Below are 144,179 nucleotides of genomic sequence, written 5' to 3' on the forward strand. Positions count from 1 at the left end.
CAATGAGGGCCTTTCTGTGTGGAGCTTGCATGTTCTCCCCGTGTCCGCGTGGGTTTCCTCCGGGTGCTCTGGTTTCCCCCACAGTCCAAAGACATGCAGATTTGGATAATTGGTGGCTCTAAATTGACCGTAGGTGTGAATGAGTGTTGGTTGAACCCCACCTCTCACCCATAGTCAGCTGGGATAGACTCCAGCTTGCCCATGACCCTGCACAGGAAAAGTGGTTATGGATAATGGATGGATGGATAAATAATATCTATACATGTTCCATCCACTGCAAAGTTAATAAATGAAAAACCAGCTAATCTGGATCAGTTGATCCTTCTGATGCAGTGCTTTTCTGCTTATGTTACACTATTTCTGAGAGTTTCTGTTATCAAACAACTTCAGTTGCCATGGTTGCTCTCTCCAGGAAGGGGCTTTGGAGGCGGGGCTGAAGCGCAGCAGAGACGGAGGGGGAGGGACCTGGAAGTTACACTTATACGAAATTTCAAGCATTTGGTCTGTGGAACAAGGTGGGCAGAGCTAAGGGAGAGTATGAGGGGGTATAATAAGTTGTTCAGTATTTTTTCATATATACACACAATTTTAATAAAATGTACTTTTCAAGGTAAATCTTAAAATTCAACATTTCCACAATTTTTTTCAGAATTAGTGAACATTTTTACTAAACAAGAGTGCTCTGAGAGCACAATAGCCCCAGCTGACAACTACGCCATAATTCTGGTAAATGTTACTGAATTGAATGAAATTGCAATATGCGTATTACCGATAAATAAAGAATCCTGTCAAGTTTTGTGAAATTCCTCCAAAAATTGTGAGGAGTTGATTTCAGAAGGTGAGTACCCTTCCTAGGATGGACGGACATCGCCACAACATAATCCCCCTTAGGGCCTTTTGGCCAGCGGGGGATAAAAATTGTGAGGGAAGTTGATTTCAGAAAGCAAGCACACCTTAATGAAATTGCCAAAGTACACATTTATTAACAATCAAGGGCATAACTCCGGTAAAATGTGCCCAAATTAAATGAAATTTCAATATGCGCATAACTGTCATATAACAAGCCCTTATGCCAAGCTTTAAGAAATTTGTCCAAAAATTGTGAGAGGAGTTGATGGCAGAAGGCAAGTGCACCTTCATGAATTTGTGAAAGTACAAGCTTGTTAATCAAGGGCCACAACTCTGGTAAAATGCAACCGAATTGAACAAAATAATATGTGTACTACCGACATATAACAAAGCCTCTCATCAAGTTTCGTGAAATTTCTCCACAAATTGTGAGAGAAGTTGATTTCAGAAGGTGAGCACCCTTCCCGGGAGGGAGGGAGGGAGGGAGGGACAGATGGCCACGACACAATCCCCCTTCGGGCCTTTCAGTCAGCGGGGGATAAAAAATTAAAAAAGATTTAATAATTAAAAACCTGAGTATTTCAGAGTACTAGTGATGAACATAAACCACTACAGAAGGCTACAAGTGACAAAGTATTTACACTTATAATAAATCAGAAATTACACAGATGGTGAAAATGCCACTTTCATGATTTAACTTTGAAAGAAATTCATTTTTCCAGTCTGAGTATGAAACACCCATGAGTTAGCCATAAATTTATTTTCAATAACTGCCGACTGTTTTTGTTAAAAAAAGATTTAAAATACATAACCTAATTTTATACAACAGAAAATAATCACATTGTATTTTTATTTCTTCAAAATCTACAGAAAATAATTCAAATACAATAAAAATAAAAAACATTTAATCTGATCCTGTAACAAAAAGATCAAAACTATAGTCACAGAGCAGAGTATTAGGAACATTAATTCATGTTGTTGGTGCCAAGGACAAAGTGATAAATGTGCCTTGTGGTGAGTCTCCTCGGGGCTTCCTCAGATTAACTCCCCAAATGCCGATCCTGTCAGGTGAGAATCCCACCAATGTCCTGAAACTGTTCCTGTCCATTTCAGCTCCCTCTTCCACTGACTGGGTTCAGCTCGAGTCCCTGTGCTTTTTCATCTGCTCTTTCAGGGTTTTTAAGGGACTGAGGTCCAGGCAATTTCATGCAGATCACAAGTTGTTCCACATTCTGTGTAGAATTGTGTGCAGTCTGATTCACTGTGCACCATGAACACACACTGACCACGTCTCCGAGTCTCTTTCATTTGTTAGAACTAAATGACTGATGGGTTTATGAATGTGTTGTGTGTTCCTCAACATGGAAATACAGGAACACCAGAGTCTTCATCACACACACAGATGTTCATCACACACTGAAAATAAAAGAAAAACATCTGGATTAATCCCCACACACTGGACTGTGGTACTTCATGACCAACAGCATGTAATCATCTCTGCTCCAAGAGAAACATTATTATCTCCTGTTTATAATTTAATTCAACATTTATTCAGTCTTCTATAATATCTGTGTTCTAACATTGAGCTCCAACAAACGAGAACTTCCACAAGATCTAACAGGAAAGTGAGCAGACGTTTCCCATCACATCACTGCTCTTATCCAATCACAGGCTTTGGAGCTTTTTAAACAGTAACTAACACTGTGGTGGGTTTGATCTCTTGTTCTACATGTAGATTTAAGTGCAGACTTTAAGAAGAAGCCGAGGTAAATTTTACAGGAACGACAGAAGACACGGTGTGGAGGTGGAGAGCAGGAAGGAGTGTCAGAGTGAGTCAAGTGGCTCCTTAAATCACATTTGTGGCAGTGTGGCATTAAAGATGATCATTTTACTGAGTTTTGAGGAGAGTTGAGAAGAAAGTGTGCTGCTGATCAGAAACAGGGAAAAGCCGAGATCATCTTATTCAGACAAAAGCAGCAGGATGAAGTCAGAGACAGCAGGGTGTCACAAGGAGACGAGGTGTTCATTTACAATCACTCTCATGCACTCAGACGGGACAATTTGGAGACTCTGACTGACTCCATCTTCTGCTTTCAGATGAATTTTAAATCAATTTTACTGAACAACAAACAGCATTAAAGACAACTGGGAGGAAAAAGTCGGATTAAATAGAACACAGTGAAAATTTCTAAAACTAGTTTCATTTCATGGCCTGGTCATGTGACATTTACTGAAATTAAAGAAAAATGATGATGAGCTTAAATTATTATTCTTTTTTTCAACAATTGCCTAAAAAGGTTATTACTTACCCGAGTTTCTGGAGTTTGTAATGTTTATCATCCTTAAGAGCAGAGAGCAGCTTCTTTCCTGTGTCTCCTATTTTATTCCCAGACAGATTCAGTTCTCTCAGGTGTGAGGGGTTTGATCTCAGAGCTGAACTCAGAGCAGCACAGCCTTCATCTGAGACACCACACTTACACAACCTGCAGAGACGCAATGACACACACTTCACTGCCTCAGTTTATGAAGATCAAGATTTGCTCTGTGTGTCTTTAAATTCAAGGTGTGTGTGTGTGTGTGTGTGTGTTTCCCCATGGACTTGTCATTTCTTTCACCATTTCATATCAAGGAAGTTGCTAAGCTGTGAGCAGAAGAAGGAAGTTACAGCTCACGAGTTACAATCAGAAATAAATTTCAGAAATTAATGTCAATAATCAAACACAACTTTAGATTTACAATTTATCTGAAATATTGCCAAATTATTCCACCACTGCAGGCTCCAATATATTTAGGTTTGAGATGTGAATCATGTTCTTTCCTGATTTATTGATTGGCAGTGGGTTATAAGGTTCCACCACTTTGAGAGATCGACCAATCATAACAAGGAGAAGCCGTGTGTCCAGGCGGAAAAAATGAAAAACACATCGTCCAATCCACAGTGAGATTGTTTTTCTCTGTGAAAACACACTTGCCCACACCCCATTCCCTCCCAGTGAAGCGGTGCGTCTGGGCGGGGCTCAAAATGATGAGATGGACACTTTGGTGAAATAAACAGTGTGAGTTTAATGAACAAACAGCGCGATATTGCAGTGAGATACTCCATCAATCTGATTCACTCAAATATTGAACGACACCAAGACTGATGAATAAAATAGAGACTTTGGGAAACGTTTCATTGCTGCATTTTAATGAAATGTGAGAGGAAGCCGGGCTTCCAGTGTCGTCTTAAAGCAATCACCACTGACAGAGATGGACTGGAACATTATTTACTATTTTAACATTTATTATTAATATTATTATAAAAATTCTAAATCAACACAAGGATTGTTGCTGTGGCTTTCAGTTTATTGGAAGTTCTTTTCTCCTCTTTTTCAATTTTTATTTAAAAGTCATTTTTTAATCTATTTATTTTTTCTGCATCAGTTCTATGGCATTACCATCTCATTTTAGTTTTTAAACTCTATATTCCTGGGATCATTTCCACCATGTCACTACTGCTTTTAAACCCTGCAGCTCACACAGTTTCTAATGTTTATACTGTTTATTTATACTGTTTATATTGTTTGTCTGAATGTTTAGTCTATGTCTAGTTCCTATCTAGAGTGTTTATACTGTTTATATTGTTTGTTTTTTTCAATTATTCTATTTTTATTTATTGCATTGCCTGTTTGCACCGTGGGTCAGAGAGGACTGAAATTTCATCTGTACTGTATGTCGAGCATGTATATCATATTTGACAATAAAGTTGACTTGACTTGACTCTTTGTCTGAGGGCAGTTAGTTTGAGTCTCAGGTGCAGTTTGTGTGATTAGTTACAGTGTTGTAGTAAATTTCACAGTGATTTCAGACACATTGCAGTCGGATCAAGTCCCGTTTTGTGCTGCAGCTTCTCACATACGTCCATCTGACCCAAAGACTCTGTGACAAATCATCAGTGTGCAGTGAACAGAAACAATCTTCCTCCTCAGGACACTGATGATGAACCTAAAACCTCTGCTTCAGTCTCACTATTAGAGAATGTGTCTTACTGAGGAGCAGGTCATGTGACTCTCAGAGAGATGATCTTACCCCAGTGTCTCCAGTTTACAGTGAGGATTCTCCAGTACAGCACAGAGACGCTTCACTCCTGAGTCTCCCAGATTATTATTAGACAGATCCAGTTGTCTCAGGTGTGAGGGGTTTGATCTCAGAGCTGAACTCAGAGCAGCACAGCCTTCATCTGAGACACCACAACCCCACAACCTGCAGAGACACAATGACACACACTTCATCAACAGATTTTCATCTTGGTGTAATTCTTACTTTAAAGATGAGGAGTGTAAAATTAATTTTATTTTTCAGAATGTCATGAGGATTTAATATCACCTGTTTATTCTCATTAACAGTGTAATTAATAATGATAATACTGAGTGTTATATTGAGTTTCTCTCCTCTGTTGTGTGTGATATTAAACCATCAGCAGCTGAAGCTGAACAGAGAACAGCAGAGAGACCATGAACTTTAATCAGAGAGAGAGAGAGAGAGAGAGAGACTGAATCTCATATGGTTCTCTACTAGACTTATAGTGCACTACACAGGGGCAATAAACTTGTTTCTCCAGAGTCTACAGAGTGCATTTATAGAACACTATAGATTTATATTATTGTAGAATCAGAGAAGTAAACAATAATTATTCCATATAAATCCTACAAACATTCAGCCACTCGTTCTTGAGACAGCGTGCAAACAAGAATTTCAGAAAAAAAAATGGACAGAAAAGCTGAAAGCATACCAGTTTCACCTCTCAGTTTCGGAGGAATAAAAATGTCAGTGTAATTTATGATGATGTTCGTATGTCTAATTACTTTTTATCCCTCAAAAAAGAGGGACCACATATAAACAGTGCTGTAATTTCAACACCAGTCACCTGTCAGCAGAGGTGGACAAAATACCCAACTTCATGATTGAAGTCAAAGTACAGATCGCACTGGTCAAATGTGACTCTGATACAAGTGAAAGTTGTCCAGTCAAATTTTTACTTCAGTTAAAGTACTGAAGTATTTGCTTTTAAAAATACTGAAGTATTAAAAGTACATTTTCTGTCAATTCATTGTTGTATTATTGATCTTACCCCAGTGTCTCCAGTTTACAGTGAGGATTCTCCAGTACAGCACAGAGACGCTTCACTCCTGAGTCTCCCAGATTATTAAAGGACAGATCCAGTTCTCTCAGGTGTGAGGGGTTTGATCTCAGAGCTGAACTCAGAGCTGCACAGCCTTCATCTGAGACACCACAACCACACAACCTGCAGAGACACAATGACACACACTTCATCAACAGATTTTCATCTTGGTGTAATAGTGGTTGTGAAGATGATGTCGCTCATGTTGAACTGTCTCTATTCTCTTCACCAATCACAAGCTATTATTAATAATGACTCAAACATTACCACTGTTACTGACATTAAGTTTACTCGAGGTGCAAATGATTCAGCAAAAAGTCAATAATTTAAAGGTTTAAGTGAAGAGTCAGGTTTTAGAGAATTTATCTCTGCTTGACTGGATTTTTAATGATCACATATTTAATTGTAAAGACATTTTAATTAGACCTGGCGACTTGTCCAGGGTGTACCCCGCCTTTCGCCCATAGTCAGCTGGGATAGGCTCCAGCTTGCCTGCGACCCTGTAGAAGGATAAAGCAGCTAGAGATAATGAGATGAGATGAGATGAGACATTTTAATTATTTCTTTAAAGTAAAAGTGATTCTGAGGAGAAATGATCACTTCATGACTAATATATTTGTTCTGCATGTTTTACATCCATCCATCAAACATTACCACTGTTACTGACATTAAGTTTACTCGAGGTACAAATGATTCAGCAAAAAGTAAATGATTTAAAGTTTTAAGTGAAGAGTCAGTGACCCTGTGTGTGACCCTGTACAGAATAAGCGGCAACAGTCATCTGTAGCCGCTTATCCTGTACAGGGCCATACGCAAGCTGAAGCCTATCCCAGCTGACTATGGGTGAGAGACGGGGTTCACCCTGGATAAGACGCCAGATCATCGCAGGGCTGACACACAGAGACAAACAACCATTTACACTCACGCTCACATCTATGGTCAATTTAGAGCCACTAGTTAGCTGAACCTGCATGTCTTTGGACTGTGGGTGAAACCGGAGCACCCGGAGGAAACCCACACAGACACGGGGAGAACATGCAAACTCCACACAGAAAGGCCCTCGCCAGCCACTGGGCTCAAACCCAGAATCTTTTTGCTGTGAGGCAACAGTGGTAACTACTACACCACCGTGCCACCCGCATGTTTTACTTTTACAGAAAATGTTAATTGATAAATAACACTGTATACAACTATTAACTGCTGCTTTAGTGAGTTATTGTGACTCTCAGAGAGATGATCTTACCTCAGTGTCTCCAGTTTACAGTGAGGATTCTCCAGTACAGCACAGAGACGCTTCACTCCTGAGTCTCCCAGATTATTATTAGTCAGATCCAGGTCTCTCAGGTGTGAGGGGTTTGATCTCAGAGCTGAACTCAGAGCAGCACAGCCTTCATCTGAGACACCACAACCCCACAACCTGCAGAGACACAATGACACACACTTCATCAACAGATTTTCATCTTGGTGTAATAGTGGTTGTGAAGATGATGTCTCTCATGTTGGACTGTCTCTCTTCTCTTCACCAATCACAAGCTATTATTAATAATGACTCAAACATTACCACTGTTACTGACATTAAGTTTACTCGAGGTGCAAATGATTCAGCAAAAAGTCAATAATTTAAAGGTTTAAGTGAAGAGTCAGGTTTTGCAGAATTTATCTCTGCTTGACTGGATTTTTAATGATCACATATTTAATTTTAAAGTGATTTTAATTATTTCTTTCAAGTAAAAGTGATTCTGAGGAGAAATGATCACTTCATGACAAATATATTTGTTCTGCACGTTTTATTTTTACAGAAAATTTTAATTGATAAACAACACTGTATACAACTATTAACTGCTGCTTTAGTGAGTTATTGTGACTCTCAGAGAGATGATCTTACTTCAGTGTCTCCACTTTACAGTGAGGATTCTCCAGTACAGCACAGAGACGCTTCACTCCTGAGTCTTCTAGTTTATTCCCAGTCAGATCCAGTGTCTTCACAGTCAGATGCAGTTCTCTCAGACTGGAGGTTTCTGAGTTGAGCACTGAGACCAGAGCTTCAGCGCTGCTCCATTTAATTTTATCACAACTGATCCTGAAGGAAATAAAATAATACATAATAAACTCACACAAATGATCAAACAGGTCCTCAAATCTTTCACTGCACCATTTCATTTTCATAAATGACCAAAGTACAAACTCCGAGTCGACAATACACTGAAATGCTGTAACAGTAATTCACAGTCAGAGCTGTTCAGATTTGAGTTTTCTGCTGCACACATCATCACTGACACATGGGATACGAGTACATACACGTTTTACATCCATCTATTATCTGTAGCCACTTATCCTGGACAGGGTCACATGCAAGCTGGATGCTATCACAGCTGACTATGGGTGAGAGGCGGGTTTCACCCTGGACAAATAACCATGTCATCGCAGGGCTGACACACAGAGACAAACAACCATTTACACTCACACTCACATCTATGGTCAAATTAGAGCCACTAGTTAGCCGAAGCTGCATGTCTTTGGACTGTGGGGGAAACCGGAGCACCCGTTGGAAACCCACACAGACACGGGGAGAACATGCAAACTCCACACAGAAAGGCCCTCATCAGCCACTGGGCTCAAACCCAGAACCTTTTTGCTGTGAGGCAACAGTGCTAACCACTACACCTCCGTGCCACCCGCATGTTTTACTTTTACAGAAAATTTTAATTGATAAATAACACTGTATACAACTATTAACTGCTGCTTTAGTGAGTTATTGTGACTCTCAGAGAGATGATCTTACACCAGTGTCTCCAGTTTACAGTGAGGATTCTCCAGTACAGCACAGAGACGCTTCACTCCTGAGTCTCCCAGATTATTATTATTCAGATTCAGTTCTCTCAGGTGTGAGGGGTTTGATCTCAGAGCTGAACTCAGAGCAGCACAGCCTTCATCTGAGACACCACAACCACACAACCTGCAGAGACACAATGACACACACTTCATCAACAGATTTTCATCTTGGTGTAATAGTGGTTGTGAAGATGATGTCTCTCATGTTGGACTGTCTCTATTCTCTTCACCAATCACAAGCTTTTATTAATAATGACTCAAACATTACCACTGTTACTGACATTAAGTTTACTCGAGGTGCAAACGATTCAGAAAAAAGTCAATACTTTAAAGGTTGAAGTGAAACGTTAGGTTTTGTAGAATTTATCTCTGCTTGACTGGATTTTTAATGATCACATATTTAATTGTAAATACATTTTAATTCTTTCTTTAAAGTAAAAGTGATTCTGAGGAGAAATGATCACTTCATGACTAATATACTTGTTCTGCATGTTTTATTTATACACAAAATTTTAATTGATAAATAACACTATACAACTATTAACTGCTGCTTTAGTGAGTTATTGTGACTCTCAGAGAGATGATCTTACCCCAGTGTCTCCAGTTTACAGTGAGGATTCTCCAGTACAGCACAGAGACGCTTCACTCCTGAGTCTCCCAGATTATTATAAGACAGATCCAGTTCTCTCAGGTGTGAGGGGTTTGATCTCAGAGCTGAACTCAGAGCAGCACAGCCTTCATCTGAGACACCACAACCACACAACCTGCAGAGACACAATGACACACACTTCATCAACAGATTTTCATCTTGGTGTAATAGTGGTTGTGAAGATGATGTCTCTCATGTTGGACCGTCTCTATTCTCTTCACCAATCACAAGCTATTATTAATAATGACTCAAACATTACCACTGTTACTGACATTAAGTTTACTCGAGGTGCAAACGATTCAGCGAAAAGTTAATAATTTAAAGGTTTAAGTGAAGAGTCAGGTTTTGCAGAATTTATCTCTGCTTGACTGGATTTTTAATGCTCATATATTTAATTTTCAAGTCATTTTAATTATTTCTTTCAAGTAAAAGTGATTCTGAGGAGAAATGATCACTTCATGACAAATATATTTGTTCTGCTTGTTTTATTTTTACAGAAAATTTTAATTGATAAACAACACTGTATATAACTATTAACTGCTGCTTTAGTGAGTTATTGTGACTCTCAGAGAGATGATCTTACCTCAGTGTCTCCAGTTTACAGTGAGGATTCTCCAGTACAGCACAGAGACGCTTCACTCCTGAGTCTTCTAGTTTATTCCCAGTCAGATCCAGTGTCTTCACAGTCAGATGCAGTTCTCTCAGACTGGAGGTTTCTGAGTTGAGCACTGAGATCAGAGCTTCAGCACTTCTCCATTTAATTGTATCATAAGTGATTCTGAAGAAAATAAAATAATACAAAATAAACTCACACAAATGATCAAACAGGTCCTCAAATCTTTCACTGCACCATTTCATTTTCATAAATGACCAAAGTACAAACTCCGAGTCAACAATACACTGAAATGCTGTAACAGTAATTCACAGTCAGAGCTGTTCAGATTTGAGTTTCTGCTGCACACGTCATCACTGACACATGGGATATGAGTACATACACGTTTTACATCCATCTATTTTCTGTAGCCACTTATCTTGGACAGGGTCACACGCAAGCTGGATGTTATCCCAGCTGACTATGGGTGAGAGGCGGGTTTCACCCTGGACAAATAACCATGTCATCGCAGGGCTGACACACAGAGACAGACAACCATTCACACTCACATTCATACCTACGGTCAATTTAGAGCCACCACTTAACCAAACCTGCATGCCTTTGGACTGTGGGGGAAACCGGAGCACCCGGAGGAAACCCACGCGGACACGGGGAGAACATGCAAACTCCACACAGAAAGGCCCTCGCCAACTGCTGGGCTCGAATTCAGAACCTTCTTGCTGTGAGGTGACAGCGCTAACCACTACACCTCCGTGCCGCCCGCATGTTTTACTTTAACAGAAATTTTTAATTGATAAATAACACTGTATACAACTCTTAACTGCTGCTTTAGTGAGTTATTGTGACTCTCAGAGAGATGATCTTACCTCAATGTCTCCAGTTTACAGTGAGGATTCTCCAGTACAGCACAGAGACGCTTCACTCCTGAGTCTCCCAGATTATTATTATTCAGATCCAGTTCTCTCAGGTGTGAGGGGTTTGATCTCAGAGCTGAACTCAGAGCAGCACAGCCTTCATCTGAGACACCACAACCCCACAACCTGCAGAGACACAATGACACACACTTCATCAACAGATTTTCATCTTGGTGTAATAGTGGTTGTGAAGATGATGTCTCTCATGTTGGACTGTCTCTATTCTCTTCACCAATCACAAGCTATTATTAATAATGACTCAAACATTACCACTGTTACTGACATTAAGTTTACTCGAGGTGCAAATGATTCAGCAAAAAGTCAATAATTTAAAGGTTTAAGTGAAGAGTCAGGTTTTGTGGAATTTATTCCTGCTTGATTGGATTTTTAATGATCACATATTTAATTATAAAGACATTTTAATTATTTCTTGAAAGTAAAAGTGATTCTGAGGAGAAATGATCACTTCATGACTCATGTGTTCTGCATGTTTTAATTTTACAGAAAATTTTAATTGATAAACAACACTGTATACAATATTAACTGCTGCTGTAGTGAGTTATTGTGACTCTCAGAGAGATGATCTTACCTCAGTTTCTCCACTTTACAGTGAGGATTCTCCAGTACAGCACAGAGACGCTTCACTCCTGAGTCTTCTAGTTTATTCCCAGTCAGATCCAGTGTCTTCACAGTCAGATGCAGTTCTCTCAGACTGGAGGTTTCTGAGTTGAGCACTGAGACCAGAGCTTCAGCGCTTCTCCGTTCAATAGTATCACAAGTGATTCTGAAGAAAATAAAATAATACATAATAAACTCACACAAATGATCAAACAGGCCCTCAAATCTTTCACTGCACTATTTCATTTTCATAAATGACAAAAGTACAAACTCCGATTCGACAATACACTGAAATGCTGTAACAGTAATTCACAGTTCGAGCTGTTCGGATTTGAGTTTTCTGCTGCACACGTCATCAATGACACATGGGATAAACACGCAACATCAAATCTGATCACCAAATCGGGACATAAGAGTCTGATCTAAAATATTTACCGTATAAGAGGAGAAAGGAAAAGAGTTTCAAAAGTCAGGTTTAGATGAAGCAGGCAGAGTTCGAGGGAGAGTCATATTTATCTGAACAGATCAGACATTTGATTTGTTCTCTAATTAGTGAGCGACTGAAATGATCACAGCCCAGTGCTGAAGGGGTTTTATGGAGATACTCATGATGTGCTCGTTAGCTAACTGTGTGTGTGTGTGTGTGAGATGCCAGGTGCTCCTTATTTGTTCCTGGTGCCAGTGATTTACAGACTGGACATGTTCTTCCCCTTACACTCTGTGTGTTGTCTCTCCCTGTCTGACCTGAAATCAATTAATCACAGAGCTACAGCAGGGAAAAGAACAAAAGCTGTGAAGGTCAATGGAAAAAAATTAAAATTTATAAACAATATTAGGATATTAAAACTAAAGAATAATCATCATCATGTAATAAATTGATGTTATGATGTAATAAAAGTAAATAAGAATGGTGTTTCCAATGAGTTCTCTGTGAAAGTCTGTTTTCACCATTTGAATAAAACCTTTTATCAGGTCATAACAAGCCTCAACATTAACTTTGGTCACCTTTTTCTCTGCAGAGCAAATGGCTTAAACATTTTTTTTGCCTCCCTTGAATTTCCTTTTGCCCTCACATTTTGCAGTATTTCGACAAGTTTTCAAGTCCACAGTTCAAGGCAACACTGATATGTTTTCTAGGGGTATAACTGAGTTGTTTAAACAAAAGCACATTTAAAAAAAACCCCACCTTTTTTTAAAATACAACATTTACTTCTGCAATGGAAGACGACAACTCCTGAAAACACGAAACATAAATCAATATCATATATGTAAGACTTACATACGGTACGAGTACATAATACGTCTTCTTTTTGAGAGTTTAGGACACAAAACACTTTGTTTTGCCTCACAATGACTAGCAATATTGCAAAGATGAATTCTAAAATTAAAAACGTGATAAAACAGGACTCTGTACTGCCATTGCATTTAGGAGGAAATTAAACAACCTGTCCTCATCTACATCAGCTTCCTGTGCAGCCTCTGCAAATTGCGGGTGCCGTTCATGCCGTCCCTCCGTCCACCATAGGTGGCCTGCCCTCTCAGCATTAAACGCATCAAGATCCAGGCCCTGTAGAGCAGGGGTTCTCAACCGTTTCTGCTTTAAGGCCCACCTATTCATACTTGTACCAGGTCGGGGCCCATTAAAAAAGATCCCCAATTATTTTGGCTCATCTATTCTATTAGAATCTAATAATCTCCTGTAAACTGTATTCATGGGATGCAACATCACTCCCTGTTACAGATGGGAATTTAAATAAATGCAATAAAAACAAATTTTTAGATTGTAGGTATTGTATTTAAAGCTGTATGGATACAAGTCATTCTCAGTCAGAAGGGGTTAAAAGTGGAGTCTGATCCATTGGCACAAGAACTTATTGCCATGTTTGTGTTCAGCAAACAAGCAGGTTATTAAAACCAAGAAGTCCACTCAAAAGAAGTGGATATAGAAACCACTCCGAAGGATTTTTCCTATGAAAGAAAAATTTACCACCTAAATTTGACATTAGTAGAATAAATTGTGATCATATTGTAGCCATAACTAAATACAAAGACAATAGTTATGCATACTGTTAATTAACTTAATGTGAAGATAATCAAAAGATTGTGTCTATTTTAGTCTTTTGTATTTGTAATTATTTGTATCTGTACATGCACGACCCCACCAGCTCTGCTAATCAACTTATTGTGTTTAAAATAAAGTTATTCATTCATTATGAGGTGGAAAATTATCCATCTGTTGAGTTCCCCGATGTCTCAAACTACCTGGTGCTGCAGACATCGTTCTACATGGACACACAGATTAAAACCTGGAAGAGCATGGAGGAGAACAACTTTTTATATGTGTCTGGGTTAAAGATCTGGGGATCAGGACACTACAAAATAACTCCTGTATCATTGTTGCCCGGGTAAGGAGGAGTTTCTGGGCTTTTTGTCCGTGTCTTTCGATGGTTGCTATGACGCTACAGGTTTTGGAATCGGGTGAAAACAAACGACTGCTGCTCGATTCCCAATCCTCCCTGATCTTCTCTTCCAGCAGGCATCACAGATCCTTAGAATTACCCACAAATCAATCTCTCTCTCTGTATACGTGTGCACTCTGTGTGTATTTGACAGGCTGGGGTGTTCAAAAAAAACAACCAAACAACAGCAACGAAAACCCTGTCCTTTTGTCGATTCAATTGTGTTTCTATCAGCATTTCTACAGGCTTTGTATCATATTCTACACACTTTTTATTCTGCAGGTTCTACAAGCAAGTCACTGCATTCAGTAGGTTGTTTCCGAGTCATTAGATTCTGTAAATGCATCGTGGCAACAATCCAACAACACCTTGATATTAAAAAGGAAACAAAAACAATCATGAAAAAAGTATTTTTGAAGGCTGAAGTGTTTTTAAAATCAAATCCTCCAGCACTGTAACAAGTAAAATTTAGACGGAACAACTTTCACTTGTACTGGAGTAACATTTGATCAGGAGGATCTTTACTTTCACTCGAGTAATGGAGTTGTGGATTTTGTCCCAAAGTGCAGATTTGTCCAAGTGCTTTCAGTTTCTCTCTTTCTAACAGTGGAACAGTAGAACAGTAATATTCAGCTTTACTTACATTGCTTTTCTGGATGCTGCAATCACAGGCATCACCTTCACAAGAACCCAATCTGGTATCTTCTCTGTACTGGCATGTTTACTCAGGTCAAACTCCTCCAGCTCCTGTGCTGAAGTCAGTAACACAAACACCAGAGCAGACCACTGTGAAGGAGAGAGTTCACTTTGTTTTCCAGATTTCAGGTAGCGTTGGATTTCCTCCACTAGAGAATCGTCACCCAGTTCATTCAGACAGTGGAACAGATTGATGGATTTTTCTGGAGGAAGATTTTCACTGATCTTCTCTTTAATGTACTGAACTGTTTTCCTCTTTCCTGTCCAGGAGCTACTTCCTGTCTGTGTTACTAAGGCATGTAAGAGTTTCTGATTGGACTCCAGTGAGAGACCCAGAAGAAAGCGGAGGAACAGATCCAGATGTCCAGTCTGACTTTTTAAGGTCTGATCTACAGCACTCCTGTGTAAATCTGAAACTGTCTGAAAGGACCGAAAATACAAATAACTGAACTCATCCTGATCAAGAACATTTCTCTTTTCCTTCATGAAGGTCAGATGCACATACAGAGCTGCGAGATGCTCCTGAACACTCAGATGAACAAAGCAGTACACTTTACTCTGGTGAAGCCCAACCTCTTCTCTGAAGATCTGTGTACACACACCTGAGTACACTGCTGCTTCTGTCACATCAATGCCACACTCTCTCAGGTCTTCCTCATAGAAGATCAGGTTGCCTTTCTCCAGCTGCTCAAAAGCCAGTTTTCCCAGTTTGAGAAGCATTTCTTCATCACTCTCCTGCTTCTTTGAGTACTTTCCTCTGATGATGTTTGTCTGAATGATAAGGAAGTGTGTGTACATTTGAGTCAGAGTCTTGGGGATCTCTCCACTCTCTGCTTCACCCAACATTCTCTCTAGAACAGCGGCTGAAATCCAGCAGAAGACTGGGATGTGACACATGATGTAGAGGCTTCTTAATGACTTCAGGTGTGTGATGATGTTCTCGGCCAGTCTCTGATCACTGACCCTCTTCCTGAAGTACTCCTCCTTCTGTGGGTCATTGAACCCTTGTACCTCTGTGACTCGATGGACATACTCAGAGGGGATTTGATCAGCTGCTGCTGGTCGGGAGGTGATCCAGATGAGAGCAGAGGGAAGCAGATTCCCTTTGATCAGGTTTATCAGCAGCACATGCACTGATGCTGATTCAGTTACATCACACACTCTCACTGTGTTCTGGAAATCCAGAAGGAAACGACACTCGTCCAATCCATCAAAAATGAACAGAACCTTTTCCAACCTGGACATTTCTGTTTCTTTGCGTTCCTTGAAACAGACATGAAGGAGCTCCATCAGACTCAGTTTTTGGTCCTTCATCAGATTCAGCTCTCTGAAAGGAAGTGGAAATATGAGGGGGACGTCCTGATTTGCTTTCCCTTCAGCCCAGTCCACAATGAACTTCTGCACAGAGACTGTTTTTCCAATACCAGCCACTCCCTTTGTCACTACAGTTCTGATGGGTTCGTCTTCTTCAGATAAGGGCTTAAAGATGTCGTTGCATTTGATTGGTGTTTCCTCTGTTTTTCTCCTGGACGCTGCCTCAATCCGTATCACCTCATGTTCTTTATTGACGTCTCCACTGTCTCCCTCTGTGATGTAGAGCTCTGTGTAGATCTCATTCAGGAGCACTCGGTTTTCCTGCTTTATTATCACTCCATTTAAACACTGAAACTTCTTCATCAGATTTAATTTGAACTTTTTCTGGACTTCATTTCCAGCAGCAGATTCTGGGGCGTGTCTGTGTGACAGGGTGAAGTAGGAAGACATGGTGAGACATGGGCTCCAATTATTAGAGTTTAAGATCACAGTGTTTCTGACTGGTTTCCACAGATAGTTCTTTATGATGTTCTCACTGTGCATTTGTTTTATTCTCCTGTATGTTTTCTATAATCTAATCAGTCTCTATGAAATAACAGCAGAGAGGTTTATAATACCAGAGCGTCAGTATCACAGTCATGGTGTTGGGTTTGATCTTACCCTGTATCTCTGATGAAGATCTTTTCTATTCTGTCTCCTGCATTATGTAAAACACTGGGAACAAAATTTGTTGCTGTTAAAGACAATAACTTTCTTCACTTTAATCCTACAATCTCAACTTTAGTCCTAATTTTACTACAATAATACAACATGAGAAAAACATTGTGGAACTTGAGAAAAAAAAGATCTGTCCCAGTTTAAATTTGAGTTTCTCGTTTTTCCTTCCTATATGGTCATTAAGGATGGAACAGAATATCACTCCATCATGCAGAATGAACAGATAATGTGTTTTAAATGGATACAAAAGCAGATGTGTATTTTTCAGAAAGTCGGCCAGAAATGTTCTCAGGTATAAAATCTGTAACTCGATCCAGAAATATACTCCACCCTGGATGATCCACCAGTCCATCATTTTAGGGGCAATTTAGTGATCAGTCGACCTACTGACATGTTTTTGGGAGGTGGGAGTTCAGGTTGAGGAAAATGCTGATTTTCATCATGATTAATAAATACTGTTATGTCAGTGATGTGATTTATGGTCAATAGTCATTGTGTTCATATAAAGGGTCTCCATTTTCTATTATATTTTACAGAAACACTCAGACACATGGTGGCACGGTGGTGTAGTGGTTAGCGCTGTCGCCTCACAGCAAGAAGGTCCGGGTTCAAGCCCCATGGCTGGCGAGGGCCTTTCTGTGCGGAGTTTGCATGTTCTCCCCATGTCTGCGTGGGTTTCCTCCGGGTGCTCCGGTTTCCACCAAAGTTCAAAGACATGCAGGTTAGGTTAACTGGTGACTCTAAATTGACCGTAGATGTGAGTGTGAATGGTTGTCTGTATCTATGCGTCAGCCCTGTGATGACCTGGCGACTTGTCCAGGGTGTACCCCGCCTTTCGCCCGTAGTCAGCTGGGATAGGCTCCAGCTTGCCTGCGACCCTGTAGAACAGGATAAAGCGGCTAGAGATAATGAGATGAGATGAGACTCAGACACATCACTTTTCATGGAGACACGGCCAAGTAACAGTGATCTCAATGGGGCCGGGATTTTAACCACAATTTATTATTATTATTATTATTATTAGTCATCGTAATAATTCCATGTTATTTTTGCTTATATGAGCATTTCTTGCTTGAGCACTTAAAACATTACCTGTAAACATTTTGACCTTCATAAATGTTTAAACTCCTCAAAAGCATTTCCTGAAAGTTTTGCTGAATTACTAAAGACTAAGAAACTATATCATAAAAAAACTGTACAGTAGAATGAGAGACAATCTAATATATATTCCATCAAATATAGCTGCTAATGACAGTGTAGCACAGCCTTTAACTGTGACTTTAACTTTGAGAATTATGGGATGTTACCTGTGTACAGATGAGGGGTTTCCGCTGTTAAAGGACCAAGGAAGAATCATATGCCGATCACTCTTCATGGAGACACAGCTGGGTTCTGGTGAGTCTGATCTCTTCATCTGGAGTTTACTGTACAACATTATAGACAGTCCTTTATATTCACCATTTACACTGGTTATTATTAATTATTACTGGTTATTTTAATTATCTTGTTTGCAATTACTCTGACTTAGTGTCACATCCAGATGCACTTTCTGCCTTATCCTGTATGTGACACTGTGAAACACTGAACTGTGCCGTTATTGATATTAATTACTCTAAAATGTTTAGTGAAAGTATTGTAGCAGCATTAGGACCTAATTAAAGTATCACAAACTGATAAATATCAAAATGCTGATGATGAGCTGGACTGGATAAAGGAATGTGTAACACAGTCTTTCTCTCTACAGTGACTTTAACTATGAGAATTATGGGATGTTACCTGTGGACAGATGAGGGGTTTCCACTGTTAAAGTACAAAGGAAGAATCATAGACCGATCACTCTTCATGGAGACACAGCTGGGTTCTGGTGAGTCTGATCTCTTCATCTGGAGTTTACTGTATAACATTACAGACAGTCCTTTATATACACCATTTACACTGGTTATTATTAATTATTACTGGTTATTTTAATGATCTTGTTTGCAATTACTCTGACTTAGTGTCCGATCTAGATGCACTTTCTGCCTTATCCTGTATGTGACACTGTGAAGCACTGAACTGTGCCATTATTGATATTAATTACTCTAAAATGTTTAGTGAAAGTATTGTAGCAGCATTAGGACCTAATTAAAGTATCACAAACTGATAAATATCAAAATGCTGATGATGATCTGGACTGGATAAAGGAATGTGTAACACGGTCTTTCTCTCTACAGTGACTTTAACTATGAGAATTATGGGATGTTACCTGTGGACAGATGAGGGGTTTCTGCTGTTAAAGTACAAAGGAAGAATCATAGACCGATCACTCTTCATGGAGACACACCTGGGTTCTGGCGAGTCTGATCTCTTCATCTGGAGTTCACTGTACAACATTATAGAGGAGACATGAGACAGAATTTCATTGTCTCGAATATCACAATACAAAACACTGGAAAAGATTAATTTGCTGCTCATATCATGTATTGTGATATTTCTGTTTAATATTCTTTATGAGGGGCGGCACGGTGGTGTAGTGGTTAGCGCTGTCGCCTCACAGCAAGAAGGTCCTGGGTTCGAGCCCCGGGGCCGGCGAGGGCCTTTCTGTGCGGAGTTTGCATGTTCTCCCCGTGTCCGCGTGGGTTTCCTCCGGGTGCTCCGGTTTCCCCCACAGTCCAAAGACATGCAGGTTAGGTTAACTGGTGACTCTAAATTGACCGTAGGTGTGAATGTGAGTGTGAATGGTTGTCTGTGTCTATGTGTCAGCCCTGTGATGACCTGGCGACTTGTCCAGGGTGTACCCCGCCTTTCGCCCATAGTCAGCTGGGATAGGCTCCAGCTTGCCTGCGACCCTGTAGAAGGATAAAGCGGCTAGAGATAATGAGATGAGATGAGATTCTTTATGAGCGCTACCTCTTATTACACACTAGGTGGCAGCACCAGAGGTCATAGCCCACAGAGCACAGAGTTAGAGAGTGGAAACCTAACTGCCTCAAAGCACACTGACTGAACAGTCCAGAAAGTGAAGGTAATCAGAAGGAAGTGTTTTGGCACATGGGGTCAAACTCCAGGCCCACAGCCTCATTTCATTCGGCCCGCATGAACTTGGAAACAATAAAACTGAAACAGCCTGTAGAACACGACTGCTTAACATTTTCACACTATCCAGAATTCACAGCAGATCTGTAGTGGAGCCATCTGAAGGTAGTTACAGTAAACCGCTGTATATGCATACGCGCACTCCAGTTTCTATCACGGCTGGATTGACCACGGTCTGAAATGCAGGTTAAAATAAACGCCTGGATTTGACACAGGATCTGACTTTAACACCCCGACTGTACTGATATTGCAGTGGTTTGATTTGCTGCCTTTACAAATCAAAATAAAATGTTTTACACTTTAAAATGTAATGTTGTGTGTCAACACCGTCTCATCAGTCTGGTCCTGTGAAGCCTGTATTGGGATATGATTCATACTGTGGCTTTAGTGTATTGTCTCATACGACTGCATTTTTAATTTTATAAAAACATAATTTTACTAACAATGAACAGAATCTGACATTTTTAAAAGTGGCGACTTAACTTTTCATTCTCAGTGTAAATTTTGTTGTTTATCTTTTCAGATATCCTCACTCCATATTTCACATATGAACAGTTAATGACTAAAATATTAGAACATGACAGCTTACCGCTAGGGCGGCACGGTGGTGTAGTGGTTAGCGCTGTCGCCTCACAGCAAGAAGATCCGGGTTTGAGCCCCGTGGCCGGCGAGGGCCTTTCTGTGCGGAGTTTGCATGTTGTCCGTGTGGGTTTCCTCCGGGTGCTCCGGTTTCCCCCACAGTTCAAAGACATGCAGGTTAGGTTAACTGGTGACTCTAAATTGACCGTAGGTGTGAATGTGAGTGTGAATGGTTGTCTGTATCTATGCGTCAGCCCTGTGATGACCTGGCGACTTGTCCAGGGTGTACCCCGCCTTTCGCCCGTAGTCAGCTGGGATAGGCTCCAGCTTGCCTGCGACCCTGTAGAACAGGATAAAGCGGCTAGAGATAATGAGATGAGCTTACCGCTTTTCTGAGGATGGGGTCACATTATCTGTGTCCAGATCACGGCTCTCCATTTTTGAATATGAGCTCATGGACTCACTGATGATTCCTGAAGACACTGATCTCTTGGACTGAATGAATTACACTCCTAAAAATCAGGAAAAAACCAAAACCAAACATTTTGTTAAAATTAGAGAAAAAATCTCACATCTACTGAACTGCACATGTGAAAGACTCCAAACTTAATAAGCAGGAGGATTGACAGTAAGAGTATTATTTTAAGTTCGTTTCTTAAGACACGTATTTTTAAGTTTGTTACCTCGCTTGTTGACAGTTTCGGCGAACACTTCCGCCTTCTTCAAAACAGTCACCAGATGTCGAGTGGTGACGTGCCTTATCAGCTGATGTTACTCTATGGAGGCGTGAACGTCCCACCCAATTTGACAGGTAGTCCACGCCTCCTGCTGTCAGGTCGCTGGCCCAGGACTGCGCTCCAGGTGTGTGACAGCGCGTACGCTCCCTCATCCCGGTTCATAGTCCTCTGCGCCCGCTTACGTATCTCCACTGCCTCCAAAATCCAACGCTGATATCTATTCTCTTCAGCGCGAATGACTCTGGCCTCTTCCCAATTCATTATATGATTTTGTCGTTTGCAGTGGTCTGAAATGGCTGATTTTAAGTTTTCTTGATTTGCTTTTTCTTTTTCGGATCTTGTGAGTCTTTTTGTTGTTTCTTTTTCACATTCTAATTGGTGTTCTTTCCTGCGAGTGTGGAAGCATCTGCCCGTTTCACCAATATAGACTTTATTGCATGAACGGCAAGGGATTTCATATATGATATTGCATTTATTGTCCAGTTGTATTTTATCTTTGGGGTGAACTAGCAGCTGTCGGAGGTTCTTGTATGGTTTGACTGGAGGCGTGGACTACCTGTCAAATTGGGCGGGACGTTCACGCCTCCATAGAGTAACATCAGCTGATAAAGCACGTCACCACTCGATATCTGGTGACTGTTTTGAAGAAGGCGGAAGTGTTCACCGAAACTGTCAACAAGCGAGGTAACATACTTAAAAATACGTGTCTTAAGAAACGAACTTAAAAGAATAGTTATAATTATCAGACATAATTAATTTTCACTACATATTAAAAATAAGTTATGCAGAAGATTGTGCCAAAGAGGTACGCTGCCTGGAAAAACTAAAGAAAAAACTGGCGTGACAAAGAAACCATCTCCACTTCAATCTCCGCTGCCGGGATGAAGGCGTCATTCCAGCAAGCCTCTACATAAAAAATCCAATACCAACAAAAAATGCGGAAAGGACCATAGAAAGAGCGCGAATGACTCTGGTAAGAGAAAGAATTAGATGCACGACTAACAAAATCAACAATTTAAATACAGAAATAACACAAAGAACACAAGATTTCAAACTCCGGTTCAAACTCAGCATTGACATGGAAAAAAGTATGGAAGAACATCTAAATGCAATACAAGAACAAGAATTCTCAAAAACAAAAACACGCCATATTAAAAAACTAAATAGGCTTATCAAAAAGAAACAAAATAAATGCAAGGACAAACAAATAAATGAAAAATGGATATGCAACCTGTCTAAACACACACTAACAACAGCAGAACACACTATACTCTCACGGGGACTAAACTATGCCATCACACCAAATAAAATCCCAAATGAAGAATTCATACTGGCTACGGAACTAGCATGCAACATGTTACAGGACCAAGGACAGAAAGCCGCATTAAGGAACGAAATAGCAGGCATCCTCACCTCAGCTAAACCGCCACCCAGAAACACAACTAAACAGGAAATGGAAGCCATCAGAACACTCACAAAGAACAAGAAAATAACAATACTACCGGCTGATAAAGGGAGGACCACGGTTATCATGGATACTAATCAATATGAAAAACAAATGAATGAAATGCTCACGGACCCAAACACATATGAAATACTCAAAAAAGACCCGACGGAGGAAAAGAAAAAAAGACTAAAACTATTACTCAAACTGTTAATGGATGACAACAAAATTGATAAACAAACATACAACCACCTCATCCCCACAGCAGACATCACCCCCCGGATATACGGCACACCGAAAATTCATAAACCCGGAGCACCACTAAGACCCATAGTAGACAGTATAGGATCAGTTACCTACAACCTTTCCAAGACACTGGCAGACATAATTAAACCACTCCTCGGACTCACGGAATACCACTGCAAAAACTCAAAACAACTGGCGAAAGAACTAAAGGAAATCAAGATAAAAAAGGATGAAATCTTTGTATCACATGACGTCATATCCCTCTTTACAAAAACACCGGTCACAAACACTCTTAACATAGTAGAAAACCGGTTAAAAGCAGACAGAACCCTGAAAAAACATACAAAACTTACAACACAGGACATAACAAAACTATTACATTTCATTTCCACGTCCACATATTTCCAATACAGAGGTACAATCTACAGACAAAAAGAGGGATTTGCAATGGGGGACCCGCTATCTGCCACTCTATGCAACTTTTTTATGGAGGATCTGGAAACCCGAGCCATAGAAACAGCACCGGATGACTGCAAACCTATCTTCTGGAAAAGATACGTTGATGACATTCTTGAAATAACCAAAACAGGTCACACACAACAATTCACGGATCATCTAAACTCCATAGACAAGACAGGCAGCATCAAATTCACACACGAAGAGGAAATGGACAAGACAATAGCTTTTCTGGACCTAAAAATACACCACACAGAAGAAGGGAACATCAGAATTACAACATACAGAAAACCTACACATACCGACCAATATCTTCTCTGGACATCTGAACATCCCATCGCACACAAAATGTCAGTAATCAGAACACTATACGACCGAGCACAGAACATCACGGAGGAGAAAGACAGACAGGAGGAGGAACAACACATCCAACAGGCATTAAAAAACTGCCAATATCTACTGTGGGCAATTCGAAAAGGAAAATCACAGACACAAAAAAAAGGCAAGAAACAAACAAACAAGAAAAAACACAGAAAAAACAAACCAGGGCTTTGTCACATTACCATATATAAAAGGAGTTACAGAACGCATCCAACGATCCATGAGGAAATACCACATCAACACCCCGGTCAAATCATACAAGAACCTCCGACAGCTGCTAGTTCACCCCAAAGATAAAATACAACTGGACAATAAATGCAATGTCATATATGAAATCCCTTGCCGTTCATGCAATAAAGTCTATATTGGTGAAACGGGCAGATGCTTCCACACTCGCAGGAAAGAACACCAATTAGAATGTGAAAAAGAAACAACAAAAAGACTCACAAGATCCGAAAAAGAAAAAGCAAACCAAGAAAACTTAAAATCAGCCATTTCAGACCACTGCAAACGACAAAATCATATTATGAATTGGGAAGAGGCCAGAGTCATTCGCGCTGAAGAGAATAGATACCAGCGTTGGATTTTGGAGGCAGTGGAGATACGTAAGCGGGCGCAGAGGACGATGAACCGGGATGAGGGAGCGTACACCTGGAGCGCAGTCCTGGGCCAGCGACCTGACAGCAGGAGGCGTGAACTACTTGTCAAATTGGGCGGGACGTTCACGCCTCCATAGAGTAACATCAGCTGATAAGGCACGTCACCACTCGACATCTGGTGACTGTTTTGAAGAAGGCGGAAGTGTTCGCCGAAACTGTCAACAAGCGAGGTACAGTAACATACTTAAAAATACGTGTCTTAAGAAACGAACTTAAAAGAGTAGTTATAATTATCAGACATAATTAATTTTCACTACATACAGACAGTAAGAGTAGTTTGAATGGTTATGCAGAAGACGTGTGTATCCCTCTAGACAGGTGGTGATGTGAGCAGTTCAGTAATCAGGGGATTGAGACCTCTGCTGGAAAGGAGGAGAAACAGTTTGAAGTCCAAGCAGGTCAACTGTGACGCCTTCACTAAAAAAGCTGAACCAGGAGGTGACTAAAATCACCTGTAGTTAATAGAAGGGCTACTTTAAGTCTAATCCTACTTTCTCTTTACTAGCATTAAATGGGTTTTAGTTTGAATAAATTCTGATCAGTTACGCTAAACAGAGATGATTTCTGTGAGCCTAAAGTAGGGGTGTGTGATATGACTGTTTTACACCGTGAACGATCCATGATCTGTTTTTACTGAGGGATCACATGGACCGTGATACTAAATATATTTTGTCAGTTGTGCTGAAAATGCTGAGATGTGGCGTCTTGTTTTCTGAGCCAGACTTTACTCTATTCACTCGTCCAGCTCACGGTCTCCCTGAAAGACACAGGAACAAACCAATAATAACCCAGAGTCAGCAGCTCCTTGGGTTACGTTTCCTCATTTTGTTTCCCATCAGCATGGCCAAGAACACAGAGAATCTTTGTTGCAAAGGCAAGAAAGCAGCCTAATATACTTATACAGACTTAATGCTGGTCCCAAGCCCGGATAGACTGGGGACGGTTGGGTCAGGAAGGGCATCTGGTGTAAAACCTACACCAAATCAAATATGTGGAACAGATCCACTGTAGCGACCCCTAACGGGGAGAAGGAGAAAGCAGCCTAAAGACACTCTTTATGAGAAAAACACTGATACCAGGACATTACACCTGCATTCAGCCATTAAACGACTTCTAAATATCGCTGATCCTCATGATGACTGAGTCTCAAATAATTTTACTTTATTCATATATATATATATATATATGAGAAACTGAAGAGAGAAACTCGAATATAGAACACAGCCGATAAACAGCAGCTTTACAGGGAAGATGATTTCAGTTCCGCAGTTTTACTGCTGTTTTTACACGAGCTCAGTCAAATACAACCACATTTCTCTCCAACACAGCACTTACTTTTACTCAGCACTCCATGCTGGGCTTCATTAATCTCACCGGTTCCGCCTGGGGTTGGAGTTTTTATTATTATTTTCTCCCAACAGCAACATAACGGCGTCTCAGCTGAAAGAGAAACACTTTCACTTCCGGAGAACTGATTCACTCCGAGTGATGTGTCGTTCAGGGAATGAATCGACTCTTTGATTCGGCTCTTTGAGATAAATTTTAAATTGAAAAAACAGTGAAATTGAAATGTTTACTCGGTCAGGGAACATTTTGTTGTTCTGAAGTTACACTGCAAGTCCAGTCCACTTTAATTACCAAGAAAAAGTGCTGTCATTAATAATAATAATCTCTCATGTGAAAAAGACAAAAGAAGGCAGCTGAGAAAGATTTCACATTTTATCCTGATTATCACATTATTATATTTTTCCCAGCTACAATATGACCTCCCTGTATATAACAGCTGTTTCTGATACAGTGACTAAATAGTGTAGTATATTGGGGATTTTTTCCTCTAAGAAGAAAAAAATCCAGAGAATTTAGACACCTGACGCTGACACACACCTGAAAGCAAGAAAAGCAAAGCGCACCCAGGTGTTGTTTATTAGAGCTCTTCTTATTTCAGTAAACGCTGCTCACAGTTGGATGGTAGTGATGGTCAGATGAATCCGAGTCTTCGAATCATGTGTCGAGTCTTAGAGCGCGTGACAAATAAATCACGGTCTCGAGACGAGTTTCCATAAAACCCCGATGAGGAACAAGGCGTCTCCGAACAAGCGCCGCTATATATGGAAGGCCATTGGGACCAAAACTAATGACGGTGTTGTGCTAACTTGTACTCGTTAACGCGTAATTGCGTTTTAACGTGTAATTACGCGTTAATATGCAATTTAAATGACGTTTTAACGCGGAAACTACGATTTAAAGCGTAAAATACGAGTTAAAGGGCTGATGACACGTTTTTGACATCTTTGGCGATGTTTTATAACATAAAAAGTAATTCCCGATGATCCATATATTAATTCACGAAGGCGCCTATTTTACAAGTTATGATAAAAAACGCGGCTATTTGGGCAAATTTGACGGGGCTGCAGCACCCAGGAGACGAATGAGGAGGAGGGGCTATATGATGTCAGCGAAAGAATCTTCCTCCTCAGTTACCAATTTGTTGTTGATGCGACAGGTGTTCAGTTTGTCATTATTAGTATTATTACAGGGGCGCAGATACGTTTTTTGAACTTGGGGGGGACAAAAAAACTGGGGGGGACAAAGCTGCCAGCAAACCAACCCCAACCCCGACATGCCTGTCAAACTTGTTGTGGGTAACCATAGCAACCAAGCTCGAGCTCACAACCTGTGCAGTCTGTGCAGCTCAACCAACCAAATATCAGTCTTTGTTTTGTTTTATGTGAGTTGTTGCAACTATGTATACACTGCTGTGCACCTCAATAAACCGAATGGTAATTAGTCTTTTGATTTTTCCGTGAGGTTTGCCTTATGCAAAGAAAGACAGCAGAGACGTTTTTTCCTCCCTATAAGTGGGGGGGACCGAACGAGGTGAAATTAAATCTGGGTGGGACGAATCCCACCCGTCCCACCCTCTATCTGCGCCCGTGTTTTATTATTATACATTGTTATACATTATTATATATATATATATAGTTATAGTTATAGTTATTATGCCTTCGCGTTGTGTTGCTGGCTTTTGCTCCAAAACCCACAAGGATGGGGTAAGTTTATTCAAGTTTCCCAGAGATCCCGAGGTGCATGCAAAGTGGGTGAAGCAAGTCAGGCGCACTTGTGACAAGTGGGAGCCCTCACCAACATCCGTCCTGTGCTCTGAACACTTCGACTTGGATTGTTTTGACACCCTTCCCAGCTTAAAAGAATCTCTTGGGTGTTCAGTTCAGCACAAACGTGTGTTACTACCATCAGCAGTGCCTACAGTCAGTGTTGCCAGATTGGGAGGTTTCCCGCCCAGTTGGGCAGTTTCAAGTGCATTTTGGTGGGTTTTGAACAGTATCTGGCAACACTGCCTACAGCAGGGGTCTTCAATCCTATCCACAAAGGGCCGGTGTAGCTGCAGGCTTTCATTACAGCCAAATTGGAGGCTCACTTGACTGTTGATTGGAGACGAGGGTGAAATGATTAAACAAGTGAAATCAGGTGTAGCTCCTGCTTGGTTGGAATGAAAGCCTGCAGCCACACTGGCCCTTTGCGGATAGGATTGAAGACCCCTGGCCTACAGTATTCTGGCGAGTCCTCCAAAGGCAGTCCTCCTGTCAGAACATGTGTTGTGAAACGACATAAGATAAATGTACGTAGAGCTATAGATTCTACATGATAATCATAAATGTAATCATAAAGTCGGCGTGATATCAGTCATGTATTTGCTTGTGAAAGCTTGCGGCTTTCATGTAACTGCCGCCTAGCAATGAGAGGCAAAGGGTAAAGAGGGTAGGCTATCATAGATTCTATTCAGAAGAGATCAACACAATTCTAGACTCCCAGAAGAGGAAGAGCTAGCACTAGAGAGTTCACCGGTGTTTTCATGCGCCATTTCCATTGAGTAGAACCAGAGTAGAACAGCCAGTGAACCGCAGCGTGTTCCTCTGCTGACGTCACAACATGGCCACGAGCCACAGACCCAGTTTTCTTGCGCTGTGCAATTAAAAGTTGGATATTCGCGTAACAACAGCTTCTTTTCACGTAATTATAACAGAAATCTAACATGTTTGCCATGTTGTATAGTTTATTTAAGAAATTGCATAGAGTCATGTTCATGTCATCAGCCCTTTAAGATGGAGCCAGCAGCAAAAAGAAGATATTCACCTGGAGGGAAACATTTTACAACTGGATCAACTAATCAGGTGAAATGTCCCATATTTAGTTTTCTGATGGGTTTTTATATGGAACCGTCAATCCCATTACATCTTCAGTATTTACAGTAGGTTTTTATTCCCAAGAGATAATTAAAAGAAAAGATATTTAAAAGTTTGCTCATCATGTTCACTTTGATGATGATGCTGAAAAGAAGGTTGAAGGCAGACCTGGTGGATGATGAGACTGGACCAAGATCCAGTAAAGTGATGCTGATGCTGTGCTGATTATACTGTGTGTACTCATAATAAATCAGTGAGAAATATATCACTTTGGAGCTCTTATGTTTAATCACACATTAATTATTCTTTGCTTATTTTTAAAGCATCATAAAGTATAATTTAAAACACGTAACTTTTTGTTACACTCAACATATTTAGACTTAGACTTGTTTCATTTCAAACAGCAAAGTATAAATTAAGTTTAATGGTCAAGTGTAACTTTTACACATGAACAACAAGTTAACTTTTATTAATAATATACTCCTATTATAAACAAGGCATGCTTTAAAATATTGTTTAAAATCTACATTATACACGACAGATTACATGATGGGTGGCACAGTGGTGTAGTGGTTAGTGCCGTCGCCTCACAGCAAGAAGGTCTGGGTTCAAGCCCTGGGGCCGGCGAAGGCCTTTCTGTGCGGAGTTTGCATGTTCTCCCTGTGTCCACGTGGGTTTCCTCCGGGTGCTCCGGTTTCCCCCACAGTTAAAAGACATGCAACTGTTAACGGTGACTCTAAATTGACTGTGAGTGTGAATGGTTGTCTGTGTCTATGTGTCAGCCCTGTGATGACCTGGCGACTTGTCCAGGGTGTACCCCGCCCTTCGCCAGTGGTCAGCTGGGATAGGCTCCAGCTTGCCTGCAACCCTGTAGAACAGGATAAAGTGGCTAGAGATAATGAGATGAGATGAGTTTACATGACAAGAAACCACTTTGTTGCCTGAATAAACATAAAATAAACTACTAAATGGTTAATAATTAAATAAATGTGTGAAGGTAATAAATGTATAAAGAAATACATTCACCAGAGGCATAGCTAGGATTTTTCAAAGAGCGTCATACACTGACTGGCAGCCTGAGTACATACCTGCAGGTTTGTTAATGAAAAAATACATTGAATACATTTGAGAAAATAACGCAGCCTTTGCATCATTCTTTCATCTCATGTTGTGAGCTGTTGAGATGTCGGACAATGATTAGGCCAAATCAGCTTTATCTGGCAGTGTATGGATAGCGGCTCGACATCTTACCCTCGTCAACTGATGCAGATCTCTCTATTCTTGTTGTCTTACTGCTCATCGGCCAAAATGTTTCTAAGTAAAAGGCATCGTGGATGACGAATGGCAAAGATGTCAACAATCTTGTCAATGTCGATCACTCTGTCATAGTGTATTCTTCCACGTTTTCTTGATATTGTGTTCTAGAAATGGCATTAAAACTTAGCTTTGAAGCCATAAAATGCAACTTTGATGGAAAAAAATATATAATAAATTGCTTACCTCTTCACGTCGAAAGAAGGAGGAAAGTTTCGCTTGTTTTGACATGGTGAATTATTAACACGAGGAAATACTCGTAATTCACAACTAAAAATACTGCAGCTACACTGGCAGCTTGACCATGCTTTCTAGTGCGATCGTGTTGCGCTTGCACAGAACTGGGTTTTCATGCCCAAACCACAGAAAGTCCATACAAGGTTATAGAACCCTAATGAGGCTGAGGTGACAATCTAGTTTAAAAAAAAATGTTAGAAAAATGACAGTGGCTGCATTTCTAATATTCTTATGTGGCTATTGAAAAAATTTAAGGTCCGAGTGTGAGGTACGAACCTTGAAAATTCCTGCCTTGAGGTGACAGTGAACTACTGCATCGTGTTGCCTGTTTTAAGATACACTTTTTAAATAATACACTTAATTTGAAATGACAACAAAGGAGACTTTTGTTTAAGCATGTTTTAATATGTTGAAAAATACACTTATTAAAATGTATTTGTGGCAGCAGGGGCGTGGTCAAGCGCCGGTCTGTGACAGGAGGGCGGAGTCAGGGAAGGTAAGTGGCAGAATCACTTCACCTGAGAGCAATTAACCTGTGTTTGTGTGTCTTCCCAGTGACCGCGCCCTATATGAGGAGGGAGAGTGAGAGCGGAGGCAGCTCATCCCTGAACCAGACGCCGGTTGTGTGTGTGTGTGTGTCTGTTTGAATGAAGTATTGTTTAAACTGAAAAGTCTAGCAATAAACGCTGTTTTGGAACCTGATCCCTGTCCTGCCGTCCTCTGTGCTCCACCCACACATAGGGAGTCCTACAGTATTCCTTTACTGCATACTAAAGTGCAATTTAAAATGGATTACTTTGAAATATGAAGGCACTGGATATTGTTGGGCTGTCTTGGCTGACATGTCTCTTCAACATAGCATGGAGGTCAGGGACAGTGCCTCTGGATTGGCAGACTGGGGTGGTGGTCACCCTTTTAAAATGGGAGACCAGAGAGTGTGTTCCAACTATAGGGGGATCACACTTAAGGCCTCTGTATGCTCTTGCGACAAGGCTTTCGCAGATAGATTTTCGCAGACAGTTGTAATTTATTGTTGAGCGGGGATAATAGGCGTGCGCGATGTTATTCACCGGCACAACGCAAGGGGGCGAGAAGTCACTAGGAGTAGTTGGTGGGTGTGGTTAATGGAGTGTTTATCCTCCGGTTACTTATAATGACTAGAACTTTATATATATATATATATATATATATATATATATATATATATATATATATATATATATATATATATATATATAATGACTAGAACTGGAGTCGTATAGATGTACGTACTTCCTCAATCAACCGCTCTTCATGCTGCTCCATCTTCGCTCTTGTTTTTAAAAATGCCAGTCTTGAAAACAAAACAAACCGGGAAAGTAGGGAAGCGGAAGTGCGTGTACAGCGGGTAGAGTGGACCAATCAGAGCCCTCTTGTCTGCGAGGCTTCTGCGGTGGTCACAATTTTTGGGAGGTGCGCGCAGAGCGTCTGCGAAGGTGGGAGGGCTATGCAGACACTGTCTGCGACACCGTCTGCGAGGACTGGGTTGTCAGCATAAATTGGCCTTTAGCCTCCCTGGGAAAGCCTATGCTGGGATGCTGGAGAGGAGAGTCCGGTCGATAGTCGAACCTCGGATTCAGGAGGAACAATGCGGTTTTTGTCCTGGTTGTGGAACACTTGACCAGCTCTTTACCCTTGCAAGGGTACTGGAGAGTGCATGGGAGTTTGCCCAACTGGTCTACATGTGTTTTGTGGACCTGGAGAAGGCTTACGACCGTGTCCCTCGTGGTGCCCTGTGGGGGGTGCTTCAGGAGTATGGGGTTCAGGGTCCACTACTGTGGGCTATTCGGACACTGTATGACCGGAGTAGGAGTTTGGTTTGCATTGCCGGCAGTAAGTTGGACTCATTCCCAGTGTATGTTGGACTCCACCAGGGCTGTCCTTTGTCACCGGTTCCGTTCATAACCTTGGACAGAATTTCTAAGTGCAGCCAAGGGGTGGAGGGTGTCCGGTTTGGTAGCATCAGGATCAGTGGTGGCTGGTAGTCTTTCAAACAGGGGAGGCTGGTCGGTTACGATATTTCCAGATTTTAAAAGAAAAAACATCAATTTTGCCCATACTCTTGCCTCTGATCTGGTTGATTGTTGGCAGGGTCACAAACTGTGAAATAACAGGTTCTTTTGGCCCATTAGCCTACTGTCCAATATACATGATGGTGGTGTTGGGGGGGGTATATTTTAACATTTTATATTTTAAAATTGTGGCATGTTGCTTAAAAATTGATCATTATTGAAAGCAGCTCTTTGTCAGGAACCTCAGCCATAGAGCTGGGTGCCACACATTTCATTCAATGACACTTTCCCTATATTTTGCTTATTTTGACTGAGAAATGTTTTATTGACAATTTTGATAACCCTTCACTTTTAATCCAGGTCTGTAGTGTGAAATGTTCTCGGCTGTGTTTTTGTTTAAAAATGTTTTCCAAATTGTAGCTGTGTTTAATTCATATCCAGAAAAATATATATTCCAATATAATATACTCAGCATAAACATTTTAAATAGATTCTATATTTTTGGTCTATCCATGACATATTACTAAAGTAGCCTATTTAGTGTTGTTGATGTGGGTCACTTGCTGTTAGCCAATTCACTTTCTCGTACCAGGAGAGCTGAAAGGAACGAGTATTATTCCCTACCTTTTTCACCAAGTCAGTTTGAGGCGTTGGTCTCTTTAATTGTATTTTTTTCCTCGAAAGGAAGACTGGCAAATGGCTTCGCCAAAATTAAATCAGCAATGCTTGGCATCCGTGCGCAGCTTTCTTGCTAGCTGACTAGCCCCCTCAAGTTCAAGTTCAGTCACTCAAATAAATGAAATTTCTGGAACTAAGATAGCAAACTTGACAACACTATATTTACACTTTATTTACAATGAAAATATATACAAACTAAAAAAGCTGGTAGAAACCGTAAGTAATGAATGAAATCGAAATGTAAGCTGATCTCTTACAATACACCACAGCACTTGCGAATCCACATGGGACTGAACTGAAATTCACCGCTGCCTGTCTATAGTTGAAACGAGCTGTCAATCAAAGAAAATATCCGGCCGCTTTCACCAATCACCAGTCTCTTTGCGGAACCTGCCATGTCCCTCCCATGTGAGGCTCGGAGTCCGTAGGCGGGCATTTTCGCAGTATTTGTCCAATAACCGTCTTGCATTTTGAGATTGAAACGCGCATAGCTCCCAAATGCCATTGAAGTCCACTGAGGCTGGGAGTCCGTGGGAGTCCGTAGGCAGGCGTTTTCACAGTATTTGTCCAATAATCGTCTTGCATTTTGATATTGAAAGCGCAGAGCTACCAAATGCCATTGAAGTCCACTGAGGCTGTGCTGCATCGCGCTGTCACGAGGGGGAGAAACTCACGCACACATTAAAGTTATAAGGGCATTTTTAGAGGAGGCTGAGCCTCCCTCGTTGTCTTAGAGCACTCGCCCGTGATCAGGATCACGTCTCTGCTTTTTGTGCATGATGTGGTCCTGTTGGCGTCATCAATCTGTGACTTACAGCACATGCTGGGATGGTTTGCAGCTGAGTGTGAAGTGGCTGGGATGAGGATCAGCACCTCCAAGTCTGTGCCCATGGCACTCAGCCGGAAACGGGTGGAGTGCTTACTCCAGGTCAGGAGGGAGTTACTACCTAAAGTGGAGGAGTTTAAGTATCTCGGGGTTTTGTTCACGAGTGAGGGTAAGGGGAGAGGGAGTTGGACAGATGGATTGGGGTAGCATCAGCAGTGATGCAGACGCTAAACCGGTCTGTTGTGGTAAAGAGAGAGCTGAGCCAAAAGGCAAAGCTCTCAATTTACTGGTCCATCTATGTTCCCACTCTCACCTATGGTCACGAGCTATGGGTAGTGACCGAAAGAATGAGATTGAGGATACAAGTGGTAGAAATAAGTTTTCTCCACAGGGTGGCTGGGCTCTCCCTGAAAGACAGGGTGAGAAGCTTGGTCATTCGGGAAAGACTCAGAGTAGAACCGCTGCTCCTACACATCGAAAGGAGTCAGTTGAGGTGGTTCGGGCACCTTGTTAGGATGCCCCTGGACGCCTCCCAAGGGAGGTTTTCTGAGCATGACCCACTGGGAGGAGACCCCAGGGCAGACCCAGGACACACTGGAGAGATTACATCTTTCAGCTGGCCTAGGAATGCCTCAGTATTCCCCTGAAGAGCTGGTGGACATGGCCGGGGAGAAGGAAGTCTGGGCTGCTCTGCTTAGGCTGCTACCCCCGCGACTCGGATCCAGATAAGCAGTAGAAGATGGATGGATGGATGGATGGATACTTTGAAATATATCTCATCTCATTATCTCTAGCCGCTTTATCCTTCTACAGGGTCGCAGGCAAGCTGGAGCCTATCCCAGCTGACTATGGGCGAAAGGCGGGGTACACCCTGGACAAGTCGCCAGGTCATCACAGGGCTGACACATAGACACAGACAACCATTCACACTCACACCTACGGCCAATTTAGAGTCACCAGTTAACCTAACCTGCATGTCTTTGGACTGTGGGGGAAACCGGAGCACCCGGAGAAAACCCATGCGGACACGGGGAGAACATGCAAACTCCACACAGAAGGGCCCTCGCCAGCCCCAGGGCTCGAACCCAGGACCTTCTTGCTGTGAGATGACAGCGCTAACCACTACACCACCGTGCCGCCACTTTGAAATATATATTTTTATATAATACACTTAATTTGAAATGACAATGTAGTACTTTAAATATACTTCATGAAAAATACATACATTTACATATATTGAATGTGTATTTTCTGAAAGAACATGAAATGGAAAAAAAATTGTCTTTTAGTATTCTTTAGAAACTACAACTATCCTTTGAGAGCACAAAAGTATGCTTCCTGTTCATGAAGCTGGGCTTTTTAAAAAGGAAGTAGTTTACCCAGAGCCATTCCTGAACATTTGGGTGCCTTTAGAACATTTTGTACTGCTGCGTTGAATCTACGCTGTAGGGCGTGGTGTAGCTGCGTATCCTACACCGACTTGACTTTATTCACACTTTATTTCAGCAGGTCAAATGGTCATGATATTTGTTCTTTAGTAAGCCTGGTGTGTGTGTGTGTGTGTGTGTGTGTGTGTGTTTTATTTTCCTCAGTCTAATTATTAGCACAAAACAAAAGGTAAACGATACAAGAATATGGTAAAATATAATTTTGTGACAAAGACATTTTCACAGTAGATAATAATATATCAGCCCTATATTCCAATAGTGCCACAGTTAAAGCTCTCCATAAAGAAATAATGATCAGTGGAAACAAGGTACATCCCAGTGTTTCAGATATTTTTTATCCATTTATAGTAAAACTACAAGTTACTTCTGTTATAGCAGCTACAAACAGTCGTTCCCTCACCAGCCTCACATTTTTTCTCTCTTGAAGTCATGTGGTCTTGAAACCTCAAAGCATAAACTCCTCTGTCCTGAAGATGTCAGAAGACTTTGAGCTGTTACTATAGAAACCATAATGTATTAGAACGCGCGCATAAATATAAACCTACACTACTGTCAGAGCTGCTGTTATAGAAAAGTAATCAACACCTTCTGACCAATCAGAATCCAGAACTGAATAAGATCTGTGGTCTACAGCAGTGTTTCTCAACCACTAGGCCATCTAGTGGGCTGCAAATTTTTTTCAATTTGAAGCAAATTTTCAGTTGGGTTTAATTGCTGGGTTGCAGCCGACATCACATCTGCCTCATTAGATATGCAAGGCATGAAGTGGTGGTCAGCTGAGCTTGCTGTTCACAAAGTGTTACTATCACTGCGGCGCCTTGCTAGTCCTTAAGCTTGCGTTGTTTTGGGCTGCTTGAATCGAATGAACTGTGAAACTGATAAAAGTTTCTTCTAGGTTCCCCATGAAGTAATAAAAAAGGGTGAAAAAGCAAAGGATTTTACCAAAAGACGATGAGAAAGGTGGCTCTTGAAACTTTCACTGCAATGGAAGAGAACGGAGTCGAAGAATGCTTGAGTTTACACTGATCACTTCGTGAAACGTTTGTAAATTCCTCTGATTTATGTCTTTTGGATTCACAAACCACTGACTTTTCTCACTATTTTCCATTATTTTATGATGTTTTGAAGTTCAGGAGACGCTTAAGTCCTCAGATATGTTTTTGTTTACTGTTTGATAGTGGTCACCATATTCAGGGCCGTTGACAGCTTTGGCTGGGCCCGGGACAAAATAATCTGAGTGGGCCCCCCCCAAATAATCTGAGTGCCCCCCCCCCACACACACACATACGCGCGCACGCACACACATACGCGCGCACGCACATCGCCACACAGCAACCACCCACACCCAACCCCTCTTTTCACAGTCTCCATTCACTCCAACCCTTAAATAACAGGTATTCCAAGCCCGTTATAACAGTCAACCATTTTATTTCAACATATTTACAGTTTGAATATTTCCTTAGTCTGCAACTATTCAGGTGCGAAATGCAATGCACCGGACTTTTGCTGTGGCAAAGTCGTCAATAAGGTCATTGAAGTCCAGCTTCTTTGCAAGTTTGCGCTCTATAGATTGATTGATTGATTGATTGATTGATTGAGGAACTTTATTAATCCCCAAGGGGGAAATTGAACGCCACCTGACCATACATACAACACATAACAGTAAGACAGGACAACCACATCATAAATAGAAGGAGAAATATAAATAGATAAAGATATAAAAAATAAAAACAGTATAGAGAGCATAGCCAGCCCATTGAGCCTCTCCTGTGACATGTCTGAGCGCAGGTAGTTGATAAACCAAAATGATTGTTTACGGGATGGAACTGGGCCTCAATGAGAACAGAGTTATGGCTTTCCCAAAATCTGAACATAGAAGCATCACCACTAGTGATGTATACAGTGAGTTTTTCAGTGTATTTTTTTGTCTTGTTTTTCATAAACATCCTTTCCGTACTCGATTTAGAATGTTACAAAAAAAAATTGACACCCTCCCAACCACGTAACATTAGCCTATCTGACCTGGGGGCTGACACGTTTATTACGGATAAACCAAAAGGATTACAACGTTCCCTGGATATAGAACTGGACCGAGAAGATTTCAAAATCTTAACGTGTAAGCAACAACAATAAAACAGAGGTCATTTTATTCATTTAGGGCTTATTAGGCTACTTTCATTAATTGCGCTTTTCATACAGGCCTATCATTTTTCACTTGAGCAAGGGAATTGTTTGAAGAGTATCCAGTCTAAGCGAAAGTTTAATGTTTTGCAACAGACTAACCTCAAAACACCCCATTTATAGCCCATTCGTTACATTAAACTCTATCTAGCTGGCAATTTCACATGCCGTCGTATCTACACGGGATGATTTCCAACAAAATAAGGTTTAATTAACAAGAGGCAGCGTTCCACGGGCTTTCAGCTAACCGGAGTCCAGCTCAGCGCAGCTCAGCAAGCGTGCCTAAAACCAGGGTTCGAATTATAAATTTGACCCTATGGGGGTCTCTATTTAAAAAAAAAAAGCAATGCATACTCGCTCTCCTGGACCAGCGCACTTTTGCGCACTGCAGTGCACAGCTTTCACACACAGGCGTGCGCATGCACGCACGCACACACGGTGTTGCATATATATATATATATATATATATATATATATATATATATAGTTAAACAAATTATATATATATATATATATATATATATATATATATATATATATATATATATATTGTTAAACAAAGGAAGATCGTTGTGAGATAGAGGACAAGTCTTCTTCGGACTTAACTTCACATTCGATTTCGCAGGCTGCAAATTTCAGTTTGCGCGCATAGTGGTGTGGTGGTGAAGTACAGCCGTACATGTTGCGGTTTAATAACACGTTCAATACAAAGTTATGGCTGCATGGTGATCGGAAATGAAACGAGTTTTATTTATATTTATATGGTGATATAGGCTATTCAAGCTTATTATGGTGATATATGACGTATTTGAGAGACTTCCACAGAAAATTAAGTTTGCTTCTTTCTTGGGAGCCTGAGGGAATGGGAGCTCAGCTCCCATTGGCTCCCACGTAATTCGAACTATGCCTAAAACATTTGGATATGATTGCGGGCCAATGTGCTATTCTTTGCTTCATTGAGATATATGCAACACAGTGTTATTAAACCGATATGTTTATGAAATAATTCAATGCCCTGTGCATTTCAGTGTTCACTCAGTGTACCCTGCTATCCCCTACTTTATAATTATGAATGGCGCGTTGCGCGTGCTGGGGTTACATTACGGGGCTGGAAAAAAGTTATCTGTGTCTTACCTGGCTCAGCTGCCCCACTGCCTTCACCACCTGCTGCATCATCTAAATCTTTTCTAAAATATCTATGCAGTGAGCCCCTGAGGCTCTTGGATTCTTCATCTCTTTTTCTCTTTTCTTTTCTTTGCTCCTGACTTGTGCATGTTGGCAAACGGGCTCGCACGCTTATTGTCGAAGCGTTATGATGGAATAGTGCTGTGTTATTTAGCGCCTTAATCAAAGACCAAACCCTTTCTGCATTAGGGGTGGTAGGTGGGTTCTTGAATCTATTTTCGAAGACAATAAAGGCAAAAGAACCAGAAATCATTCATTGAATGCAAATATAGCACATTTTTCTCCCCCAAATCAACACATTTTGAAATGAAACAGAATGATTAATGGCATCTTCATGAGGGACCAGTTCTGGGCCCCCCTCATGCCTGGGCCCGGGACAAAATACCCGGTTGTCCCCCCCTGTCGACGGCCCTGACCATATTGTAAACTAACGCATATATAATATGTGTAATCCCCAAGGGTTTCCATGGATCTTTGTGAATGATTTACCTGGAAGAGAAAAGCAGGGAGGATTGGGAATCGAGCCGCTGTGGTTTCTTTACACCCGATACTAAAACTTGTAGTGTCCTAGCAATCATCGCAAAGATGCGTACAAAAAGCCCAAAAGTGCCTCCTTACTGGGGTAAAAACAATACAGGATTTAACTTGTAGTGTCCTGATCCCCAGATCTTTAACTCAGACACATATAAAAAGTTGTTCTCCTCCATGCTCTTCCAGGTTTCCATCAGTGTGTTTGTGTAGAACAATGTCTGCAGCACCAGGTCGTTTGAGATGTCGGGGAACTCAACGGATGGATAATTTTCCAATTTGTCAGAAAAATCCTTCTTTGCTCGTGTGTAAGGATCTAATCCCATTGAACGGGTTCTATATTCACTTCTTTTGAGTGTAGTTCTTGGTTTTAATAACTTGCTTGTTTGCTGAACACAAACATGGCAATAAGTTCTTGCGTTAATGGACCAGACTCCACTTTTGGATCATTAATCCCTTTTGACTGAAAATGCCCTGCATGCATGATTTTATGTTCGCTTCTGGCACATCCATACATTTTAAATACCATACCTACAATTAAAACCAGTTTGTTTTTATTGCATTTATTTAATTTCTGGGCTCCCATCTGTAACAGGGAGTGATGGTGTATCCCAGTAATACACTCTACAATAGATTATTAGATTCTAACAGAATAGATGAGCCAAAATAATTGGGGATCTTTTTTTTTAATGGGCCCCGACTGGTTACAAGTATGAATAGGTGGGCCTTAAACATTGAGAACCCCTGCTCTACAGTACATGAAGTGTGTGTTGAAGGATGATGATGTCGAGTTCCACAAAACTGGAACTGCTGTGCGGTGCGGAACCTGGAATTGGCCATCATGAAAGAGGGCCAATGCCAGGTTGTTTTGAGCCCAAAACACGTGCGTGCGCACACACATACACACACCAGTTACATACATTCACACAAAGCCCTCAACACCATATCACTGTTCTGAATATAAAACTGAGCTAAAGCTTTTGACATTTAATAAAAATGCTTCTGTTTTGCAAATGTGTTCCTCCAGGTCTTTCAGTGGTGTTTTGTTTGTGTGTTCACATGGGAAATACCATTACACCTGAAATAACATAGCACCTAAATACCAAATACACTCTTATAAACTTGGTTTTTAGACAGAAATTTATGTTGAATCACTGTCACAGAAATGAATTATTTAAAAAAAAATCATGTGAAATCCATAAACTAATCTTTGACAAAAAAAAAAAGAATTACACTGTCTTTATATATTTATTTCTTCAAAATGTACTGATACAATTATCCAAAATATTGTAAGTAGTGTATACTGATTTAAAAGAGAAGGCACTGATCCCATATCAGTTATGATCGGCTGACATCAGGGGGAAAAAATCCGGATCAGATATCAGAGAGAATAAAGAACAGATTGGGTCTGATCCTGTAACAAAAAGATCTAAACTACAGTCACAGAGCGCATTATTAGGAACACTACAATATTACTGGGCAGGGACTCCCTTTACTCTCAAAACAGACTCAATTCCTCATGGCATGGGTTCCACAAGATGTAGGAAACAGTCCCCTGAGGTTCTGGTCCATGCTGTCATGATGGCGTCATGTAATTGTTGCAGATTTGACCATCCGTCTGTTAATCTCTCTCTCTCTTTCATTCAATAATGTCACAGGCAATTTCATGCAGCTCACAAGTTGTTCCACATTCAGTGTAGAATTGTGTGCAGTCTCAGGCTACATCCACATGACAACGGCAATGAGATTTTTTTTTTTAGCGAGTAAAAAAAATATCGCGTCCACATGGGCAACGGATGGTACATATGGCAACACAATACTTGCTGAAAACAATGCAATACACATGCCACATCTCTACGTGCACTGTAAGACGGTCCCATCGGAGACACCAGAACAATAGAAGAAGTAGGACGCATGCGCATAAACCCCTTCTTCTACCCGGCGTGCTGCTTGTTCTAGTCATGTGGTTGTGATGTCATCATAAACAAATCCGTTCTACTCATCCAGACGACTTCGCAATGGCGCCGTTGCCAGATTTTTCCACTCTGGAAACCGTTCTCAAAAAATATCGTTTTGGGGCACCCAAAACGCCGGTGCCGTGTGGACACCAGGCCGAAACGATAAAAAATTGTATCGGATTCACCTGAATCCGTTGCCGTGTGGACAGAGCATCATTCACTGTGCACCATGAAAACACAATGACCACGTCTCCACATTGTGTGTTGAACACGATGGCGAACAGGTTGAGACCGTCCTGCAAATCATCTTGCACATATGATGTATGTTTTGTAAATAAATGGTTCCTACCGTTTAAGTGTTAACATAATTTTGACTAACCCTGTATATTGTAACTGCAATGCGTATCTCATTTTTGGTATCACAATAATGTCACAAGACGATGCAGCAATTTACTGACGTGAAAGACATGACACAACACAACACAATTCAATGGTTCATTCATGGTGCTGTAATATTATTATTCTATCCAGGTTGATTTTGTGCCCTTGCAAATATTTTGCTTACACACTTACCAGGAGCTTTTAGGCGCTGATTAAATATCTATATGCAGCATTAGGTATGTCGCAATAATATGATCAGGTACCATCAAGGGTACATGTTTTGTCCCTTTACTGTGTATGTTTTTCACTGGGATGGTTGATGAAGTGTATCGTAAATTAGCTTTCAGAGTAAAGCTTTAAAAAGTACATCAATGATCCTTGAAGTCAAATTTAAAGGTATACTACATCCACATTTTCAGGTATAATATACAGACTAAAGGTACAACCCCAGCCACTAGAAAGTACAGTTTGGTACTGATTGCAGACCAGCAAAATCTCTTATGTGTCAGTAATTAGTAGGATTAAACTGTTTATTGTTGTATGTTATATACACATATGTCGTAAATGTATCATATTCTGTTTCATTATTATTTGCATCCAGAAATTACATAATGGCATGGCACTGTTACAAACATTATAATACATAGGGCCAAATTACCAAATTCTGATTGGTCAATCAAGGAGGGCTTTTTTCCTTAACACGGGGCTGTAGTTCTGAAATGCCATTGGCTAGTTCGTTACTTGGTTTGAAACCGATTCAAACGTGCAAGATAGTCTTGCACCCTGATTGGTTCAGAAAATGTGAATGACAAATATTGTGAACTTGAATGGCTTCCGAAGTATGAATTTGGCCCTATATATTATAAACAAGTAATTGTATGGTTCCTCATAAAATTAAGAATCAATTTCACTTGTGATTTCAAAGTTTTGAAATTGCCCTCATCGCTTCACGACTCAGGCAATTTTCAAAACTTCAAAATCACTCGTGAAATTAATCCTTAATTTTGCTCGGCCCCATACAATTACCTATACAACTTATACACACATAGATACAAATAAGAAGATTTTAAAATGTTTCTTTTTTTCAAGGATTGTAGCAGTAATCACTAAAGCGGTGGCTACAATTATCGACAGGCCATAATTATCGACACCTTTTCAGATTTGCCAATAAAAACAATTTTACAAAGGTGAGTTTCAGGTCCAACAGTTATTATTGGTTAATTAATCAACCAGAAGACCCGCCTCGCTCTTTGATCTTGTCATCTGATGACACAGCTCGTTACTTGAGATGGATTTTTTTTTCTCGTACAATCAGCAATTTGAGGAAAACCTGGACGTTATCATTGCAGGTAAGCATGGTGGAAAGATCATGGACATGTTTTTACTGATCAGATTCACTGATATTTCATGATCTCCTCGTTGAAACGTACTTTGTTTCTTACTTTTTCATTTGACAATCACGATTTTGTATCTAAACGCATGTTTGAGAAGTCACGTGAGGTGTCGATAATAGTGATCACTTTCACTGGTGTCCACCATTATTGACACCCTGCGGAATTAAGTGGCATTTACAACTGTTATGGATCGATCTTTGTGTAACACTGTTGAAGTAGATGAAGTACTTTAAAAAAATAAAAGTGCTGTGATTTATAATTTTTTTTTCTGATTTATAACAGAATGGAATTTTGTAGAGTATTTGGAATCCTACTACAATAAATCGAATTAGACCAGAATTAAATTCCTAGCATATAAAAAATGCCATTTATTGGTAAACAACAAAACTATAAATTAATACAAACGACAAGTGATTAACAAAATGTGATCTATGAAAATACTTAGAAAGTGGGTAGAAAGTGGAACAAAAAGATTTTCTGATGCAGATTAAACATTATCAGTTCATTTATTTACAAACATTAGAATTGCTTCCTCATTTACAGAAACACTGACATCCATATATTTATATAAAATATACTTTGGACTAAATATTAATCTATGTAAAACAAATTTTAAATAAAAACTATGTTTTGCTAATTTAATAACGATTATTTTAAAAAAAATTATAATCCGGGTGTCTAACTGTGGACAAAGGTGTTGATAATTGTGGAAGGGTGTCATGTGGTCTGATATGCTAAGTAATCAGGAATCAACTTGTTTTTTTTTCCAGTGAAAGTTTGAGTAATTATTCATCCACAATTTATGGATTGAAAGTCTTATCTACTTTGGCAATGGCCAAAAGATCTTTACTACTTTAAAATTAAACAAACACCTTATATCTAGGATTAGGTTTCTACACCTCAGGAGTAATAATAAATATATAGTTCAAGTTTAAAGTTCAAATTAAAGGTTTTAGGTGACTTTTGATTTTCACAGATTTTCTTTCCAGGTACCAATAATGTATCCCAGTCCCCCCCTCCCCTCCCCCCCTTTTTGGCTAGAGATTAGTCATGAACAACCAGGACATTTCAGTGAGTCGGATTATTTGACTCAAATCACCAATAAGAGCCGACTCTTTTGGCTGTCAAATGATTCACTGTCATTTCTGCCTTAGCCAAAAAGTTTGCGATATTATGTCCCGTGGTTGATCTGCTGCTGTCAGGTTTCAGCTCGAACTGTGTATTGAACACTTACTCTGCATTGCTTAGATCGACAACAAAAGAAAGAAAGGAATGAGTCGGATCTCAGCGGTCACTCAAATGATTCGGTTCAAAGAGTTGACTCGTTTGCAACATAATCACATCACACTCACATATTATATTGGCACAGTAAATGCACTGATTAAACATTAATATGCAACATAATACATACAAAGTAGACTACAGATGTGTTTCAGACACTATTCATCAATTCCCTTCTTTCAGGTGGAAGAAAAAAAAAAGGCTCGTGATCATGTGCAGAGCTTCTCAGGTACCAGGTTGTGGTCTCGGAGCTGGTTGAGGAAGGTGTGCGGTTCCTCCATGCAAGAGATCTCTGTCTTCTTGCAGTGAAAAAACTTCATCTCCTCTTCAGTGAGAAAATCCAGCGAATCCATTGGGTCTCTGTTCATCCGCCTGCTCTCTACTCAAATACATCCATTATTCTAAAGGGACAATAAAACACCAGCTCTGGAAGATGTAAATGTCAGACTCTACCTTCCTGATCCTGAACAGGGCTGAGTGCTTTGGCGTTGATCACTGAAGATTTGGTGATATAAAACTGAAATCTCCTCCAATCTCCCGCCTTCCTCGATTTGCTCGCGCCGCTCACTTCCACACTTGAAACCCGGAAGTTAGAAACGAAACCGAAAGTAGTGAACCCGAGGGCGGGGGACTGAGCAAAATTTGTAAACAGTTGTGGGTTCTTTCACATAAAACAAGGAGAACTAGAAGGGCTCTCGGTAGAGCGCAGACCTCCGCCAAGTCACAAATTCGGATTTGCATCAAAATCTAAGCAATTGTTCCTTGGCCCCTGGTCCACCTTTCTTCAAAAGTTCATCAAAATCCATTCACTACTTTATGAGTTGGGAAAAGACAAAATCTGCATACATATCAGAACCCTAGATTTGTCATGAATAGGCAGATGGATGGATATACAGTGGTGCTTGAAAGTTTGTGAACCCTTTAGAATATGTTACATTAATTCACACAAAGCTCTCACATTATCTCGCTGTACTGAATATAAAACTGAGCTAAATGTTTTGACATTTAATAAAAACGCTTTTGGTTTGCAAAAACTGTTGTGTTTCTCCAGATCATTCATTATGCATGCGTGTGAATACCAATACACCTGAAATACCAAGAAATAACATAACACAGCACCCAAATGAGCTCTTATATATATATATATATATATATATATATATATATATATATATATATATATATATATAATTTTAAACATGAATTTATTTTCAATAACTGAGTTGAAAATTCAATAAAAATATTTTTAAATACATAGACAATTTTTTAAATGACAAAATAATTACGCTATTTCTTCAAAATGTATTTGACTGATACAATTATGTAACATACTGTAATTAGTTTAGACTTAAATAAAAGTGATGGCACTGATCCCATATCGGGTTTGATCAGCTGATACCAGAAAAAAAAATCAAGATCAGATATCAAAGAAAATAAAGAACAGCTTTGGTCTGATCCTGTAACAAAAAGATCTAATCTACAGTCACAGAGCACATTATTAGGAACACTAATTCATGCTGTTGGTGCCAAATTCTGACCCCACCATCTGTGAGCCTCAGCAGAAATCGAGGTTCATCAGACCAGGCTACGTTTTTTCACTCTTCACCTGTCCAGTTGTGGTGATCCTGTGCCAATGCAGCCTCAGCTTTCTGTTCTTGGCTGACAGAAGTGGAACCAGACGTGGTCATCCACCTCAGTGTTCAGTGTGTTGTGCATTTTGAGATGCTTTTCTGCTAACCACAATTGTACAGAGTGGTTATCTGAGTTACTGTAGCCTTTCTGTCAGCTTAAACCAGTCTGGCCGTTCTCCGGTGAACCCTCTCATCAACAAGGCGGTTTCATCCAGGTGTTCCTAATAAAGTGCTCAGTGAGTGGATATTAAACACCAACCAAAGGACAAAGTGATAAATGTGCCTTGTAGTGAGTCTCCTCGGGGCTTCCTCAGATTAACTCCCCAAATGCCAAATGTCAGGTGAGAATCCCACCAATGTCCTGAAACTGTTCCTGTCCATTTCAGCTCCCTCTTCCACTGACTGGGTTCAGCTCGAGTCCCTGTGCTTTTTCACCTGCTCTTTCAGGGTTTTTAAGGGACTGAGGTCCAGGCAGTTTCATGCTGATCACAAGTTGTTCCACATTCAGTGTAGAATTGTGTGCAGTCTGATTCACTGTGTGCCATGAACACACACTGACCACGTCTCCGAGTCTCTTTCATTTGTTTGAACTAAATGACTGATGTGTTTATGAATGTGCTGTCTGTTCCCCAACATGGAAATGCAGGAACACCAGAGTCTTCATCACACACGCAGATGTTCATCACCAACTGAAAATAAAAGAAAAACATCTGAATTAATCCCCACACACTGGACTGTGGTACTTCATGACCAACAGCATGTAATCATCTCTGCTCCAAGAGAAACATTATTATCTCCTGTTTATAATTTAATTCAACATTTATTCAGTCTTCTATAATATCTGTGTTCTAACATTGAGCTCCAACAAATGAGAACTTCCACAAGATCTCACAGGAAAGTGAGCAGACGTTTCCCATCACATCACTGCTCTTATCCAATCACAGGCTTTGGAGCTTTTTAAACAGTAACTAACACTGCGGTGGGTTTGATCTCTTGTTCTACATGTAGATTTAAGTGCAGACTTTAAGAAGAAGCCGAGGTGAATTTTACAGGAATGACAGAAGACACGGTGTGGAGGTGGAGAGCAGGAAGGAGTGTCAGAGTAAGTAAAGTGGCTCCTTAAATCACATATTTGTGGCAGTGTGGCATTAAAGATGATCATTTTACTGAGTTTTGAGGAGAGTTGAGAAGAAAGTGTGCTGCTGATCAGAAACAGGGAAAAGCCGAGATCATCTTATTCAGACAAAAGCAGCAGGATGAAGTCAGAGACAGCAGGGTGTCACAAGGAGACGAGGTGTTCATTTACAATCACTCTCATGCACTCAGACGGGACAATTTGGAGACTCTGACTGACTCCATCTTCTGCTTTCAGATGAATTTTAAATCAATTTTACTGAACAACAAACAGCATTAAAGACAACTGGGAGGAAAAAGTCAGATTAAATAGAACACAGTGAAAATTTCTAAAACTGGTTTTATTTCATGGCTTGCTCATGTGACATTTACTGAAATTAAAGGAAAATGATAATGAGGTTAAATGATTATTCTTTTTCTTTTCAACATTCACCTAAAAAAGGTTATTACTTACCTGAGTACCTGTAGTTTGTAATGTTCATCATCCTTAAGAGCAGAGAGCAACTTCTTTCCTGAATCTCCCATTTTATTCCCAGACAGATCAAGTTCTCTCAGGGGTGAGGGATTTGATCTCGGAGCTGAAGCGAGAGCAGCACAGCCTTCATCTGAGACACCACACTCACACAACCTAGAGAGACACAATGACACACACTTCACTGCCTCAGTTTGTGAAGATCAAGATTTGCTTTGATGTTTTTGCTTTGCTTTCTAATTAGCTCTTGGAGAAGTCATTCACTCAGAGCTTCACACACTTTTTAAACCCCAGAGTGTGAATGTTTAAATGGTTTATTCAGGACTGACAAGAACAAGGCCGAATCCCATTTCACCCCTTGGACCAACCCCTTGGCCCTTCCCCTCCATTTTGTGCGTTCACGTGAAGGGGTAGGGGTATCCCAATCCCAGTTAACGTGGAGGGGTAGGGGAAGGGGTAGGGCTTCTGTACCCCTCCAAACGGAGATTTTCCTGGAGCTGACTCCGAACGAAGGGGTTTGAGTGATTTCCCACAATGCCATGCGGATTTCACCGAGATTTCATGCGGATTTCAGAAAGATGGCGGTTCCCGCGGCGAAAGATTGTCATAAATGTATTTTCTCCATTATTTACGTGTTTTAAGTTGTTATCCAGAGGAAACACGCCGCTTGATTCGCTTTCGAGCTGAGAATGAGCAGCGATTTCTGAAATCCAAGCTGCTGCTAAAAAGCTTTGGGAGTGAGTATTGTTTTCGGTTGCTTGACTGCGTACATTTTGTTCTGTTATTCTCGCTTTTATTGTTTACATGAGTGTTCTGACACCTCATTCTGTCAGATGTGGTGCACGAAGCGATATCCCATTCAGTGGTGTTAGTTAACAAATCACACCCTGTCAGCAGAGATTTCTGGCTCTGACTGTAGCGGCTGGTCGCAGCCAATGACGCATTTGGTCGCGTTTTGCTAACGTAAACGCTGACGGAGGTACGCGATGACGTATGCGATCGTTGAAGGGCTATCCCAATACGTAGGGGTTGAATTTCAAGCCCTATCCCTTGTAGCTCAGTTTCAAGGGGAAGGGCCAAGGGGAAGGGGGAGGGGAAGGGGGAGGGGTAGGGGTAGAAATTAGAATTGGGCCCAAGTGTGACTGTTTTCTTTAGACAGAATGTGTTTGTATTCTGACTCGGATGAAGATTAGACCATGTTTTATTCTTAGAGAAAACCAGGTCATGTCAAAGTCTCATCTCATCATCTCTAGCCGCTTTATCCTGTTCTACAGGGTCGCAGGCAAGCTGGAGCCTATCCCAGCTGACTATGGGCGAAAGGCAGGGTACACCCTGGACAAGTCGCCAGGTCATCACAGGGCTGACACATAGACACAGACAACCATTCACATCCACACCTATGGTCAATTTAGAGTCACCAGTTAACCTAACCTGCATGTCTTTGGACTGTGGGGGAAACCTACCTGGGACAGCGCCACCCAAAGGACAACTCTATTCTCTCTTCTGTTGAAAGGCAAGCCATGGAGAAGTACATCTCTGAATCTTTGGCAGCTGGGATCATCTGCCCTTCTCTTCCCCAGCAGGGGCAGGATTCTTCTTTGTAGAAAAGGACAAGTCGCTCTGCCCTTGCATTGACTATCGGGGTCTCAATGCCATCACGGTCAAGAACCGCTACCCACTACCGCTCATGACCACAGCCTTTGAACTACACCAGGGAGCCAAGGTATTCACCAAGCTAGATCTATGCAATGCATACCATCTTGTCAGGATCAGGGAGGGGGATGAGTGGAAGATGGCCTTTAACACAACCACTGGTCACTATGAGTACCTCGTGGTCCCTTTTGGCCTGACCAACTTGCCCGCAGTCTTCCAGGCACTCGTTAATGATGTCCTAAGGGACTTCCTAAACTTCCTCATTTTTGTGTACCTGGATGACATCCTGATCTTCTCCCGCTCCCTGGAGGAATATCGGGGTCACGTCTGGCAGGTCCTCCAGTGCCTGCTAGAGAACAAGTTGTTCATTCGTCAAGGAGGAAAAGAGCGAATTTCACCAGAGCTCTGTCTCGTTTCTGGGATTCATCATCTCCCCGGCAAGGATCCAGATGGACCCCCTCAATCTCGAGGCAGTTGCTGATTGGCCCACCCATCCTTGAAGCAAGAGCTCCAGCACTTCCTAGGATTTGCCAACTTCTACAGGCGCTTCATTCGCAACTGCAGCACAGTGGCCAGACCTCTTTCAGCCCTGACCTCAACCAAGACCAAATTCAAGTGGGGGGAGGAAGCAGAGAAAGCCTTTTCCATGCTCAAGCACAGGTTTATCACAGCACCCATTCTCACCATACCCAATCCTACCAAGCAGTTTATTGTTGAGGTCGACACTTCCGAGTCAGGGGTCGGAGCTATACTATCCCAGAGGGCCAGTGACTACAAAGTCCACCCATGCTCCTTCTCCCACCAGCTATCTCCAGTCGAACGGAATTATGGCATCGGCGACCGAGAACTACTAGCTGTTAAACTAGCCTTGGAGGAGTGGAGGCACTGGCTCGAGGGGTCAGAGCTCCTTTTCCTAGTCTGGACCGACCATAAGAATCTGGAATACTTCAAGTCCACCAAACGCCTGAATTCCTGTTAAGCCCATTGGTCTCTGTTCTTCTCCCGGTTCAACTTCATGCTCTTCTACCACCCAGGCTCCAAGAACAGCAAACCTGATGCTCTGTCCAAGATGTTCTCTTCCCACCAAGAGGAATCCAAGCCACCCGAGACCATCCTTCCTCCACGCTGCCTGGTGGGAGCCGCCATTCTAGAGATTGAGATGCTCATGCAGAAAGCCCTGGAGCAGGACCCCAGTGAAGGTAACCCCAACAACACTCCTCCTAACCACCTGTTTGTTCCCTGTCCTGTGTGAACCCAGGTGCTGCAGTGAGGCCATGGCTCCAAGCTGGCCTGTCATCCGGGAGCCGCCCGAACCCTGGCACTCCTCCAGCAGCATTTTTGGTGGCCATCCATCAAAGAGGACGTCCAGGACTTCATGGCAGCCTGCAACACATGCTCCCAGAACAAGACAGCCAATCGACCCCCCGAGGGCTTGCTAAGACCCCTCCCAACTCCGCATCAACCTTGGTCTCCCATTGTGCTGGACTTCGTCACTGGACTCCCCAACTCAGGTGGCAACACATGCATCCTCACTGTCATTGACCGTTCCTTCAAGACTGTCCATTTCATTCCTCTGCCCAAGCTCCCCTCAGCCAAAGAAACCGCAGAATTAATCGTCCACCACGTCTTCTGCCTACATTGTTTTCATTAACGATAATGAAATGATTTTGTTAATGCACCTTTTTTTCATGACTAAAACGAGACAGTGACAAGCTAAACATAACTCTTTGATCATGAAAATATGACGAGATGTATCTGTTTTCATTGACGAGATGAGGGAGATCGTGCACACGAAACATTAATGTCTGCATCGTGCATATGATGGAGTGCGCGAGGGAGAGCGAGAGAGACAGCGTGTGTGCCTGTTCATGTAGCGCATGCTAGACAAAGAGCGTCCTGATTGGTTTGCAGACATCCAAACTCATTTCAGGGAGGTGTCGTGACCCCCCCCCCCCACTGATGGGGGGAAAAAAAGTCATGCATCACGACACCTCCCTGAAATGAGTTTGGATGTCTGTAAACCAATCAGGATTGTCTTTGTCTAGCATGCGCTACATGAACAGGCACACATGCAGTCTCTCTCCCTTGCACACTCCGTCATATGCGCGATGCAGACATTAATGCTTCGCGTGCACGCTCTTGCTTGCTTGCTCTAGATTCCGGGAGATATTCTCCAATTTGCAGGCATCAGGGAGCCACTATCAATATGCGGGAGACTCCCGGAACTTCCGGGAGACTTGGGATGTCTGCACTAGATAGTGTTTATGTAGAGAGCATACACACTTCAATCAATCTTTTATTTCAATTACACATGAACATATAATAGACTACACGAGTCTGCAAATAGTGCACTGCTAATCAAGGCAGACTCATGTTTACAAAGAAATTTTATATGAATTAATATAATACTTAAATATGTATGAAAAAGATAAAACATACTTGACAAATTAACAACTATTTGGTAAGAAAAAGAGGAGACAATACTTGTTATTCAATATAAAGGTACAGTAATATATCATTCACTAATATTGAAAAAAATATATATAGAGAGGCATACTTATACTAATAATTCATGCAGGGTATTAAATAATATTTAAAGTTAAAACTAAGATATATATAAAGTTATGTAGAAAGAAAGAGTTTGGAGATGTCAACATCATATCCATATCTACTTAAATCAGAAAAAAGGTGGTGTCTGACTTTTTTTTTTCTTGAATGACAATTTAGACGAAGATCTTATAGAAGTTGGAATCTGGTTCCATACCCTAACACCAACACAGGAAAATGAGTTCTTTTGTAGATTTGTACGAGAATACTGAGTATATAAGTTCTTGGAGTAAGATGACCTAGTGTTATAAGAATGGATACTAGAAATAGAAGAAAATAATTTACAAATGTTTGAGGGTGCACTTTGATTAACAATGTCATACATTAATTTAGAAATACATTCATAGAAAAGATTTACTGGTAAAATATTGGTTTTGGAAAACAATGGAAGGGCACTTTATCAACAAAATGGATTCATCTTAAAGCTTGTTTTTGTAGGATTAATACTTTATTTATATGAGTTTTACAAGCCTGTCCCCAAGAACTAAGACCATATGTTAAATAAGGTTGAGTCAGAGAGCGATATGTCATAAGGGTATGTAGTGGAATAAAATGTCTAAGCTTGGCCAAAAGGCCGACAACCTTGCTTATTTTGTTGCAAAAAAAATTGATATGAGGCTTCGAAGAAAGATTGTCATCGATTATTAAACCCTAATATTTGACATACTTTTTAAAGTTCAAGTGAAACAAGTTTGTTTTGAGACAGTGTTTTGAGAGTATGTTATGCACAACCTGTCAACCTCGATTACAATTTCTTATCTCTGTATTGGCCTCATTTAATGTTTTAAAGTAATTATTTTTTCAACTAAAATGATTGACAAAAACCCTTTTAGTTTTCGTCAACTAAAACGAGACCAAAACTATCAAGGATGAAATTGACTAAAATGTGACTAAAACTAATAAGCATTTTTGTCCAAAAGACTAAAACTAAATCAAAAACGGCTGCCAAAAACAACACTGGCCTACATGGACTACCTACTGACATCGTTTCTGACCGGGGCCCTCAGTTCACTGCACAGTTCTGGAGGGCCTTCTGCAAACTCATTGGGGCCACCTGTAGTCTCACTTCCAGGCTTCCACCCACAGACCAACGGCCAGGCAGAACAGGCAAACCAGGCTTTGGAGGTTGCACTCAGGTGCATGGCGTCCAGGGATGCCAGTTCTTGGAGTAAGTACCTACCCTGGATCAAGTACACTCATAACCCTCTTCCTTCATCTGCCACAGGTCTCTCACCCTTCCAGTGCTCCCTAGGTTACCAACCACCACTCTTCCCCAACCAAGAGGAGGTCGTCGCTGTACCCTCAGTCCAGACCTTCATATGCCGCTGCAGGAGGACGTGGGCATTGGTCCAGAGGAAACTCATTCGCTCCGCCCTAGCATCCAAGAGGCAGGCCGACAAACGACGCTCTAAGGCGCCCACTTACCGGGTGGGGCAACGAGTCAAGCTCTTCACACGCCATCTGCCACTCAGAACCGTCTCCCGCAAGCTGGCTCCCAGGTACCTAGGACCCTTCCTCATCAAAAAGGTAATCAACCCATGTTCCGTCAGACTGGCACTACCACTCACCACGTGACGCATCCACCCCACGTTCCATGTGTCACAGCTTAAGCCTCTGGTCTTTAGTTCTTTCCTGTCCTGGATCCGGGACAGGAATTCCTTCTCCCCTGAACTTACTTCCTGGTTTCCACTGCTGCTTATTTAAAGGCCATACATTTAAACAGTTTAAACAGTTTTGAACATTTGAACCAACATTTGAACAGTTCATTTGCTACTCTAGCCATTTCTGTGCTGCCCTTGCTTCTCATGGTTTTTCTCTCTAGTTACTTATCTGGTTCATGTTTTTTTGCACTAGTGTTTTTGTGTTTGCCTGTCTCGTGTTTTTGTCAAGTTGTTTGTCTCTTTTTGCCCTGATTATTTTTGCCATTTGTTTATTGTCCTGTTTGTTTACCTTTTTGCCGTGCCCTTTCTTCTCTAGATTAAATCATCTTATTTATTGGATTACTGTCTGTTCTGCTTTTGGATCCTAATTCCACCACACCTCCACCCACCCTAACAGTGAGTGCCTCTTGACCAATGGCTTTTTCATCATTTTGATCATCGTTTGCATGCTTTAAAAGCACCTTCTTTCCGTTCTGGCTGTAGGTCTTTTCCTCATTACATCAAAGGCAAATCACAACTCCAGACTTGTCAATAAGTTTCTGACGCCATGTTTCTTGTGGCTGAACATATTTAACTTCTTTTAGCCATTCGTCCCACCATTTATTTTTAATGCCCTGGTTCAACTGTTTAATTCTTTTTTACACCAATTTCTAAATACTGTGGCATATTTTTAGGAAAATCTATCCACAGTTACATGACTGAATGCAGCGTTAAGGAGGACTAAACATGTGTTGGCATCAGAAACAATCAGAATTTATATGAAGACACGTTAAAAACCTGAGTATTGCTGAGTAACAGTGACAAACACAAACCACTACGGAACAGGACAAGTGACAAAGTATTTACACTTATAATAAATCGCAAATTATATAGACACTGAAAATGAAACTTTTACGATTTGATTTTGATAGAAATCCATTTTTTCCATCCAAGTACACCATCCAGGTGTTCCTAATAAAGTGCTCAGTGAGTGGATGTTAAATGCCAACCAAAGGACAGTGATAAATGTGCCTTGTGAGTCTCCTCAGGGCTTCCTCAGATTAACTCCCCAAATGCTGATCCTGTCAGGTGAGAATCCCACCAATGTCCTGAAAGTGTTCCTGTCCATTTCAGCTCCCTCTTCCACTGACTGGGTTCAGCTCGAGTCCCTGTGCTTTTTCACCTGCTCTTTCAGGGTTTTTAAGGGACTGAGGTCCAGGCAGTTTCATGCAGATCACAAGTTGTTCCACATTCAGTGTAGAATTGTGTGCAGTCTGATTCACTGTGCACCATGAACACACACTGACCACGTCTCCGAGTCTCTTTCATTTGTTAGAACTGAATGTATTGTCTGTTCCCTAACATGGAAATGCAGGAACACCAGAGTCTTCATTACACACACAGATGTTCACCACAACCTGAAACTGAAAGGAAAACATGTGGATTAATCCCCACACACTGGACTGTGGTACTTCATGACCAACAGCATGTAATCATCTCTGCTCCAAGAGAAACATTATTATCTCCTGTTTATAATTTAATTCAACATTTATTCAGTCTTCTATAATATCTGTGTTCTAACATTGAGCTCCAACAAACGAGAACTTCCACAAGATCTAACAGGAAAGTGAGCAGACATTTCCCATCACATCACTGCTCTTATCCAATCACAGGCTTTGGAGCTTTTTAAAACAGTAACTAACACTGCGGTGGGTTTGATCTCTTGTTCTACATGTAGATTTAAGTGCAGACTTTAAGAAGAAGCCGAGGTGAATTTTACAGGAACGACAGAAGACACGGTGTGGAGGTGGAGAGCAGGAAGGAGTGTCAGAGTAAAGTGGCTCCTTAAATCACATATTTGTGGCAGTGTGGCATTAAAGATGATCATTTTACTGAGTTTTGAGGAGAGTTGAGAAGAAAGTGTGCTGCTGATCAGAAACAGGGAAAAGCCGAGATCATCTTATTCAGACAAAAGCAGCAGGATGAAGTCAGAGACAGCAGGGTGTCACAAGGAGACGAGCTGTTCATTTACAATCACTCTCATGCACTCAGACGGGACATTTTGGAGACTCTGACTGACTCCATCTTCTGCTTTCAGATGAATTTTAAATCAATTTTACTGAACAACAAACAGCATTAAAGACAACTGGGAGGAAAAAGTCGGATTAAATAGAACAGTGAAAATTTCTAAAACTGGTTTCGTTTCATTTCATGGCCTGGTCATGTGATATTTACTGAAATTAAAGAAAAATGATGAGTTTAAATTATTCTTTTTTTTTTATTTCAACAGTTGCCTAAAAAGGTTATTACTTACTCGAGTTCCTGGAGTTTGTAACGTTCATCATCCTTAAGAGCAGAGAGCAGCTTCTTTTCTGAGTCTCCTATTACATTCCAATACAGACCCAGTACTCTCAGGTGTGATGGGTTTGATCTCAGAGCTGAAGCGAGAGCAGCACAGCCTTCTTCTGAGACACCACAACGCCACAACCTGCAGAGACACAATGACCCTTCACTGCCTCAGTTTATGAACATCAAGGATTTGCTTTGATGTTTTTACTTTGCTTTCTAATGAGCTCTTGGAGAAGTCGTTCGCTCAGAGGTTCACACACTTTTTAAACCCCAGAGTGTGAATGTTTAAATGGTTTATTCAGGACTGACAAGAACAAGTGTGACTGTTTTCTTTAGACAGAATGTGTTTGTCTACGATTCTGACTCAGATGAAGATTAGACCATGTTTTATTATTAAAGAAAACCAGGTAATGTCAAAGTCTTCAAAAACTTTTTTGCAAACACAAGTAGTGAAATAATACTTTTTTAAAATCCTGTTATTTATGAAGAAACATTTTGCGAGTCTTAAAATTGGTGAATTTTTCCAAGTATGTGAAAGAATTTTGACTTCAGTAGAAAGAACGTATATTCTTCATTACAGTCTCTCTCTCTCTCTCTCTCTTGCTGAGGCTTTTTTTTCCCCCCCATTCTGTGTAAAACACACTCGCCCACGCTCCAGTCCCTCCCACTGAAGCCGTGTGTCTGGGTGGGGCTCAAAATGATGCGTTAAATCCTGTTGTCCAATGAGCTTTCGTCTTTCTGCCCATTAAAACAGCGAGTACACAAACACCTAACAGACACTAATAGATGCAGAGGCTTCAGTGGGGGTCTGTTCGCTCTGTGTCAGGGGCTTTTCACACAGGCTGCACTGTTCACCACTAAACAGTGTGAGTTTAATGAACAAACAGCGCGATATTGCAGTGAGATACTCCATCAATCTGATTCACTCAAATACTGAACGACACCAAGACTGATGAATAAAATAGACACTTTGGGAAACGTTTCATTGCTGCATTTTAATGAAATGTGAGGGGAAGCCGGGCTTCCAGTGCCGTCTTAAAGCAATCACCACTGACAGAGATGGACTGGAACATTTATTTACTGTTTTAACATTCATCATCATTATTAACTCTTTGTCCTGAGGCTTTCACTTTATTGGAAGTTCTTTTCTGCTCCTTTTTAATTTTTATTTAAAAGTCTTTTTAAATCTATTAATTTTTTTCTGCATCAGTTCTATGACATTAACGTCTCATTTTAGTTTTTAAACTCTATATTCCTGAGATCATTTCCACCAAGTCACTGCTGCTTTAAACCCTGCAGCTCACACAGAGGGCAGTTAGTTTGTGTCTCAGGTGCAGTTTGTGTGATTAGTTACAGTGTTGTAGTAAATTTCACAGTGATTTCAGACACATTGCAGTCGGATCAAGTCCCGTTTTGTGCTGCAGCTTCTCACATACGTCCATCTGACCCAAAGACTCCGTGACAAATCATCAGTGTGCAGTGAAAAGAAACAATCTTCCTCCTCAGGACATTGATGATGAACCTAAAACCTCTGCTTCAGTCTCACTATTAGAGAATGTGTCTTACTGAGGAGCAGGTCATGTGACTCTCAGAGAGATGCTCTTACCCCAGCGTCTCCAGTTTACAGTGAGGATTCTCCAGTCCAGCACAGAGACGCTTCACTCCTGAGTCTCCCAGATTATTATTAGACAGATTCAGTTCTCTCAGGTGTGAGGGGTTTGATCTCAGAGCTGAACTCAGAGCAGCACAGCCTTCATCTGAGACACCACAATCAGACAACCTGCAGAGACACAATGACACACACTTCATCAACAGATTTTCATCTTGGTGTAATTCTTACTTTAGAGATGAGAGTAAAATTTATTTTATTATTCAGAATGTCATGAGGATTTAATATCACCTGTTTATTCTCATTAACAGTGTAATTAATAATGATAATACTGAGTGTTATATTGAGTTTCTCTCCTCTGTTGTGTGTGATATTAAACCATCAGCAGCTGAAGCTGAACAGAGAACAGCAGAGACACCATGAACTTTAATCAGAGAGAGAGAGAGAGAGAGAGAGAGAGAGACTGAATCTCAGATGGTTCTCTACTAGACTTATAGTGCACTACACAGGGGCAATAAACTTGTTTCTCCAGAGTCGACAGAGTGCATTTATAGAACACTATAGATTTATATTATTGTATAATCAAGGAAGTAAAAGTCTGAATCATGGAGAAAAACAAGCACCATCATGAATTCAAACAAAGATATACTAATGTCAAACTTAAAGCGTTCATTCTGAGGAGGAATAACATTCATATCTTTTCGAAACCAGATTACTGACTGATAATGTATTGCCAGATAAAAAAAAAATCCTGCTTTATAAAACTGATAGTGTAAAATATTTACATATCGGATTCACCAGGTTATCCAGATATAGGGAGTCAAATTTACAGTAAATAGAAAATGTCCATAAGAAATGACATGACAGAGGGCCAGATGTGCTGAGCTTTTGCACTCGACAAAATTTGTAATAATTAAAGACCATTTTAGGATCTTAGCAAAAGAACTACGGAGGAAAACTGCATGGGTTTAATACTGCTTGTTCACTGGGCTGCTTCTCCAACACAGATCTGGCAACCTGGTTCATAGCAGACAGACAAAGACAAACAAAGAAAAATTCACAAACACAAACTTGAACTGTAAGAATGTTTTAAAAAGTCAACAACAGAATAGTTGCTGTGACATACAAATTATTTTAAATTCAGTTATTTTCTCTGTTTTTATCATTATTTTTTTATCTTCTCCCTTTCCATGTCACTGCAGCTCACACAGAGGGCAGTTAGTTTGAGTCTCAGGTGCAGTTTGTGTGATTAGTTACAGTGTTGTAGTAAATTTCACAGTGAGTTCAGACACACTGCAGTCGGATCAAGTCCTGTTTTGTGCTGCAGCTTCTCACATACGTCCATCTGACCCAAAGACTCTGTGACAAATCATCAGTGTGCAGTGAACAGAAACAATCTTCCTCCTCAGGACATTGATGATGAACCTAAAACCTCTGCTTCAGTCTCACTATTAGAGAATGTGTCTTACTGAGGAGCAGGTCATGTGACTCTCAGAGAGATGATCTTACCCCAGTGTCTCCAGTTTACAGTGAGGATTCTCCAGTACAGCACAGAGACGCTTCACTCCTGAGTCTCCCAGATTATTATTAGTCAGATCCAGGTCTCTCAGGTGTGAGGGGTTTGATCTCAGAGCTGAACTCAGAGCAGCACAGCCTTCATCTGAGACACCACACTCCTTCAACCTGCAGAGACACAATGACACACACTTCATCAACAGATTTTCATCTTGGTGTAATAGTGGTTGTGAAGATGTCTCTCATGTTGGACTGTCTCTATTCTCTTCACCAATCACAAGCTATTATTAATAATGACTCAAACATTACCACTGTTACTGACATTAAGTTTACTTGAGGTGTAAATGATTCAACAAAAAGTCAGTAATTTAAAGGCTTAAAGCTCATAGGCAACGGTTTTCAATTTATGCACATTTGAAACTTAATATGTTAAAAAACCCTCTGTAATTTTCTTCTGGTCCCAAGAAGTATTGTTAATGAGTAATAATTAAAATAAGTTAGTGCAGATCACGGTGAATTTCTGTTCGGTGATTTTCATGACCACTCGGCGCATGACGTCATTCAAGACAAACAAACCGCTTGAGTTGAGTCCACTTCCGTTTACTTGCATTGCCGTTTGACTTGAGTGGAGACGTGTGTTCGGGAATTTCCAAAGAAAAAACATGCCTTATTGTTGTGCAGTGAACTGTAACAACGGGACCGGTTCAGGAAGAAGTTTTTACCTTTTTCCCAGAGAGGAGAAGAGGTGGAGAGAGTGGATTGGCTTTTTCTGGAAGAGGAGAAGAGGCGGAGTGAGTGGGTTGGCTTTTTCCGAAAGAGGAGACGAGGCGGAGAGAGTGGATTGTACGTGTGAAGCCAGAGGGTTGTTTTTTTCTGGAAGAGGAGACGAGGTGGAGAGAGTGGATTGTGCGTGTGAAGCCAGAGGGTTGGCTTTTTCCAAAAGAGGAGAAGAGGCGGAGAGAGTGGATTGTGCGTGTGAAACAAAATCAAGCAGTCAAAGAAAAAACAGACCAGCAATGCTCAAGCAAAAAGGAGAAGATTGGAGGTAAGCATTTTTACCTTTGCTTGCAATTGACAAGTCAAGAATCCTGAGGGATCCTGTACAATCATTGTGGAAATGAGACAAAGGGATATTTCCTTGCTTAGAGTAGGCCATAAATTGTATAATGCCGCGGATGGCAGGCTAATGTGGCCTACTGGCACACTGTCAAGTAATCATTACCTATCTCCACTAGGGAGGGCGGTTTAATTATTCTTCAAAAGGGCTCTAATTTAGTATTACGACGAAAGTAGGAATTTATCCTAACTACCAGGATAAATCGTTTGGGCACAAGTCTTGTTGAGGTCCGGGGTCACCGCGATCAGAGCCGGCTGAGTCGCTGTCCGATTCCGAGGCCGCACGGTCAAACCATTGAGCCACATTCACTGATTGCTTTGCAATGACCATAGGTTCATACATATATGGTTTCACCTCTTGATATTCAATTTGGAGAGTTCCTGCTTCAAAATCGTTAAAGCTTTCAGACATTTTACACAACCTCTCACGACCAAAGTCTGTACACGTGTGCTTGGTTCGCAGGTAAACATAAAACTGCTCCTGGTCTGTTTGGCTTGAATGACGTCATGACGACGGCCCCCTGGCGATGAAAGTGCGCATACGTGAGATGTAAACAAACCTTCGGAAATTGGGCAAAACAGTATATTTTAACTGTTTTATTCAATTTTAGGGTGCAACTAAGACATCAGGAAGATTGAATTCACTTTTTGGGTCATTCTTTGAGACAATAAAGTTGATATTCTACATTTCAACTCCAACCACTGCCTATGACCTTTAAAGTGCTGATGACACGAACATGACTCTATGCAATTTCTTAAATAAACTATACAACATGGCAAACATGTTAGATTTCTGTTATAATTACGTGAAAAGAAGCTGTTACGCGAATATCCAACTTTTAATTGCACAGTGCAAGAAAACTGGGTCCGTGGCTCGCAGCCATGTTGTGACGTCAGCGGAAGAACACGCTGCGGTTCACTGGCTGTTCTACTCTGGTTCTACTCAATGGAAATGGCGCATGAAAACGCCGGTGAACTCTCTAGTGCTAGCTCTTCCTCTTCTGGGAGTCTAGAATTGTGTTGATCTCTTCCGAATAGAATCTATGATAGCCTACCCTCTTTACCCTTTGCCTCTCGTTGCTAGGCGGCAGTTACATGAAAGCCGCAAGCTTTCACAAGCAAATACATGACTGATATCACGCCGACTTTATGATTACATTTATGATTATCATGTAGAATCTATAGCTCTACGTACCTTTATCTTATGTCGTTTCACAACACATGTTCTGATAGGAGGACTGTCTTTGGAGGAGTCGTCGGAATACTGTAGGCAGTGTTGCCAGATACTGTTCAAAACCCACCAAAATGCACTTGAAACCACCCAACTGGGCGGAAAACCTCCCAATCTGGCAACACTGACTGTAAGCACTGCTGATGGTAGTAACACGTTTGTGCTGAACTGCACACCCAAGAGATTCTTTTAAGCTGGGAAGGTGCCAAAACAATCCAAATCGAAATGTTCAGAGCACAGGACGGATGTTGGTGAGTGCGCCTGACTTGCTTCACCCACTTCGCATGCACCTCGGGATCGCTGGGAAACTTGAATAAACTTGGAGGCTGGTGCGCGGAGCGCTGGGGGCGGGGTTCAGCCGCGCTGGCTGTCACAGGTGCACCTGAAGCCGTTTCATATTAATTGGCGGATGAGGGTGTCTCCGTCCATAAATTGCAGTGTTTTTGTGTGGTCGTAGTATTTTGCTGAGTACTTGTATACTCATCCGATTACCTTCTGCTCACAGACTGATTTATTTAATTAAGCACGTAGCACTTTGCATCTGCTGTCTGGTTTGCCTGTTTATGTATTTTTTTTTTTTATCTGGCTCTAATTATGTTTTTATTGATGACTTTGTAAAAATAAAATATTTTCTTAACTTTTATTCTCCTGGTTTGTTTCCCTGATTTCCGTGTCACTAATTGCCCATAGAACCTGTGGTGGCATTTATAGCCACTGGTATAAATTGGGTCTCTTTACAAACTTGCCCCATCCTTGTGGGTTTTGGAGCAAAAGCCGGCAACACAACGCGAAGGCATAATAACTTATATATATGTATAATAATAATACACTGGCTCAGATAGAGGGTGGGACGGGTGGGATTCGTCCCACCCAGATTTAAATTCATCTCATTCGATCCCCCCCACTTATAGGGAGGAAAAAACATCTATGCTGTCTTTCTTTGCATAAGGCAAACCTCACGGAAAAATCAAAAGACTAATTACCATTCGGTTTATTGAGGTGCACAGCAGTATATACATAGTTGCAACAACTCACATAAAACAAAAAGACTGATATTCGGTTGGTTGAGCTGCGCAGACTGCACAGGTTGCGAGCTCAAGCTTGGTTGCTATGGTTACCCACAAGTTTGACAGGCATATCGGGGTTGGTTTGCTGGCAGCTTTGTCCCCCCCAGTTTTTTGTCCCCCCCCAGTTCAAAAAACGTATCTGCACCCCTGTAATAATACTAATAATGACAAACTGAACACCTGTCACATCAACGACAAACTGGTAAGTTAGGAGGAAGGTTCTTTCGCTGACGTCATATAGCCCCTCCTCCTCTTTCGTCTCCTGGGTGCTGCAGCCCCGTCAAATTTGCCCAAATAGCCGCGTTTATCATAACTTGTAACATAGGCGCCTTCGTGAATTAATATATGGATCATCAGGAATTACTTTTTATGTTATAAAACATCGCCAAAGATGTCAAAAATGTGTCATCAGCACTTTAAGTGAAGAGTCAGATTTTGTAGAATTTATCTCTGCTTAACTGGATTTTTAATGATCACATGTTTAATTGTAAAGGCACTTAAAGGTGGGGTATGAGATTTTGGAATAACGGTTCCTGCAAGCCATATTTTGAAAAGAAACACGTCCGCCCTCGCCATGCTCCCACCCCCCGCGTCTCCACCCCTCCTCCCCCTTATAAAGCCTGAAAAAATCAGCCTTTATAATGGGTGTCTATTGCGTTACACACCAGTGTAGAGAGCTTGTAAAAATAGCTCAAACTTTCTCATTTAAACTGTGTTTTCAGCCCCAATTTTCACTCCACACACATAATTTTCTCAAAAGTAGTAGCAACACTTGTCCTGATTCACACAATGTGTCTACCTAAATGATAGGATTTACTGTTTTTGAATGAGAAGCCTCAAAGTGAGGAAAGGGCAGGCGAGCTGCACCATTGACTCCCATTCAAATCCTGACAGAAAAGTCATTTTTAACTCGCTCTAGCGACCTCATTTTTTAGACTACAGACAAAAAAATTACATCAGTTTGTTCAGGAGATCCTTGTGGCACTCACTGTGAAAGAATTTTGTGAATATCTCCTTCCATTTTCATTTAAATGCCCGTTGTTTGGAGGCAGCACACTGAGAAAATCCTGCGCTCTGTGCTGCTTGCTCTCTCTCTCTCTCACACACACACACACAGATAGAAGGGCCGGGCTGCTCGCGGGCTTCAGTCTGATTGACGTGTCAGTATCCAATCATTTTGAGGTGGTACCTCGATATGATTGGATGGCGTTTTTCCTTTATTTTACACTGTAGACTGGATTAAAATATTTCGTTTTTGGGTCAAACCTTCTATTGTACTGCTTGCAACATGGGTGTGAGGAGCTTTTCAAGCAATATGGTAAAAAATACTCCTGAAAAAAATCTCATACCCCACCTTTAACTATTTCTTTAAAGTAAAAGTGATTCTGAGGAGAAATGATCACTTCATGACTAATATATTTGTTCTGAATGTTTTCCATCCATCCATTATTTGTAGCTGCTTATCCTGTGCAGGGTCGCAGGCAAACTGGAGCCTATCCCAGCTGACTATGGGTGAGAGGCGGGGTTCACCCTGGACAAGTCACCAGGTCATCGCAGGGCTGACACACAGAAACAAACAACCATTCACACCCACATTCACACCTACGGTCAATTGAGAGACACCAATTATCCGAACCTGCATGTCTTTGGACTGTGGGGGAAACCACAGCACCCGGAGGAAACCCACACAGAAAGGCCCTCATCAGCCGCTGGGCTTGAACCCAGAACCTTCTTGCTGTGAGGCGACTGTTAGGGTTTTGCTGGGATTCGAACCTGGTTCGTTGGTGTGATAATTCAGCAAACCCCCACTAGGCCACCAGGGGGATGACTCAAATGCAGAGGCGTGAGGCGGAAGTAGAAAAAGAATCAAATGGTTTATTTAAACTATATACACTATATACAGGGCAAAACAAAAGACAAAAAAAACCAAAGAGTAAATCCAAAAGAAAAGCAAAGTGCAAAAATTCAAAAGCTAAGAAGATCAAAAACACAGTACAAAGGAAACTGGAGATAAACATAACAGCACAAAGACTCCGTGACAAGAGGACTGAACTCAGGGGTATAAATAGACAAACTAATTAAGGACACAGGTGAAGATAATTAGGCAATTAACACAAACACAAAACACAGGAACAGTGGCGGCCTCTAGAGGCCAAAATAAACACGACATGAAAAGGAAATAACAGCGGCCTCTAGAGGCCAAAACAGTCCTAGTCCTAACAGGACCCCCCCCTCTAGGAGCGTCTCCTGACGTTCCCAGGGCGATCCGGATGGGCCGAATGGAAGTCCCGACATAGTTCTTTATCAAGGACATCCCGAGCAGGAACCCAGCAGCGCTCCTCAGGACCATAGCCCTCCCAGTCCACCAGATATTGCAACCCGCCGCGGACCCGGCGGGAGTCAAGCAGGCGATTCACAGTGAACACAGTCTGCCCCTGGAAGATGCGGGGGGGTGGGGGGTTCCTAGGGGCAGGGGCATACGTAGACGTCAGTACGGGCCGTAACAGGGAAACATGGAAAGTGGGGTTGATCCTCAGAGTCCGGGGCAACTGGAGCCGGTAGGAGACAGGGTTCACCCTGCGCACCACCTTGAAGGGGCCAATGTAGCGAGGAGCAAGCTTGCGGTTCTCCACCCGCAGTGGAAGGTCCTTAGTGGACAGCCAAACACGCTGCCCAGGGCGGAAAGCGTGTGCAGGTCTCCTATGGCGGTTGGCCTGAGTCTGGTTGGTTCTGGAGGTCTGTATGAGGGTCTTCCTGACCATGCTCCAGGTCTTGCGACACCGTCTCACATATTGGTTGACCGAGGGCACCCCCGCGTCCTCCTCCTGGTCCGGGAACAGAGGTGGCTGGAACCCGAATTGGCACTGGAATGGCGACAGCTTGGTGGCCGATGACTGCAGGGTGTTGTGGGCGTACTCCGCCCATGGCAGCCAGGTGCTCCACGATGTCGGGTTATCCATAGCCAGGCCTCGCAGGGTGGTTTCCAGGTCCTGGTTGAGCCTCTCTGTCTGACCATTGGACTGTGGGTGAAACCCAGAGGAGAGGCTGGCAGTGGCTCCGATGACCTTGCAGAACCCGTGCCACACTCGGGAGGAGAACTGGGGCCCTCGGTCTGAGACGATGTCCTGTGGAAGACCAAAGACTCGGAAGACATGATTAAACAAAAGTTTCGCAGTTTCAAGAGCAGAGGGGAGTTTGCACAGTGGTATGAAGCGGCAGGCCTTGGAGAATCTGTCAACTAAGACCAAAATGACTGTGTTACCTTGTGACTCAGGGAGACCCGTGATAAAGTCGACTGCCACGTGGGACCAGGGACGCCGGGGAATGGTCAGAGGATGCAGGAGACCCTGGGGACGCTGTCGTGGGTTCTTGGTTCTGGTGCAAACCTCACAGGACAGGACAAATGACCTTACTTCCTTCTCCATGTTAGGCCACCAGAAGCGCCTTTTCAGGAAGTCCAGGGTCCTCCGAGCTCCCGGGTGGGCGGTGAGAGGGGAAGAGTGACCCCACTGGAGAACCTTGGCCCGGGCTTGATGTGGGACGTACAAGAGGCCTGGTGGCCCCGTCCCAGGACCGGGGTCCTGGCGTTGGGCTCGTCGGACAGCCTCCTCAATACCCCAGCGGACAGGGGCCACAATCCGGGACACAGGGATAATAGGCCCGACTTCATTCTCCCTGTTAGTGGCAGAGAACAGTCTGGACAGTGCGTCAGGTTTGGTGTTCTTGGAGCCGGGGCGGTATGAGAGGGTGAAGTCAAACCGACTGAAAAACAGGGCCCACCTAGCCTGTCGAGGGTTCAGTCTCTTGGCTTGCTGGAGGTACTCCAGGTTCTTGTGGTCAGTCCAAACCAGGAATGGATGTTGTGCTCCCTCCAGCCAGTGCCTCCACTCCTCAAGGGCCAGTTTGACCGCTAGCAGTTCTCGATCCCCCACATCGTACCGGGACTCAGCAGGACTCAGGCGGTGGGAGAAGTAAGCGCAGGGGTGCAGCTTTCCTTCCGAACGTTGAGAGAGCACCGCGCCGACACCACTGTCCGAGGTGTCCACCTCCACGATGAATGGTTGGGAGGTGTCCGGGAGAACCAGAATGGGTGCCGTGCAGAAGCGGTCCTTGAGGTCTTTGAACGCCTTTTCTGCCTGAGGAGACCAGCCATAAGATCCACCTGTCCCTTTGGTGAGGTCTGACATGGGTGCTGCCACAGAACTGAAGTTCCTGATGAACTTGCGGTAGAAGTTAGCGAATCCTAAGAACCGCTGAACCTCCTTAACGGACTTGGGAGTAGGCCAATCCTGGACGGCCAGGGTCTTGGCAGGGTCCATTTGGAGTTGGCCTGTCCGTACAATAAATCCCAGAAAGGAGACCTCGGGAACATGAAATTCGCATTTCTGGGCCTTGGCGAACAGATTGTTCTGTAGCAGCCTCTGGAGAACCTGGCGGACATGGTGGCGGTGCTCCTGCACGGTCTTGGAGAAGATAAGGATGTCGTCGAGGTAGACAAAAACGTATAGGTTAATCATGTCCCTTAAGACGTCATTGATTAGGGCCTGAAAAACAGCTGGTGCGTTGGTGAGTCCGAAGGGCATCACCTGGTATTCGTAGTGCCCAGACGGGGTGTTAAAGGCAGTCTTCCACTCGTCTCCCTGTCGGATACGGATGAGGTGGTATGCGTTCCGTAGGTCCAACTTGGTGAAGACGGTGGCGCCTTGGAGCAGGTCGAAAGCTGTGGACATCAGCGGAAGGGGATATCGGTTGCGCACAGTGATCTTATTCAGGCCCCTGTAATCAATACATGGTCGGAGCCCCCCATCCTTCTTGCCGACAAAGAAGAAGCCGGCTCCAGCAGGTGAAGTGGAGGGTCGAATAAACCCAGAGACCAGGGCATCTTTGAGGTATTCCTCCATGGCCTTGCGTTCTGGCTGAGAGAGTGAAAACAGTCTGCCACGAGGAGGGGTAGTCCCAGGGAGCAAGTCGATGGCACAGTCGTAGGCCCGGTGCGGAGGAAGAACGGCGGCCCTGCTCTTGCTGAATACCTCCTTGAGATCCCAGTACTCTGTGGGAACTTGAGATAACTCGGTGAGATCAGGGGGCTCGGCAGGAGACACAGGAGAGCTAGAGAGCAGACAAGAGGCATGGCATGCAGGGCCCCATTCCACAACCTGGCTTGTTACCCAGTCTATGCGAGGGTTGTGGCGAGTAAGCCAAGGAAGGCCTAGAATAACTGGGAACTCAGGTGAAGGAATCAGGTGCAGGGATATTTCTTCCTTGTGACCTTGAGACTGGAGGAAAACTGGAGAAGTAACTTGGGTGACTCTTCCATCACCTAACGCTTGGCCATCGAGGGCAGACACAGACAGTGGGACTTCAAGAGGTGCAGTCGGAATATTGATGCTTTGGGCGAAGTGAATATCCATAAAGTTCCCAGCCGCCCCTGAGTCTATCAAAGCTTGACAAGAGTGGACAGACTCACCCCAGGAGATGGAGACCGGGATGTAGATTCCTTGGCCAGGGAGTCCGGGAGAGAGGGTAGGCCCCGTCACAACCCTCCCTCGGCTGGACGGGGCGGTCCTTTTCCCAAGAGTTCGGGACATGATGCTCGGAAGTGACCAGGATTGCCACAGTAGATGCAGCACTTGTCTCTCCTTCTGCGCTCCCTCTCAGATGCGGAGAGGCGAGTACGACCCACTTGCATGGGTTCTGGACAGTCACTGAAGGAGGTAGACGGTCTCCAGGAAGAGGTAGGGAGGCTGGGGGGGCTCAAGGCTTGGTGGCGTTCTCTCATCCTGTTGTCCAGACGAATAGCATGTGAGATGAGGGTTTCGAGGTCACTTGGGCATCCAATAGAGGCCAGACCGTCCTTGATGGGGTCAGACAGACCATGGTGGAAGGCTGACACCAGGGCAGTCTCGTTCCATCCACTTACTGCTGCGAGTGTTCGGAACGAGATGGCGTAATCTGCGACGCTTCCTCCTTGCCGGATGGACATGAGCTTTCGGGCTGCGTCGGTACTGATGTCTGCCTGATCGAAGACCCGAAGCATCTCTTCAGAAAACAGCTGGAAATCAAAGCACTCAGGTCCCTGTCTTTGCCAGATAGCAGTAGCCCAGGCTCGCGCCTTACCAGCTAATAAGGTGATCACAAAGGCAATCTTGCGGCGATCCGTAGTGTAGGTGGTAGGCTGAAGCTCAAAGGTGAGTTGACACTGGGTAAGGAACTCTCGGCACTCACTGTGCTTGCCGTCATACCTCTGTGGTGCAGGAAGGCTGGGTTCGCGAGGTGAAGAAGGCAGCATTGCAGGAGGCACTGGAGCAGGAGTGGGAGCTGGATCAGGAGCAGGAACTGGATCAGGAGCAGGAGATGCAGGCAGAGATGTCAGCTGTGCCAGGGTTTTCCCAATTTGCTGAAGCAGTTCCTCGTGGCGAGCGAGGGCCTCACGTTGGCTGGTGAGCGTACGTCCATGAGCGTCCATGGTCGCTCCGAAGCGTGTCAAAGCTGCCATAATTCCCTGAAGGTTGGCCGGGTAGACAGTTGAAGCAGCCTCTGCTGAGTCGGTCAGGACGGAGTCTTTCTGTTAGGGTTTTGCTGGGATTCGAACCTGGTTCGTTGGTGTGATAATTCAGCAAACCCCCACTAGGCCACCAGGGGGATGACTCAAATGCAGAGGCGTGAGGCGGAAGTAGAAAAAGAATCAAATGGTTTATTTAAACTATATACACTATATACAGGGCAAAACAAAAGACAAAAAAAACCAAAGAGTAAATCCAAAAGAAAAGCAAAGTGCAAAAATTCAAAAGCTAAGAAGATCAAAAACACAGTACAAAGGAAACTGGAGATAAACATAACAGCACAAAGACTCCGTGACAAGAGGACTGAACTCAGGGGTATAAATAGACAAACTAATTAAGGACACAGGTGAAGATAATTAGGCAATTAACACAAACACAAAACACAGGAACAGTGGCGGCCTCTAGAGGCCAAAATAAACACGACATGAAAAGGAAATAACAGCGGCCTCTAGAGGCCAAAACAGTCCTAGTCCTAACAGCGACAGTGCTAACCACTACAGCACTGTGCCGCCCACATGTTTTACTTTTACAGAAAATTTTAATTGATAAACACTGTATACAACTATTAACTGCTGCTTTAATGAGTTATTGTGACTCTCAGAAAGATGACCTTACCTCAGTTTCTCGAGTTTACAGTGAGGATTCTCCAGTACAGCACAGAGACGCTTCACTCCTGAATCTCTGAGATTATTCTGAGAGATACTCAGTTGTCTCAGGTGTGAGGGGTTTGATCTCAGAGCTGAACTCAGAGCAGCACAGCCTTCATCTGAGACACCACAGTCATACAACCTACAGAGACACAATGACACACACTTCATCAACAGATTTTCATCTTGGTTTAATTCTTACTTTAAAGATGATGAGTGTAAAATTAATTTTATTATTCAGAATGTCATGAGGATTTAATATCACCTGTTTATTCTCATTAACAGTGTAATTAATAATGATAATACTGAGTGTTATATTGAGTTTCTCTCCTCTGTTGTGTGTGATATTAAACCATCAGCAGCTGAAGCTGAACAGAGAACAGCAGAGAGACCATGAACTTTAATCAGAGAGAGAGAGAGAGAGAGACTGAATCTCAGATGTTTCTCTACTAGACTTATAGTGCACTACACAGGGGCAATAAACTTGTTTCTCCAAAGTCTACAGAGTGCATTTATAGAACACTATAGATTTATATTATTGTAGAATCCAGGAAGTAAAAGTCTGAATCATGGAGAAAAGCAAGTACCATCATGAATTCAAACAAAGATATACTAATGTCAAATTTAAAGCGTTCATTCTGAGGAGGAATAACATTAGTGTCTTTTCAAAACCAGATTCCTGACTGATAATTTATTGCCAGTTTAAAAAAATCCTGCATTATAAAACTGATAGAGTGTAAAATATTTACATATCAGGTTTACCAGGTTATCCAGATTTAGGGAGTCAAATTTACAGTAAATAGAAAAATGTCCGTAAGAATGACATGAAGACAGAGGGCCAGATGTGCTGAGCTTCTTCACTCAAGACAAAATTTGTAATAATTCAAGACCATTTTAGGATCTTAGCGAAAGAACTACAGAGGAAAACTGCATGGGTTACCGCTTGCTCACTCAGCTGCTTCTACAACACAGACTAGCAACCCGGTTTATAGCATATAGATAAAGACAAACTGAAAGAAAAATTCACAAACAAAAACTAACAGTAAGAAAATTTATAAAGTCAACAAAGGAATAGTTGCTGTGGCTTACAATTTATTTTAAGTTCAGTTATTTTCTCTTTATCATTTTTTTTTACCTTCTCCCTTTCCAGGTCACTGCAGCTCACACAGAGGGCAGTTAGTTTGTCTCAGGTGCAGTTTGTGTGATTAGTAACAGTGTTGTAGTAAATTTCAAAGTGATTTCAGACACATTGCAGTCGGTTCAAGTCCCGTTTTGTGCTGCAGCTTCTCACATACGTCCATCTGACCCAAAGACTCTGTGACAAATCATCAGTGTGCAGTGAACAGAAACAATCTTCCTCCTCAGGACACTGATGATGAACCTAAAACCTCTGCTTCAGTCTCACTATTAGAGAATGTGTCTTACTGAGGAGCAGGTCATGTGACTCTCAGAGAGATGATCTTACCCCAGTGTCTCCAGTTTACAGTGAGGATTCTCCAGTACAGCACAGAGACGCTTCACTCCTGAGTCTTCTAGTTTATTCCCAGACAGATCCAGTGTCTTCACAGTCAGATGCAGTTCTCTCAGACTGGAGGTTTCTGAGTTGAGCACTGAGACCAGAGCTTCAGCGCTTCTACATTTAATCCTATCACATCTGACACTGAAGGAAATAAAATAATGCATAATAAACTCACACAAATGATCAAACAGGTCCTCAAATCTTTCACTGCACCATTTCATTTTCATAAATGACAAAAGTACAAACTCCGAGTCGACAACACACTGAAATGCTGTAACAGTAATTCACAGTTCGAGCTGTTCGGATTTGAGTTTTCTGCTGCACACGTCATCACTGACACATGGGATAAACACGCAACATCAAATCTGATCACCAAATTGGGAAATAAGAGTCTGATCTAAAATATTTATAAGAGGAGAAAGTAAAAGAGTTTCAAAAGTCAGGTTTAGATGAAGCAGGCAGAGTTCGAGGCAGAGTCATATTTATCTGAACAGATCAGACATTTGATTTGTTCTCTAATTAGTGAGCGACTGAAATGATCACAGCCCAGTGCTGAAGGAGTTCTATGGAGATACTCATGATGACCTCATTAGCTAGCTCTGTGTGTGTGTGTGTGTGTGTGTGTACGCGCGTTGCCAGGTGCTCCTCCTGGTGTTAGTGATTTACAGACTGGACATGTTCTTCCCCTTACACTCTGTGTGTTGTCTCTCCCTGTCTGACCTGAAATCAATAAATCACAGAGCTACAGCAGGGAAAAGAACAAAAGTTGTGAAGGTCAAAAAAGTTACAATTTATAAAAGATGTCAGGATATTAGAACAACAAAAGAATAATTAGCATGTAATAAATTTATATTATGCTGTAATAAATGTAAATAAGAATGGTGTTTCTAATGAGTCTTCTGTGAAAGTCTGTTTTCACCACTTGAATAAAACCTTTTATCAGGTCATAATAACAGTAAAAAAAAATAATTATAATTCTGTATTACTGCAAACTCCACATGGTTCTATCGGCCCAGTGTCTGCGTCATTACATTTCAACTATTACACAAGTTTAATGTGGAGAAAAAGATTTTCAAACTACACACAGTGAAGGTTTACATAGAAAAAATAAATCTCCATGTTTATTGGACACTGGAGCCTGTAATAGAGGTGTAATTTGTAAACATTGTCAATAAACTATAAGTAAAAGTTGTGTTTGATTATTTGCACTGATTTTTGGAAATGTGTTTTTTGTAAGCCTAGTTAGTTGCCTGTCGCTTCCATCTTTAGCTCACAGCTTCGATACTTCTTGGGACAAAATGACATCATTGGACACGTAAACATTTTTCTCCTTCAATGACATCAACTGGTTTCCACATGTTTAATCGCTGCCCTTCAGTATTATTCAATTCTACATTCATCATGCAACTGTTATCCCCTAATTTATCTCCTGATCTATTTGTATTAACACACTCTGGATCACCTGAAACTCAAAACATCCCAAAACAAGGGTGGACAGGAACGAAGTACATTTACTTGAGTTCTGAACTTAAGGACATTTTTCGTATCTATACTTTACTCGAGTGTTAATTTTTTGGAAAATTATGACTTTTACTCCATTACATTTGAAGGACAAATATTGGACTCTTGACTCCAGGACATTTCTCTGAAGGTTCCTGTTACTCATTACTTTGAAACATAGCTTTCTGTGGCAGTGGGGGCATGGTCAAGCATCGGTCTGTGACCGGAGGGCGGAGTCAGGGAAGGTAAGTGGCAGAATCACTACACCTGATGTGAATTAACCTGTTTGTGCGTCTTCTCAGCAACCACGCCCTATTGAGGATTTGCACGTGACGTCACGAGGTCACGTGATATTCGTTATCCGCCATTTTGGACAGCAAGGCCGCGCATAGAACTTAGACGAACCCGTTCTAATTATCAAGTGTGTGAGTAGATCTTTCGAGAATGGTTATATCTTGTTCAGCATTTGGTGTAATCTTCTAATTCAATACTCCTAGTACATCTGTTAAGTTGATTTTCGGATTGAATGATAGCTGCATACTTAGAAACTAGACAGTCTCTAACGTTTAAAATGGCTATGCCTAGCCCTACTACCCTGGCCTAGTCTATGACAATGTTTTATCTTTTTGGCTCATATATGCCTTTGAAAGGCCAATCCATAGTAGGGATGGCGAAAACTAAAAAAAATCTTGACCGACCACCGAGCCTCATTAGCCGGTTAAAGTCGGTTAACCTATGAGTTTAAACAGGGATGCAAACGGCGGATGCCGTTTCACGGCTGAAACGCGCAGATCCGATTTTTTTCTTTAGGGGGGCGTTGGAGTGTCTGAATAATTTCATCAGAGTAAATTCTGTATTAAAATTACTAAATAAGCAAATGCCTTACAGTCCATGAAAAACATGAAGTATGAGAAGAAAACTGCCCACGTTTTCGTGGAAGCTGCGCAGATTTACTGTTTTTCAGACAAAAACATACAGTTGTGTTCAAAATAATAGCAGTGTGTTTAAAAACGTGAGTAAAGCTCAAAATCCTTATAATAGTTTTTATTTCCATGCATTGGGAACATTGCACATTATATTTGACATCAAAACATGAAAAAAAATGTTTCAATATTTTAATTACTTTACAGAAAATGAAGAAAAATGAACATTGGGCTGTTCAAAAAAAAAGCAGTGTCTGCATTTTTCATTACAAACTCCAAATATTTACTGTATAAACTGAAAAAATCTTAAGGATTTAGTATTCCTGTGAATCACTAAACTAATATTTAGTTGTATAACCACGGTTTCTGAGAACTTCTGGCATGTGTGAACAGGTATTCCAGCCCAGGATGATTTGACAACATTCCACAATTCCTCTGCATTTCTTGGTTTTGCCTCAGAAACAACATTTTTGATGTCACCCCACAAGTTTTCTATTGGATTAAGGTCCGGGGATTGGGCTGGCCACTCTATAACTTTAATTTTGTTGGTCTTGAACCCTGATGCTGCTCGCTTACTGGTGTGTTTGGGGTCGTTGTCTTGTTGAAACACCCATTTCAAGGGCATTTCCTCTTCAGCATAAGGCAACATGACCTCTTCAAGTATTTTGATATATGCAAACTGACCCATGATCCCTGGTATGCGATAAATGGGCCCAACACCATAGTAAGAGAAACATCCCCATATCATGATGCTTGCACCACCATGCTTCACTGTCTTCAGAGTGTACTGTGGCTTGAATTCAGTGTTTGGGGGTCGTCTGAAAAACTGTCTGTGGCCCTTGGACCCAAAAAGAACGATCTTACTTTCATCAGTCCACAAAATGTTTTTCCATTTCTCTTTAGGCCAGTCGATGTGTTCTTTGGCAAATTGTATCCTCTTCAGCACGTCTTTTTTTTTTTTTTTAACAGTGGAACTTTGCGGGGGCTTCTTGCCGATAGATTAGCTTCACACAGGCATCTTCTAATTGTCACAGTACTCACAGGTAACTTCAGACCGTCTTTGATCACCCTGGAGCTGATCATTGGCTGAGTCTTTGCCATTCTGGCTATTCTTCGATCCATTTGAATGGTAGTCTTCCGTTTTCTTCCACGTCTCTCTGGTTTTGCTGTCCATTTTAAAGCACTGGAGATCATTTTAGCTGAGCAGCCCATCATTTTCTGCACTTCTTTACAGTATACATTTTCCCCTCTCCAATCAACGTTTTAATCAAAGCACGCTGTTCTTCTGAACAATGTCTGGAACAACCCATGTTTCTCAGGTTTTCAGAGAGAAATGCATGTACAACATGTGCTGGCTTCATCCTTAAATTAGTGCCACCTGATTGACACCTGTTTTTTCACAGAATGAATGACCTCACTAATTGAACTCCATACTGCTATTATTTTGAACACGTCCCTTTCACTTAATTATTCAATTACACAGACTCAGGAGCATGCATATCATGAACGTTGGGTCTGTTGGTTTTCTATGACTCTACTACACCTACTGGTAAATTATTTGCCATGTAGTAATATAATTTCCACCAAAAACAGTGATTGATCTGGTTAGTCGTGTTAGACTGCTATTATTTTGAACACAAGTGTGCATATTTACAACTCTGTCATTATCTGGAACTGAGTTTAAATTTCGAACATTATTAAGATAAAACTTCCTGCATAGTCTCTTTATGATAAACGTCTTAATGGCACTTACTTGTGAGGTTATCAAGTAGACATTCTTCTTCGGGAACTTCCAGAGGTATAGTTGAGTTACCCATCCCGCAACAAAATATTTATAAGCTTCCAGGCTCTTGTAAGCTTTGAGGGCTTTGCCAGTGTAACACGATTCACGATTAATGAGAAAATTGTAAGTGTCGTGGTAGGCCAGATCGGGCAAATCGCCGGCACCGCAGCTCCGAATTTCCCTGAACAAGGATTGCGGCAAGTTGTACGGATCTGCAATCCCCAACCTGGAACACTTTTCCACGTAACGCTGCCTCACGTCACCTTCAAGATGCTGAACAAACTTAGACAAGTAATCGCGCGATGTAGATGGGGTATTTTCCGAATTTTCTTGGGGATTACTCCCTGGATCCATTACGTTCGTGCAAGGTAAACAATCCTGAAGCCGTCCAATATGCTGGAGTGGGTGGAGTACACACGTGCGGGTCATGTGACTGCAAATCCTCTATATAAGGAGAGAGAGGGCAGAGGAAGGGAGCTCTCTCCCGCACCAGATGACTTGCGTGTGTGCGCGCGCGCGTGTGTGCGCGCGTGTGTGGGTGGCTGGGAGAAGTACAAGTTCGTACTGAAAAGTGCAAATAAAAAGGAGTTTTTGGAACTCAGTTCTGGCCTGCCGTCCTTCTGTGCTCCACCCACCCGCTCTGACATTTACAGTGGTGCCGAAACCCGGGACCGAGCACAGAAGAGAACAGCCCCATGGAGTCCTCCCCCTTTGCAGACCTGATCCATGCCCTCACCACGGCCCAACAGAGCCAGCACCAGGCGCTGCTTGCCCTCCGAAAGGAGCAAGAACAACGGTTCGAGGCCCTGGTGCTGGCGCAACAGGAAGATCGTCAGGCGTTCCGGCACCTCCTCGCATCAGCAGGGTCCACCACCTCCACCGCTGCGGGCCCACTCCACCTCACCCCAACGAAGATGGGCCCGCACGACGACCCCGAGGCCTTCCTCACGCTATCTGAACAAGCAGCAGAAGCCTCGGGGTGGCCGGTGGAACACGCCTCCTCCCCCTGCTAATGGGCGAGGCGCAGCTGGCCGCGCTACAGCTCCCCGCCGACAGCCGGCTGGCCTACGCGGACCTGCACCGGGCTGTCCTCCAGCGTGTGGGGCGCACCCCTAGAACAACATCGTCAGCACTTCTGCGCTCTGTGCCTAGAGGAAGTCGGCCGCCCGTTTGCGTTTGGCCAGCAACTCCAGGACGCCTGTAGGCGGTGGCTGAGGGCTGACAACTGCGATGCCGAGGGAGTTGTCGACCTGGTGGCACTGGAGCAGTTCATCGTGCAACTTCCCAACGGAACGGCGCACTGGGTCCAGTGCCATCGCCCGGCATTGCTGGATCAGGCCATCGAGTTGGCGGAGGATCATTTGGTGGCTGTTCCCATGGCAGGATCACAGATCCCCTCTTCACTTCTCTCCTCTTTCTCTCTCTCCCCCTCCCCTTCTGTGTCTCGTCCTCGCCCCGTTCCCCCACCGCAGAGGCGGGGGCCGGCTCCCTCACAGCCGGTCTGCCACACCCGCGGTGTCCTCCCATTTCCCACTTCCGTGTCTGTCTCTCCGCCCCCCCGGTTGAGTGAGCCCCAGAGTACCGGTGCAGAGAGAAAGCCCGAGCCAGTTTGCTGGCGCTGCGGGGAGCCGGGCCACCTCCAACAGCAGTGCTAGATAATGAAAGTGGGTGTGGTGGTTCGGATCCCCGACGCACCAGGAGCCGCCCTCGATCGGGCCGGAGCATATCGCATACCGGTGAGTATCCAAGGGGATACATATCAGGCTTTGGTGGACTCTGGCTGTAATCAGACCTCAATCCACCAAAGCCTGGTGCAAGATGAGGCATTGGGGGGAGCACAGGGGGTGAAGGTGTTGTGTGTGCACGGGGATGTTCACAGCTACCCTTTAGTGTCGGTCCACATTTTTTTCAGAGGGGAAAAATTTAGAGTAAAGGCGGCGGTTAATCCTCGCCTCACCCACTCGATAATTTTGGGGACTGATTGGCCGGGATTCGGTGAGTTAATGAGTCATTTAGTAAAGAGTGGGTCCTGCCGTATTTCAGCAAGGGGAGGTCCCGGTGTCACATTGGCGGGAGCAGCTGTCACAGAGCCGTCTACGTCATCTCTGCGTCAGAGTGAGGAGCCGCCGGCTCCTCCTCCCTCTCTCGGGGAATCCCTAGAGGATTTCCCGTTAGAGCAGTCGCGAGACGAGACTCTGCGGCATGCGTTTGACCAAGTGAGAGTAATCGATGGTCAAGCACTCCAGCCAAATGCCACCCCATCCTTCCCCTATTTTTCTATTATGAAGGATAGATTATACCGAGTGACGCAGGATACTCAAACTAAAAAACAAAATCACGCAGCTCTTGATTCCAAAAAGCCGCCGGGAATTGGTATTCCAGGTGGCTCACTTTAATCCCATGGCTGGACACTTAGGGCAGGATAAAACACTAGCCCGAATAATGGCCCGGTTCAATTGGCCAGGGATTCGCGGCGATGTCCGTAGGTGGTGTATGGCATGCCGCGAATGCCAGTTAGTAAATCCAGCGGCCATCCCAAAAGCGCCTTTGCGCCCTCTCCCGTTAATCGAGACCCCGTTCAAAAGAATTGGGATGGATCTCGTCGGGCCATTAGATCGGTCAACACGAGGGTACCGCTTTATATTAGTTCTAATGGACTATGCAACGCGATACCCAGAAGCAGTGCCTCTTTGCAATATCTCAGCACGCAGTATTGCGGAAGCGCTCTTCCGCGTTATCTACCGAGTTGGAATCCCGAAAGAGATTCTGACTGATCAAGGCACCTCGTTTATGTCACGAGCACTAAATGAACTTTATGGGTTATTAGGTATTAAGCCGATCCGCACCAGCGTTTATCACCCACAAACAGACGGTTTAGTCGAACGATTCAATCGCACCCTCAAAAATATAATAAAGAAATTCGTAAGCGAGGACGCACGTAATTGGGATAAATGGCTCGAACCTTTGTTGTTTGCAGTGCGAGAGGTCCCACAAGCCTCCACGGGGTTCTCCCCGTTCTAATTATTATATGGGCGTAAGCCGCGCGGCATTTTAGACGTGCTGTGAGAAAATTTTTCACCAAGTAAAAATGAAATTCAATATATGTTATTGACCTGCGCACAAAACTCCACACACTCACGCATCTAACCCAGGAGAATTTGCGGCAGGCCCAAGAACGGCAAACCCGCCTGTACGACAAGGGTACGCACCTTAGGGAGTTCACACCGGGAGATAAAGTACTCGTGCTGTTGCCCACATCGAGCTCCAAATTAATCACCAAGTGGCAAGGACCCTTTGAGGTCACACGGCGAGTCGGGGACGTCAACTACGAGGTGAGGCGAATGGACAGGGGTGGGGCGCTACAGATTTACCACCTCAATCTACTCAAACTCTGGAACGAGGAGGTCCCCGTGGCGTTGGTGTCGGTGGTTCCGGAGAAGGCGGAGCTGGGCCCGGAGGTTCAAAAGGGAGCATTAGCATCGCGTACCTCTCCAGTCCCCTGTGGAGACCACCTCTCCCCGACATAACTTGCGGAGGTTGCCCAGTTGCAGACCGAATTTTCGGACGTGTTCTCGCCCCTGCCCGGCCGCACCAACCTCACAGAGCACCACATTGAGATGCCCCCGGGGGTGGTAGTGTGTAGCCACCTTTACAAGCTAACCGAACACAAAAAAAAAGTGGTTCGGGAACTCGAGGCCATGCTTGAAATGGGCATTGTCGAGGAGTCCCACAGCGACTGGAGCAGCCCGGTGGTCTTGGTACCCAAGGCCGACAGGTCGGTCCGGTTCTGTGTAGACTATAGAAAAGTCAATGCAGTGTCTAAATTCGGACAGCTGCCTGGCCTGAGTCGGGGAGTGGGGGTATGTGGCAGTGGGGGCGTTGTCAATCATCGGTCTGTGACAGGAGGGTGGAGTCAGGGAAGGTAAGTGGCAGAATCACTACACCTGATGTTAGTTAACCTGTGTTTGTGTGCCTTCCACAGTGACCGTGCCCTATATTAGGAGAGAGAGAGCAGAGGAAGAGAGCTCTCTCCCCAACCAGATGACTTGTGTGTGTGTGTATGCGTGTGGCTGGGAGAGTGTGTTTTGCAGCTGAAAAGTGCAAAAAAAGAGAGTTTTTGGAACTCAGTTCTGGTCTGCCGTACTTCTGTGCTCTACTCACCCACTCTGATTTCTACACTGCTATACCTCAAGTGCCCTTGACTGTTTATTTGCACCAATCTTATATATATATATATATATATATATATATATAAATATAATGAGTGTTTAGTCTATGTCTAGTTCTTATCTAGAGTGTTTATACTGTTTATATTGTTTGTTTTTTCAATTATTCTCTTTTTATTTATTGCATTGCCTGTTTGCACCGTGGGTCAGAGAGGACTGAAATTTCATCTGTGCTGTATGTCGAGCATGTAGAGCATATTTGACAATAAAGTTGACTTGACTTGATTTGACTTGTAATGGAAGTCTGCCAGAAGAATGGGATACTACTGCTATACTAGTAGAAGCAGCAAAGAAGGTGCTAGGGTGGTCATCGGGAAGAAGGAAGGAAGACAAGGAGACATGGTGGTGGAACAAAGAAGTAGTGCAGGAAATTATAAAAGAGAAGAGGCTAGCAAAGAAGAATTGGGACAGCCAGAGAGATGAGGAAGGCAGGCGGTTATTCAGAGACGAGACAGAAGGCAAAAAGGGTGGTAGCGAGGCAAAAGCAGATGCATACCAGGAGTTGTTTGAAAGACTAGAGACCAAAGAAGGAGAGAAAGACCTGTACAGACTAGCTAGGCAGAGAAACAGGGAAGCTAGGGATGTACAGCAGGTAAGAATGATGAAAGATGTAAATGAAATGTGCTGACAAACAAAGAGAGTGTATTAAGAAGGTGGAAAGAGTACTTTGAGGATTTATTAAATGAGAAGAATCCAAGAGAGAAAAGGTCAGAGTCGTTGGAGGCAGCAAATCAGGAAGTAGAGTTGGTTAGTAAGGATGAGGTGAGGGCAGCCATGAAAAGAATGAAGACTGGGAAAGCAGTCGAACCACACGGTATCCCAATTGAAGCTTGGAGATGTTTGGGTGAGATGGCTGTGGCGTTCCTAACGAGATTGTTTAATAAGATCCTAGAGAATGAGAAAATGCCAAATGAATAGAGAGTGTGCTAGTCCCAATATACAAGAATAAGGGAGATGTACAGAGCTGCAGTAATTACAGAGGGATAAAAATGATGGGCCACACCATGAAGTTATGGGAAAGGGTACTGGAGGCAAGATTGAGAAGAGAGGGAGCAATCTATGAACAACAGTATGGGTTTATGCCAAGGAAGAGCACGTCGGATGCAATTTTTGCATTAAGAATGTTAATGGAGAAGTACAGGGAAGGCCAGAGAAAGCTACATTGTGTGTTTGTAGACCTGGAGAAGGCATATGATAGAGTGCCGAGAGATGAGTTATGGTAGTGTATGAGAAAGTGTGGAGTGAATGAGAAGCATCTTTGAGTGGTACAAGACATGTATGAGAACAGTGAAACAGCAGTGAGGTGTGCAGTTGGAACAACCGAATGGTTCAAGGTGAAGGTGGGACTTCATCAAGGATCTGCTTTGAGTCCTTTCTTGTTTGCCATAGTGATGGATAGCTTGACGGACGAACTGAGGCAAGAGGCACCATGGAAGAACATGATGTTTGTGGATGATATTGTGATATGTGGTGAAAGTAGAAAGGAGGTTGAGCTGGGCTTGGAGAGATGGAAGTATGCATTGGAATGAAGAGGAATGAAGGTGAGCAGGAGCAAAACAGAATACATATACATCAGTGAGAATGGGGATGAGAGTGTAGTGAAGATGCAAGGAGTAGATGTAAAGAAAGTTGGTGAATTCAAGTACCTGGGGTCAACTGTGCAGGAAAATGGGGGCTGCGATAGTGAGGTTAGAAAGAGAGTGCAGGCAGGGTGGAGCAGTTGGAGAAGGATTTTGGGAGTCATTTGTGATAGGAAAGTCCCAGCAAAAGTGAAAGGTAAGATGTATATGACAGTAGTGAGACCAGATGTGATGTACGGATTGGAGACCGTACCCTTAACGAAGAGACAGGAGGCAAAGTTGGAGGTGGCAGAGTTGAGGATGTTAAGGCTTGCGATGGGAGTGACAAGGTTGGACAGGGTAAGGAACGAGCACATCAGAGGGACAGCACATGTGGAGAGCTTGGGAATTAAGCTAAGAGAGATGAGACGGAGATGGTATGGGCACATTCTGAGAAGAGATGCAGAGCATGTTGGGAGGAGAATGTTGAGGATGGAGCTGCCAGGCACACAAAAACAAGGAAGGCCAAAGAGGAGATACATGGATGTGGTGAGAGAGGACATGAAAGTGGCAGGTCTAATAGAGAAGGATGCAGAGGACAGGGAGCAATGGTGATGAAAGATCTGCTGTGGCGACCCCTAATCGGGAGCAGCCAAAAGAAGAAGCAGCTTGTTCATTTCATGGACCTTCATCACAAATAAGACTATTCTTGTAGAGATGGAATAATGAATAAACCTTCAAGCTAAAGGTAAAAAGAAAACCAAAGGTGAAGTTTCATGTTGTATTTCATGCTGTGATGCCAGTGGGATTGCTCTTTATCATATTACAGCACTGATGTCTACATACAGTAGAGATCAATCTGTCATAGTCATACAAACAGCTCTGCAGACGACACACAATTTATGGTTTTGTTTTTCCTTTCTTTCAAAGAATCATTTTATTCAAATAATTGAGTTTATAACTTCCCAAGCCTCAACTGCTATCATTTCTTTCATAGCATGCTTCTAATACTGTGAGTAAGACCATCAATATCAGCCTGTTCATCCATATTGTTGTCTTGGTCTTGCTCATCGTTGTCTTCGATATCACCGAGTGGTTCATCTTCGTATGGTGTGTACTGGCTGTGAGAATAGTCTGCTTCTGCATCTTCGTATGGTGTGTACTGGCTTCATAGTCTGCTTCTGCTTCGTTTGAACGTTCTTAAGTGCTAGGGACTCCACAGCTTTTTAATCATTATTAAAAAGCTGATAGTGTATGTTCTACAGACTACCGTAAACAAAGCTTCATGAAAACAAGCACTGAGCAACCAACATCCATCCATCGATTATCCGTAGCCGCTTATCCTGTGCAGGGTCATGGGCAAGCTGGAGCCTATCCTAGCTGACTATGGGTGAGCGGCGGGGTACACCTTGGACAAGTCACCAGATCATCGGCCCAGTACTCCGGACATATTTTTTCAAAAGAGCTGGAGTTTTCAACTACAAATTTAACAGTTCTCTTTTTTTTTTACAGATTTTCCATGTCCAAGTGTTTTATTTGCTTGTTGCACAGTAGGAAAAAATGAAAAACGCACAAAAAAATGCATATGAAGAAAATTTTTAGTGTTTTTAAATGCAAATCCTCCAGTACTGAAAATCAAGTAAAAATTTGACTGAACAACTTTTACTTGTATTGGAGTAACATTTGACCAGGAGGATCTTTACTTTCACTCGAGTAATGGAGTTGTGGATTTTATCCCAAAGTGTATTTTTGTCAAAGTGCTTTCAGTTTCTCTCTTTCTAAAAGTGGAACAGTAGAACAGTTATATTCAGCTTTACTTACATTGCTTTTCTGGATGCTGCAATCACAGGCATCACCTTCACAAGAACCCAATCTGGTATCTTCTCTGTCCTGGTATATTTACTCAGGTCAAACTCCTCCAGCTCCTGTGCTGAAGTCAGTAACACAAACACCAGAGCAGACCACTGTGAAGGAGAGAGTTCTCTTTGTTTTCCAGATTTCAGGTAGCGTTGGATTTCCTCCACTAGAGAATTGTCACCCAGTTCATTCAGACAGTGGAACAGATTGATGGATTTTTCTGCAGGAAGATTTTCACTGATCATCTTCTTAATGTACTGAACTGTTTCCTCTTTGCTCTGGGAGCTACTTCCTGTCTGTGTTACTAAGGCATGTAAGAGTTTCTGATTGGACTCCAGTGAGAGACCCAGAAGAAAGCGGAGGAACAGATCCAGATGTCTAGTCTGACTTGTTAAAGTCCGATTTATAGCGCTCCTGTGTACATCTGAAATGGTCTGGGACTGGCTCTGATCAAGAACATTTCTCTTTTTCTTCATGAAGGTCAGATGCACATACAGAGCTGCGAGATGCTCTTGAATGCTCAGATGAACAAAGCAGTAAACTTTACTCTGGTGAAGCCCAACCTCCTCTCTGAAGATCTGCGTACACACGCCTGAGTACACTGCTGCTTCAGTCACATCAATGCCACACTCTCTCAGGTCTTCCTCATAGAAGATCAGGTTGCCTTTCTCCAGCTGCTGAAAAGCCAGTTTTCCCAGTTTGAAAAGCATTTCTTCATCACTCTCCTGCTTCTCTGAGTACTTTCCTCTGATGATGTTTGTCTGAATGATGAGGAAGTGTGTGTACATTTGAGTCAGAGTCTTGGGGATCTCTCCACTCTCTGCTTCACCCAACATTCTCTCTAGAACAGCAGCTGAAATCCAGCAGAAGACTGGGATGTGACACATGATGTAGAGGCTTCTTAATGACTTCAGGTGTGTGATGATGTTCTCAGCCAGGCACTGATCAGTGATCCTCTTCCTGAAGTACTCCTCCTTCTGAGGGTCATTGAACCCTCGTACCTCTGTGACTCGATGGACATACTCAGAGGGGATTTGATCAGCTGTTGCTGGTCGGGAGGTGATCCAGATGAGAGCAGAGGGAAGCAGATTCCCTTTGATCAGGTTTATCAGCAGCACATGCACTGATGCTGATTCAGTTACATCACACACTCTCACTGTGTTCTGGAAATCCAGAGGGAAATGACACTCGTCCAATCCATCAAAAATGAACAAAACCTTTTCCAACATGGACATTTCTGTTTCTTTTGTTTCCTTAAAACAGACATGAAGGAGCTCCATCAGACTCAGTTTTTGGTCCTTCATCAGATTCAGCTCTCTGAAAGGAAGTGGAAATATGAGGTGGACGTCCTGATTCACTTTTCCTTCAGCCCAGTCTACAATAAACTTCTGCACAGAGACTGTTTTTCCGATACCAGCCACTCCCTTTGTCACTACAGTTCTGATGGGTTCGTCTTCTTCAGATAAGGGCTTGAAGATGTCGTTGCATTTGATTGGCGTTTCCTCTGTTGTTTTTCTCCTGGATGCTGCCCTGATCTGTCTCACCTCATGTTCTTTACTGACGTCTCCACTGTCTCCCTCTGTGATGTAGAGCTCTGTGTAGATCTCATTCAGGAGCACTCGATTTTCCTGCTTTATCATCACTTCATTTAAACACTGAAACTTCTTCATCAGATTTATTTTGAACTTTTTCTGGAATTCATTTCCAGCAGCAGATTCTGGGGCGTGTCTGTGTGACAGGGTGAAGTAGGAAGACATGGTGAGACATGGGGTCCAATTATTAGAGTTTAAGATCACAGTTTTTCTGACTGGTTTCCACAGAGAGTTCTTTATGATCTCATTGTGCATTTGTTTTATTCTCCTGTATGTTTTCTATAATCTAATCAGTCTCTATGAAATAACAGCAGAGAGGTTTATAATACCAGTGCGTCAGTGTCACAGTCATGGTGTTGGGTTTGATCTTACCCTGTATCTGTGATGAAGATCTTTTCTCTTCCATCTCCTGCCTTCTGTAAATCACTGGGAACAAAAATTGTTACTGTTAAAGACAATAACTTTCATCACTTTAATACCACTATCTTAACTTAGGGTTCAAGTTTACTCCTGTCAGTTCTGCAGGCGACAGATGGGTGTTAAAGCAGTGCAGAGTTTTTTGCACCAAAGCTGGCAGACAAACCCAAATTGATAATCAAAGGCAGAGTCATTAATCAGGCAATGGCCAGGGGAGACTATCAAAGGCAAAGATGAAAAGCAGTAATCAAAGTACAAATTGGGTCAATAACCAAATAAACAGCACTAATAAGCTAAGACTTGGGAAGGCCAGGTCTGAGAACACCGAGCCTTTACTTCACAGTGTTAGTGTGAACTGAGAGTCTTTTTAAATACAGTGATAATAAGGCTGTTATTCAGAACTGGTGTGAGTAATCTTCAGTACCCCAGTACTCCAGAAACTGTGTGGTGCAGTGTGGTGGTTGTTGTCCGCGGCAGCCATGTATGAAGGCTGCTGCAAACTCTGGGAAGTGGAGTCTGACATGTGAGCAGGTGCAGTCATGACAAAGACAATAATTCTTTGAGTCCAGTAACATTTAATGAGCACAGTGCTAAATACAACATGACAAAAATATGATGGAACTAGAGGAAAAAAAATATGTTCTGGTTTTAATCTGAGTTTTATTTAATTTAATAGTTTTTCCTTCCTACATGGGCATTAGGGATGTAACAGAATATTACTGCATCATGCAGAATGATCAGATAAAGGCCCTCATTTATCAATGTGATTTAGAAAAGAGCATGGGTCCGAGTGCAGAAACCATCATATGACAGGGTTCACGTGCGATCCGCTAAACATTCATATCTCACCAATCACAATGTAAGAATGATTGGGGATTGATAAATATAGCGGGTGAAAACTATCATTTAAATATCATGAACCTAAACATTCTTGGTTTACTGGTCACGCCCCCAGACTGTACAACGTGGTGAGGCATAATATGGCCAAAAACTTCTCCACTCTCGAAACTGGTGCTGGGATTTTAATACAAAACAACAATATTGCTACTTTGCACTTATTATTTTCCAATCAGTGATGAATACTTGATACTGTTTTATGAAATTTTACAACCTGTAATTTATCATATGATTTTCAGAATTTTTATATACATATTATTATGATTAGTAGTTGTAGTAGTGTCGTTACTGCATTTTTTTTTTTGCCCGTATAACTATTTCTTGGTTTAGTACAAGACATATCTGTAAAACATGTTAACCGTAAAGGGGAACTGAAGGCATTTTTAAAATGTGCTTTATTTCTTAATTAACGTGTTATTCAGTTACATTTTCGGTTTTAGTAACCTTATATTGTGACTCATATTGGCAACTAACTGCAATTAAATATTATACTTATTGGCCTATTCAGTTTTTAGCCATGTTGAATTTGAAGAGTTCAGATGCAAAACTCCCTAAATCCATTTGACCACTTTTTGAGAAAAAGGCCATTTTTTATCAGGCCTTCATATTTAAGTATAGAAAGCTAGTTTTATTTGAAATCACAAGGTTATTAGTTAGTGAAAAATATATGTTAATCTCACAAATGTTACAAATGTTACCAAATTACTATTTTTTAGCAATTATTTTTTTATTTAGTGTCAAAACCAGCTAAATCCATATGTGGTTTGTGTGCAAAAACTCTAAATCCATTTTTTCCTTACAGACATAGGTAAGTGTTACAAAACCACCAAAGATGCAATTGAAAATATTGAAAATTATGATACTACACATATGGGGTGGTTGTGATGGTGATGGTGGTGTGGTTGGCTCACTCAGCTAATTTAATATGGGACCTATGATCATGAGCAAATTGCACCATATTTTTAGGTAATACCTAATAATACCAACATCTCTCTTCATAAATGAAGGCAGAAGGCCTGTCATGTCAACATTTAAGAAATTCGAAATCCACACAGTGTAATCACAATGCCAATAGGTTTATTTTCTTCACATCAGCGGACTTTCTAAGCAGGTGATACAAAGTACTACACCCAATAAAATACACTGAAATAAAACTAAAGTGCAATATAAAAATCTTATGTAAACAACATGAAAATCTATACACAAAATATACAGCAGCAAGCAACGTTCTGCCAAGAAGGGTAAGTTTATGTCAGTACATTAACACAGTAACAGCAATAACAATAAAAACACAGCAGTGCAAAGAACTTAGATGGGTATAAATAAGTTAATGATGAAGATGAAATTGAGGTACAAGCCATCAAATGTATAGTATGAACAAAAGATTATTTAAGATGACAAAACTATTTTAGTTTTTTTAAGATTATGAAACAGGTATGATAAGTTACATATTAAAAAAAAAAAAAAAAAAAAAAAAAAAAACACAATTATGTTAAAAGTTCACATCAACTCAGCTTGTTCACCTGACATGTAGTCTCTGAGTAAGCTTACGAGGCTGCTGCGTGTTTGTGTGTGTATTCTGCATGGTGAGAGTGTGTGCCCCTGAGAATGTGTGTGTGTGTGTGCGCGCGTGTGCATGCATAATGAGTGCGTGTTCAAATGTGTCAGGTATCTCTCACATACTTCAGGATCCAAGAGCCTGTCCTTGGCGTATGCCACTCATCAAGCAAGGCTGGCTCATCTCATCATCTGTAGCCACTTTATCCTGTTCTACAGGGTCGCAGGCAAGCTAGAACCTATCCCAGCTGACTATGGGCGAAAGGCGGGGTACACCCTGGACAAGTCGCCAGGTCATCAACAGGGCTGACACATAGACACAGACAACCATTCACACTCGCATTCACACCTACAGTCAATTCAGAGTCACCAGTTAACCTAACCTGCATGTCTTTGGACTGTGGGGGAAACCGGAGCACCCGGAGGAAACCCATGCGGACACGGGGAGAACATGCAAACTCCGCACAGAAAGGCCCTTGCCGGCCCCGGGGCTCGAACCCAGGACCTTCTTGCTGTGAGGCGACAGCGCTAACCACTACACCACCTTACCGCCCTGGCTGGCTCATTAATAATAAATAAATAAATGATGAAGAAGTTGGAGGTACAAGCCATCAAATTCACAGTATGAACAAAAGATTATTTAAGATGACAAACATGTTTTAGGTAATTGACAATTATCAAACTCAGGTATGACGATGAGGTATGTAGTAATGTAGTGATACACACAGAATTATGCATCTGACACGTATGTAGTCTCTGAGTATGCTTATGAAGCTGCTGCGTCTGAGAGTGTTTGTGTGTGTATTCTGCATGATGAGAGTGTGTGTGCCCCTGAGAATGCGTGTGTGTGGGAGTGTGTGTGCAGGGAAGGCAGGAGAGTCATTGGAAACAATTTACTCATCCTCCAGATCTTGTGCAATGTCCCTGTCACCTGCACTTGACAAGACATCATTGTAAAACTCCTGCACAGTTGCAGGCACTCCCAACTCACATAACAGCTTCAGCACATCCCTCTTCTTTGCCAGCTTCACACAGTTGGCATCAGGTAGAGGAGCCGGTGCAAACTCTGGCCACCTCTTCCCTCTTTTCAGCACGGAATGCTGAGTAAAATCCCCGGCAAAAGAAGACTTGACATCCAGCCTTTCCCCACATATTTGAATGACCCTGGCGTCACTAATTTTGAAGGATCATTGCTGGGTGGTGAAGGCGGCAGCTTCCTTCTTGAAATCATAGCACTGCCAATCTCTCCCATATTGATGGATATTGCCATGCCTGTGAAATATGGATGCGTATTCGTCTGGCAGCAGAATGGTGGTGTGCTTTCTGATGTCTTGTTCGATCCTGCCGAACACCCTGTCAGCTGGGAGGAAGCTGTGTGCTCATACCGGAAAAAAAATAGTTGATGGTGAGGTGGGGGAACAGCTGTGACCGGAGGCCAAACAGCATAGACAGCACATTAATGTTCTTGTTTTGGCCATAGCATGAGTCGGAGAACAGGCGCAGGCACTGACACAGGTGGAGGTTGTCTGCAGCTACAGCTGTGAAATAGTGTTGGAGAGCTGAGGCAATCATGTTGCTGTCCTTCGCGTTCTCATACTCAAGCCATGTGTACAGGTGGATATCATACCTACTTTGGGATTCTCCTCTGGCATGGTGACGCACCACTCCAAAGACGTAGTAGTAGAGTTGCCTGGAGTAGTACGTCTGAACTATGGCAGATTTCGGCAGGACAAGGTTCTCCATGACGTCAAAGCAGACAGTGAAGGAATCCCCCACATCATTCAGGATATTGTAGAACTGACGGGCACGGCGTCTGTGGAGGGAGTATTGCAGGATTTTCTCTCGTTTCTCTTCTTCTTTTAAGCCAGGGTCATTCATCGCCATCCGGGACTTAACACACACGGAACATACATCCTTTGCCGGATGTCCGAAGGCCAAGTTGAAATCATATACGAAAATGCTCCAATATAGTGAGTAAGTCACTTGAAGGTGATTCTGCTCCGAAAAAAGGCGATGCATTTTTGCAACACTTAGGTCACTAGGCAGATACTTTCTGAATGGAGCACCACGTCGGGCGTAATGGCTTGCTCTGCAGGCAAAGGACTTAATGTGACCTCTGATGACCTCCTTCTTGGCAGTTATTTCAGGATTTAGTCTTGAACCTCCTCTTTTTTCTGGGCGTGCCTTGCCAGTTTGTAGCCAGTGCCTGGCAATGCCCTGGACTCTGTCTTTCTTGACACCTATAATGACAATAAATGAGAAAGAAAGTTGAGAATTAAAATTAAGCTGACTGACTGTTCATTCTTGCTGTGAAAAATCAGGAGGAAGTGGAAGTTTTCATTCATTCATTCATGCAAATGATTTCAAAATATTTGAGATAATATGAAATGTCACAAATGCTTTGACCTTTTTTCATCTCCCATTTTTATACTTAATGATAGCATAAGATAATTAAACATGCCTTGACTTTTGATAGTTGTAAGTTAACTCTTTCTTTTATTTCATTTATGGTCTATGGTGATGTGTATCCAAGGTTGTGGTGGGGTGGGTAGGTGTTGGTCACTGAAACAGTACTGAGGTGGGGGTATGCAAAGGGGTGGGACGCCCACCACAGACTGCACTGACTTAAAACTGTCTACTGATCTACAGTATTAGCCTGCACAAGCATCAGGGCATGGACGACTTAGGCAGAGACAGCACAAACTCGTGAAGGAAGAAACTGTATTGTACTTACAGAAAATGCTCATGAAAGATGCCTGGCAGACAGGAACCCTTGTTTTATCTTCCTTCAGAACGGAGTATTTGATGGTCACGTCTCTCTGCCGTCTCTTGTCTTCATCATCAACTTGTTCCCTCCTCCGTTGAACCGGCATAATCTCCAAGTGGGACAGAAGTATAGCGTCCTGTTCAACTTTATCTTTAGATGTGTATAGCTGATTTTTAAAGTATGCCAGGTCGTTCTGAGTTAAGCTTGCCGCAGCGCACATCAACCTGTTGTGATTGCAGGCTATTCCATTTTCAGTATTTTCGCCACTATATCGGTTCATTTTCGCTTTATAGCGAACATGATTTTCAACAACGCGACGTTTTCTCCGCCTATTCACTGTCTGGAGGACAGGTTCATCCATGCCATCGTAATCCATGTTGGTATTATCTGCCATTTCGCGAAATCTCCCTCTGAATAAAGCTGCAGCTTCCTTGATGAGACTTTGTTTACTAGCGTTAAAGCACGCGAGTCCAAGTGACGTTCTGATTGGTTGTTGAATATAGAGGCTTTTGTTGCTAAATCGAAGCGGCATTTAGAGGGGTTTGATATTAAACCGATTTTTTAGACAAGACGGGGAGTGGTTTTTATTTTATTTTTTTACAAAAATATTTCATTTACATATGCTAGATGTAACCAGGATTCACACAACATCCTTAACTCATTTTTCACAGAGATGGCGTTTAGAGGGTTTTGCATCTGAACTCTTCATTTAGTTTGTTTGGTCCACGGCAGGCATCGCTTATCCGCGCGATCTTCACGAGACTTGTGCGAGACTTCGAAACGTGAAGTGTCAGCCAGGTGTCAGTGCCGCCATTTTGAAAACTGTTTTCCAAACGAAATATTGCACAAAAACGAGTTTAAATGACAATTACTGCCTACTTTTTTCCAACTTTACTGATTGCTATCAAAACAAACAAAACTTCCGGCTTGATTACATCAGCATGCGAAAGAGGGCGCGTGTGTCTTTTTTTTGCAGTTGTGCTGAAAGAAATCAAATTAAAAGTCTCAAATTTGATTTAATAAAAGGCAACGGCAAAGAAGAAAGTATTCAGCCTTGATTAAAAAAAAAACTGAAAGAAGCAGGTACTTTGCATTTATTAATGTGGGAAATGCGCTCAATATAAGATGGATTTATCACAAAAATACATGCATGTATTTATTACTTTGAAAACCCACCAGCCGACTGATTTGGCACGTTTTAATTTTGCAACAGTAATGACGTAAACACCAGCATGACGGACTAGTGTCCGAAAGCATTTTTTTTTTTCATTTTACCAATGAGCTGACTATATAGTCCTCTAATTAGTCATTCCCTATATAGGGAGTAGGGAGTAGTGAACGAGGGAGTGATTTTGGACACAGGGAACGTTGGCAGATGTTGGTCACTTTGATTTCTGCTGTACGTTTTACTTCCGTCCTACAATGTCTCGCACAGATATCAACGAATCTCGTTTATGGCTATTGCTTTGACATATGGACTGATATATTACATAGCATATTTCAAACACTCATAACTTGCTATAGCAGTGACAAAACGGCTATCAAAAATGCATTCCTATATTTAATAAAATGAGATAAATATAATTTTGATAAAAAAATTTGCCTTCCGTTCCCCTTTAATAAATGTTGATGTTACTAGAAGTATTGTTGCATCCCTAAAGACTAAGATACTACAATAATTTATGTGTGAGTGCACATGCGCGCACACACACTATAAACTGTGCAGCAGAACAATAGAAACTATAATATCTTTTAAATCAAAATAGCTGTGAATGACCATGTAGTACAGCCTTTAACAGCTAATGATCTGGACCGGATGAAGGAATCTGTAACACAATCTTTTGCTCTGCAGTGAGTTTAACTATAAGAATTATGGGACGTTACCTGTGTACAGATGAGGGGTTTCCACTGTTAAATCGCAAAGGAGGATCCATAGACGCATCACTCTTCATGGAGACACAGCTGGGTTCTGGTCTCCTCATCTGGAGTTTACTGTACAATATTATAGACAGTCCTTTATATTCACCATTTACACTGATTATTATTAATTATTACTGGTTATTTTAATTATCTTGTTAGCAATTACTCTTAGTGTCACATCCAGATGCACTTTCTGCCTTATCCTGTATGCGACACTGTGAAACACTGAACTGTGCAATTATTGATATTAATTACTCTAAACTGTTTAGTGAAAGTATTGTAGCAGCATTAGGACCTAATTAAAGTATCACAAACTGATAAATATCAAAATGCTGCTAATGATCTGGACTGGATAAAGGAATGTGTAACACTGGCTTTCTCTCTGCTGTGACTTTAACTATGAGAATTATGGGATATTACCTGTATACATATGAGGAGTCTCCATGTCTAAAATGCCAAGGAGGATCCATAGACGCATCACTCTTCATGGAGACACAGCTGGGTTCTGGTGAGTCGGATTTCTTTATCTGGAGTTTACTGTACAACATTATAGACAGTCCTTTATACACACCATTTACACTGGTTGAATGACTTAATGAAGATTTAATTCGTTCTTAGAATGAACAGTGGACTGTAGGGCTGGGCCATTAATCAAATTTTAATTTCAATTACAGTTTTGGCTTAAAACGATTCTGAAAAACAAGATAACTGAAATAAAACTATTTGCATCACATTCCTTTTCACAGTGATGTTCTTGCTTTAGTTTATGTTATAAATCCAGCATGCTTTCGCCCCTCCCTAAAAGCCCTCTGCGGCATGTTTAATTCAGCTTGAGTCAGGTGCAGGATAAAGAAGAGCTCCTCACTTTCAGTGGTACTTTTACTTCACTTTAACTCCAAGCTAATCAAGAATAAACCTCTCTGACTTTTACTCCACACAGGACACAGCAGTAAAGCAAGTCATTTACCTGCGTATGTTATTAAAACACTGATTTATCCTAACAATGCTAAGCTATGCTACACTGAGCTAGCATGCCGAGTCATTCGTTTAATTCAGTTTGAGAGATTTCACAGCCTTTATCACTCTGAAACACCTTTAAATTTAATTACATTACTGTTAAAATAATTGTCTTTAAAATGTCAGACACGCATATTAACAGGTTTATGAAGTGTCCTCATGGATGTCTGAGGCTAACAGGACAGTGAATACTGCTACTCCTCCTCTGCAACCCCACTATAACCAACTCTTTGGGGGACGTCCAAATAGCTCGTTATACCGAAAAGTTTGTAATACTGAAATGGACCCACTTGTCACACCAAACACTCACATTATCTGCAAAATTTTAAGCACATTCTCCTCATCATGAATTTATCCTTCCGAATCCCTATTGCAGTTTATTGACCGAGTTAAGGATAACAAACAGAGGTGATGATTTCTTCATCTGTTACAGAAATGATAGCGGTTACTAGGATATCATCGTCAATGTCCATCCACTGATCCGCCATGTTTTCTAAATTTTCACCATTCAGTTCATTCATGTGTTGCAAATCACTAAATGTCATTTATGTCGTGCTGCGGGGCTGGGCAGGGGGGTTTAAAAACACCACCGTATGCTTTAACTACGTGCTAAGTTTAACGGTATCAACAGTCATTACATCCTTTGATCAATACTTTGATCACCTTTCCTGATAATAGTTAGTGATTAACACCTAAGCAAGGCTCGTTAAGCCTTCGTTTTATGGCATTACAATGTATGGTTAACTTGACTGCGGGCATGATTACTTATTGTTTGTCTCTGGTGGGAAGAGGAGCACGTGGCTCAGGCCCTGTCCACACGGCAACGGATTCAGGTGACTCTGATACAATTGCTTATCGTTTAGGCCTGGCGTCCACACGGCACCGGCGTTTTGGGTGCCCCAAAACGCAATCTTTTTGAGAACGGGTTCCAGAGTGGAAAGATCTGGCAACGTTGCCGTTGTGAAGTCGTCTGGATGAGTAGAACGGATTTGTTTACGATGACGTCACAACCACATGACTGTGAGTGCTTCACGCCGGGTAGAAGTGTAACGAACTCGATGCGAGTTGTCAACAAATCCTATAACTTGGTTCATGAAATGCGCTTACAAAATATTTTCACTGTGAATATTTGTGTAATGGTGCAAAGTGAGAGAGAGAGAGAGACTCTGCTCTTAGGGCAGAGTCAATCCCGCCAGCAAAAATAGGGAAAAAAAGGAGCGATCTCAACTCTTCAGATGATGGTTTATGTCCTACAATACATTCCTCAAAAAGGGCGTAGAAGAGCAAATTAATCCATTAACATGTAGCATTCAATTTATTCCGGACCATTAAAGACGCCGCCTTCCGCGTAGAATCATACGTCATCCTCGCCGCCATATTGGATAGGTCAAAGCGGAGAATAAAGATTCATGTGCTGCGTTTAACTGTACCAACAGGTTTACCGTCCAAACGAGATCACATGGGATTACCTTTCACAGGTGAGAAACAACAAATTAATCCATCAACGTGTAGCATTCAATTTATTCCGGACCATTAAAGACGCCGCCTTCCGCGTAGAATCATACGTCATCCTCGCCGCCATATTGGATAGGTCAAAGCGGAGAATAAAGATTAGCTGCGTTTAACTGTACCAACAGGTTTGCCATCCAAACGAGATCACATGGGATTACCTTTCACAGGTGAGACTGGAAAAATACTTTTCATTGTATTTGGTCATTATAATGTAATTTTATGAACAGATTTTCCTGACTTTGTGGCTAATATGAAGTCTCACGCATAATAGTTTATGCGCATGCGTCCTTACTACTTCTATTGTTCTGGTGTCTCCGAAGGGACCGTCTTACAGCGCCCCTAGAGGTGTGGCATGTGTATTGCATCGTTTTCAGCAAGCGTTGCGTTGCCATATGGACCTGATATTTTACTGATCGTTGCCCATTTGGACGTGATATATTTTTAAATAACATCTCGTTGCCGTTGTCGTGTGGATGTAGCCTCAGTGTGCTATGTAAGCAGGCGAATGACGGATGTAATTGCAGGAAGAGTGTTTATTTACAAACAGGCAAGCAAACAGGTCAAAAACGTAAGACAAGGTCATGAAATGGGCAATGGTCATGCAAGACACAAACAGAATGGTGTAGGCAAAGACAAAAAGCAGAGTCCAAATACACAAAACACAGTCAAAACCAGAAAGGCACTACACAGATACAAGGCTTGGTAATGTGAGACACTAGGTACAGCATGTGTACGTTGCCATGTCTGTGTGTTACAGAGTCCTTATAAGTGCATGCTGCGATTGTGCTCTAATCTGGAACAGGTGCATTGTAATTAGTCCTAATGGCACTCAGAGCATACAGCATGAATACACATGGACACAACACAGTGATTTTTTTTTTTGGAAGACTCTGGATCATTGTCACCAAAGGCAGGGGATATGAACTTAGTTCATGATATGCGAAAGTTCGTGGTAAAAGAGTTTGTTATTGTGGGGTTGCCTGTATGTTGTGCTTGATGTAAGTCACACTCGTGTCTAATAAGATTCACACATCATGTTTTGTGCTGGCAGTGGCATAACCGGAAATTAATCAGGTGGGATGAGGAACTATACTAAATAATGTCACGATTGTTTTCCTCATCTTTGCAGTTAAATTGGTTAGTGTGACGCACTCTTGCACTTCGGGAGGATGTCAGACAGTATGAAGGCTGCCATGAACTTGCATCATCAGTGACATAGTAATGGTGGCAATAATTTTTATTTTAATTATTTAAGGTTCAATCCCCCACCAATCTTTCCATCTTAATGTTGCCATGAAATAGCTTTATGACAGTTCCACTGAAAAAGATTACTATAACATGTTAATGACAGGGGAAAATTACACCTGATATAAATCCTAAGCTACTCTTCCTCTGCACTAAACTCCAGCAGCTACTTCAGTGGCTCTCCATCTCACTGTGCTCAGAGTGTAGCTATTAGCGCAGTAACCTTCTAACAGAAACAGGAAAAATGCATCGTCCCAAAGGGCAAATCCTGTTTCTCATCACAGCTGCCGTAAAATGTGAATAAACAAAGGAATACATTCTTAAAAAACAGTATAATAAATGTGATTACCCAATAGTACAAACACTTCAACAGTTCATTATCCCTTCTATATTGAAACATCCTGTTCAAACTATTGGTGGTGACATTAATTTTATAAGAACATAATTTTACTTACAGTATACAGAATCCGGGATTTTTTCCAAGTGGTGACTGATAACTTTTCATTCTCGGTTGAAAATTTTGTTAAGTTAATCTTTTCATATCTACTCACCCCATATTTCAGATATGAACAATTAATGACTAAAATATTAGAACATGGCAGCTTACCGCTTTTCTGAGGGTGGGGTCACATTATCTGTGTCCAGATCACGGCTCTCCATTTTTGAATATTAGTGTATGGACACACAGCTCATGGACTCACTGCTGATTCCTGAAGATGCTGATCTTTTCTGCTGGAATGAATTACACTCCTAGAAAAGACAAAAACAAACATGCAGTTAAAATTGAAAAAAAAATCCTTCACATTTGACCTGAAGAAAATATTCCTCCTTTGGTAATACAAATTCTTGTTTTTTAAGGGAGTGATGGTTCTACATGCTGGGACTGACCCCTCATATCCTCATCACCAAATCATTCATTCATTTTCAGTCAGCGCTTTATCAGGGTCATGGAGGATCCAGAGCAGGAAAACACCCTGGATGAGACCAGAATGTGATAATAGATTTTATTTTACCTTGACATTAATCATGTGTTCAATGAACTGCATGTGTGAAAGGCTCCAAACTCAATAAGCAGATATATATATATATATATATATATATATATATATATATATATATATATATGTGTGTGTGTGTGTGTGTCCCCAGACAGGAGGTGAGGTAAACAGTTCAGTAATCAGTGTATTAAAGCATGTTCATGGATTAACCCCAATGAACTGAGTAGATTTAGGGAACATAAACAGATAACAGATTAGATTGATCAAGATTTTGACCTTTTTCCAATTATATAAGATTTAACTTAATCTAATTACGTATTAGATTACATTACAATATTTATTGTCCTGTGTCATTTCATGGAATTATAAACATTTATTTTTCACTGTCAGTAAACCCGTTGAGAACAACCAAACTACAAACATGGACTCTGAACTACAACTCCCAAGAAACACAGTGCCCCCGTCACCAACTTATTGATGACAGCTGTCACTCATCCCACGAATTGCCAGTCATACTATTTAAGCTCCTCACTCACTCAGCTCCAGTGCAAAGTATTGTTCTGTGTTTCTTCAGTTCATACCAAGCCTTTCATTCTCTGTCTGCCTCTTGTTATTCTGACCTCTGCTTATTCTCTTTGTTTATGTTTCCTGTCTTGCCTCTACTACTGTGTTTGCTGATCAACCGACCTTCGCCATTTCTCTGACCATGCTTCCTGTCTAATGATTTGGCTTTGTCTACAGTTTGCACCCTGCTCTCCTCTGCACATACATCCGTAAGTGCTTGCACTCTGACAGGATACTTCACCGATCATGGATGCAGCGGAAGAGGCAAAGCAAACTGCTCTGAACGCTCAAGGACATCTACTAGGAGAACATCAATAGATGCTTGCAGACCTCAACACCTGTATGGCGCAACTGTGATGTCGCAGGCCCTCCTAACCTGTCCTGAGCCTTTTCCCAGTCCAGCGTTAAAACTCTCCATTCCGGAGAAATACGCCGGAGATGCTCTCGCCTGTAAAGGTTTTTTACTTCAATGTTCCATGCACTTCTCTACTATGCTGAATCTCTCAGATGAACATAAGATTGCTAAGTTTCTGTCCTTCCTCACTGGCAAGGCGCTACAATGGGCAAGCGCTGTTTGGAAGAAGGGCGGTGAGCAGACAACTTCATATAAACGATTCCTCACACTGTTCAAGAGTTTTCCACCGTGAACCTGAGTGAATTGAAGTCGGTGAAAGTTTGCTCACCATATCTCAAGGTTCCAGAGGAGTTGCTGAATATGCCCTGGACTTCAGAACGTTAGGCTGGGCTGCCAACTCTCACGCAATGAGCGTGAGACACATGCATTTGACTGTCTTCACATGCTCACACGCCATACGTCCGATTTCTCACGCTAGAAAAAAATCTAGTTTATCTATCTGATCTAGGCTACCCATTGCGTCGCACCAACCACTTGCGATCGATCAATTATGCCTTACGCATGGCTAAACAGACAGAGAGGTGTTCCCTTCAGTACACACTCCCCTATGGTAGATGGCGCATCTAATGATGCTGCACTCGCCGGAAGTTGGATAATTGCCTACTGTCAGTTTAGAGGAAGAGGAGGGAGAAGAAGGTATATGAGTTGAAGACGGGTGTTTCAGACAGGTTTGTACATATGCACGCCGATGTGTGGCATTACTGGCGTAATTATGAACTTGTATAAAGTTTCTGAATCGTTTTAGCCTGTGTGTGTTGTGAGAATATTTAATGCCATATCGAGAGCTGTGTACTAGGCATGCTAAATCATTATCGGCCTACTGCCGTGCCACAGCCTCTATCTTCCCCAACAAGCAGCACGGGAGAGCACCTCCTTAGCACACGTTTATTAAGGCGCATTTTTAGTTCGTTTACTGTATGTTATCATACTTTATGACTTTATTTGAAGCCATACTAGAAACGTTGTAAAATAAAGCAACTAAGAGATATTACAAATGCAAGAAGAGCCATTAGCCACCATACCTATTGTTTATTTACAGGGTATTTATTTTTAATTACTTATGATGTATGTAATTGCTCAGTTAAAGTAAATAAAGAATGGTCACCTGTAATATCAAAGAACTTGAACTTGTTGTGAATAATAAAAAAAAAAAAAAACAATATACTGAGGAGACAGGGTTTCAAAGAGGGCAAGACAGGTAGAGAATATCTGTCAGATAACAGGCCCTGACGAATGCTCTATTACTAATAAGAAACATAGATAAGGAATAAATTAATAAGAAATATATTAATATAGCTTAAGTATGACAAATTTTTAAGCCCAACTTTGTGTGCACTTTCCCACCTATGGCCAAGGTTCAGCTTTTTGTGTTTCAATACTGTTCAAACTTAATCATTTTAATGTTTCTTGTAGCACATGCACATTTTGCTTGCTGTTTAAGCATTTTATTTGTTCTTTTGCTGTTGATATTTTTCCCCATGGGTCATTCCATGCCAAATCAACAAGAGGCAGCGGTCTCAAAAGTAGCCAGTCACCGGCGGCAAATCGCCGTCTGTGGCTTGTTATGCCGCCGGCTATTGTCAGTCGAGACACAAAATTTAATATTAAATATTTCTGACGGCAAAAAAAAAAAAAGTTGTGAATGTAAATTACATCCACTATGTCATGTATGTCCGTTGCCGCGTCAACTTTGTTTACATCCTCGACACGAGTGCAGCCATTACTGCCTGTGTTGCCAGATTGGGCAGTTTTAAGTGCATTTTGGCGGGTTTTGAACATTTTGGGCTGTAAAACGTCAGCAGTATCTGGCAACATATTTTTCTTACTTAATACAAGAAATTAATGGATGCCAACGTTTTTGCCAAAATGGTATTTTATTTTCCATTGTTTAGGCAGCTTCAGCATCGTAACTGGGAGGTTCTGTTCAAATTGTTTTTTTTTTCTTTCTATGAAGCCTGAGCCATTTATTTTATTAGTTTATAATTGTTTAATTTAGTCTTCAGGAGAGACTGCCTGCACACAGTAGTAGTATTAGTTTTTTTTTTTTCTTACATGAAAGCTGAGGCATTTATATTATATTTTAAGGTAACTTCATGTTGTGCTGTGAGGTTCTGTGCATTTTAACTTTTGAACCAACAGGTGCATTTGGATAAGTAAAGCCTATTTTTCTGCATTTTTGTAGTCCTGGGGCCTCATGTACAAAGACCTGTGTGGATTTCCCACTAAATATGTGCGCACGTCAAAATCGGGAAATTTGCGTACGACCAAAAAAATCCGGATGTATCAATCAGTGCGTACGAAGGTTTCCACGCACTCTCCTGTTGTATATCCCAATCAACGTGGAATTCGGTGCACATGCACGAGCCCCGTTCCCTGCCCCGTCTCCTCCCTCAATTATTCCACACTGAATATGTCAATTAGCATAAATAGACCTGCAGTAAGGCCCGCATTAGGTAAAAAGACATGGCAACTTTTACTAACATGTTAATGTTAATTAAATGTTAGAAATCTCGCGTTAATCAAATTAACATTTAACATTAACATTTATTCGCGTTAATCCCTGCCTTTAGCACAGTGTAATAGAATTCACATACATCACTTAATTGTTCTGTCACCTCCAATTAAAGTGATGTTCAAAGTGTATGCTATGAGACATGCAACGGTCACTGATTGTATGCCACTGAATGTGAATGTAGCCTATACCAAGATAATGGTATGATTCGCATCGTCCGCAGTGCCTGTGCCACAATGAGTGTCTATTTGAGTTACATGGGTTTTGAAAACAAAAACACACCTTTAGTGCTCTAATGTGTACATTTTTTCGGGGACACCCTGTATTTGAGGAAATGTCTTCCTCTCTTAGTAGGCCCAATATTCCTAGCCACATGTAACCAGAAATAAAACGTGCACATATTTTCCACAATAGGATTTTAATGACAAATGTATTCTAGCAGGGTGCCAGGGAACAACAGGAGGCCCCCAGTCCATCCCACCTGAGCAGGAAGAGGACCCCCAGCCGAGCGGATCCAGCGTCACTGTCACCTGCCCCCCTTCTCCACCGCCTGCCCCTGTCGCCGGGTCCACAGGCCGGGTGCTGACGCGCGCGGTCCTTGAGTCGCAGGGGGAAATTTTAAAGGGGATAGAGGCGATTAACGACAACCTTGAGGGAATCCGCGAGGAATTGAAGGAACTGAATAACACATTAAAAGAATATCTTAAAAAATGGTGTCCTGTGTCCCGTCTGTCCTTACCTTTTCACATTGTGGCTATTAAGTGCTGCCGGGTTTGTATGCCATGTCGCTGTAGCACCTCGTTGTGAGGCCCAGGGTCTGGGTCCTCCGGCAGGTCTCGCTCCATTATTGGCACGCCGTGCCGCTGCGCCACATTGTGTAACACGCCACACACCGCGGTTGTGTCTGATTTGTACACACTTGGAAATCGTTTCATATATTGATCTTGGTAATTATGTGATAAGGCTACCCCACGCAACATCAACTAATAATATTTCAGTCTGACACCTCGCGGCAAATGCACGAGGAAGATCTATTAAGCTAGCTGCAATGCATGGTCCTGCATGTGCATTCTTTAATTTAATTAATTAACCAATAGTCAATGGGAATAATATCGAAATGATATTGCTGGGGTTTCTCATTTCCCGTAATTACAATATGGAAGGGATGGTTGATGGATCTGTTGGCAATTACCCAACAGTCTCGCATTATGTGTCTCGACAACGTCGTATGACTGACATACATTTCAATTCACGCATGCTGATGTTCCGATGCATTTTTGGATGCCTCTTGTCGCCATGTCATGACTCTTGACCGAGTAGGCCTAAATGTAGTTGCGTTGCTCTGCCTGCAAGTGTCACCAAGATGCACCAGAAATGTGCGTACGCCAGCCATGAGGTTTGCGTAGAGTACCGCACTTTTCCACGCCAAGTCAATCTTTGTACATACGAATGTTTGCGCAGAAAGTGACATACGTAGCTTTCTTGTGCGTACGCAAGCTTTGTACATGAGGCCCCTGGTAATCTTTTATATTGGTAAAGTTGTTTATAGGACCATTTCTCAGTGTCTGTTTTTTTTAATCAATAGTTTCAGTAATAACTTAATATTTAACATATCACTCAATTTGAAACAACCCCTGTGCCCCCCAATGGGCTGCCCCCATAGTCTCCAAAATTTCTGTGGGAAACACTGGCGTGAGTAACAACGCTAATCAAGCCAGGGATGAGAATGAAAAATATTTAAAAAGTCTGAAAAAACCAGGGCGGGGCCCATGGCCCAGGGGTTCCAGGGGCTAATGATTTTTGGCTATTTATTTATTTTCTTTATTATTAGACAGGGAGATTCTTTTGTGTAATCTGAGCTGAAGTGGGTTTTATACTTTGGTTTTTTGGGGCACGCGCTCTCTCTCTGCCATGCCGATTCTGTAGGCTGCACTGACTCAGCTGAAAACTCCAGTCCTCGAGAAAAGAGATAAAAGCCCGCCCACACTGAAAGCTGGATTGGCTTATTTTGCTGAGTAACCCAATCAGGATGCTCTTTGTCTGGCATGCGCTACATGAACAAGCACACAGGCAGTGTTGCCACATTGGGCAGTTTTAAGTTCATTTTGGCAGGTTTGGAACATATTTTGGGATGGAAACGTTAGCAGTATCTGGCAACACTGCACACAGTCTCCCTCGCGCACGCACATTCTAAGATGCGTGATGCAGACCTTAATGTTGTGCGCGCACGCTCAAAAACGATCATTTTGGTCTGAAAAAGTCAGAAATCCGCCGATCAGTGGAAAATTCTCATCCCTGTCAAGCTTAAGCTAGACGACCCGCCTCAAATACCCGTCCCGGGTAAATGTTATCCCAATTTTAGATGACCTGTTCCAAACCATCCTGCCCCATGAAAAATTCGTACTTGCATCTCTCCATTTATTTTTTTTTTTAAATCTATCTATCTATATCCCTGCACGCTTTGCGTGCATTATGTCTGCCGCTGGCAGACATTTTACCATTTGGCACCCTGCTGTAAATTATTTGTACCCTGCTATTCTCCCAAACTTTGAAGCCCCTGAAGAGGTTATGCTCGACCATCTCAGATTTCAATGAAATTTGGAGGGCTCAGAGATACTATTAAAACCCTTTGGTGACTGACCCCTTGAAAATGGTTCCTCCAGGAACGATGACTTTTCAGTTGTCAAGACAATGGAAAAACTAAAATACAAAAACAGAAAGATACATCACAATGCTCTTGTGCACAACACAAAATGCTCTTGTATTTTAGTTTTTCCGTTGTCTTGACAACTGAAACGTCATCGTTCCTGGAGGAACCAATTTCAAGGGGTCAGTCACCAAAGGGTTAAAATAAGTTAATCCCCAAAACTTGAGCTTTCTATCACCAATAGTTTCAGAGATACAGGCATTTGAATTTTTCGATTTTTTTTTGTTTGATTTTTGCTCAAAACATACATATTTCAAAGTGAAATATAATCTTTATTATGCAAGATAGAAACCTAAAATTTTGCACAGAGATACTCAATGTCTTGTACTACAAGCTTCAACTTAGAATTTCAGTGGTCATTGTATATTAAATGGTGATTTTAACAAGGAAATTAAAAAGACAAATTTGCATTTTTTGCATTTTTAACTCATTCTGGAAGCTTGCCTGTGGCAGTAATGCTTAAACTAAAAATGTTATTCAAATCTACACAGAAATATCTACCAATTTCAGTTTTACCAAGTCTCCACTATTCCTAGTTTGTCTGTAATAGGGTTTTGAAATTCGCCGATTTCTAAAACATGCCATTTTCAGTAGCAAGAAATCCAATGTGGGATAGCAGTTAGGAACTTTTTTTTCAGTAATCCCCAAGACCCATATTTTATATTTCCAAATTTTTGTTCTGTGTCTCTCAAGTATTTTTAAACTACAGGGGTTTAAAAAATCCATTTTCACCAAATTCGAATTTGATATTTTCATATAGTACCTGATATTTGAGGGTTAATAAATGCTTCAATAAAGCTCAAGTAGGTTAGGAGACATGTTTCTTCCTCAATTTTAAATAAAATTTCAATTAATGCTCAGTATTAATTATTTGTAAATTGCTTTTTAATCTAAGACTGTGTAACATTAGCAATCAGTGACCAGCTATTGTGTACCAGTCAACAGCCAGCCTTATCAATATCAACACAGCACAATAGGTGACCTTTGATACCAGAACAGGTGGCTCATATCTTATAGTTTTAGAGTCTGTAAACTGCATACTTGTTCAGATAACGTTATATTGCTTGGATTATATTAAATACATTGTAATACAGAGCACTGAGAAAATTTACCAATGTTATTAACTGAATGTTTCTTTGCAAGGATTGGATATTTTGAATAGTTGACTAGGGAATTTAATTGTAGTTGCTTTCAATTTGAGATCAGTATAAATGAGTTTGTTCTTAGACATCTAGAAATGGCTGAACTTCCTCCCTGTTCTATAGGAATTGGACTAAAGAAAGATTCTGACTGCCATAAACTAACATACAACAGAAATTGTAAGTTAAATACACTCAGTATAGTTTGGAGCAAATTTCATTAATTAATAAAAATACTTAAACAGTCAGACATAATGAACTTCCACTACAAATTTACAAGTTCCTAACTGCTATCCCACATTGGATTTCTTGCTACTGAAAATGGCATGTTTTAGAAATCGGCGAATTTCAAAACCCTATTACAGACAAACTAGGAATAGTGGAGACTTGGTAAAACTGAAATTGGTAGATATTTCTGTGTAGATTTGAATAGCATTCTTAGTTTAAGCATTACTGCCACAGGCAAGCTTCCAGAATGAGTTAAAAATGCAAAAAATGCAAATTTGTCTTTTTAATTTCCTTGTTAAAATCACCATCTAATATACAATGACCATTGAAATTCTAAGTTGAAGCTTGTAGTACAAGACATTGAGTCTCTCTGTGCAAAATTTTAGGTTTCTATCTTGCATAATAAAGATTATATTACACTTTGAAATAATGTATGTTTTGAGCAAAATGCAAAAAAAAAAAAAAAAAAAAAATTTACAATGCCTGTATCTCTGAAACCGTCGGAGATAGGAAGCTCAAATTTTGGGGATTAACTTCTTTTAATAGTATCTCTGAGCCCTCCAAATTTCATTGAAATCTGAGATGTTCGAGCATAAATTTGTCAGATATATTTGTTGATTTGGCATGGAATGACCCCCATGCCAATCTTCTGCTGAACCCAGTGGTGGGGTTAGCCCTTAAATGCATAATGAAGTCAGTGAGGGACAATCTTATTTTTGCAACAGTTATTAAAAACTTAACATTTAGTTTCAATTCAGAAGGTGTTTAGGCTTAGCTGATGAAATATTTTCAAACATGAACTTGCCTTTAAATCCGAAACACAGGTCTATAGACCCTTTTCAGTCACGTGACCTTCGTAAACGCGACCACCATTTTGGACACGTAGTGGACTTCGGCTCGAATCAGTTTGAATGCGAGGAAGGCGACAAATGAAAAACATAAAAGAAAAAGGAGCGAGATGCAGAAAACACCTTCACTATCCAGTGACGTAGGGCATTTACAGGGCGAGCAGAGGGAGAGGTATTTGCAAAAAAAAGTGGCAAGATGGCGGCGCACATAGTTGCTGCAGTCCGGAGCTCCCAAAACAGATGCAACTTTTTATTTTACTTTATCGTTTTTAACCTTGTTTTAGTAAGGATTAGCAACAGTCTACAATCAGTGAGAGCATGCATTGTTTACAGTCTGGAAGAATTCATCGATATTGGACTGGAAGGCTTTATTCCTCCACCACCCACGGATATCCCTGAAGAACTACTTAGAACCACTGTGCCTGCGTGGGTAAACAACCGAGCCAAGTCACACCATTGTCAGAGGAGATACAGGAGAAATAAGCGGGGAAAAAAGCGGGGCAAGAGAGGCGGCATCCAGATGAGGCTGAAGAACTGCCCTCACAAACCTCCACTCCCCAGCTTAGTCCTCGCGAACACCCAGTCCCTAACCAGCAAGATGGACGAGTTGAGACTTAGGCCAAGTTTACATTAGACCGTATCTGTCTCGTTTTCTTCGCGGATGCACTGTCCGTTTACATTAAACCGCCTGGAAACCGCCAGCATCCACATATTCAATCCAGATCGTGTCAGCTCCGGTGCTGTGTAAACATTGAGATACGCGGATACGCTGTGCTGAGCTCTAGCTGGCGTTGTCATTGGACAATGTCACTGTGACATCCACCTTCCTGATTCGCTGGCGTTGATCATGTGACACGACTGCTGAAAAACAGTATTGTTACTACATAAAGTAGTAAAGTTTATTGTTGCTACAACATAGACACCGACCCTAATAATACAGTTCTTAGTCATTGCCTGGTAACAGCAAATTTATAACGGGCCATGTCTCAACAGACTAAGAAGTTATTTCAATGACATTTAATAACATTTTGTTTATCCTGAGGACCGAAAGTAAACAAAAATGTGAACAAACCTTAGCTGTAATAAGATGGCGACCACCGGCTCCAGGGACGACCCGCTGATGTAGGCATGTTACCCAGCCTGACAAAATATTTGTAGGCATCCAAACTCTTATATGCTTTCAGATCAATACCTGTGTATGGCGATGGGTTTTTAACGACATAGGTATACAGATCACGTGGGCCGAAGTCAGGTAAAGATGAGGGCTTCGTGTGCTTCCGAACGTCAGTGAACAATCCTGGTGGAAGCAGGTAAACGTCGTTCTCTAAGCCTGCTAACCTCAATTTTTGCAAATCCCTCTCCCCCTGCTTGCCCTGTAAATGCCCTACGTCGCTGGATAGTGAAAGTGTTTTCTGCATCTCGCTCCTTTTTCTTGCATGTTTTTCGTTTGTCGCCTTCCTCGCATTCAAACTGATTCGAGCCGTGACATCCAAAATGGCAGCATCACATGACTTGGTCACGTGGGTGAAATACCTCAATAGTGTGATCACTGTACTAGGACATTACTGATACTGACCCCTGCTTTCCTGGACTGTGTAGTGGGGACTGTGCGATAGGACCCTGTGCATTGGTCTGGGTAACTATACTGCATTCTGTGGCCACAGCTTTGTAATGTAATATGATGACTCACTTGCACCTTATTTATTACTATTCATACCTCTATTTTTATCTTACCAACTGTATGTGTGTGTGTGTGTCCCATACCAACATTAATCTACCTCTACTGCGCTGCTAACTTGGTCAGTGAATACCTGAACCCTGCACCTATTTATTATTTATCTTAATTTTATATCATCACTTCCAACCTTACCAGTACATTTGATTGTATATATTTGTGTATTTTTATATTTTCTATATATATTTTAAATATTGATGTACAGTACTTATATTGCTTAACTACTTAATTTACTTATTTTTATGGGCATCTGTGGGCTGTTTCTAAACGACATCTCACTGTACTTGTATGGTGACAAAGTACTACTACTACTAAAAATTGAGGTTAGCAGGCTTAGAGAACGACGTTTACCTGCTTCCACCAGGATTTTTTCACTGACGTACGGAAGTACATGAAGCCCTCATCTTTACCTGACTTCGGCCCACATGATCTGTATACCTATGTCGTTAAAAACCCATCGTCATATGCATACACGCCAATGTCCGAGGTTCTGGAGCGCGCTCCGGCTTGCTCCCCCTCAAATTAAGCAGCGCGCTCTGGCTTGCTCCCGGAGCGCTCCGGGAGCAAGCCAGAGCGCACTGCTTAATTTGAGGGGGAGCAAGCCGGAGCGCGCTCCAGAACCTCGGACATTGGCTCTGGCAGCTATTTACACTGGATCCTGTGTAAATAGCTGCCGGATCATAATTACAGTAAAGGAAAAACTTGAGACTGAAAGGTTTTAACAGTCATCCAAATGACTGAACGTAAACATTGCTACAGTAACATACTAGCTACTATGTTGTTGACATTAGCTAGTCAACAATAGCTACTACAGAAGAACAAAGAGGTTACAATGGGTTATTTTAACCTATTTGGTTACACACTCGCCACCACAGAATGTTAACAGCAATGTAATGCCTTTTCTGGCTAATTTTATTCGTCTTACCTCCAACAAAGTGGTCACTACACAAGCGTTGGTATGCCGAGGGCTGCCAATCTTTCCTGTTAATGGCCGCTATCCATCTTCTCTGTCGGGATCCAATAAAATGGATAAACCTTGCCTTGTTTGTTGATGGTTACTACATCCAGGTGCACAACAATATAGTGGCATGATGGAAGTCTTGCTGAAAGTAAAAACTTTCTTTGCTGCCGTTCCTCAATGTTGGCTGTGGTAAACTACTGGTAGTACACGTCCAAAATGGTGGCCACGTTTGTCGTGACGTCACGTGAAAAGGGTCCATAGGGCTACAGGAACATTGGCAGTCATCTGTAGTTTTCTAGTGTGGGGGCTTTTAAGCCAAAACTTGGTGTTTTTGTTGGCCACAAGCTGAGGGCCTGGCAAGTCAGGGTGTGTAAGAATGTAGGTATGGCACAGCAGGCCACTCCAAAAATCCACCAGAATGCAGGAATATCAACTAAATCCAAAATCTCAGCCCCCTCCCCTTCATTGTCCATCTCCAGCTGGACGACCCACAGACAAAACACCAGAATGCAGGGGTACAAGTGAATATCAAACTGAATACAAAATTCCCACTTACTGCGTGGTGTGCGGAAAAATTTTGCGGTCGACCCCCCCAAAAAACCTCTCACTCCACGGAATTTTGAAAAGTTGGCAGCCCTGGTAATAGTACTGTAAATCTAACTTGCTGACAACACTGTTGCCAGTAAGTTACTGTAAAAACCCTCGTAAATGTCTAACAGTGTAGCTCGTGTTTTAAGTCGTTCAAATTGGGTAAAGCTGCTTTGCGACAATGTTTATTGTTAAAAGCGCTATACAAATAGATCCCGAGATACTTAAACTCCTCCTGCCTCAAGTGGAGGAGTTTAAGTATCTCGGGATCTTGTTCACGAGTGGGGGAAGGATGGAGCACGAGATCGACAGGCGGATTGGTGCAGCCTCCACAGTGATGCGGTCGCTTTACCGGTCCATCGTGGTGAAGAAGGAGCTGAGCCAAAAGGCGAAGCTCTCAATTTACCGGTCAATCTACGTTCCGACTCTCACCTATAGTCATGAGCTTTGGGTAATGACCGAAAGAAGGGCAATTCCATGTAAATGTCAACCTCACCATGCAAAAATAAAGCAACATGTAATACATCAAAACCACTCCCAGAGATATCACCTAGGCCTGTATTTTACAGATGTGAATAAGTTGAACCAATTTGTAACCAACCTAATATGTCACTGTCAGTCTTTCTTATAATGTAAAACCCAAGCTAAAATCAACTTTGATCATGTACAATTCTATATTATTGCCACAAGCCACAGAAATGTATGCTAAAATCCACAAAACAGCAAAACAATAGCCATCCTAAATATTATTTAAGAACTTTGATAGTTTTAGCTGATATTTAGAGAGTTTTTCAAAGGGTTATGGTGGTTAAATTGCTGATTTTCTAAACATATGCCATGTCTATTTCAGACGCGTCACATCCATAACAGAATTTCGTCACATCCATAACGCTGACTTTTCCTTCCGAAACTCTGCATGAAATACAAAATATTTTAAACAAAGATTTTTTAATATTCACCTTGGACCCCTCTATCAAATGGATATCTCCATTTTGACATTAGGTTTACAATTTCACAGAGTTTGATAAAAATGTACAGTCACCCAAGAAAAGTGATACTTTTTCTGTCACATCCATAACGCATCTTTTATTGGCATTTTCTGGCATTCCCTAGATGTACTATGGGAATTGTTCTTGTTCTATCACTTCTCCAGTATGGTACAGCCTTAAAATATGCAACAGCTGTTTAAATACTGGGAGACAATAAAACATGCACTCGGTCATTTGTTGCCATTTTGAGTTCAAGTGTCACGTCCATAACGCTGGAATTGCTCGGAACAAGATCGCGGATACAAGCGGCCAAAATGAGTTTCCTTTGCAGGGTGGCTGGGTGCTCCCTTAGAGATAGGGTGAGAAGCACAGTCACTCGGGAGGAGCTCGGAGTAGAGCCGCTGCTCCTCCACATCGAGAGGAACCAGCTGAGGTGGCTCGGGCATCTTTTTCGGATGCCTCCTGGACGCCTCCCTGGGGAGATGTTCCAGGCATGTCCCCCCGGGAGGAGGCCCCGGGGAAGACCCAGGACACGCTGGAGGGACTATGTCTCTCGGCTGGCCTGGGAACGCCTCGGTGTTCTTCCCGAGGAGCTGGCCGAGGTGTCTGGGGAAAGGGAAGTTTGGGCTTCCCTGCTTAGACTGCTGCCTCCGCGATCCGGTCCCGGATAAAGCGGACGAGACGAGGCTATAGAAATAAACTTGACTTTTCACACACACGCCATTAAAGTCACATGAAACTTCAAATCACCACATTAAGTGACTTAAGGGAAAAATGTGATTTCCAGTTAAATTCCCCCAAACTCTCTGAGTGTTTAATAGATGAGAAACTGAAGAGAGAAACTCGAATATAGAACACACAGCCGATAAACAGCAGCTTTACAGGGAAGATTATTTCAATTCCGCAGTTTTACTGCTGTTTTTACACGAGCTCAGTCAAATACAACCACTTTTCTCTCCAACACATCACTCACTTTTACTCAGCACTCCATGCTGGGCTTCATTAATCTCACCGGTTCCGCCTGGAGTTGGAGTTTTTATTATTATTTTCTCCCAACAGCAACAAAATGGCGTCTGAGCTGCACTTCAGGAGAACTGATTCACTCCGAGTGATGTGTCGTTCAGGGAATGAATCGACTCTTTGATTCGGCTCTTTGAGATGAATCTTAAAGTGCCATTCCACCACTGGATGTATTCTTTGGCATAAAATATAATATATTTTGACAACATATATAAACGGTATCACTAGATAGAGAAATCTTTTAGCTTCAAAATGATATATCAAACATAATTTTTTGACAACGACAAGTATATTAATTTTGCGACCAAAGTCACCTACCCTTTTAATTTCCGCACGGTAGTGAAACGTGATGTCATCGGCAGGTTCCCCTTCTTGTGTACCACGTGACGTGTGACGTGGCATACATTATCAGCAATGGCGGATAGAACGCGATAAAAATAATACCAATAAATCTAGCTAATACCAATAAATCTAGCTAACTGAAAGATTAACTCAAAATTTTTCACAATTTTTTTGGCCCCCATATACGAGGAGAAATGATTCTCTCACTTTGGGGGTTTCCTGGTCTAAAAATAGACCGACACGTGGTACACAAGGGGAACCTGCCGATGACATCACGTTTCACTACCGCGCGGAAATTAAAAGGGTAGGTGACTTTGGTCGCAAAATTAATATACTTGTCGTTGTCAAAAAATTATGTTTGATATATCATTTTGAAGCTAAAAGATTTCTCTGTCTAGTCATGTTGTCATAAAATATATTGTATTTTATGCCAAAGAATACATCCAATGGTGGAATGGCACTTTAAATTGAAAAAGCAAACAGTGAAATTGAAATGTTTACTTGTTCAGGGAGACTCTTGAAGTTTTGTTGTTCTGAAGTTACACTGCAAGTCAAGTCCACTTTTTAATTACCAAGAAATAGAATAAAAGTGTCATTAATAATGATCTCCCATAAAAGCTGTTTGTGAAAAAGACAAAAGAAGGCAGCTGAGAAAGATTTCACATTTTATCCTTGTCTCGTCTTCTTCCGCTTATCCGGGGCTGGGTCATGGAGGCAGCAGTCTGAGCACGGAAGCCCAAACTTCCCTTTCCCCAGATACCTCGGCCAGTTCCTCGGGAAGAACACCGAGGCGTTACCAGGCCAGCCGAGAGACATAGTCCCTCCAGCGTGTCATGGGTCTTCCCTGGGGCCTAGTCCCGGGGGGACATGCCTGGAACACCTCCCCAGGGAGGCGTCCAGGAGGCATCCGAAAGAGATGCCCGAGCCACCTCAGCTGATTCCTCTCAATGTGGAGGAGCAGCGGCTCTACTCCAAGCTCCTCTTGAGTGACTGTGCTTCTCACCCTATCTCTAAGGGAGCACCCAGCCACCCTGTGAAGGAAACTCATTTTGGCCGCTTGTATCCATGATCTTGTTCTTTCGGTCATTACCCAAAGCTCATGACCATAGGTGAGAGTCGGAACGTAGATCGACCGGTAAATCAAGAGCTTCGCCTTTTGGCTCAGCTCCTTCTTCACCACAACGGACCGGTAAAGCGACCGCATCACTGCGGAGGCCACACCGATCCGCCTGTCGACCTCACACTCTGTCCTTCCCTCAATCGTGAACAAGATCCTGAGATACTTAAACTCCTCCACTTGAGGCAGGACTTCTCCACCAACCTGGAGAGGGCAAGCCACCCTTTTCCAGTTGAGAACCATGGCCTCAGACTTGGAGGTGCTGATTCTCATCCCAGCTGCTTCACACTCGACTGCAAACCACCCCAGTGCATGCTGAAGGTCCTGGTTTGAAGAAGTCAACAGGACAACATCATCCACAAAAAGCAAAGATGAAATCTTGTGGTTCCCAAACAGGATTCCTTCTGGCCCCTGGCTGCGCCTAGAAATTCTGTCCAAAAAAATTATGAACAGAACCAGTGACAAATGGCAACCCTGCCGGAGTCCAACATGCACTGGGAACATGTCTGACCTACTGCCGGCAATGCGAACCAGACTCCTGCTCCATTCGTACAGGGACCGGACAGCCCTTAGCAAAGAGCCCCGAACCCCATACTCCCGAAGCACCCCCCCACAGAATACCACGAGGGACACGGTCGAATGCCTTCTCCAGATCCACAAAGCACATGTGGACTGGTTGGGCAAACTCCCATGAACCCTCAAGCACCCTATGAAGGGTATAGAGCTGGTCCAGTGTTCTGCGACCAGGATGAAAACCGCATTGTTCCTCCTGGATCCGAGGTTCGACTATTGGCTGAATTCTCCTCTCCAGTACCCTGGAGTAAACCTTCCCTGGGAGGCTGAGAAGTGTGATTCCCCTATAATTGGAGCACACTCTCTGGTCCCTTTTCTTAAAAAGAGGGACCACCAGCCCAGTCTGCCACGCCAGAGGCACTGTCCCCGACCGCCACGTGATGTTGCAGAGGTGTGTCAACCAAGACAGCCCCACAACATCCAGAGACTTGAGATACTCAGGGCGGATCTCATCCACCCCCGGTGCCTTGCCACCGAGAAGCTTGCAAACCACCTCAGTGACTTCGGCTTGGGTAATGGACGAGTCCACCTCTGAGTCAGCAGCCTCCGCTTCCTCAATGGAAGACATGATGGTGGGATTGAGGAGATCCTCAAAGTATTCCTTCCACCGCCCAACAATGTCCCCAGTCAAGGTCAACAGCTCCCCACCCGCACTGTAAACAGTGTTGGCAGAGTACTACTTCCCCCTCCTGAGGCGCCAGACGGTTTGCCAGAATTTCTTCAAGGCCAACCGATAGTCCTCCTCAATGGCCTCCCCGAACTCCTCCCAGTTCCAAGTTTTTGCCTCCGCAACTGCCCGAGCTGCGGCACGCCTGGCCTGCCGATACCCGTCAGCTGCCTCAGGAGTCCCGGAGGTCAACGTGGCCTGATAGGACTCCTTCTTCAGCTTGATGGCATCCCTTACTTCTGGCATCCACCACCAGGTTCGGGGATTGCCACCACGACAGGCACCGGAGACCTTGCGGCCACAGCTCCGAACAGCTGTGTCTACAATGGAGGTAGAGAACATGGTCCACTCAGACTCAATGTACCCCGCCTCCCTTGGAAGCTGGGAGAAGCTCTCCCGGAGGTGGGAGTTAAAGACCTCCCTGACAGAGTGCTCGGCCAGACGTTCCCGCAGACCCTCACCATACGTTTGGGCCTGCCAGGTCTGTCCGGCTTCCTCCTCCGCCAGCGGATCCAACTCACCACCAGGTGGTGATCAGCTGACAACTCAGCCCCGCTCTTCACCCGAGTGTCCAAGACACAGGGCTGGAGATCAGATGAAACGACAACAAAGTCGATCATTGACCTTCGACCTAAGGTGTCCTGGTGCCACGTGCACTTATGGACACCCCTATGCTCGAACATGGTGTTCGTTATGGACAAACCGTGACTAGCACAGAAGTCCAATAACAAAACACCACTCGGGTTCAGATCGGGGAGGCCGTTCCTCCCAATCACGCCCCTCCAGGTGTTACTGTCATCGCCCACATGAGCATTGAAGTCCCCCAGTAGCACAATGGAGTCCCCAGTCTGAGCACTTCTCAGTACCTCTCCCAGGAACTCCAAGAAGGCTGGATATTCTATACTGCTATTCGGCCCGTAGGCACAAATGACAGCAAGAGCCCCCTCCCCAATCCGAAGGTGCAGAGAGGCAACCCTCTCGTTCACTGAGGTAAACTCCAACACATGGCGGCTGAGCTGGGGAGCTATAAGCAAGCCCACACCAGCCCGGCGCCGCTCACCATTGGCGACTCCAGAGAAGTGGAGAGTCCAGCCCCTCTCGAGGAGCTGGGTTCCAGAGCCCAAGCTGTGCGTGGAGGTGAGCCTGACTATCTCTAGCCGGTACCTCTCAACCTCCCGCACAAGCTCAGACTCTTCCCCCCCCCCCCAGTGAAGTGACATTCCATGTCCCAACAGCTAGCCGCTGTGTTCGGGGATCAGGTCGTCGAGGCCACTGCCTTTGACTGCTGCCCAATCCACACTGTACTGGCCCCCTACGGCTACCTCTGTGGGTGGTGAACCTACAGGAGGTCGGGCCCACGTCACCGCTTCGGGCTGAGCCCGGCCGGGCCCTGTGGGTAAAGGCCCAGCCACCAAGTGCTCGCATATGAGCCCCAACCCCGGGCCTGGCTCCAGGGTGGGGCCCCAGCTGCGCCATACCGGGCGACGTCACTGTCCTTGATCGATTATTCTCCATAAGGGTTTTGGTGAACTGCTCTTGGTCTGGCCTGTCACCTAGGACCTGTCTGCCTTGGGAGGTCCTAACAGGGGCATAATGCCCCTGACAGCATGGCTCCTAGGATCATTCAAGCACACAAACCCCTCCACCACAATAAGGTGGCAGTTCTAGGAGGGGAGATTTTATCCTGATTATTTTTTTCACAGCTACAATATGACCTCCCTGTATATAACAGCTGTTTCTGATACAGTGACTAAATAGTGTAGTATATTGGGTCTTTTTTCCTCTAAGAATAAAAAAATTCAGAGAATTTAGACACCTGATGCTGACACACACCTGAAAGCAAGAAAAGCAAAGCACACCCAGGTGTTGTTTATTAGAGCTCTTCTAAATACAGGCCATTTATTTCAGTAAACGCTGCACACAGTTTGATGGTCAGATGAGTCCAAGTCATCGAGTCTCAGGCCCTGTCCACACAGCAACGGATTCAGGTGAATCCGATAAAAATGTATCGTTTCGGCCTGGCGTCCACACGGCACCAGCATTTTTGGTGCCCCAAAATAATATTTTTTGAGAACGGTTTCCAGAGTGGAAAAATCTGGCAACGGCACCGTTGCGAAGTTGTCTGGATGAATAGAATGGATTTGTTTACGATGACGTCACAACCACAGGACTAGAAGAAAGGGTTTATGCGCATGCGTCCTACTTCTTCTATTGTTCTGGTGTCTCCGATGGGACCGTCTTACAGTGCACGTAGAGGTGTGGCATGTGTATTGCATCGTTTTCAGCAAGCGTTGCGTTGCCATATGTACCTGATATTTTACTGATCCGTTGCCCATGTGGACGCTATATATATATATATATATATATATATATATATATATATATATATATATAATTTTTTACCCGCTAAAAAAAAAATCTCGTTGTCGTGTGGATGTAGCCTCAGTGACAAATGAATCCCCGTTGCGAGGAGTGTTTCTCTGAAATCACGTGACCGATGAGAAACCATGAGAGACTGTGTGTGTGTGTGTGTGTGTGTAAGGCCATTGGGGCTAAAACTAATGAAAGTATGTAACGTGTGTACTTTCAGTGACCCCCTTTCAGTGTGTTTGTAAATCTCCTGAGTTGAGGAAGTAGCTGGTTTACGCACTTCCTGCTTCCTGAGTTGTTCGCGCCGAGTCCTTTTTCCCGCGAGTGCCGGCGTTAATTACTAATCCTTTTTTAACTTTTTTTCTACAAATAAATTTCCAGTATCCTCTTCATTTTTATTGTACTGTCGCTTTCATTTTTGTACTTTTCACTTTCGCTTTCCTTTTTCCGTTTTTTTCCCGGTTTTTTCTCTTTCTTTTTTCGGAAGAACGCCGAGACCGGAAGCTTTCTTTTTCTCTCCGCCTGTGTAAAGACCACAAGCGGAGGCCATCCACATCTGATCTGCTTTAATATCAACAGATCTTCATTTAAGGTACGTGAATCTTTTCATCATGGCACACCTTCAGCCTGTTCAGTGTGCTGAGTGCAGGATGTTTAGTCATTCTTCCTCCATCACTAGCGATAGCTCTATTAGCTTTACTTGTGATAAGTGCAGATTAGTTAGCTCTCTGACGGAGAAGATTACAGTGCTAGAAGCGCGTGTCCAGGCTTTAGAGCAGGTTAGTGAGCGTGAGAACAGTGTAGTTTCTGTTAGGGAAAGTCTGGACGCCCTAGGTGGAGTTAGCAATCCCCCAACTCCGGCATTAGAGCCCTTACAGTGGGGCGAATGGGTGACGGCTCGGCGGCATAAGCGTAGAGCCAAAGCTACCGCTGAGGCTCGCCCACGGGAGCACCACTCCTCTCCACGTCACATGTCGAACAGGTTTGCTCTCCTTAGTGATGCACCCACTGAGAAACCTGAAAGAGCTCTGGTTATAGGGGACTCTATCATACGGCACGTGAAATTAGCTCAGCCTTTAGGGGCACCAGCAGCTTTAGTCAGGTGTATACCGGGAGCCAGGGTGCCGGACATAGCAGGTAATCTTAGGGTCCTAGGCAAGCACAGGTTCTCAAAGATAGTTATCCATGCAGGAGCTAATGATATACGCCTTCGTCAGTCTGAGGTTACTAAGAGTAACTTTGTAGAGGTGTTTAAATTAGCGAAGGCGATGTCTGATGCTGTAGTATGCTCTGGCCCCATCCCAATGCGGCGTGCCGATGTAGCTTACAGCAGGTTATGGTCGCTGAACTGCTGGCTGTCCAGGTGGTGCTCTGAAAACAGTGTGGGCTTTATAGATAATTGGGCTAATTTTGAGGGCACTGCTGGCCTGTTAGGGCGGGACGGTGTCCATCCCACTCGGGAAGGTGCTGCTCTCATTTCCTGCAGCATAGGTCATAGTCTCAGAACAGGCCTAGTTAATTTCTGACAATCAAGAGCCAAGGCCAGGGAGCAGACGAACAGGCTAAACCGACTGTCTGCTAGCTGCACAGAGTCGTCACTCAGGGCCCACTACATCGAGACTGTGTCTGTTCCCCGAGCTCAACAAAAAGGTAGAAATTTTCAGAGAGTTTGTTCCAGTAACCTAATCAATATAAAATTAGATCATACTGACTGTACAGCTGCTGCCAGCACCTTTGATCTAAAGGTGGGGCTATTAAATATTAGATCTCTTACATCTAAAGCGCTAATGGTTAATGAACTCATTACTGATCAGGAGTTTAATGTACTGTGTTTAACAGAAACATGGATTAAGCCAAATGAATATATAGCATTAAATGAAGCGAGTCCTCCTGGATACAGTTATATACACCAGCCTCGTCTAACTGGCAGAGGAGGAGGCGTCGCGATTATTTATAACGATTATCTAGGTGTAACACACAAACCTGGTTATAAATTTAATACATTCGAAGTTCTTCATACTCATATAATGTATGTAGCCTCGAAAAATAAGTCTACCCAGTTAATTCCATTGCTTATTATTTACAGGCCCCTGGGGCCATATTCTGAGTTTCTTTCTGAATTTGCAGATTTTATCTCAGATCTGGTTATTTCCTTAGACAAAGCTTTAGTTGTCGGAGATTTTAATATTCACTTCGATAACCCAGAAGACCCTTTAAAAACAGCGTTTGTGTCCATCTTAGATTCAGTCGGGATTAAGCAGAATGTCATAGGACCGACCCATAATGGTGGTCACACCCTTGATCTAATACTAACATTCAGATTAAACGTAGACAATATAGTCATACTTCCACAGTCTGAAGTTATCTCAGATCATTGTCTCATCTCATTCAAAATATGTCTGAGTAATAATATATGCACCTCACCACGCTACTGTATTAAACGTACTTTCACGTCAACTACTGCACAGAGCTTTATAATTGATCTCCCAGAGCTGTCAACTTTGATTGGGTCACTGTCAGCCCCTGCAGAACTTGATCAGGCAACTGAATGCTTAGAGTCAACATTCCGCCATACTTTAGATAATGTAGCTCCTCTAAAAAGGAAAATGGTCAGAGACAAAAAATTAGCACCCTGGTATAATGATGACACTCGCACATTAAAACAGACCACTCGAAAATTGGAACGTAAATGGCGTCAAACAAAATTGGTAGTGTTCAAATTAGCTTGGAAGGAGAGCTTCATGAAGTATAGAAAAGCTCTTAGTGCTGCGAGATCAACATATTTCTCCTCCCTAATAGAAGATAACAAAAATAATCCTAGATTCCTATTTAATACTGTAGCAAAATTAACCAGGAATAAGTCCACTATCAACACATGCACACCTGCAGTATGTAGTAGCAACGACTTCATGAATTTTTTTAATGACAAAATTGAGAATATCCGACAAAAAATTCAAACTACTAATTTAAGGTTAGACAATGAAAGTGACCTTGTAGTTAACAATATAACTGTATCAGATCATCAGTTAGAATGTTTTACTCCCCTAAAAGAAACTGAATTACTTTCATTAATCTCTACATCAAAAGCCTCAACTTGTGTACTAGATCCCTTACCGACACATCTATTCAAACAGATAATGCCTGGAGTAATTGAACCGCTTCTAAAAATAATAAATTCTTCTCTTATGATTGGCTATGTACCCAAATCCTTTAAACTAGCAGTTATCAAACCCCTGATTAAAAAACCTGACCTGGATCCCTGTCAGCTGTCCAATTATCGGCCAATATCAAACCTCCCCTTTATCTCCAAGATCCTTGAAAAAGCTGTGGCACAGCAGTTATGCTCATATTTACATAGGAATAACATCCATGAAATGTATCAGTCAGGATTTAGACCTCATCATAGCACAGAGACAGCACTGGTTAAAGTAGTAAACGACCTACTTCTGGCGTCTGATCAGGGCTGTGTCTCGCTACTTGTGTTGCTTGACCTTAGTGCAGCATTTGATACCATTGATCATTCCATTCTTCTGGATAGACTAGAAAATGTTGTGGGAGTTAAGGGAATGGCCCTCTCCTGGCTCAGGTCTTATCTAACTGATCGTTATCAGTATGTTGATATAAATGGTGATATTTCTAGATGTGGGCGGCACGGTGGTGTAATGGTTAGCACTGTCACCTCACAGCAAGAAGGTCCTGGGTTCGAGCCCCGGGGCCGGCGAGGGCCTTTCTGTGTGGAGTTTGCATGTTCTCCCCGTGTCCGCGTGGGTTTCCTCCGGGTGCTCCGGTTTCCCCCACAATCCAAAGACATGCAGGTTAGGTTAACTGGTGACTCTAAATTGACCGTAGGTGTGAGTGTGAATGGTTGTCTGTGTCTATGTGTCAGCCCTGTGATGACCTGGCGACTTGTCCAGGGTGTACCCCGCCTTTCGCCCGTAGTCAGCTGGGATAGGCTCCAGCTTGCCTGCGACCCTGTAGAACAGGATAAAGCGGCTAGAGATAATGAGATGAGATGAGATTTCTAGATGTACCGAGGTAAAGTTTGGTGTTCCACAAGGTTCTGTCTTGGGTCCACTGCTTTTTTCTCTATATATGTTACCTCTGGGCGATATTATTCGTAAACATTGTATTAGTTTCCACTGTTATGCTGATGACACACAGTTGTATGTCTCTACAAAACCTGATGAGAGACACCAGCTTAATAGAATTGAGGAATGTGTTAAGGACATTAGACACTGGATGCTTATTAATTTCCTTCTGCTTAACTCTGACAAGACTGAAGTACTTGTACTAGGACCACATACAGCTAGAAGTAAGTTTTCTGATTACACAGTGACTCTGGATGGCCTTTCTGTTTCTTCACGTGCAGCAGTAAAAGACCTCGGAGTGATTATTGACCCCAGTCTTTCATTCGAAACTCACATTGATAACATCACCCGGATAGCTTTCTTTCATCTCAGAAATATTGCAAAGATAAGAAATTTAATGTCATTGCATGATGCAGAAAAACTAGTCCATGCTTTCGTTACCTCCAGGTTGGATTATTGTAATGCCTTACTGTCTGGATGTTCCAATAAGTGCATAAACAAGCTCCAGTTAGTTCAAAATGCAGCAGCAAGAGTCCTTACTAGAACTAGAAAATATGACCACATCACGCCTGTCTTATCCACACTGCATTGGCTCCCAATCAAATTTCGTATTGATTATAAAATACTACTCTTGACCTTTAAAGCACTAAATGGTCTCGCACCACAGTACCTGAGTGAACTTCTGCTCCTTTATGACCCGCCACGCCTACTTAGATCAAAAGGTGCAGGCTATCTGCTGGTACCTCGTATAGTGAAGGCTACATCAGGGGGCAGAGCCTTTTCTTACAAAGCCCCACTGTTATGGAACAGCCTTCCAAGTAATGTTCAGGAATCAGACACAGTCTCAGCATTTAAGTCTAGGCTGAAAACATATCTGTTTAGTCAAGCCTTTTGTTAATGGTGTTTATGAGGTAAAGGAGTAGTTCTGGAGGGTCCTCAGACATAGAGTGTTTTGGTAAACTGGGATGTACGGATGCTGTCAGTCCCCACTCGCTTGCTCACTCGAGTTTGTTGACGGTGTAGTGGCTGGCTGCTTTATGTCCCGGGGCTCCCTCATGCCTGTGCTACCTTCTGGCTCTCTCCTTTTAGTTATGCTGTCATAGTTAGTTGCCGGAGTCCCTGCTTGTACTCAGTGCAATATGTATACTGTTCCTACTTATTCAGGTGACATTGGGCATACCTAACCACCTGTGTTTTCTTTCCCTCCCCCCCACCCCAAATCTGTCCCTCTGAGTTACATGGAGTCAACAGGAAATCTTTTGGTGGAGAGGGTGGAGACCTCGACTGGCTACCGTAGCCTGCAGGGAATCGGCCGTCAGACTTCTGTCGCATGTCCCAGACCCGGTGAAATGTAACTGAATTGTCTTGGCCAGCCCTAAGGGTCCCATCTGCATCTCATCATTGCTGAGGAGTGTGCTCCCATCACCCAATCAAGCATCCAGCCAGAGCAGGTCATGATATATTTTACCATATTAACATGCCATTGTTGTGTGTTATGCCTGATGTAAAGACTCTTGTCTCTGCGAGCCTACCACACAGATTTAATACTTGTCATTTTTAGGGCATACCTAACAATGTGTTTTCTTTCTCTCTCCTCCCCCCCAATCTGTCCCTCTGAGTTACATGTTGATCCTGGGATTGAGATGCTGGCCTCTTCTGCCCCTCGGACCTGCTTGATCCATCCTGGTGCCCTGTGTCTGGTCGGAGTTTTATCGCACTGCTCCTGTGAAGGACGGCCCCATGAGGACAGTTGAGGGTTATACCTGTTAAAACTGTTAATATTATAGTCAGGCTGTCTGTTGTTGCCCAAATGAGGATGGGTTCCCTTTTGAGTCTGGTTCCTCTCGAGGTTTCTTCCTCATGTCGTCTGAGGGAGTTTTTCCTTGCCACTGTCGCCACAGGCTTGCTCATTGGGGATAGATTAGGGATAAAATTAGCTCATGTTTTAAGTCGTTCAAATTCTGTAAAGCTGCTTTGCGACAATGCTTATTGTTAAAAGCGCTATACAAATAAACTTGATTTGATTTGATTTACTTGTTAATGCGTAATTGCATTTTAAAGTGTAATTACACGTTAATATTTAATTTAAATGATGTTTTAACACGGAAACTATGATTTAAAGTGTAAAATACGAGTTAATGCGTCATTTTGTGCTGGTCCATTCTGGAAAATTCAAGACTGGTGCTCCATGAAACTGTATTCTGTTCTTGCTCTGAAACCTTATTGGACCAGGAAGCTTTAGCGCCACCTACTGGTGCAGCGTTCTTCCTCAAACACACAGAACCAACACACTAGGATTGTAAATTGCTGGATTTCATCTAAAATATAGTTTGAACAATGTCTTTTAAAGAATGAACAATGAGCATGAATAAGCTATAACTAGGCCTACACATAATTATAACACAAATGTTTGGGGGGGGGGGGGTGTTTGGAAAATTTGAAAATCACTCTCATGCTGCTTTCGCCTTGTGCCTTCAGTAATGGTCCTGGTTTTAATTTCCTCATGGTTTTAGTCTTATTGTCTTCTGTCATTATTTCACCACCTGCCTGCTGATCCTTCGATAGGGTGTGGCATTCTTGTTCATACGTAGAGAACCAACCCAGACTTGTAAATTGCAGTTTTCAATGTAGCCTAAAATATTTTCAGAACAATGTCTTTTCAAAGCATAAATAGGCTACAACTACATATAATAATTATCGCAGAACTACAAGTCAAGTATAACTGTTCACGTCCTGAAAGTCATGATCGTTTTCACAATTACAATAGAAATTGTGCATGGTTAACTACATATTTTCCCAGACAGTATTTTCATGTACATGTGTGCTGTAGTATATTTCTAAAGCCAAGTATTTTCTACTGACATAGTAAAAAAAATTACAAATCAATATCCTGTTATGTAACCCTTATGCATTAATATTTGCTCGAGAGCCAATTTGATAACACCCTTATACATTACATGAAGCAGAGACAGCTTTGTGCATCATTCTGCAGTGTTTTTCAAAGTTCAATGTCCTGCACCCAAGTTGATTAATTGTTTAAGATCTTCCATACCAAAGACATTTAAAAACAAGTGTTTTCAGGCAAAACAAACCTCACCTGATGGCACTTATGATGAATATGAAGGATATTGCAAAAAAATAGGTACCTTATGGGTCCATGTGGCTACTGATTATAAATAAAATTTTTTCTGATCCCATGTCCATACAGTAAATATAGCATATATATTACTCTGTGAGGCAGTAGCCACAAAAATGAAGCGTAATCCAAAAATAAACAATTTAAAAATCGCAGAAGTAAAATATACCAAGTGTCTGTACTTTATATTATTCTACTCTTACAGTTTTGGAAACTGAAACCTCCAAACCGAGGCTGACACACACACACTGTCCCCATGACCCAAACTCTTATTTCCCGGAAATGCCCCTGTGCTAGAGCTCAGTGGAACACACTTTCCTACTGTAATAATCATAAACATGTCTGAAAGCAATTTATTTAGTCTAGTAAACTGTCTTAGAAGCATTATTTAATACTAATGAGAACATTTTGTTTCACAAGTGTCGTGTAAAGACTCTAAATATCTGCCAATAAATTAAAAAAAAACCCTTACCAAACTTTTTATTTGACTTTTCAGAAGGACCAAACGAAAGCTGTGATAATCAAAAGGTAAATTTATTTAAAACAAGAAAATTGTTTTAAGAAAATAAAACACCATTTTATGCACATTCTGCACATCACCGTTCTGGTGATGTGCAGTGCGCAACTGTTACACTCTTGCATCGCACACGGGCAAACCATACATCAAACCGTGCGGCTCGATCGGACTCGGCGTGCTATTACTTTGCACGACATTGTGTGATTTTTTTCGCGCCTACGGTGCGAAAAAATCACCTGAAATATCCCATTCATTTCTATGGGATTTTTGGAAATCCTGCATGCATTCCTCTGAAACTTGCCACACTGTTCCTTGACACACTCAGGGTTCTTCTCAGCAAGTTTCAACTCGCCACCTTAAACTCTCTAGCGCCACCAGCAGCTCGAAGTCACAAATTTTGCTCACGCATGACTCACTAACCGTGCATCGCACACGGACAAGCTACACATCAAACCATGCGGCTCGATCGGACTCGGTGTTCAAGGCCTCTGCATGCTCTTGCAACAAGGCTTTCGCAGATAGCTTTTCGCAGACAGTTGTAATTTATTGTTGAGCGGGGGAATAGGCGTGCGCGATGTTATTCACCGGCACAACGCAAGGGGGCGCAAAGTCGCTAGGAGTAGTTGGTGGGTGTGGTTAGTGGAGTGTTTATCCTCCGGTTATTTATAATGACTAGAACTTTTTATAATGACTAGAACTGGAGTCGTATAGATGTACGTACTTCCTCACTTCCTCAGTCAGCTGCTCTTCATGCTGCTCCATCTTCGCTCGTGTTTTTAAAAATGCCGGTCGTGAAAACAAAACAAACCGGGAAAGTAGGGAAGCGGAAGTGCATGTACAGCGGGTAGAGTGGACCAATCAGAGCCCTCTTGTCTGCGGTGCTGTCTGCGAGGCTTCTGCGGTGGTCACAATTTTTGGGAGGTGCGCACAGAGCGTCTGCGAAGGTGGGGGGGCTACGCAGACACTGTCTGCGACACCGTCTGCGAGGACTGGGTTGTCAGCATAAATTGGCCTTTACATTGTTACAGCATGAGTGCCATCTCCATCTCCAGCGCCGATCCGGGACGGGAATTCCATCTTGCCTGCTTCCCCGTTCAGCAAGCGCTCACCTGAACTCACTTCTTGCTTTTCACCGCTGGATATTTAAATGCCGTTCTCAGAATTTGACTTCGCCAGAACGGCTCGTTCTGCTACTCTAGTCGGTTCTGTCCCTCTTTTGCAGCTCGTGGTTTTGTGCTCTAGTTATTTTTCTGGTTCATATTTTTTTTGCTCTAGCGTTTTTGTCCTTGCCTGTCTCGTGTTTTTGTCAAGTTTTTTCTTTTTACCCAGACTATTCTTTTTTGCCGTTTGTTTACCTTTTTGCCATGCCCTTTTTCCCTGGATTAAATCACCTTATTTTATTGGGTTACTGTCTGTGTTCTGCTTTTGGATTCTTATCTCACCACACCGTCACCTCCCCTAACAATGAGGACACTATGGGGCGGCACGGTGGTGTAGTGGTTAACACTGTTGCCTCACAGTGAGGAGGTTCTGGGTTTGAGCCCCGTGGCCGACAAGGGCTTTTCTGTGTGGAGTTTGCATGTTCTCCCCGTGCCTGTGTGGGTTTCCTCTGGGTGCTCCGGTTTCCCCCACAGTCCAAAGACATGCAGGTTAGGTTAACTGGTGACTCTAAATTGACCGTAGGTGTGAATGTGCGTGTGAATGGTTGGTCTATTGGCCCTTTTCCACTACCCTTTTTCAGCTCACTTCAGCCCGACATGGCTCGGGTTTTGACTACCTTAAAACAGTACGACTCAGCTCGCTTCAGCCCTGCTTAGCCCCCAAAACTCGCACGATTTTGGAGTAGGGCTGAAGCGAGCCAAACCAAGCTGAGTGAGGCTGGGGGCATGAGCAGACACTCCCCTGTGCACTGATTGGTGAGGAGGAGTGTCCTCACACGCCCACACACACCCCGCGAGCACGCTGAGATCTGTAAACCCAGAAGAAGGAGAATTACGAATTACAAGAATTTCTGAAGCCTTATGTGCCTTGTCTCATCTATACGCTCTTGCCAGTATCTGTTGGCGTTGTCGGTGACAACAAGCCACAGAACCAACACCAGCAACACTAACGACTCCATGTCCTCCATGTTTATTGTTTACTATCCGGGCTGTGAGACTACCGCTTAAAAGATCACTGATGTCACTGTTTGCGCCGCTTAACGACATCACGTGACGTCCACCCACTTTCGCTAACTCCACCCAATGTGTCCACCCACTTCCAGCCAGCACGGTTCAGCGCGGTTGTAGTCGAAATGCAACTCCAATAGAGATCTTGCATGTGACGTCACAGCCGATCCAGATTGTGACAGACGCCATTGTGTCGGTCAAACGCCATATTCCGCCTTCTACTTCTACTTCTGGTTCTACTTCTGCTTTTACTTCTACCTTTTCTTCTGAAAAACCCTACTATATACAATTCTACTACAACGGCTGTGGCTACAAGCTCTCCCTACCTGTGTACGGTTTTTGTTTTTAGTGTGTATTTTCGCGTGTTGTTCGTCTGTGCCGGACTTCAATATCCACTACAACCGTATGGACTTACTGGACATTGGTTTCCAGCAGAAAATGACGGTTTGTAGCGATTTCCATCGCATGCACAACATTCCGGACGAGAAAAACAAAAAACATTCCGGACGAGACCAGATTGCGAGACCAGCGGGGTCTCCGTGGATTGTTATCGGAAGCAAAGCGAAGGAGGCGGCGCCGGGAGCCGAAGCAAAAGCGAGGCTGCAGGCAGAGCCGGCCTGTTGACTAAGCTCAGAAAACAGCCACTCAAATCTCCACTGCCAAGCCTCTACCTCTCCAACGCCAGATCCATGGTAAACAACACGGACGATTTGGAATTACCTTATTCTATTCTATAATCGGCTGGTCAGTGCTATACTCAATACTTAAGTGACTTACCCATCCAATGAGGATCATTTTCTTGTTTACAAGATACCACATCTGAGTCGCTGACAAATCCTGAATTTCTGTAAAGAAAACTGTCCAGAGATTTATAAGCAGGCAGTGCTTCACCACTGAACAGCAAGGGAAAGTTGATGAGGTAATCATACACGGGTATTCCGCTGGCAGTTCAAAATCCGGTCGTGAAAACTCCGTCCGGAAAGCCATAAGGGTCACAAATCTGTAGATCGTTTATTTTAGACATATATCTAGTTATCTGTTCATTAGAAAAATGAGCTGTGTAGTCCGTCGGTTGAAATTGATCCATTCTGTACACGAGTGCAGCAGTATTCAGCGGTGTTTTTGACCGACACGATGGCGGTTGTGTACTTTCCGGTCACGTGACTGCAAGATCTCTATTGAGGTATTTCACTCACGTGACCAAGTCATGTGATGCTGCCATTTTGGACGGCACGGCTCGAATCAGTTTGAATGCGAGGCAGGCGACAAACGAAAAACATAAAAGAAAAAGGAGCGAGATGCAGAAAACACCTTCACTATCCAGTGATGTAGGGCATTTACAGGGTGAGCAGAGGGAGAGGTATTTGCAAAAATTGAGGTTAGCAGGCTTAGAGAACGACGTTTACCTGCTTCCACCAGGAATGTTCACTGACGTATGGAAGTACACGAAGCCCTCGTCTTTACCTGACTTCGGCCCACATGATCTGTATACCTATGTCGTTAAAAACCCATCGCCATACACAGGTATTGATCTGAAAGCGTATACGAGTTTGGATGCCTACAAATATTTTGTGTCAGGCTGGGTAACATGCCTACATCAGCGGGTCGTCCCTGGAGCCGGTGGTCGCCATCTAATTACAGCTAAGGTTTGTTCACATTTTCATTTACTTTCGGTCCTCAGGATAAACAAAATGTTATTAAATGTCATTGAAATAACTTCTTAGTCTGTTGAGACATGGCCCGTTATAAATTTGCTGTTACCAGGCAATGACTAAGAACTGTATTATTAGGGTCGGTGTAGTTGTAGCAGTGTATTAGCTAGCTGTTAGCACTAGCTAATGTCAACAACATTGTAGCTGGTATGTTACTGTAGCAATATTTACGTTCAGTCATTTGGATGACTGTTAAAACCTTTCAGTCTCAAGTTTTTCCTTTACTGGATTTACTAGTTTACTGAGCTAGCGTGCTCGGCCAAGCCGGGAGCCATCGCGCGCTCGCCGGCCAAGCCAGGAGCCATCGCGCGCTCGCCGGCCAAGCCGTGAGCCATCGCGCGCTCGCCGGCCAAGCCGGGAGCCATCGCGCGCTCGCCGGCCAAGCCGGGAGCCATCGCGCGCTCGCCGGCCAAGCCGGGAGCCATCGCGCGCTCGCCGGCCAAGCCGGGAGCCATCGCGCGCTCGCCGGCCAAGCCGGGAGCCATCGCGCGCTCGCCGGCCAAGCCGGGAGCCATCGCGCGCTCGCCGGCCAAGCCGGGAGCCATCGCGCGCTCGCCGGCCAAGCCGGGAGCCATCGCGCGCTAGCTCAGTAAACTAGTAAATCCAGTAAAGGAAAAACTTGAGACTGAAAGGTTTTAACAGTCATCCAAATGACTGAACGTAAATATTGCTACAGTAACATACTAGCTACTGTTGTTGACATTAGCTAGCTTGCCGTCCAAAATGGTGGACACCGGGGCGTCATGTGACCCTGTGACGTCAGGTGAAATACCTCAATAGCCCCGCTCAGCTCGACTCAGCCCAACTCAGCACGGCACGGCTCAGCCGCATTTGTAGTGGAAAAGCGGCATATGTGTCAGCCCTGTGATGACCTGGCGACTTGTCCAGGGTGTACTCCGCCTTTCGCCTGTAGTCAGCTGGGATAGGATCCAGCTTGCCTGCGACCCTGTAGGACAGGATAAGCGGCTGCAGATGATGGATGGGCACTGTATATGAGATCCAGCAAAGTGATGCTGTGCTGATTATACTGTGTGTACTGATAATAAATCAGTGAGAAATATCACTTTGGATCTCTTATGTTTAATCACACAATTATTCTTTGCTTATTTTTAAAGCATCATAAAGTATAATTTAAAACATGTAACTTTTTGTGACACTCAACATGTTTATACTTGTTTCATTTCAAACAGCAAAGTATAAATTAAGTTAATGGTCAAGTGTAACTTTTTTAAACATGAACAAGAAGTTAACTTTTATTAATATAATTCTATTAAACAAGGCATGCTTTAAAATATTATTTAAAATCTACATTATATATGACAAGAAACCACTTTATTGCCTGAATAAATATAAATTAAATGGTTAAATTAAGAATTAAACAAATGTGTGAAGGTAATAAACGTATAAAGAAATACATTCACCAGAGGCGTAGCTAGGATTTTTCAAAGGCGGGATCACACACTGACTGGCAGCCTGAGTACATACCTGCAGGTTTGTAAATGAAAATACATTGAATACATTTGAGAAAATAACGTGGTCTTTGCATCATTCTTTCATCTCATGTTGCGAGCTGTTGAGATGTCGGATAATGATTAGGCCAAATCAGCTTTATCTGGCAGTGTATGGATAGCGACTCGACATCTTACCCTCGTCAACTGATGCAGATCTCTCTATTCTTGTTGTCTTACTGCTCATCGGCCAAAATGTTTCTAAGTAAAAGGCGTCGTGGATGACGAATGGCAAAGATGTCAACGATCTTGTCAATGTCGATCGCTCTGCCATAATGTATTCTTCCACATTTTCTTGATGTTGTGTTCTAGAAATGGCACACTAAAGCTTAGCTTTGAAGGCACAAAATGCAACTTTGATGGGAAAAAATATAAATTGCTTACCTCTCTTCACATCGAAATAAGGAGGAAAGTTTCACTCGTTTTGACATAGTGAATTATTAACATGAGGAAATACTCGTAATTCGCAACTAAAAAGACTGCCGCTACACTGGCAGCTTGACCATGCTTTCTAGTGCGATCATGTTGCGCTTGTGCAGAACTGGGTTTTTGCGCTCAAACCACAGGAAGTCCATACAAGGATATAGAAACCCGAATAAGGCTGAGGTGACAATCTAGTTTAAAAAAAAAAAGTTAGAAAAATTACAGTGGCCGCTTTTCTAATATTCTTATGCGGCTATTGAAAAAATGTATGGTCCGACAAAGGGGGGGGGGGGGTCATGGGCACCCCAGGACACCCCCCACCCAGCTACGCGCCTGCACCCAGGAAGAACTGTTTGCAAACCCTAAACAAACATTTACTAAACATTAGAATTAGGTTTGGTTTGCAAACCCAAGCAAATAAACGTTTAGCAAACGTTTCTCTTAGGTTTGCAAACCATTGTACACAAACATTTATTAAACATTTGTTTTAGGTTTGGTTTGCAAACCTGAAATCTACAAACGTTTAGTAAACGTTTCTGTTAGGGTTGGTTTGCAACCCTAAAATATCTCATCTCATCTCATTATCTCTAGCCGCTTTATCCTTCTACAGGGTCGCAGGCAAGCTGGAGCCTATCCCAGCTGACTACGGGCGAAAGGCAGGGTACACCCTGGACAAGTCGCCAGGTCATCACAGGGCTGACACATAGACACAGACAATCATTCACACTCACATTCACACCTACAGTCAATTTAGAGTCACCAGTTAACTTAACCTGCATGTCTTTGGACTGTGGGGGAAACCGGAGCACCCGGAGGAAACCCACGCGGACACGGGGAGAACATGCAAACTCCGCACAGAAAGGCCCTTGCCAGCCCCGGGGCTCGAACCCAGGACCTTCTTGCTGTGAGGCGACAGCGCTAACCACTACACCACCGTGCCGCCCACCCTAAAATATATAAACAGTAAACAAATGTTTGTATTAGGTTTGGTTTGCAAACCTGAAATATATAAACATTTAGTAAACATTTCTGTTAGGTTTGGTTTGCAACCCTAAAATATATAAACAGTAAACAAATGTTTGTATTAGGTTTGGTTTGCAAACCCAAATATACAAACTGTTAGCAAATGGTTGCATTACGGATTGGTTAGCAAACCCCTAAATACAAATGTTCAGCAAACATTTTCATTTGGTTTGGTTTGCAAACACAAAACAAACTGTTAGCAAACGTATCTGTTAGGCTTGGTTTGCAAACCCAAGTGAACAAACATTTATTTAATGCTTTCATGAGGTTTGGTTTGAAACACAATCATGCAAACTCTTAGCAAACATTTATATAGAGATTTTCACTGTATCATGCATGCCCATTTTACTACTGATTTTAGACATTTTAAAATAAATGCTCATTTTAGGCTATATAGTTTAAAGGTTTTGAAAGTGTCTGTTTACATGTATACAGTGGTGCTTGAAAGTTTGTGAACCCTTTAGAATTTTCTATATTTCTGCATAAATATGACCTAAAACATCATCAGATTTTCACACAAGTCCTAAAATTAGATAAAGAGAACCCAGTTAAACAAATGAGACAAAAATATTGTACTTGGTCACTTATTTACTGAGGAAAATGAGCCAATATTACATATCTGTGAGTGGCAAAAGTATGTGAACTTCTAGGATTAGCAGTTAATTTGAAGGTGAAATTAGAGTCAGGTGTTTTCAATCAATGGGATGACAATCAGGTGTGAGTGGGCACCCTGTTTTATTTAAAGAACAGGGATCTATCAAAGTCTGATCTGCACAACACATGTTTGTGGAAGTGTATCATGGCATGAACGAAGAAGATTTCTGAGGACCTCAGAAAAAGCGTTGTTGATGCTCATCAGGCTGGAAAAGGTTACAAAACCATCTCTAAAGAGTTTGGACTCCACCAATCCACAGTCAGACAGATTGTGTACAAATGGAGGAAATTCAAGACCATTGCTACCCTCCCCAGGAGTGGTTGACCAACAAAGATCACTCCAAGAGCAAGGCGTGTAATAGTCGGTGAGGTCACAAAGGACTTCAGGGTAACTTCTAAGCAACTGAAGGCCTCTCTCACATTGGCTAATGTTAATGTCCATGAGTCCACCATCAGGAGAACACTGAACAACAATGGTGTGCATGGCAGGGTTGCAAGGAGAAAGCCACTGCTCTCCAAAAGAACATTGCTGCTCGTCTGCAGTTTGCTAAAGATCACGTGGACAAGCCAGAAGGCTACGGGAAAAATGTTTTGTGGACGGTTGAGACCAGAATAGAACTTTTTGATTTAAATGAGAAGCATTATGTTTGGAGAAAGGAAAACAATGCATTCCAGCATAAGAACCTGATCCCATCTGTGAAACATGGTAGTGGTAGTATCATGGTTTGGGCCTGTTTTGCTGCATCTGAGCCAGGACGGCTTGCCATCATTGATGGAACAATGAATTCTGAATTATACCAGCGAATTCTAAAGGAAAATGTCAGGACATCTGTCCATGAACTGAATCTCAAGAGAAGGTGGGTCATGCAGCAAGACAACAACCCTAAGCACACAAGTCGTTCTACCAAAGAATGGTTAAAGAAGAATAAAGTTAATGTTTTGGAATGGCCAAGTCAAAGTCCTGACCTTAATCCAATCGAAATGTTGTGGAAGGACCTGAAGCGAGCAGTTCATGTGAGGAAACCCACCAACATCCCAGAGTTGAAGCTGTTCTGTACGGAGGAATGGGCTAAAATTCCTCCAAGCCGGTGTGCAGCACTGATCAACAGTTACAGGAAACGTTTAGTTGCAGTTATTGCTGCACAAGGGGGTCACACCAGATACTGAAACCAAAGGTTCACATACTTTTGCCACTCACAGGTATGTAATATTGGATCATTTTCCTCAATAAATAAGTGACCAAGTATAATATTTTTGTCTCATTTGTTTAATTGGGTTCTCTTTATCTACTTTCAGGACTTGTGTGAAAATCTGATGATGTTTTAGGTCATATTTATGCAGAAATATAGAAAATTCTGAAGGGTTCACAAACTTTCAAGCACCACTGTAGATCCAGAGGGTTCCTGATGCTTCTATAAATTTGATAAATGGAAATGAGTATTTCTTATTAACAAATCACCATAACTAGCCTATGGTCATATCTAAAATCAACAAATCGGAATGGGCATGGAATCTTAATAGGCTGATGAAGTGATACAATTAGGCCTACTTGCCCTTTTGTATTTTGCATTTGTAGACTGTATTCGCCCCTTTGCTACCACTTGTCTTGAACACTACAGGTGCAGTATGTCTATTGTAAACACTATATTTTCAATTTTGCTATATCTGTACAGGGTGCTGCCTACCCGATACACAATTAAGTTATATAATTATGTCCGTGCACTGTTAATCCCGGCCGTTAATCCTGTTAATATTTAGGCCTGTAACACCCAGCTAAAACATTCCTCAACTAGGCCTATATCACATATAGCCTACCTGTAGCCTGAGGCTATAAACCTCATATGATTAAGCCTATCGCTATAGACCAGGGGTGGGCAATTATTTTTTCCATGGGGCCACATGAGAAACAGAATTTTGTGGAAGGCTGGACCAAAAGGCTGAACTAAATTCTGCATAATATTAATTGTATTTCTTTATATAAAGCAGTAAATAACATTGCTTTTACAAGCTGCTAAGACTGGTAAGAGTATGGAAAAAACGAGGTTGCCTTACAAAAAATGTCATTTATTCAATCAAATTTCCCAAAACAATGGTTAACAAAATGTGAATGTTTGTACCTTTTTTTTTTCAGTCACATTCACCCCAAAATACAATAAAGACATCACAATATTGTCTTTCTACTCCAAATATCAAGCAAGATACATCATATTATAATAATGATGCCCACATTTGTAGTCTAATCACCTCAATTCGTGTTTTTCACCGGAGATCGGCTCCGGCGCCTGCTGGTGACGTCACACTATGTGATTGGCTGGACCGTTTGAAGGATGACGTACAAGTTTGTGGTTGGTCTGGACAAATTACGGAGGTAGTTATCACGGGATTAGGTTTCGTGGGATTTCATGTCATGTTCATATCGCGTGCATTGCGTTTTTGTTGAACACAACTTCAAAATAAAAGCAATGCACATTCAGTCCATGCATGAGGTAAAATTAGAAAATACGTTTATTTTGTAATTTCTAATTAACCTTATGCAGGCCAGTCAGAATGAACTGTAGAGATAATATATAGGCCTAGCAGCCTGCCTATATACCTGCATATTTGCTACTGCATTTAGATCTATATTCTCTCATATGTGGATCAAACCATAGAATTCAGAAAATTATTAATTTCTGACCAAACCCAGCCGCCTTCTAATGTAGTGGCAGAAGTGTGCGTATATGTACAGGGTGACCCAAAAAAACCAGAACCCAGTAGCATTTAATAACATTGTTATGGGCTCTGTTTTTTTTTGGGTCACCCTGTATATAGGCATATGGTCCAGGCACATAGCCAAGAGGGTGCCCTCGCCCACCCACCAATAGCAAATCCTGGCTATGTGCCCGACATAGGCCTAATAAGTATAAAACATTGTATTCAGTATATGGGCCTACTAATAAGTACCGTATATAATATAGGCCCTATACGTGTGTGTGTGTGTATATATATATATATATATATATATATATATATATATATATATATATATATATATATATATAAAATGTAGACTATAATAATTTATTATATATGTCGTCTGCTTCAAAGTAGGCCCTATATACATGTCAGCTACACAAAAAATGCTTAAAACACATTTAGAAGCTCATAAAGTAAAATTCGAAAATTTAATTATATAAAACTTGAATACTGACATAATGAGTCTGGGTGATTTGTCATTGATAATCATGTTGAAGGTATCAAAAGTTTCTAGCTAAGCTTGGTTTGAATCCCAGTGACTTTCAGATATGCCCAAGTAACAATAAATTTTAATTATTTGCCATTTCATGAATATTCCTCCAGTGAGGATCAACTTTTGTAGGCCTGTGTTTCCTATTAGTAGATTTAATGTTCCCACCCTAGGTACACTGGCTCTCGATACATTAGGGTTTAACCTCGCCCCATCCACCACCCACCCACCTACCTTATAATTTTCAGCCTACATAGGCCTACACGGATATGGCCTATATATAGGGCCTAAGGCACAGCACAGGGCTGGTGTCCCCCCCTTGCACGGGTCCCCATAGACCATTACGGCTATTTACAGAAACCGGTATTCAAATTAATAAAGCTGTAACCTATTCTGAATTGTGTTTATAGAGGCCTAGATCTATATTGGCTCCTTTTCAACAAGTTCAAGTCAACTTTTCATGTTACAAGATTTATAATAAACATAGGCATAGGCCTAAGACTATTTATAGATCTTGATCAGTCAATAGAGGTAGGCCTAGATAGATCTATCTAGGGCCATTGTATAGATTAGTTGTAGACATATAGGCCTAAGCCCTATACAACCCATGTAGGCTATCACTTCTGCCAGGGGCATCGGGTACAAACATCAATCTATATAGACATAGTTTGTGGGTACAACTTGCATTTCTCCCTGTGTTAGAGGCCCCCTATCTTTCCCAAGAGTTTCTGTCAGTGGAAATTTTAATAAAGTTAATTTATTCAGCATCCTGTTTGTCAGCAGGTCTAACGTTAGCGTGGATTTTGTGGTATTTTCCATTAATTTTGCAGGCAAAGCAATTAGGCCTAAAGGGTGGACCAGGGGGTCCATAGTTAGGGGGGCATGGAAGAATTTTTGTCATATGGATTTTTGTTTTTCATACCCAAATCCAGCGTGAATGCATGTGTAGGGCCTAGGCCTATATTGTGCAAGCCTAGCAAGTGAAAAAATGTTCTGAATTCTTTGTAGGCTTATTGGACCCCTTGGGGTTTTTAAATTTGTTTTTACTTGCTGCTCCTGAATTAGGCCAAGTCTATAAGTCTGTAGATCTATTCTTTTCCCTCTCGCTGAGCAATGATTAAAAAAAAAAAAAAACATTTATTAGGCTAATTTTATTTTATTAACGTTAGGTCTTATTATTATTATTATTATTATTATTTTTTTTTTTTTTTTTTTTGGGGGGGGGGGGGGGCTGCTAAGCCAATTCTTTTCCACTTCTCTGCTGCCTGGTGGATTTTATTTCCTAATATGTTCCCCCCTCCAACTATTAAATAGTCCACCCCTAAGATCCACAGGCGTGCTTGGTTTCAGTGGTATTTTCCATCAAACTGGCGGTAAAATAATACGGGTCATCACGTGTCATCCCAAGCGCGCATGCGTATGTAGTTCTAAAGGACAGCAAGTCTGGACAGCAAGTTTGCATCAGAGAAGCATTAAAAAGCGAAAAACAGTTTAGAGCTCCCATTAAACAAATATATTATCACTATTAAATCACTGAAGCTATTTTTTGTGGATTTACTGAAGTGAACTCGGAAGTTTAAGTCTTCCAAAAACACCGGCTTCAAAACACATCAGGCCTAAACAACTTGGAGGTAAGTTAAAATTGTTTTAAATACATTTTGTCAAATCAGTCACTGTTAGGCTACGTTATTAGTCTTTCTGAGGCTTTAGAGTGTTCAGTCATACGGAAGCGTATTGCCAGGGGCGTATCAAGCTTTCCAAAAGTGGGGGTGTTCTGGAATGGGGAAGCCATATCATTAGAAATCGGTTTATGGCTATATACACGTCCGGCGTGTACACTGCGATGTACTGTCTATTCTGTCCTAGTGATGTGTCCCAACAATGCACAGACAGATAGTGAACGGTTGAATGAGAGACGGAGCACAGTTGATGCTATTAGTGTCAGAAGCTTTACTGTAGAACTCATCCAAATTCCATAAAACTAAAGAAAATACAAATAAACGTATCACAAAGGTGTTCCATGTGTAAAGCATACATTCAAGTTGCTAGCGAGCTAGCATAACACAACTCGTTTAACTAGTGATGTTGATTCCAGACAAATGCACAGTTAACCTTCTTTAAAAGTATTTCTCTTTCAGTTTGTTAATAGTATCAACGGAAATGCACATCTTAAGTGTAGACTTTCAAACAGACAACGAAACAACTTACGGGCATATCTACTCCAAGGATTCAGCGAACGCACAGCACAGCATACATACTGTCTAACTTGGAAACATTACATCCGGTCAGTGACGGTGAACTAAACCCACATTGCAACACTATTATGGCCAGTAGATGGCACTCACGCACCACAAATTGCATCCAAGGCTTCTGCCCAGAGAGCAGCTAAGGAAACAGACTAAACTCGAAACAGACGAATTCAAATCACAAAAATTAAATCAAAGTCACAACACTCCCCGCCTGGTATGATTTCTATTATACCACTATTTGTTTCATTACAGTCGGCAGTTATTTTTATCAGTTATTCTCTTTGGGGAAAAGTACAACAACTTCACTAATGGGCCTAAGATACTCTTTCGCAGTCCCATGTTTGGAGGTCTTTACCATGACTTTGCGGACTCTGTTGTCACTGCTTAGAATGGCCTTTGTAATAAGTCCAACTGGCCATTCACTGCGTTTCATCTGACAGTCTTTAAGCAGTACAACATCCCCTTCTTGAAGGTTAGCTCTGTTTTCAGTCCATTTTTTCCTAGGCTGGAGAGTCTGCAAGTATTCCTGCTTCCACTTTTTCCAGAAAGCGTCTGCCAGACTCTGAACCTGCCGCCACTGACTTTTGTGCAGATGGTCGATTTTGAAGTCCCCTGGAGGAGCGGGTGCGACGCTTGCTTTCTGAGTCAGTAACATTGCAGGTGAAAGAACTTAAGGCATTTCTGCATCTGTCGAGATGGGGGTCAACGGTCAGGAGTTCATGATTGCCATGACTTCAGCCATTAAAGTGGTCAGCACTTCATGCGTGAGTCTTGTAGAACTGTTTGTCAACAGGAGTCCATCGAGGATGCGCCTTGCGACTCCAATCATTCTCTCCCACGCTCCTCCCATGTGGGATGAGTGTGGTGCATTGAATGACCAGGTGCAGCCTCGATCGTGTAGAAAGTTTCTGATCTCCGGATCCTCTGTGTTGATTTGCAGCTTCCTGCAGGCGCTGATAAAATTCGTGCCTCTGTCAGACCTCAGATGTTGAACTGGTCCTCTGATGGCCAGGAAGCGTCGGAGGGCATTGATAAAGCTTGAAGTTGACATTGACTCGATCACCTCCAGGTGAACAGCTCTGGAAGTTAAGCAGCTGAAGAGAACAGCCCATCTTTTATTCTCAGCACTACCTCCTCTCGTCCGACGCATCACTACACTCCATGGGCCAAAGATGTCGAGACCTGTGTGTGTGAATGGAGGATCCACAGACACTCTATCCGCTGGCAGGTCTGACATTTTCTGGTTTTTCAGCTTTCCCCTCAGTCTTCTACACGTGACACATTTATGGATGACACTAGAGATGAGCCCTCTGCCTCCAACAATCCACAGGCCTGCTGCGCGTATTGCCCCTGCAGTGAGATGGCGTCCTTGATGAGCCACTTGGCCGTGGTAATGTTCCACAATCAGTTTTGCTAGGTGATGTTTGGGTGGTATGACCAAAGGGTGCTTCTCTTGGTCGGGGAGGCCTGCCATGTGTACTCGGCCACCCACTCTCAACAGTCCCTCGCTGTCGATGAAGGGGTCTAGTCTCTTGAGTGAGCTGTGGCACGACACCTTCCCTTCTCGTGTCAGGCCCTTAAACTCTTCCATATAAGCATCCTGCTGCGCTGCTTTAATGATCATACACTTTGCTTGTGAAAGTTCTGAGGTGTAAGGTTTTGTGCAGCGGTGCCATTTACTACAGGTGTCTGTGCATGTGGCCTGAGAGAATGACCTTGCAATGTGAATTGGTGTTGTGACAGCTCTCACGAGTGAATTCCAGCTTGAAAAGCGCTGAAATCTGTGTGTGCCTAGAGACTGAGCTGCGACCTTTGTTGCAAGTGTGGTGACCTGAGGCCTGATCTCAACATCCAGATCTGGGTTTACAAGCTGGAAACACTCTGTGTCGTCTTCCACGACATCTGGCTGTTGAAGGAAGGTAGGCCCAGAAAACCAGTTGGTGAGGTGCAACTGAGCTGGTGGCATAGGTTGAGTGGCATGGTCGGCTGGGTTTTGGTCAGTTCGTACATAATGCCACTGGTCTGGGGAGGTGGATTTCCGAATGCATGTGACCCTGTTGGCCACATACATGTGAAGCCTCCTTGTCGTGTTGTGGATGTAGCCAAGTACCACGTGGCTGTCTGTGTAAAACCAGACATGCAGGTCAGCATCCATTTCTTCTTTTATGAGCTCCATGAGCTCGACAGCAAGCACCGAGGCACACAACTCCAAGCGCGGGACAGTGTGAGCAGGAAATGGAGCTAGCTTAGATTTGCTCATCACAAACCCCACATGATGCTGTCCTTCTAAATCTTTGATCCGCAGATAGGCCACAGCAGCAATGGCCAGAACGGACGCATCTGAAAAGACACACAGCTCTCTGCTAACAGCTTGAGAGAACGACGCTGGAACATATGGTCTTGGAATGTGTAGGTGTTCGAGGTCTACAAGAGACGTGGTCCATGCTTCCCACTGAGCCTTTTTGTCTGCTGGGAGAGGCTCATCCCAGTCCTGTTGCACGCATGAGAGTTCTCTCACGAGCCTTGCCTTGCATGGTGACCGGGGAGACGAACCCCAAGGGGTCGTACAGGCTGTTGACCGTTGAGAGTGTCCCTCTCTGTGTGAATGGTTTTACCTCTCTTGACACTCTGAATGTGAAGCAGTCTATTTTCAGATTCCAGCTCACACCAAGACTGCGCTGGAGAGGCAGCGGGTCTGCACTCAGATCTAAGTCCTTGAGCTCCTTTGCTCGTTCCTCTGACGGAAAGGCTTCCATGACTGTAGCACTGTTGGAGGCAACTTTATGAAGTTTCAGGTTTGCGGCTGCCAACATCTTTTGCGTTCTTTTCAGCAGGTCAATCGCTGTCTTTTCACTGGGAACAGAAGTTATCCCATCGTTGACATAGAAATTGCGTAGCAGAAACTCTTTGGCATCTGTGCCATATTCTGCTTCACCCAGTTCTGCTTTGCGCTGTAGGCCATATATGGCCACAGCTGGTGATGGACTGTTTCCAAAGACATGCACAGTCATTCTGTACTCGATGATTTCTTCTCCGGGGCAGTTTTCTTTGTGCCACAAGAAGCGAAGATAATTGCGGTGGTCTTGTTTCACCTTGAAGCTGTAAAACATTTGCTCGATGTCTGCAGTAATGGCTGTTTTCTCTCTTCGGAAGCGCATCAGCACACCTATTAAGGTATTGTTGAGGTCGGGCCCTCGTAGCAGAACGTCATTGAGTGATGTGTTATGATACTGCGCACTCGAGTCAAACACCACTCTAATTTTGTCTGGCTTTTTGGGGTGGTAAACGCCAAATATTGGCAAATACCAGCACTCTTCACCTGGCTGCACAGGTGGAGCAAGTTCCGCTTGGCGGTTTTCAATGACCTTTTGCATGAAGTCAAAGAAATGTTCCTTCATACCTGGTTTCCTCGAGAGTGCGTTGCAGTGAAGACAGCCTCTGCATTGCTTGTTCCCTGTTGTTCGGAAGCTGATGTCTAGGTGAACGAAATGGCAGTGGCGCCACCCAGTAGTTGTCTTCATCAAGGTACACTTCTTTGTTCATCATGTCTATGAAGCTGTTGTCTTCGATTGAGAGTGCAGTTTTTTCATCGTCAGCGTGTCTCGAGAAAACATCTCCAAGGCGACTTGGAACTGAACTGAGGCTGGAGTAGCGTGGCACATCAGGCACATACTGGAAGGGGCGAGAAGTTATCTGCTCCTTGACTTGAACATTCTTGGTGCAGGGCGTGAAGAATGAGGTTCTGCCGTTATTGAGTATGTTTGTCTTGTAGACCTTGACTTTGCTTGGTTGATGGGTTCTATTGAGGCAGATCTCTCCAACGAGGACCCAGCCCAAATCTAAGTGTTGTGCATATGGAGTGTTGTGAGGCCCATTGTGCTGTTCACGTACCTTATGCACGCACAAGACATCTCTCCCCAGGAGTAAAAGGATCTGAGCATTGGGATCTGGAGGTGGGATTTTGCCAGCCACCGGGGCAAGGTGGGGGAAGTGTTGAGTTATCTCTGGTGTTGGAATTTCTGCTTTGTCATCAGGAATGGTGTTACATTCTATAAGGACAGGAAGTGCTACTGTAGATTTCCCATCAAGTGACTCCACTATGAAGTTGCTCGCCTTCCTCCCTGCCATCTCAACCGTGCCTGCACACGTCTTCAGAGTGTAGGGAGAGGAGTTATCTTCAATGCCGAACAGATCGAAGAACTGTGACTTAGCCAACGACCGATTACTCTGGTCATCTAGTACTGCATAGACACACTGCATTTGTTCACGCTGGTTGGAGGGGTACACTCTTACTAGACATATCTTCGAGCATGACCTGGGTTGGAGAGAGTTAGTGCATATCTCTGTGCATTTAGAGCTCACGCTCGGAGGATCACCTGTCTGCTCTGACTCACATTTGGTCTCTTCAGTGGACCAAGGGGCGGGCCCAGGGTGTAAAGCAGTCACATGCTTCTCGCTGTCACATTCTTTGCATTTCACAGATAACTTGCAGTCCTTAGCAATACGTTTGGTAGAAGCACAGCATCTGTAACAGATGGAGTTTTCTTTCAGATAGGCTTTCCGGTCGTCCAGGTGCTTGCTTCGAAAAGCTCGACACTTAGTGAGGGGGTGGGGTTTGTCATGGATAGGGCAGTGTTTGTCTGGCTCATCTGACTTCTTCTCAGGCTGGCTGGACATAGGCTGAGGCAGTGGCCGACACTTCAGTTTTCTTGACGAAGACAGATGGCTTGTTTGACTTAATGGTTCTGTCCGGCTTCATGCTGCTTGCACAGCTGGATGAGGAGAAAACAAAACTTGGGTCGTTTCTAGTTTTTGCTTGGCCGCATATAAACTGCACAAAAAAGCTAAATGGTGGGAAGGCTACTTTAAACTGTTCTTTATATCTGGAGCCTTGTGTCATCTATTTTTCCTGAAGGCCGTATGGGAGTTTTTCAACTATAGGGTTAACACCCCGTGCAGTGTCGAGGTATGCGAGCCCGGGTGTGAGGCCACTCCACTTAGCAGACTCTAGCTCCTGCAGCAGGTCTCCCAGTTCTCTGAGTTGTCAAGGGTCTTTGTTTGTAATGCGAGGGAAATTTTCAAGTCTTTTCAGCAAAGCATGCTCGATGACTTCAGGGCTCCCATAGCAGTCCTCTAGGCGCTGCCATACTAGCTGGACTGCTTTCTCTGGACATGTTACATAGACTGACCTGATTCGTTTGGCATGCATGGAGGACTCTGGCCCGAGCCATTTGACGAGTAGGTTGAGCTCTTCTCTGCGCGTCAGGCTTAGGTCGTGCGTTATGCTCTGAAATGAGGTTTTCCATGCCCAATAATTCTCCGGGCGGTCATCAAATTGGGTCAGTCCTGAACTCACCATCTCCCTTCTTATCAAGTAGGTGGCGAAGTCGGGAAGCTGAGGCGGTACATCTGTGTAGCCCTCAGATGTTCCATGTGAAGGAGGGTTGGGGGTGTACTGTGGTCCGAGGTTGTTCTGTTGGCTCGCATAACTGACTGGAGTTTGCCGAAGGAGGTTGCTGGCATGAGGCTGAGCTTGAGGAGAGTGCTGAGTGGCAGTTGGAGGAGGAGGAAGTGTCTGTGATTGAGGAAAAGGCTGCTGAGCGTATTGCACTGGAATGTTCTGTACATACTCCCTAGTGCGCTGGACTCTTTCTTCTCCAAAATCAAGGCGCTGTTCATCCTCCATGTCAGCCACTGCTTCATAGACCTCCGCTTCTCTGGATGCCGCTGTCGCTTCCTTCTCTAGCTGCAACACATGAAGGTCGGCTTCCACCTCTGCTTTGCGGCGCATTGCTTCAGCCAATGTTTTTTGTTGCTGCTCCTCAATGAGAGCTTTCTTGCGTAACATTGTGGCTTCTCTCTCTGCATATGCGATTTTCACCTTATACGCCTCTGCCTTCACTCTTGTTTTGGTTGCTGCACTGCTAGCTGTTGATGCACTGGATCTTACTGATGAGGCTCTAGACTTCGCCTCTAAAGTTTGCAGTTTGTTCTTGTCTTCCTGAGACATGTTGGGTCTTCACACTGTAAAAAATTTTACGGGCGGGTGTTGATTGAACATAGATTTTACATATCATTTGACTCAGAAATGTCATTTTCACTTACAACCAACTAAACCAGGTCGGCCTAATACACTTTCTCTCATTGTGATATCATGTTGAGCTATCAAGAATTTTAACATCCAAATATCAAAGATATCCTTGTTGATAGAACTAGCTGCAACCTGTTGCAACGCTGCATGTTGGTATCCTTGTTGGTAGAACCAATGACACATATATACATGTGCTGTATGGGGTTTCCTTACCTCTGCGCAGGGGCAAATCACATCAAGGATCACATCATTTCTTGAATGATTAAGGCTTTTAAAAGTATAGTGTCTGTAATCCAGGTATTAACACCGACACTCAGGTGTAAAGGTTAACTTGATTTAAAGCTCAGGTAAAGGTTAACAAAGGTTTTTAGTTCTTTATCGTAAAATTGAAATGTGAGATTGACACATAGCAGTCACAGTTGGTTTATTTTGTCAAGTGCAAGTAGCTGATGCAGCCTGAGCACTTGTTTCTGTGATGCAGCCTGAGCATTTTTTTTTTATTGTGATGTAGAATTTCAGTTTATTCCAGATCACTTTAAAGGCCTTAATCATTCAACAAATGTTTGCAAAATTTCAAATCATAGTGTGTAGTCCATATATTAACACTGACGCTCAGCTGTGAAGGTTAACTTGATTTGAATACTCAGGTAAAGGTTTAAGTTTTTTTTTTTTAGTTTTTTGTCGTAAAATTGAATTTTGAAATTGACACATCAGTCACAGTTAGTTTATTTTGTCAAGTGCAAGTAGCTGATGGAGCCTGAGCACTTGTTTGTGATGCAGCCTGAGTCCCTTTTTTATTGTGGTATAAATGTCAGTTTACTCCAGAACACTTGTGAAAGACTCATTCAACAAATGTGTTCAAAATTTCAAATTATAGTCTGTAATCCAACTTGACTTTAATGTTCAGGTAAATTTCAACAAAGGTCTTTAGTTCTTCTTTCTAAAATTGAAATGTGAGATTGACATGTAGCAATCTGTCTGGAAGTGGATCACTTTTTTTCCTGCACATTGCAGAATTCTTTTTCATTTGCAAGAGACACAGTCTTACAAATAAAAAGTGTTTTCCTTTGACAATTATTTGTAAGTGTCTTTTTTGCACCAGTGATTTATTGTATGTTTTAAGGTACAGGTAACTTGAAAAAAACATCATATGAAATGTAGAAATACATGTTGTTATAGCAAACATTTATTTGTTATTATAAGAAGAGTAACCTAATTTGGGTAACAGCAAAAATACGTTGGTTGAAATCAAATGTAAACTCAAATTTTCTAGGCAACATGATGCAAGAGAACTTTGAGTTGAGATGGTCAACAACAAATAGTACGTTGGTTGAACTCAAATTTCAACTCAGAAATCCTTGTTGACTTAACAAGGATCTTTGTTGACTTAAGAAGGATTTTCGTGTTTAAATTTGAGTTCAACCAACTTACCTTTTGTTGCTGACCATCTCAACACAAAATTCTCTTGCATCATGTTGCCTAGAAAATTTAAGTTGAGATGGTCACTTTTTTTTTTTTTACAGTGCAGATGGCGACGCTGCTGTGCTGTTGCTTTTCCCGCCGAGTGGATGCCCTTTTACTATTCTGTCCTAGTGATGTGTCCCAACAATGCACAGACAGATAGTGAACGGTTGAATGAGAGACGGAGCACAGTTGATGCTGTCAGTGTCAGAAGCTTTACTGTAGAACTCATCCAAATTCCGTAAAACTAAAGAAAATACAAATAAATGTATCACAAAGGTGTTCCATGTGTAAAGCATACATTCAAGTTGCTAGCGAGCTAGCATAACACAACTCGTTTAACTAGTGATGTTGATTCCAGACAAATGCACAGTTAACCTTTTCTTTAAAAGTATTTCTCTTTCAGTTTGTTAATATTATCAACGGAAATGCACATCTTAAGTGTAGACTTTCAAACAGACAACGAAACAACTTACGGGCATATCTACTCCAAGGATTCAGCGAACGCACAGCACAGCATACATACTGTCTAAGTGCCCTGTCACACTACGACGTTCTCACC

At 42.5% G+C, this 144,179-nt stretch overlaps 3 protein-coding genes across 5 annotated transcripts; all 3 read right to left on the reverse strand.

The window, feature by feature from the left end:
* Positions 1–963: 963 nt before the first annotated feature.
* Positions 964–25,870, reverse strand: LOC132870283 (NACHT, LRR and PYD domains-containing protein 12-like). Its single transcript, XM_060903918.1, has 20 exons — positions 25,735–25,870; positions 24,661–24,761; positions 20,862–20,988; positions 19,068–19,184; positions 18,599–18,715; positions 18,130–18,246; positions 16,766–16,819; positions 14,739–16,526; positions 11,608–11,802; positions 10,971–11,144; positions 10,075–10,269; positions 9,437–9,606; positions 9,124–9,133; positions 8,793–8,963; positions 7,896–8,090; positions 7,254–7,427; positions 5,960–6,133; positions 4,918–5,091; positions 3,159–3,332; positions 964–2,265 (listed from the first exon to the last, which is right to left on the reverse strand). Exons 3-20 carry the CDS (start codon positions 20,930–20,932, stop codon positions 2,259–2,261), a joined length of 4,077 nt encoding a protein of 1,358 aa, XP_060759901.1. The 5' UTR covers positions 20,933–20,988; positions 24,661–24,761; positions 25,735–25,870; the 3' UTR covers positions 964–2,258.
* A 20,412-nt stretch (positions 25,871–46,282) lies between these two features.
* Positions 46,283–110,365, reverse strand: LOC132870663 (NACHT, LRR and PYD domains-containing protein 12-like). Of its 3 annotated transcripts, XM_060904417.1 has the most exons (15): positions 107,660–108,507; positions 106,072–106,139; positions 100,559–100,755; positions 96,196–96,338; positions 92,235–92,351; positions 91,779–91,886; positions 84,629–84,682; positions 82,629–84,392; positions 70,763–70,957; positions 69,266–69,439; positions 58,668–58,841; positions 57,156–57,329; positions 55,515–55,688; positions 47,283–47,456; positions 46,283–46,383 (listed from the first exon to the last, which is right to left on the reverse strand). In XM_060904417.1, the coding sequence occupies exons 4-15, from the start codon at positions 96,246–96,248 to the stop codon at positions 46,377–46,379; spliced, it is 3,168 nt and encodes a 1,055-aa protein (XP_060760400.1). In that variant the 5' UTR covers positions 96,249–96,338; positions 100,559–100,755; positions 106,072–106,139; positions 107,660–108,507; the 3' UTR covers positions 46,283–46,376. The 3 variants fall into 3 exon arrangements, with proteins under 3 accessions (XP_060760400.1, XP_060760398.1, XP_060760399.1); XM_060904415.1 differs by lacking the exons at positions 46,283–46,383; positions 47,283–47,456; positions 100,559–100,755; positions 106,072–106,139; positions 107,660–108,507 and adding exons at positions 51,508–54,624; positions 110,246–110,365; XM_060904416.1 differs by lacking the exons at positions 46,283–46,383; positions 47,283–47,456; positions 69,266–69,439; ... (1 more) ...; positions 106,072–106,139; positions 107,660–108,507 and adding exons at positions 51,508–54,624; positions 110,246–110,365.
* LOC132870667 (uncharacterized) lies at positions 86,591–91,757 on the reverse strand. The gene is made up of 2 exons (XM_060904426.1): positions 89,862–91,757; positions 86,591–89,367 (listed from the first exon to the last, which is right to left on the reverse strand). The coding sequence occupies exons 1-2, from the start codon at positions 90,424–90,426 to the stop codon at positions 88,484–88,486; spliced, it is 1,449 nt and encodes a 482-aa protein (XP_060760409.1). The 5' UTR covers positions 90,427–91,757; the 3' UTR covers positions 86,591–88,483.
* Positions 110,366–144,179: the final 33,814 nt, after the last annotated feature.

Source organism: Neoarius graeffei, chromosome 22 (genome assembly GCF_027579695.1).
Source record: "Neoarius graeffei isolate fNeoGra1 chromosome 22, fNeoGra1.pri, whole genome shotgun sequence".
Classification (NCBI taxonomy): domain Eukaryota; kingdom Metazoa; phylum Chordata; class Actinopteri; order Siluriformes; family Ariidae; genus Neoarius; species Neoarius graeffei.

Bases quoted from the DNA above. Each gene is read 5' to 3' on its own strand.
- LOC132870283 (XM_060903918.1), bottom strand. From the start codon at position 20,932: ATGAGCTCATATTCAAAAATGGAGAGCCGTGATCTGGACACAGATAAT. The intron at 11,803-14,738 runs GTAAGTAAAGCT...TATTTTCTTCAG, and splicing joins GCAGCATCCAGAAAAGCAAT to AATCACTTGTGATACTATTG. The intron at 7,428-7,895 runs GTAAGATCATCT...GTGTCTCTGCAG, and splicing joins TGTAAAGTGGAGACACTGAA to GTTGTGGGGTTGTGGTGTCT.
- LOC132870667 (XM_060904426.1), bottom strand. From the start codon at position 90,426: ATGCCGCTTCGATTTAGCAACAAAAGCCTCTATATTCAACAACCAATC. The intron at 89,368-89,861 runs GTAAGTACAATA...TTGTCATTATAG, and splicing joins ATCTTTCATGAGCATTTTCT to GTGTCAAGAAAGACAGAGTC.
- LOC132870663 (XM_060904417.1), bottom strand. From the start codon at position 96,248: ATGGAGAGCCGTGATCTGGACACAGATAATGTGACCCCACCCTCAGAA. The intron at 58,842-69,265 runs GTAAGGTCATCT...GTGTCTCTGCAG, and splicing joins TGTAAACTCGAGAAACTGAG to GTTGAAGGAGTGTGGTGTCT. The intron at 55,689-57,155 runs GTAAGAGCATCT...GTGTCTCTGCAG, and splicing joins TGTAAACTGGAGACGCTGGG to GTTGTGGCGTTGTGGTGTCT.